The 144,179-nt window shown below is 42.1% G+C and overlaps 3 protein-coding genes across 3 annotated transcripts in view; 2 read left to right on the plus strand and 1 right to left on the minus strand.

The window, feature by feature from the left end:
• Positions 1-27,649: 27,649 nt before the first annotated feature.
• Positions 27,650-87,580, plus strand: DCP1A (decapping mRNA 1A). Its single transcript, XM_048490167.1, has 10 exons — positions 27,650-27,915; positions 30,539-30,579; positions 33,185-33,312; positions 54,057-54,123; positions 61,782-61,908; positions 65,917-66,018; positions 68,066-68,821; positions 69,727-69,792; positions 71,753-71,965; positions 82,553-87,580. Exons 1-10 carry the CDS (start codon positions 27,781-27,783, stop codon positions 82,631-82,633), a joined length of 1,716 nt encoding a protein of 571 aa, XP_048346124.1. The 5' UTR covers positions 27,650-27,780; the 3' UTR covers positions 82,634-87,580.
• Positions 87,581-94,018: 6,438 nt separating this feature from the next.
• Positions 94,019-139,275, plus strand: TKT (transketolase). Its single transcript, XM_048488044.1, has 14 exons — positions 94,019-94,269; positions 109,447-109,564; positions 110,113-110,226; positions 111,636-111,733; positions 118,540-118,731; positions 120,040-120,158; positions 123,117-123,310; positions 125,590-125,754; positions 129,322-129,478; positions 133,212-133,342; positions 134,703-134,786; positions 134,929-135,022; positions 137,480-137,602; positions 138,941-139,275. Exons 1-14 carry the CDS (start codon positions 94,163-94,165, stop codon positions 139,126-139,128), a joined length of 1,884 nt encoding a protein of 627 aa, XP_048344001.1. The 5' UTR covers positions 94,019-94,162; the 3' UTR covers positions 139,129-139,275.
• Positions 139,276-142,740: 3,465 nt separating this feature from the next.
• Positions 142,741-144,179, minus strand: part of TMEM40 (transmembrane protein 40) — a 16,899-nt gene continuing 15,460 nt past the window's right edge. Inside the window, exon 12 of the mRNA XM_048487334.1 lies at positions 142,741-142,760. Coding sequence (XP_048343291.1) covers positions 142,741-142,760 — 20 coding nt within the window. The remainder of the gene's footprint in view (positions 142,761-144,179) is intronic.

The raw sequence follows: 144,179 nt of genomic DNA on the forward strand, positions 1-144,179 counted from the left end.
CCCTGGGGTGCAGCCACTGCCAGCACCTTTCTCAGCCCCCACCCAGTGTTTTTGGAAAGCAGGTGGGACTTCTGTCTAGATGAGCTTGCAGACCTGCAAAAAAGACTTGCTTTGGGGCAGCGGCTGCCATCACCACGCAAGCATCTTCACTGTGTAATGATAAGCTATCCGTGTTGAAGGAGAACCTGTAGGGACTTTTTAAAAGGGGGATCTTGTTGAGCATCTTCCCTATGAAACTCTGAAGAGATACTGTCTGTGAGAGTTATATATTCCACTTCAGAACTTTTAAAGTTATAGTTGATACCATGCTGTTTTTCTTTGAAATAAACATTTTAAAACATTTTTATTGGTATCTATTTTTATTTTTGAAATTTACCAGTAGCTGCTGCATTTCCCACCCTAGACTTATACACGAGTCAATAAGTTTTCCCAGTTTTTTGTGGTAAAATTAGGTGCCTCGGCTTATATGCGGGTTGACTTACACACAAGTATATATGGCATGTATAATTGAAGTTGTTTTAAGCATGTTTTAGTACCACTGTTTTAGTATGCATTCCCTGACTGTGCTTAGTGTTGCACAGGCCTGTGGGGCTTCTTATCCATGCTCTCAGCTGCTTACACAATAGGGAATGTTCAATAGATGATGCCATTTAGATGCTAGCTTCCTAAATTCCAGTGACTTTGTCTAAGTGAAGATAATCAGGGTCATCAGAGAAGGAGTTTGAAACCATTTCTTCATCCAGTTTGGTCAGTACTAAAATAGATGATGCCATGTTATCAAATCCGCCATGGAGTCATGGCTCCACTGTAAAGCCTCATGTATTTACTTTTAAAATCCGTGAAGGGGAGGGTGCAATCTTGCTAGGGACCAATGTACAGAGGTGAGACAGGAGACCCTCAACCCATCATGCCTTGTTGTCTAGTAGGATTGTGAATTTTAAAAGTTAAAGTACAGTTCTAAAATATCATGTCCCCATGGAAGACTCATGGTCATGGTATCCTCTAGGTTTTTTCTTTTTTCTTTTGCTGTCCGGTCTCAATTGATTTGTGGCAACTCCGTAGGGATTTCAAGGCAAGAGAGGTTCATAGGTGGTTTGCCATTGCCTACCTCTACCCTTGGACTTCCTTGGTGGCATCCCATCCAAGTACTAACCAGGACTGACCCTGCTCAGCTTCTAAGATCTGATCATGTGAATGAAAGTCAGCACTTGGGAAATGGGCATGGTATCCTCCAGTTTGACATGATACTGCTCAGTAGTTTCATATCTCTATGTTGCTTCTACAGAGAAGCTGCTTGAGGCAGCCAAAACAAGCTAGATCTGTTGCGAAGCAATGGAGCTGTTAAGATTCATCAAGATTCCCTCTTGCCCTTTCCCCTCACCCATCTAACCTGAATGGAAGCAAGTAATGTGATGGCTTTATCACAGCCTAATTCTATGGGTCCCTAGAGCAATCAAGCCTGTCTGCATTTCCCTCCTTTCTCTTGCTAGTCCTCACCAGCACTACATCTATTCCAGGCTGCCACCTTTGTGTTGGGAAATTCCTGGAGCTTTGGGAATGCAGCCTGGTGAGTGTGGGTTGGGGGGGGGGGGGGCTCAGTGGGGTCTAATGCCACTACATCTGCCATCCAAAGCAGCCATTTTCTCCAGGGGACCTGATCTCTACAGTCTGGAGATCAGTTCTAATTGCAGGAGATCTCCAGGTCACACCATCAGGTTGGCAAAACCTCGTAAAAGTAACTTAGACGTTTCAATATGAAAACAGGATGGCAGCTCCAGCCTGCTAAAATAAGAGGCAGGATAAAAGTTGTTGTTTTTCCCCCCACTAGCAAATAAGGAGAAGCAGAACAGCAAAGCATGTGGTGTAATAAGCAACAACTTTAACCAGCTCTTATTATGCTAATACAGCATTATTCTGATAACTGCCCTATTTTATCCCTGGTTTTGACATATGAATTTTTTTTTTGCAATACTCTTTTAAAATGTACCATTACTGTTCTCACACATTCACCGGAATGCTTGAAGTTCACCCCCCCCACACACACACACACACCATTTCTAGACATTAGATCCATCTTTGCCCTAAGGGGAAAGGGGATCTGCAACCTGTGGCTCTGGAGCCACATCTAGTTCTTTTGCCACTCTACGGTGGCTCCCTACCTAAGTGGATGGCCAGCGAGGCAGAGCAGTGCAGGAAGTGCAGCCTGGCTCAGGGGACCGGGAAGGAAGACCCACTTAAGACCTGCAGCCAGCAACCCGCAGCTGGGCAGTCTCACTAGTGACTCTGTGGGTTGCAGCAGTGGTGGGATTCAGCAGGTTCGCACCACTTTGGCAGAACCGGTTGTTAAAATGGTGCTTGTAAACACCACCAGAACTGGTTGTTAAATTATTTGAATCCCACCACTGGGTTGCAGCTATGACAGCCAGAGATCCTTCTGTTCCTGAGCTCTGTCATATTTCCAAGAAGGGACATGGCATCTCCTGGGCATTTTCATCACCTGAGTTGGTCCTGTTGGTTATTGATGTCTGCATACTTGCACCCTGCTTCTCCCCACTCCTGTGAGTCAGGCAGCAGTGCTAGAGGTGAGGAAGGTGCCATGTCCATGCCTTTCATTTGGATTTCTTCATTTGGATTTCTTTCACTGCAGCTGTGACCCATCCTTCCAGCCAGATCCAGCACAATCTCCATGAACTCAGGTTGCCCAGGGAATGTGGGGCTTTGCCAGAATGGCAAATGAGGCCTTCTGGGCCTAGGGAAAGAGGGCCAGGGAGGCAGGAGACATGGCTGACAGGCAAGAAAGGAGAGCTCAGAAGCTGAGGCTGCTGTGGGGAATAAGGAGTAAGGGAAGGCAGGGCCAGAGAGAGGGGGAACGGTGTCTGGGGCATGCATGCGCCCTGCGTCCCTGCCATGCCCCCGCCCACCCCAGAATGCCCTCAGAACACCCCCGCACCAGTGCGCATTCAGTGCCTCGCACACACCCCACCCCTGCCCCCTTGGCACTACGCCGCTGAGGAACGTCATCAGCCAGATAGGTGAGTGTTTGGCACTGGGATGTCCCACTGAGTTGTGTGGACTGATAATCTTGTTAAGGCAGCAGTTGTTGGGAAAGATATGAACTTGAGGTATAAAGGCAGCAGGGGCTTGAGTATAGAACAATGGTATTTATCCTTTGACATGGCATTTATCACTTTTTCCTTTGTCCTTTTGAAGGCATGTAAGCACATGTAAGAATAGCCTTATCCAACCTGGTTAAGGTCCATCTACATCTAGGAATCACACATTTGCAAGGTTAAAGGCAATCTTCCCTTGCAGTATTTCTCTGGTTGTTGATGCTCAGAGATATACTGCCTCTGAACCTGGAGACTCTGGTTAGCTGACAGCTAATTCCATAACGTACCATGAGCTTGTCTAACTCCATTGTGAAGCAACATATGTTACTGATAATCAGTGTGTTTCGTGTTGGTGATTTTTTCAAATTATGTGCTGTATAAAGAAGTCATTACCAAAACTATCTTGACTGTACTGCTGGTCAGCCAGTCAGTTTGAAATTATTATGGTTCTAAGCCATTCATAAATGCAACAAAACATAGTATTGTTGTAATGGAAATGTAGAGTACCAAATAATCATAAATGATCCATTGCAAATTACAGCCAAATGTGGCAAAACATATTAATGAATGCTCAATTTGAACTATTAGTAATGTTGATCAGCGAATTTAGACTTAATATGTTCTGTTACCTTCATTATACTGCTCAAATATGTTTTTCGGCTCCAGGCAGGGTTTTCCTCCCTTTTTGGGGAGCCAAAAATGGCTCTTTTGATAGTAAAGATTGTCAACCTCTGCCCTAGGGCATCATCTAGTTCACAACTATCTATTCCACATGTTGCAGCTTTGCCTCATTTGAACTTCTAATTATGATAACACATAATTGTGTTATCATAATTGTGTTATTTGTTCCCCCTAATACAATGTTTGGCTCCATTTGGATATCCCAACAAAGCTCCAATTAAGATGAAATCGGTGCGTGAACCCAGCTTGTTGCCAAACTTCCGTGTGCATACCCTTCTTCTTCCTTCCCATAAGCAGTGCAATTAAGAATATTCGATTTGAAACAAACTCTCAAGTTTCTCATGACATTCAAAGGCAGGCATGTGGCAGAGTCTCAGTTTAATTGGACATTTCTCTGCGGCATCTGCATGTGCCCCAAATCATGTGACCAAGGTAACTCATTTTTGACTGTCTAAACATAAAATACCTGTGCCCTGCTTCTCTTCCATTTGTCTTCATTATCCGAAGTGAAAGTGTTGCTAAATATGCTGGAGTTGTTATAGAATAACCTCATGCATTGTGAAAGTAAAAACTTCCTAAACATTTTTTTCAGGTAAACACACACACACACACACACACACACACGCACGCACACACACACACACACACACACACATATAAAGCAGCCGTATCGACTAATTGTTAGGGCCTTTAGCTGGGTCGGCAAGAGTCAGAATTTCGCCTTGCTCTAACTTGGCAGCTTGGCTGTTAATGATAGATCTCCCACCTGACCTACTGACTTTTAAGTAAAGATGCTGAGAATCTGCATGCAAAGCAGATTCTCTCCCACTGAGCCATGATCCCTCCCCAAAAAGCCAATGCAGGACATGCTGTTGTACAATAAATTAGTGCTAACTGCAGCTGATGAAAAAAAAAAACTTCAGCAATGTGTAACAGTGGGGAAGGTGGAACTATTACAGTTAAGGGTGCCCCTTTTTCCTTCTGTGACATTTCAGAGCTTTTGCATAAGTCAAATGTTCTTCTCTAAATCATCAGGATGCAAAACAAATCAATGTGAAGGGCCACAAGGCAAGAGAAAAGTGACAACTCAACACATGGGAACCATGGCAACTGGCTCTTGGGCTGGGGAGTGGGGATGTAATCATTTACATATATGCAGTTGAAACACATCAAAGCACATTATCAAGTTAACCAAAATAATTTTCAATGGGAAAAGTTTCTTCTGCAGAGCTCTAGTTTACTTAAACAAATTTCAACAGTAACTGCTCTGAGAGCTGACTATGGAGACCCTTTTGGGCCACAACAAAAGCCAAGCAAATGTATGCTAGGAATCTCATCTAGTAGCACTCAGTCTGTAAGTTTTTATTACTTTAGTGCTCTACTTTACAGAAAAAAATAAATAAAACAACAACACAAAGATGGTTTGTGTCAGTTAAAAAGTCATTAGTTCACAGCTTGATTTAGGAGCAGGAATAATGACCAGTCCTGATTTTTAGGAGTCAAATGAAGATTTCAACAATAGGGTCTCTTGCGTCCACTCAAGCAAAGAACAGCTACCTTTAATAATAATAATCTAGAGAAAAATTCACATTTTGGTGGTGTTTCCATTTGTGCCATTAGAAAGCACTACTGCCGTTTGTGTCTGAATGGGTTTTTATTTGCTTCAGACTTCTAGATGATTAGACTGTCAGAGTCCAGACAATTTAAAAAGCCTGATTTTTAAGTTCTTCCTCCACTACTATCCCAGAGCTTCTTAGAGGTTATCCTGTGGGATTCACCCATATGGCATCTCTTTAATGGAAAAGTATGGCCAAGTTAAAAGTTCTGAGGCTACCATAAATAAAAGGATAACACTTCTACAATTAGGCTGCTTCCATACAGTGGGAGTTCTCCATGTTGCTTTCATTGTGGTTTCGGAGGTGGAGGAATGCACATTGGCAATAAAAGCAGATCAGAAAGAACAATCACAGACCTATTTCTTTCTAATTTTAAGAAGGAGAAAATGTATCAAACAATTCCATTCCAGTCTGTTGCTCTTTTTAAAACCATGTCTTAAATTAACAATTGTTTTTACCATGGGGAGAAGCCCATGAGACTGGACATTTTCTTGCTGTTTCTTTTTAAAAACGTTGCCTCCAAAGTGTTTACAGAAAAATGGCAAATATCTTCCCTAGACAATGTGTGCTGCTGGTACTTTTCAACTTTTTTCTTGCAAAACACATTGTAAATTTTATTAACACAGCTGCATTGTAAGAACAATGCATGAGGAGGAGGGCAACACAGCCATTCTGATGCAGCCCCCAGCTCCAATGCAAAGTATGAGATACTAAACACATTTGGGAAGAAATTGATTATATAATAATTACAAGTTCTTCTCACTTACACCCACACAGATCCAGTGACGTCAGTATACGTGAGTAGAGAATTAAGCCTTCCTTATTCATAATATTCACATTCACTGATGCATGCATATGTGACACAACTTCACTGCCTGCTCAGTTGAGGGAGACAGACAGACAGACAGACAGACAGACAGACAGACAGACAGACAGACAGACAGACAGGTCAGAAAGCCTACTGTGAGGCACTTCTGTGTCCTAGGTACTTGGAAGGGAACACAAATATACAACAGGCAGAAGAATGAAAATGGACCATAGCATCACAACAGATGTGATACAAAATGTCTGGAGAAGGGATGATTGTTTCTTTTCACAAAGCATATTCAATCAAGGTAAACTTGTGTGAATTCATGAGCACTTAATTCCTTACACCATCCTTCCATTTAGCCCCACAGAGGGCCTTCAGGTGGCTGGGAGGTTTTTTTGTTTTGCTTTGTGGGGGGTTTGGTTTGCTGCACCGTCGAAAAGCCCTTTGGAGGCGGTGTGGCAGCAGTGCCATCTCTAGCAGCCAGGGGCTTGTGGATTGGACTGCCCATATTCTAATGATTATGTAACCATCCCAGTGGGTGGTGCTATTGCACATCTGAGTTCTTGGGTTGATTCTGTCTCAGTTCTAGTTATTCTGCGTTCTGGGAAAGTTGACTGTTTAACTGTAGCGATTGTTTCTAAGATCTGTGCTGGAGACCACCTGGAAACCTTTTATTAAAATGTGTGCCACAGTATTAAATATCAAACCATCAGTCTTGCCTTCTAATTTATATTCCTTTACAGTATTAAATATGGCAAGTTAAACAATGCAGAACGTGGCATTACATGAGTAAAAACAGTGTATTTTCCTGGGCTGCTCTGTTATGATGAAGCCCTGTTTCTTTCATAAAAATGCCCTCCTGAACAATCCACTATTTTCTGCTCTCTTGAATCTTTGTATTTCTATTTATTTATTTCTAAAGGGTTCCTAAGCATCACACACCTGCCTTCCCTTGGGAGATGGATAGAATGTGATTCCATGGCATATAATATGAACTTGTTCCGTACTGTGATGGAAACATGTCTCAGTTCCAAAGACAGCCATGAACGCTCCTGGAAGTTCTGAAACCTATTCAGTGCAAACTGTAGGCTGTTACCGGTAAGTACACAACTGCTCAAATGTACACACTGAGTGTCTGTGCAAACAACAGTTTTCTTCTCTCTGCAGGTTATATCTAACTAGCTTTTTGACCCAATCTTGTCCAGTTCCCTTTCTTCCTACACATTTGCTCACAGATTTCATTTGTCCATGTGGGTCCCACAATCCCAGTGGTCAAAAGGCACATCTCACCAGGAGAATACAACCCAGTGCTGGGAGCTGCTACAGTGCCAGTTTCCAAGTAGGACCTCCCAAAATTACAGGTCTACAAAGATTAGTTCCCCTGGATAAAATGGATGATTTGGACTCTATAGTATTGTACCACACTGAGGTACCTGTTCTCCCCAGGCTCTGCCCTAAAATCTTCAGGAATTTACCAACCTAGAGGTAGAAACCCTACACCCACACCCACCCCACCCCGGCCGGTTGTCACAGGGAATCTGGCAATCCTCTGTTACACTAATAACGCACACATCAGGAGCACGGAATTCTCCCTGGCATTACAGATAATGGGAAAGTCTGCATGTTCTGTGTGTGCAGTTCTCCACAAGACTTTAAAAAGAACGCTCTGTTTATGGTTCTTGTATGACAGACTGCATTCCCACTTGGAGGAAGCAACCTGCACTGATGTTTTCATGTCCTGGTTATTGCTATCTACATCTGTACTTTCCAGCTGAATAAATTGAATGCTTTTATAATTAGTTATTATTGTAACAATATTTTAAAAATATTATTATATGACTATTTCAAATTGTTATGAAAATACAGTTCTTTCCTGTCCAGCACTGCTCTGCCTCTTGCTGTTACTATCTACCTTCATGAATTACAGCAAGGGTACAGCCTCTTTTAATTTTGGGGTGTTTCAGTATGGTATATATATTCTTTATGTAATCTGAAGAAGATAATATGAAAATATCAAAAGCAATGTGAACTTGGGATCTCATCATTGTTTGCTCTCTCATGATTTACAACTTGTATATGCTCAGCTGTGGAGAGATTGTTTATCGGTACCACTCGTTATATAGCATTATTTATAATGTTAGTGGATAGTGTACCTAGCTTATCTAAATATCCTTTAGTACTTTTGACTGTTGTGTAACCTATCTTTATTATTCTGAGGTGTTATGCTATCGTGAACCACTTGTTCCAAATATGGTTGGTTATTTTTCAGCTTATTATTATTTCTGTTAGGTGTTGGTATTACCTCTTTTGTCTTGCATATGAAGAACTTTGGGCTTTTTGGCTCTGATCTCTTGGGGACATATGGAAGTGTAAGCGCAAAATAGGGTTGCCAGTCTTTAGGAGCAGGCTGCAGATCTGAAATTACAATTGGTCTCCAGGTTACAGAGATCAATTGCACTGGAGAAAACTTTGGAAGGTGGACTCTATAACATCATACCACACTGAGGTCACTCTCTTTCTTATACCCCACCCGCCCTAGGCTCCATTCCCAAATCTCCAGAGCAAAATAACATAGACAAGTAAGCCTTGAAATTGAGCAGTCTAGTAGGGATTCAATCTGTTTATAACTAGACTGTTTACCATCACTCAGAGTGAGGGAAAGCGGTATGGTGTAGCCTAATCTCACCATATCTCAGAAGCAAAGAAGGTTTAGCAGTTGCAAGGGAGACCACCAAGGAATGCACTGTAGTAGAGATGCCAGCCTCCAGGTGGGTCCACAATAACAATCATTGGGTAGGTGCAAATTCAACATATTGGAATCTAATACATCACTCCCCGGCACCCGCTGTGTGAAAGGCTTTCCTCTCAAACCTAATTGATTAAAACAAAATGTATTAAAAGAATGAGATGAAGGGAGGGGAAACTAAGTTTCAGGGACATGAACGAACTGCCCGCAGCCCCCCTCCCACCCCACCCCCAAAATGCCCCACCTGCCCCTGCCCTATGACTGCAATGGCAGTGCCCAGAGTTCTGCCTCTGGCCACCAGTGACAGGGGAACCTGGCAACACTACTGTGCAGAGGAAAGTAATGGCAAACCACCTTTGCATTTAACTTGCTTTGAAAGAGCTTCTTGCCATCAGAGTCATGTGACTTGACAGTATTCATGTACAAATATACTACAACTCAGGTCCAAGGGCGTGGGGGGGGGGGAATGAACAAATAGTCTGCTCCAGGCCCTGGGACCAGGCTGGTGGGGTGGGGTGGGGCAAAGGGGGAAGGGGTATGGGGGTGCCCCGAGGAGCCCTACCCCCTGCAGAGCCCTGCCCCTTGCCCACTTACTTTAGTTCAGCCTGCTGCGGGGCCTGGCTGGTGGGGCGGGGCGATGGGGGGTGTGGGTGTGATTTCCACCCCCAAGTGACCCCAATGGCATGTGCCCAGTGTTGGGTGCCCCCCTTCGTGCTATCAAGCATACACCACTGCTCTGGCAAATGCTCCAATCCGTTTCTAAGATAAATCCTAATGAATTCATTATCAACAGAAAGCCTAATATAAGACACAGTATTCCTTTGAGATAATTTTTGCTCCCAAAGATACAGCTATGTCTCAGTTTTCTAGGGATGTATCTTATTTTTCTGTGTTCTGTTCTGCTGGCATGCTTCCTCAAACAAAAAACTTTAAGTAAGGTCTTTACTTTCGGGGGATGCCTTATATTTCGCACTTCAGCAAAACCTCTACTATGTCTTATTTTTCGGGGATGTCTTATATTAGGGGAAACAGGGTAGGCATGGGCGGGTAGGATAAGGGTCCTTATTATCTCATAAAAGCTTCTGGGTAAGGCTTGCTCACTGGCCTGAACAACTAGAAGATTTGTTCCAGCTGATTAGTTTGCTTTTGCTCTGCTCTCAACTGCATAGGATCCATGTCAGATAGCTTGATGGCTACCTTACTGGCACATGGTAGCTCACTACTTTGGAATCACTGGGATTGCTTCTAATTTGGCAGCAAATTTAAAAATGGGTAGACAAACATTATAAAGGCTGTGACTGTCACTGAGTACTGTGCAAATTTACATTATGGCTCTGTAGGCTATCTGTAAGACAAGTCTTCATAGGGCATTGGAGACAAATTAAACAAGGGCTTTCCATCCTTGTTTTATCCACTGTGAAAATCACTTTTGTGGCTCTGTGGTAAGAGAACTGCTTTTAACAAACAAGCAAACAAAATCTGTGCAGATAAAACATTGGATAGCTTCAGAGCACCAGCTAAAGACACCTGTTTCTTAGACAGCAAATCAACTCTCCTCCTCCTCAAAAAAAAACCCCTTAGGCGGTGTTTCACTCTGCCGCGTAACTGAATTGGGTATGAAAAACATGCCTTTGATTATTTGAAAAAAAATTAATGATACTGCCCTTCACTCATCTTCACAGCAGGCAAATAGCCAATGGCCTATTAAGAACATGCAGTACTGATGTGATCATTAAACTGAAGCTGTTAAAATAGTTTAAGTTTCAAGTGTAGAATAATACAACGAAACAAGCTTTTAAAATCTTTTAAAAAACACATCAACTGTTCCAAGCAATAGGACTTAGGAAGGTGTGACTCCATTCGAGTGGATTTGCACCTGTAAATTACTTGTGCCTAATCTTAAATAATTTTAATTTTTCTAAAATAAGTTATTTCCCTTCTCTTCTCCTAGAATATCAGTAGGCCTAGCAGGCAGCAGGGTTACAAAAGTTAAGGATAATAAATCTCAATGTTTTAATTTTTCACAGCACTGTGGAAGTCTCTTTTATGTTACAGCTAGAATTTCTGATGAAGTGACTTCATAAAAAAGCAAAGCAGAGCTGTTTATCACAGGGAATTCAACTGAAAAAGTTGGGCAGTCCTAAAGTCAGATGACACCTTCAGCTAATCGAAAGGAGGCTTCGTACCGGTTCTAAGAGCTGAAATTTAAATTGTTTTCCCCTTTTAGTTTAAAATTGAATGTTCTGTTCTCCCTCTTCTATGTAGACAGTAACACAGCTAAGGGTTTGTGCAAACAAGGGGGTAAAATCTGTAAATTGCTCCACTCAGCGCTTTGCTAGGTAAGCAAAAGCTGATCCTGAGGGCCCTCCACCCTCGACTTTGACATTAATATTATGCAGCTTTCCTTCCTCTCCTTGAAGATGAAGAATTATAAACATCTATTACCTTCCACCTCATGCCTTCCTCTTAGGAAAAGAAAAGGGTGTTGTGCACTCCTTGTTTTATTTCAGCCTACTTGGAAACTTAATCAATAATACATTATAAGAGGTGTTCAGATATGAACTCAGTTAAATAAGAACCTGTTTAGCAGCTAGAGGCCATACTTTGTTTCCCCATCCTCAAAAGTAAGTATTGCAGCAAAGGACTTTCTTTGTTAAAGTTAGGCATGACAACGCCAGGTTGGGGAACTTCCAGGAGATATAGGGGTGGAGTGTAAGGATGGTGAGGTTTGGAGGAGAACCTGAGTGGACATAACTCCATAGGGTCCACCTTCCAAAACAGTGTTTCCCAAACTTCCTGATGTTGGTAGGGTGCACCTTGACAAGCTCCACCGCTTGGAAGGCTGGGATGGGTGGAGTGGGTATGCCAGAAACAGGGCTCCAAGGTCTCTGGAAGGTTGGCAGCTTGTAGGGGCCAGCCCACCAGCCCATGAGTGTCGTCACCCTGCCTTGCAATCCCCATGATGCGCACACGGAGATTTTCAGGTCATAGGGTGACAGGGAGGCCAGAGAGGGCCAGAGGCTGCAGTTGCTTCCGCCGCCGGCGGCTTAATTGATAGCATGTGGGGGGCAATTCTGCAAAGGGAGGGGGATGGTAGCATTGTTGTGGTATCCCTGGGACGTGCTCACGGCACCCCAGGGTACCGTGGAACCTCAGTTGGGAATTGCTGCTCCAAAACAACAAAATAGCCTTGTAAAACTGGCTCTATCTGGACTGAAGCCAGTTGTAACAAAATGGGGAACCCAAGGACTTGTGGGATTCTCTCACTCAAGATACCTAGAAGAGAAAGTGTGGGTGGGCTCTTTTGTGTGCGGAAGAGCTCCATTTAAAAATAAGGAAACTATCCATTTAATCCCAGGATTCAGAAAGTAACAGATTAGCTAAAGCAGCTTAAGTTTGCATCTGTCTGATCTTAAATATAGTTGGCTCTGTAGAGAAAGATGCCACAGCCAGCAAGGAGACTTGCTGCTGCTCGCTTTGAAAAACCCCAACCTGGATGACTTTTCACTTTTATTATATAATTATTTTAACTTATTTTGGTGCTGGGATTTAACATTCAAGGAAACGCCATACTCTATGCATGGTGTTCCAGGAGATAGAATAACTTTTCTTCCACCACAAACTGTGAGGCCTTTTGCCTTGTACAGTTATTGCATAGTTATTCAAAAGATGGTTGTTGGATGTTGCAGGTGGTTGTTCTGATTGCCATTTTCAGTAGCTGCTGGAAACCCCCAGCCCATAAGTTAAGTACCTATTGAATAATTCTCACAGTAAGTCTTAAAGCTTTTAAGGGTACCTCTTTAAAATTTCACTCACACAGACAAAGACCTTGTGCCACAGGAATTGCTGGCTAACCAACATTAAAATATAAATTAGTCTCCCTCCTAGGTTGGCAGACTTGAAGATAAACTGTAATATCTTGATCTTTAATATGTTAGCTACCTGTGATTTTAAGTTCACCGCCAATCATTCACAGAGCACAAGTTAAACTTCTACCTTTACATTTTTAATTGTTTTTATAGAGATTATAGTGGCTAAGATGCCAATTCATCAATATGCAATTTCATCTGAGAAATATTGGAGGGTATGTGGGCCTCAGGGACCATATCACTACAGTCTTGGCCCATCTACACTAGATCACAGTTTATTTCCAGGGCCAATTCTAGCTTCTGGTGCCAGTGCTGATCTTTAAAGTCTTATGTGGCTTGGGATCAGCATTATTTAAGGATTATCTACTCCCATATTAACCTACCCCACCACTCCTGTTTTGAATGCCCTCATCTTCTGAGTAGACAGGTAGAAACTGAAGAAAGGGTCTTTTTGGTTGTAGCATCAAAGTTATGCAACTCCCTTTCCAGGGATACTTATTTGTCCCCTTCTATCACTGTTTTCCAACAGCAGGTGAAGACGCTTTAGTTTCATCTGGCATTCCTTCAGCAACTCTTCCTTCCTGCCACATATTTAACTGCTAGGTATGTGTTTGTATATATGGGTTTTGGGTTTCTTTGCTGTTTTATAATGTTCTGCTTTTAATTGTTAGCCACCTCGGCAGAAGGTGATATATAAATGCTGTAAATAAAGTTGTGGTGCCCCACTTAGGGAACATCCTTTCCTCTACTCCCACGCCTGGCGCTCTATGTGATGGATTTTTTGGTCCCAGGCCAAGACATTTTTGTTTATTGGCATATGTATATGGAGGGAATGTATTTCTCTCTTCCTACCATGCTATTGATATAACTTGCATTTTAATGCTGGTTTATTGCCACTGTTCATTATTTGACGTGTGCCTTTTCTTTTTCCTGCTAGTCTTTGAGTTTAACCAGCTCAATGTTTTTATTTTCTTGTATTTAATTTTCTTGTGACTTTTCTTGTTCTTTCTATTTTAATGATGGAAACCATAAATATGTTAAATTTACAAGCAGATACATGATAAATCACGTAAATAAGCAAGCAACAATATTGGTTGTGGTTAGCGAAAGGAACTGTGCATTCACTGGAAATTCATTTAAAAATCTCTGTGAAGTTTTTTACTGCACAGTACACAGTTTCAGTACAATAGTTATTAGGGTTGCCAGGTTCCCCCTGGCTACTGGTGGGAGATGGGGGGGGGGGGAGGTTAGGAATAACAAATCCAGGTTGAGGAACTTTGAGAGATTTGGGGATGGAACCTAGAGAGGACAGGGATCTCAGTGCGGTACAATGCCATAGAGCCCACTCTCCAAAACATCCATTTTCTCCAGGGGAACGGATCTCTGTCTGTAGCTAAGCTGTAATTCCAAAGGATCCCCAGGGTCTACCTGGAAAATGGCATCCCTAATAGTCATTTAAGCAATCTACACAGCATCAGCACATTTTCAATGTAGCAAACTGTGCCTGTTCTGTGTTGCTGGGATGTACGTGAGATATATACACATCTACACTGTTATGAGACAAATGCAATTAATTCCAGCAGGGAAAATTGCAGGTTTTCTAAGTGGAAAGAAGCCATTTCTATAATGAAATGGAGTAAACTGCTGGTAATTAATAATGTGTGTACTTAAAACCAAGACAGAGGGTATACATTGAGACTCTCATCCATATACATCTGGATCCAAGGAACACAATATAAAAACTCATGAAAAGTGTTTCTTGAAATTCATGTTTAGACTCCTGGAATTATAGAAAGCAATGTGCCAGAAGAGGTGGAGCAACCTGGAGTGGATCGGGAACAACACAGCTGAGTCCACAGGGATATCCTAAATGACACTGTTTTGTAATGCTCCCCTAGTTTTGATGGCTAGGGCATGTAAGATCACACAGTATGTCAAATCTGTTGGTCACAGCATATTACATCTCTGTTGAGCCAAAGAAAATATATGGATCTGTTAGATACTTTCTGACATTTGGCTATTTACTTCAAAATGGAAAGACCAAGCATTTTATCTTATTTTGGATGCTCAGTTTTAGTGCTCCAACCACGTGTAACAGGAGCAAGGGTTATATGCAATCCTCCCAATTTGCGCGCTCCTCACCATTTTGTGCCATTGAGACAATATGAATATTTTACACATGCATACAACTTTAGTATGTCTGTATGGAATCCCTGATTTTTGAAGTAAGACATTTGGGCATTCCAAAGCAGTATTCACATAGGAAAAAAAATGTGTTCACACATAATGGCAGCTCCAAGAATAAGGGAATAGCAGCCACATTCTGTGACTTATAGAAGCATAAGTTATAACATTTTTCTATTTTTCTTTTCCTCAGTTCTAATATAACAAGGGTAGTTTTCATTGCAATAATGCCAGAAACAGGATAAACAGGTGGCAGCCAGGAAAGTTCTCTCACCCAAGGGCCAGAAGAAGTAAAACCAGGTGTGAAAACAAACCCCTCCTCATCTGAGCCTCCACAGGAAAATGGGGAAAGCATGGAAATTGTCTCTAGCAATTGTCTCTCTCTAGCAACAGAGACAGCACTTTCATAAAAGGCAGCTGAAACCACTGTTGCATCCTCATCACCGTCTATGGGCATTCCTAACTACACTTCACCATTCCAGAGAAATAGCTCAATAACGACAAATAGTGGAGTATATGAATAGGTACATTTTGGGTGAAAGAAACCATTTATATTTTGTGCCACCAACAGCTTGCTATATAGAGCCATATGTTTGCTGCTGGTCACCAGATAGTCAGCCCCAAAGAGTAACTGTAGGCCAGTCTGGCAGCCTAATCTACATCACAGGGTGATGTTGTGAGGATGAAATGGAGGAAGGGAGAATGTTGTTCTAAGCTAGTTCAGATTTCCGTTGGGGAGAAAAGCAGCATATAAACATACAATGTCTCTCTCAGCCTTGAAAAATTAAATCTGAATGGTGACATAGAGGCATTTGTATGTTTGAAAAGATGGCTGTAGAGCTCATTAATTGCCATGGTAAAAGAATTAATTCCCAAATGATGCTGATGTCATTATGATATCTGCCATGTCCAGTAGCAACACAAAGAATTTGCACTAAAATCAGCTCACCTGTATTACTTCAATCACAATATCCAGGAAAAGTGTGTTATGATTACGGTATATATTCATAAATATGAAACTGAAGCAATATGCACATGTCCTCCTAAAAATCTCAGACCATTCAGAAAACACAACCTGGATTCTATTCTGTCAACTCGTCTTCTGCACAATTAAAAAATTTCCAAAAAAGATCTAATCCTCAAGATCCCTAAATCTGATTTTAAAAGTTATTCTGTAAACAAATGCCTCACATATAGAGATCTAGAGAGCCACACTATGAGAGAAAGCAGATGAAAAAGATATCACTATTTATTCTTAGGTGCAAGATCCAGTTTGGAGAATGGGATGGGAGCCTATCACCAAATCTTTACTGTTAGCCAACCGGATGAAGAAGGGTCCCAAGTTGGGAATGTGATTCCTCTTTCTTGACCTTTGTATTTGTTCATCATGAAGGATGGCCCCATGCTACAATGCCAATGTCATTTCACAAGCCAGTGAGCCAGAAGCCTAAAGCAGCAATATCAACTGAAGAGGGGGAGGGTGTAAGGAGGCTGTTATCCTCAGATCTAGAGATCCTCTAGTTGAGAGGAGGTAAAGCAAAAAAGACTCCCCTAGCTGACGCCAGACAGTGAAAGGGGGAAGAGAACAGGCTGCAGCAAGAGCCCAGTTGTGGTCAGGTTGTCCAGGCAACAGCAATCTGTCTGGCTGAAGGAAAAACTCTTGGTGTCTCATGGGACATCCATTCAAGGCTATGGATTTGCAAACCTGGATTTAAAATTAAGAGTTGAGGAAGGATAAGAAGGATTCTTCTGGAAGTGATAGCCAGAGTAAAAAGCTCATAAATAACAAAAAGAGAAGGATCATAATTAAAAACTGTGATTTTGACCTTGAGTGGGAGGCAGGAAACACATCTCTATGGGAGCAGTAGTAGCACATCTAGAAAGGGGAATGAGCCATGTAGGGAGATTTTCCCCTCTCCCCTGGGGTTCTCACAAATAGGTGGGCAAAATAGATGCCCACACTGTAACCACACTATAGGTCAGTGATGGCGAACCTTTTCGAGACCGAGTGCCCAAACTGCAACCCAAAACCCACTTATTTATCGCAAAGTGCCAACATGACAATTTAACCTGAATACTGAGGTTTTAGTTTAGAAAAACCGGTTGGCTCCGAGGCGTGCATTACTCAGGAGTAAGCTTGGTGGTAGTCGGTTGCTTTGCTTTGAAGCAACCATGCAACTCTTCCAACGGGTGAATCACAACCCTAGGAGGGCTTTTAATCAGAAGCAAAACCCATTACAGCAACCGAGCTTTACTCCCAGGTAAAGGATCAAGACTCTTAGTTCTTCTTAAGCATGGTAACCAGTGGCTTTTAACAGCTTTAACAGGGTTGCTACTCTGCTAATTAAGCCTCCCCAAACTTAGGTCTTTAGGGCCTACCGGCAATAATCGAGCCTAGCAGTCCAGGCCAGCCTAGATGTGTGTGTGTGGGCGCGGGAAGGTGGGCGCACTCTGTTTGCATTACGCCCACAAGAGGGTCTCTGAGTGCCACCCCTGCGCTTCCATAGAGTAGGTTTGCCACCACTGCTATAGGGTTTGTGGCATGATACTGACATTTTTAATAGCATAGGAAGGTTTCATATCACTGCATGCTTAGTTCATTCCCTAGCTCCTTCCCTGCTGTTTCCTCTTAGCCATAACTACTCTTGTTTTCTGATGCTAACCCCTTTAGTTTTATGAGCACAAAACTCTCTCAGAAGCCCATCTTGGCTGCTTTTGCTGCTTTACAAAGTCTTGAATATTAACTGGGGTTCCAGATCAGCCATTCCAGCTGCCAACACTTACTGGCGAGGTTCTGACATACGATGAAGAGAGCTTTTTAGCCTCTCTGCTGCCATACCGAAACGTCTCGTTGCTATCTCGGTTGCGCTGTAATGATTTAAATGCTGTGCGTGCATCTTTAAATTGGAGAGGTAAGTGGAAAAAGGAAGGGAGGTGAGAGGAGGAAGAGAGTGTGATGTGATTGGTTGATTCTGGAGTGTACCTGAGAGAAGTGCTGTGCTGAAGACAGAATGTGTCAGAGAGAGTCAGAGTGATAGAGAGTTTAGAGAAAATATTGAATTTAACAGATATGAGAAGACAGTGTAGAACTAAACAGAGATTGAATGTGAAACTTAATAGAGTGAAGTTGGTGATAAGCAACAGAGCAGAATTGATTGGAGTGGATTGATGTTAAATGAAAGTGACCTCAGAAGTTGTTTCCTCATTTTATTTTTTGGAAATATTTTTCTTGAAACCTTAAAGTTATATAGCAGTCATAAATAAAATTGTAATTTGTTTGAAGAACAAATTGCTGTATGTTTATTTTTATTGCCATATTTATTCTCTTCTTTTTTATACCCAATAACGGCTTAATGGAAAACACCCTTCTTCAAGCCGCCCCCCCCCCCCCCGATATTCCGGCGAACATCCTCGGTGCAGTAGCATTTCATAGAGATCAGTGGGGATGAGTAGAAGGGAGGAAACAGGAAAGTTCTATTCAGCCACTGAAAAAATTTAGTCTGCATTCAATTCTTAATGTACAGTTAAAATCAGACTTGGAAATGACAACAAAGGCCAGCCAGAATAAACCCCTGCGGTATAGAAACACACAACCTAAGCACCTTTGAGCAAATGGCCAGCCTAAACATTACGTAAATCTTCTGGAAGAAGATAATTCCACCCACCTCCCAAGTGTTTTATTCCACCTCCAAACGCCCTTGCTGTGTGGAAGGCTCCTTTTCAAAGTGTTTAGTGGGAATTCCTCTTTTTCCTGTAGTTGGAAATTCATTACTCGATAGCAATCCTAGTTTCTAAAAGGAGCAGTAAAAACCAAGTAAGTTTCACTCCATCTTAAAGATGACATCCCTTCAAATATTTAAACATGGCTTTTCATATGGTCATTCCCAACTCCCAGATTAAAAGAAGATAACGGCTCCTTGTAAGGCATATAACCCAGACCTTTCAAAAGATTTTGGTATTTCTTATCTGGACCTGTTCCATTTATATCAATATCCTTCTTGAATTGTAGCCCAGAAGTGTATATAGTATTTTAGGTGACGCTTCCATGGACCAACACAGAATAGTATTGTTACTTCCCTTGATCTAGACATCCATATACACTAGTTGATAAGCCCTGAATTGCAGATAGCTTACAAGCAGCCACATAAGATTTAGATTACAAGTGATGCAAAGTGAAGAATCTTTGCACATTGCTGTAAAGTACATTGCACCAGAAACAATTATTTCTATGTTCTTGATTGTTTGTATTCAGACATGTGAATAAAACTAAAGGTATAGCATTGACTCTGAATTCGTATCAACAAAAAAATAGCCTTATTTCATGTTTAGTCATGCTGTGGCATCTTGACATCTGAAATTGATCTTCATGTCCAAATACACACTCAGAGACAGGAAATGGGAAGTAGATTTTGCCAACTGTTGGGTTGTGGCCAGGGCATTCTGAGATTGCTCCAGAGTGGCTGTAACCTTTGGAAAAGAGAGAGAGAGAGGGATGGTACAGCCATATATAATAAATGGACGAAAAGTAGGCAGTTGTGTGAGCACAGTCTGTGTTCCACAGATCTCCAAAGCACTATGCCAGACAGAGACAAGACTTTCTCCTAGGCTTTTCTTCCACATGCATATTAATTACATAGTCACTCTTAGTAAGATGTATTATTATCACCCCAAGCTTATTAGTCATACAATTTAATATAGACTATGGTATATTTATGAATCTGAAACAAAGTATTCCGTACATTGTTTCCACTGCTAAAAGGCATTTCTAAGACCTTTTACAGCCTCCATGTAAGCTGGTACTCATGTTTCCAATAATTACGCTTTTGGGCACACTACTTTCCAGCTTTCTAGGGAAAATTGCTATTAGTTCACTAATCAGTGACCTGACACAATCTACGCAAGCCTCCCGAATCCAATTTCCTTGTTTCTGGACATTACTCTTCTTAGCAACGCATTGTATACCGGCCACATGGGTTAAAAGCCATTTCTGTCTGGAATATTGCTCGCCAGAAGCTTCTGGCAGCTAGCTGCCAGTATGTTAAAATATATTCTTGTCACCACCATGAAGGAGAGTTTTTTCCCTTTATGCATGACTTTCACCTGGCAGTTAGATTAGATACTTAAAGAACCTTGCCATCCTTGATGGCTGCTGGGTCTCTCATAAGGAAGGTTATTTGTATTCCCCAATTTATTTTTGTTAGATCCTGCACCTCCAGGATTGGAGCTCTCATCATGAGGCACACATATCACAGGACCCAATTATTAGACATCATCTGCAGCTGGAGGGTAGAATGAGATCTGAAGACTGACATCTGGGCCACCCTCATCATCTTCTCTGCCTATGTACATCCTGTCTCCTTAGATAATGTTTTCCCAGATCTCAAGAGATGTTAAAATAATGGGAAAAGCTTCTTTCAATATGTGTGTAGAGGGATGGAACCGTGCAAGAGGCTTTAAATGGGGGGAGTAGCCTGGGATCAATTTTGAAGCTGTAAGTTACATTCAATTTTCCAGTCCTTATGCAGAGCTATTTGATTCTGTAAACTAATTCAAACTCTAAAAGTGGCGTGGAGCTACATTAGATAAAGTGATTTACCATGTTCATATTTTTTATAATGAAGAGACTTTTCATTAAGCACAAAGACATACATGCAAAATCTGACAAAAAATATGAAGTCTTGAAATGAGTCACATACTCAGAATATTATTTAGTGGGAATCCCACAATGACTTGCGGAGGCATTCTTTTTTACCCTTCCCCCCAAGTATTTCTTCTTTCCTGTCCATGAAAGCCCCCACAGCCTCTCCCCTTTTCCCTAACAGCCAGACTACTTTTATCTGCCTATCATTCTTCACTTTTCTCTCCTTCCCTGCTACCTGGAAAACATGCCTCAATTGCACAGTGCCAGTTTCTGGACCCCCACAAGATACCACACTTTCCCCTGTATTCCTCTCCCTATATATTTCCTCTTTCCCTCCACACTTTTCCTTGGTAACCCCCACATCCCTTTTCCTGATTTCTTTTCTCCTTCTGACTCACCCAGCAACCTTTTATCTGCCCCCAATATTCAGCTACATTTACTTACATCATTTATATCCTGCCTTTCTCCATAATGGGCACACAAAGCAGCTCACATCATCATCTTTTCCATTTTATTCTCACAGTACCCTGTGAAGTAGATTAGGCTGAGAGTGTGTGACTTACAGGGTTGCCAACCTCCAAATAGTGATAGATCTCCTGAACTCCAGGCAACAGATATCAGTTCATCTGGAGAAAGTGGCCATTTTGCAAGGTGGACTCTATGATATTATATCCCACTAAAGTCCCTTCCCTGGCTCCCCCCCCCCCCCAAATCCATATATTTCCCATCCTGGAGATGGCATATAAACTTGTGATCATCAAATCTGAAATCTCCCAGTGTACCTTTGTATAGCAGAGTAGGAATTTGAAACTCTAGTCTCCCATCTTTGGTAGGCCGCAAAGACTCTGACTACACGCACACGGTTGGCGACACAGCAGCTGCTGTTGAATAATAGCAAGTAGCCAGGTGCGCAAATGTTTGTTGCTGGGCTTGGTCCCACCTAAATCCTCTCTCAAAGGCCCAAACAGTTCTGAAAAGGGTCCTCCCCTGGCCTTTTACTGACAGAACCCAAGGCTTGAACGCCACCAGCACTGTTGTGGCCACTGAGGGCTTTCAAATCTTAAAGCTATAGATGCTCCGTCTATTACCCGGGAGGGGGCATATTCACTCCCCAATGTAATTTTACTTTAAATTTCAGATTTTTTAGCTAGCCTGGGATTTTTCAGCATTGTAGAAAGCCCTGTCTTGTCTATTCATGATTTCAGCCTCTAGATTGTATCCACAGGTTTGGTTATTTTGAGCATGGGATACAAATACTCCAGACACTAAATGTGTGATTCTGTCTCAGTTTACATAATACTTGCAACTCTGGTCACAGCTGAGTCACACAAATATAGATACAGAAATGTGCATACAAGCACACACAACTCCAAAGTGTGGTTAGAATACAAAATATAGTTTGCAAATAGAAAACACATTGTTTTAAAGGACATTTAAGGCAACAGCGGATATCAGAAATCTCACATGTACAGCATTTCTAGTTCTGTCTAAGAAGGAGAAAAACACTGTGCATACTATAGGGAATACATTCTGTGCTTCAGTTCTCAAAGCTGAATTTAATGAACAGGATTGCATCACTTCCTGATTTCTAGTAGTTGCTATGTAACTGCTTTCTAGTAACTACTTATTTTAATTAACAGGCATACATATGTAAACCTGAAATGATGAGATCAAACTTTGAAATGCTATTGACCCACTAATACAGATTAAAATAGCAAAGAGACTATTAGGAAATAGTAAAGCTTCTCTGTAAGGAAGTAAAAAGCACGAGCAAACAGAACTGATTTAAAAGCCAAATGTAAAATCTGCATAATTAAAATCTTTGGCAGATGAGGCCCAGGATTATTCCACAAGGATAGCTGCTTCAAAACAATCTGTTATTAATGTAACTGATACTAGTATACAATCCATTACTCATTTTAGTTATTGTATTCAGAAGCCAATGTAGAATCTGTCTCCTTTCTAAATCACATACAAGTTGGAACCAACCATCAACGTATGGAAAGCTTTGAATACAGGGCCTTGTTATCCCCAGTTTCAAAACAAGTGTGATTATAATTATAACAAAATCCATCACATTTGGCCTAGTTCGGTTGTGCTAATCATTGCTATATGTTAACCATGAATTCAGAAGTTTGTTCTGGGAATCACCTACATGGAAGTCATGATTCTAGAAATACATGCTGTGGAGAATGCACCACCCAAAGATACGGTAACTAATGTTATGGCTCTTGGTTTAGATCAGGAGACTAAAAAATGTAAACTGAAAGATGGAAAGCCCAGATTGCTAACCAGGTTAGCCCACAATCAAGGACTACAGATTTCAATGTGGCATGCTGTTTAGTCCAAGGCATATAGTTACTGAGAAGTGAGTCTTTTTCAATAAGATTTACTCCTACTGTACACTGAATTACAGCATTTCTTCCTAGTACACAAGATTTAAGTGAATTATTTGGTAACTTCTGACACCAGAGCTTCAGAAAACTGTGGCTGGTTATACACTGTTGCTGTTGTGCCGGGAGGGAATTTTTCCTTCGTGGCGGAGATTTCTGTACAGACGTGCTCACGCTTACAGCACTGCTGATCCTGGAAGCCTGGTGGTTAGCGAGAGTGGGGAAACCCTGATGTTTCCTCTTGCTTTGGGGTTTCATTCCTTCTTGGCCAGTCCCCCATCCAAGAAAAGAATGAAGATTGCAATTTTGGGGATTTTAAAAATCCCTTTACATGTGATATTGATATTCCTTATATTGATGTTGTGCAGGCTGCTACTATTCTTTTTGCTTTTTTAGGAAAATGCCAGCCATCAATCCCTGAGAGGAGGGGGAGGGGGAGACGGTTTTCCCTGACTCACTCCTAGCAGGGACTGACAAGTCGGCATTTCCAAAAAAAACAAAAACAAAATGGTAGCAGCCTGCACAATATCAATATTACATTTAAAGGGCTTTAAAAGACGTCAGTCTTCATTCTTGGCTTGGATGGGGAGTTACCCAGAAGCAAGGGCAGGCAAGTCATGCAAGCCACGTAGCGGGCAGTGGGGCTCCTCCTTGTGTGTAAACAAGGAAATGCGTGGAGATTCCACTGCAAAGGCACTGCCAGGTGAGGAGCAGTGCTGGAAGCAATCTATGCATAATGGGCCTGTGATTCCTTTCAGTGTGGAATGTCAAGAGTTTTGAACCATAATAGTTTGGATAGTATTTCTAATGTTAAAAACTGGGAATGCCTTATTTCATTTTGCTGTTTACGGTATCAATCTTATGTCTGAACAGCTCAAGCAACTTGCAATAGACTAAAAGTAGTCCCACTGATTTCAGACAATCTGCTCCTCAGATAAAAGAAAGTTCTAAGTTTCAGGAAACACTCAAGAAAAAGGAGCAAATATCTGTATACTGTATAGGAACAAAAATTGAGAGTACAAAGATTTCTGATACTTAACGGACTGCATGTAGATCTATCATCTGCACCAAAGAACACATACACAAAACCAAGCAGAAGATAAATTCAAATTATAATCTGACTGGCTAGTTGTCTTTCTGCTGCTTTCAGAATAAGACTCTTTTCAAGATAAAAATGGATACCATTTGTGAAGCAAACATTTATGACTGACAAATTGTCAGCTTTACCTGTGTGATTAAACCACTTACCGTCCTCAAATGGAAGATGTCATATTCATGAGGCAAATTCTGGCAATTTGTATGTCTCCAGCTGGCAGGCTGACACTGCCTTTTCAGAAAAGTTGTCACCCTTATGCAGTCCCTTGATGAAATGGCATCCCATGTCAGAAGGATATAGGAGATAGGATTACCTGCCTGCACCAGATCATTGTTTCTAGGAGATAATCCATAAATTATTAATCCTCCTAATGTTCTTGAGCAATACAAGGAGGACTGCCTGTGACCTATTTCAACCTTTCTGACTGCTGCTGTGAGAACTCTCTTGTAGCAATAAAATTGGCTATTTTCACAATCAGTTCTTATTGGATCATAATGGCAGTTTATAGCCATTTCTTTCAACATTGGCCACTTTTATATCTGTTATCTCAACCAAAATTTGTGGTAATACAAGGTTGCTATATGGAGGCAGGCAATGGCAAACTAGCTCTGTTCATCTCTTGCCTTGAAAACACTATGGGATCACCCTAAATCAGCTACAACTTGGCAGCATTTTCCACCATCACAGCGAAACACACAGATGAGTAAATGCCTTTATATTGTTATACTTTTACTTTATTAAATTACATGGTTCAATTATTCATAGCTGCTTTAATGCTTTCCATTCCATGTAATTTTCAGAAGGTCTGCACAAACTTCATAGGAAATAAATCGCATATCAATTCACATTAGCTTCCATAAATGTATTATTCCTGGTATCGCTGGAGGTGCCAAAGTTTAGGATAAAATTGAAGAACACGCACTTTACATTCTGAATTTTTTCAAAAGCCTATGCTCAAACAATGTAGTTTAATACAAAATATGTCTGTGTTTTCACCATTTTGCTGCTTCAGGAGCGTAACATTTTGAACTCAACAATTTAGAGCAGGGGTTATCTGGAATATTTGTCTGAAGCATCAGACAGGCACTAAAGTCAAGTAATAGATTTTGATCTCAATCTCATCATCCCTCTCAAGAACCATGTTTCCTACTTAATTCACAGCTGGGTTGAGTTTGTCATGAATAGCATTCAAAATAATCTTCAGCACTGATATGCTGTTTTAATGTAAGCACTGCCTTTTTTGTTGTGTTCCTCACAAACTAGAAAAAGGGAACAGATCAGAGTTAATCTAAGGCAATAACGTTCTGAAAAGATATCTCAGCTATGAGTTATGGCTTGAATTAGTGGTGAAATTAAAAAAATAAGCTACATGAACTGTTTCCATAATCAACAGTGGAATTCTAAGCTCCTGTTGGAGAGACTTAAGGGTAGCTTCTGTGTCCCCGCAGTGGTATCTCTTGAAGATGCCACTGACAGCATCATAATACCCATATGATGCCATGCTGATGTAGCTACAATATTTGCACAATATTAGCATAAGGGCCAGAACTGGGTGGCATTTCAGAAACCAAGCATCACTGAGTCAGGTCCACACATGATCTTGTCTCTAGCACCAGCATATTATACCAGCAAAAAGGATGGTTAACGCGCCTCCACAAGAAGAAAACAGTTGTTTTCTCTCAGTGCTTCTTCTTCGGTCTATATAGCCATAGAATGTAGAATTCCAGTGACCTCCACAGTCACGCATGAGTCATCAGCATTTGGATCTCAGATTTAGACCCCCATTTCCCTTGAAGCTCATTGGCTGAATTTAGGGACTATTTCTCAGGCAATAAGAAAATGACTTGACCACAATTTTTAGTTATTGTGTTTTGTTCTTCTTTGGGACCAGTCAACAGAAAAAGGAACAAAGCCATTTTCCTATATAAATAGATATAGATATATCTATGTATATTGCTACACAACTTAAGTACATATTCAACTTTTTACTGGATTCTGGCCATAACTGACATCCCAAAGTGCCTTTCCTTTAAACCCTTGTTCCACTTGGGCCCAGCACATTTGAAGTCTGAGGACTCCAACCTAACCCCACATCACATTTTTTTAAAGCTAAACAACTATATTAGTCTAGCCTTCTCCACAGGGTTAATGTGTAAAGCCCTATTGCTTTCAGCTTTTCCAAGCATTAGGGCATTTTCCAGTGATTCTGCTTTTTTACAAGGTGACCAAGGTACGATAGCCTCAGTTTGGTCATTTTAACTCCTAGGCTCATTCCGCACATGCAGAATAATGCACTTTCAAACTGTTTTCAGTGCTCTTTGAAGCTGTGCGGAATGGCAAAATCCACTTGCAAACAGTTGTGAAAGTGGTTTGAAAACGCATTATTTTGCATGTGCAGAAGGGGCCCTAGGAAGAGTTTAGCTTGATTTGATCTAAAACCAACTGATTTGTCTTTTGGGGAGTCCAGTCTGTCCACAAAACTCCTCCTCCACCAACACATTTCAAAGGAACCTTTCTTCCTGTCACCTTTTTTGACTGTCCACACCGTAATGGGGTACACTACAGCTTAATGAGTACCTATGAATTAATTAAAATGTTATTCAAAAGTGCAACATTTTAATTGTTTTAATTGTTTTTTCCCTTTGAAACTAATCCAAAACTCTTGAGCGCTACATAAAGGGTTGAAATTAAAAACAAAACAAAACTCAGACCATTATGATTTTTAATCGTCTTAATTTCCATCGAACACTGGGGGGTTGCCACGTTGCCTTTGAATCCTTGCAGTAGGCAACACAGAGAACGACCAAATATACATCCTTCTGCCACTTAAAATTTGTTGCAATTCTAAGAAAGAAACCCATTCGAATTTAGACCAAAAAAATCCCACAAACAAAACAAAACTGCTTATTTCGTTAAAAATGTAAAGGGAGTCCCGTGTGCAAAACCTAGCTATTACTGACCCATGGGGTGATGGCACATCATCACCATGTTCACTAGGCAGATTGTGTTTACTGGGTAATTTGCCATTGGCTTCTCCAGTCATCTACACTTTACTCTCAACAAGCTGGGTACTCGTTTTACCGATCTCAGAAACACGGAATGGCTGAATCCAACTTTGAATCAGCTACCTGAAACCGACTTTCCTCAGGATCCAACTCACGTGGTGAGAAGAGCTTTGGCTGCAGTACTATATCTTACCATTCTGCGCTGCCGGGCTCTAGCCTTAGGGATGCCGAAAACCCCAAAGCAAAACATAACAACTTTTGTGCTTGCAGGATAAAAGCTTTAAAAAACATATATATAAATGCGAATGTTTCCTGCCTGGCTTCTAGCACTGACGGTTCTGCAAACCGTGAAATGTCAGACCTTTGGGGGATCGACTGAGCTTCTTTCTTGCCCGGGCAAACAGCCTCCCGGACTGGGAAAGAGAACAAAGTGCACGCATGCGCAAAGAGCCCTCAGTCCCGAGAGGGAGCGGAACGCAAAGCACGGAGTAGCAGTTTCCAGTCGGCGGAGGGGAATTTGGCGCTTGTAACTCCGCGTCGCTCGCTCTTCCTTGGCCTTCCCGGACTTCCCCCCCCCCCCCCTCTTGTTCTTCGCTGTAGTTGCCGCTGCCGAAATCCCGGATCCAAAATGGAGTCTTTGAGTAAAGCGGGGCAGGAGATGAGCCTGGCGGCCTTAAAGCAGCACGACCCCTACATCACCAGCATCGCCGACGTGACTGGCCAGGTGGCCCTTTATAGTTTCAGCCCCAAAACCAACGAGTGGGTAAGTGGCGCCTTCCCCAGTGTCGCCGCGGGTGTTTTCTTTCTTTTTCATTTCTGTCCGTGGATGCTTGGCCCCTCGCGTCCTCCCAGAAGATTAACGCGAGCTTAACCCGTATAATTTGTGCCCAGTCTCCCTGCTGGGAAGGCCGATAGGGCGCTTTTCGAACAGGCTCAAACTATGCACAGTGAACCTTTACCCCCCACGAGGAAGGAGTGGGGCTCCAGTTCTTCCTCGACCCACCCACTGCTGGCCCCGTCGATGTGTTTGCGGGCGGAAAGTGTGCCAGAGCTCAACACAGTTGATTCCCTCCTTCAGAATCACACCCACTACTTTCAAACAGGCAGCCACAATGTCCCCTCCCTCCCATTGGTCTGGTTTCGTATTTAGGCTGTTTGGTGAGAATAAGCTCCATTGAATAACATGGAATTGACTTCCAAGTAGACCTGCCTAGGGGCCCCCTGAACAATCCTGATATCGTTTCAACTGGCCTGGCAGGGTAACAAAAACACGTTATACTTCTATAGGGGTAGCCGTGTTGGTCAGTTTTTGCAGAATTAAACAGGAGTTCAGTAGTAATTTAAAGAGTAACAGCATTTTACTGTGTATATCTCATGTGGGTGAACACTTCAAATGAAAGAGCTGTGACATGTAAATGTATGTTAAAATAAATTTTGGTCATGTGGACTTCAGGTTTAAAACTAAATGGAAACTATGAGTTTTCTGTACCATTTCAGTGCTTTTCTTGTCTAGGAGTGCCTATGCAAAGATTCTGTATACTGGCTAACACTTAAAAGACCTGAATGTGATGCATGCCACATGTACACATCTTTATGAAAACAAAAAAGCAGCTGTGCAATTATTATTGCTGATTTTTTAATAAAAGTGCATAAGTAGCCGGAAATACCCTCATAAATAATTAGAACTAGGTACTTTTAAGTTGGTGTACATCCTAGAGTGGATCTTTGTGGTTTACCACTTGAACATGGGATACATATCAGGAGAGAAATTGGATTATACCCATAAAATAGTCCAGCTCCTTAAGGTGCTGTTTACAGTAGGATCTGGTTTCGTGGTGTTTGGCAAACTTCTGCGGCCTATAGCATGTGTCTACACACTATTGTTTCCTATTTTCTGTCACTAGTTTAGCAAATCAGAGGTTGAGAAATTCTTTGAAGAAAGGTTATGCAGTGTTGGATAGGTTATGTTTATTCTAACCATGCAAATAGCACAGACCCATAAATCATCCTACTGGTCCCCATAATGATGAATTCACATTTGAATGCATGTCATAGCCATATTCACTGCCAGTTTGGTATAGTAGATAGAGCAATGGACTCTAATCTGAAAAATTGGTTTGACTCCCCATTCCTCCATGTGAACAGTGGACTCTAATCTGGTGATCCAGGTTTGTTTCCCCTCTGCTCCACGTGAAGCCTGCTGGGTGACCTTGGGCCAATCGCAGTTCCCTCCGAATTCTCTCAGCCCCACCCACTTCACAAGGTGCCTGTTGGGGGAAGGGAAGGCAGTCGTAAGTCACTTTGAGGCTCCTTAAAGGTAGAGAAAAGCAGGATATAAATACGAACTCTTTTTCTCATACCGAGTCAGTTCATTGAGACCAGTATTGTCTTATCAAACTGACAGCTTTCCGGGATCTTTGGCTGAGACATCAGCTGCTACCTCATCCTTTCAACTGGAGATGCCAGGGATTGAACCAGGGCCTTTCTGCATGCCAAGCAGATGCCCTACCACTGAGCCATTTCTCCTCCCCAGTACTTGTGGGTATGTGGGCACGGTGGCTTTGCCATCAATTACTACTGCTCTCATTGCATCAATCTGGCAGAAAAACAAATGGATATAAAGAGAACTCACAAAAGTATAAAATGTATAAAAAGTTTAAAATATTTTTAAAAAGTATAAAAGGTATAAAATATAACAGGCTAAGGATGCTTTTATCCCGTTTTGGAGAAGAACTTCGCACAGGGTTCAGCCTGCTATTTTTCCCTCAACCTGGGTTTTACAAAAATCGCTAAACTAGCTATCTTTTTGGAGAAACCAAAGAAGCCACAACAACCCAGACTGTTTGCAATGGCTTCCTGGAGGGGTAAAATCTCCAGTGTGAAGGCAAACAGGAGAAACTGAGTTCATTAATAACACTATTAGTGTGCTGTGCAGAAACCACCACAGTCACATCTCGCTTGGGTCTTAGGTATTTCCTTGCCAGCACTATTTATTTCTACTCCACCTTTCTCTTCAGTGGGGGCCCAAAGAGGCTGATATCATTGTTATCTCCTCGATATTATCATCAAAACAACCCCATACAGTAGGTTAGGTTGAAAGAATGTGACTGACCCAAGATCTTCCACTAAGTTTCCATGACATGATTGGGGATTTGAACCTGGGCCTTCCAGTGACTAGTCCAATATTCTTAACCCTTCCACTCCCCTGGTACAAGATATCTTGGGATTGGGCTGCAATGTATCTATGCTTAAACATTCAAATAAATATGACCTGTTAATTGTTTGATACTTAAATTTTGCTTTTCAGATTCAAAGCTTATGAATGCAATAAATACTCTTTATAAAGGAATTATTTTATTCATTGCTATAATTCCTGTTTGTTACAGGAGAAGACTGACATAGAAGGTACCTTATTTGTATATAAGAGGTAAGTTAATTTTGATCTTATTTTAGTGTTTCATCTTTACAGTGCAGCCTTATGAATGGCAAACCCTTCAGTGGTGATGGTATCATCTATGCTGGAATAAAAATTACCCCCTGTTAGCATAAAAAGGTGCGTGGTATCTCTGCTTTCTTTTTCTCCATTCTTGTTTTCATTTTTATCCACACTAAAACCCTTCATAAGGATAATGTCCTTGGGAGTTTCCAGCTATTTCCCTAAAAGAGGTAATTCCATTTTTCTGCCTCTAGTGGCCTTCCCCTTTTCTTTTTCCCTGGTGTGACTTTGGCAGTAAAGGCGTCTGCAAAATTATTATATTGTTCCTGCATAAATCTCATGAATTGAGAAAATCTTTTAATGCAGATAAAACATGCATTGAATTCAAATGTGGTTAGTTGTTCAAGTGCAACAAAAAAATTACATTTGTGTGAACACCCTCACTCTTTCAGCATGAGTCCTCAGACTTAAGGCTGCTCATGTGAATCTGTCAGTTTGTTTTTCAAATTCATTTACTTACAAGGTAGAAAGGTAATCTCTAATACAGGACAAGGATGCTTATTTTAAGCCTTTGTAAATATTGAATCGTGAATATGTAAACTTTTGGAATGTCATCGGCCGTGGTTATATCTCCTGGCAGCGAGTTCTGAAAGTTTCTGTTATTCAATGCACATAGGCTTTCTCAGTCTTGAAACATTAGTACGATGTTATAGTGAATAAATGTTGTCAACAGGTCTCATGACCTGTGGGAGAAGTGGCTAGAAAATGCTTTGCCTTCAAAGGATGGCTGATGTTACACATGCTTTTAATGCAGAAATGTCACTTCACCACTTGTGTGGCTGTGCCTGTTGCGGAGGTTGGATTGGCAGAGATCACCAGCGAATACATATGCATCTGTTTGGTGGCTAAAGACCTTAATCCTCACTTCACCACTTGGAGTGATTGCCACTCTGCCACTGGAACATTTACGTTGCGTTACCTATGGAGAATTTGGATTCCGATTTCCTTAGAGGATTCAGGTGGTGCAGACCACAATGACCCATTTCCCAAGGCTGCTGAGCTGTCGGAAAAACACTAGAGATGCATGCTTTGTGGGCTGTCTTGGTTCATGGTAGTTTCTCGTTAATATTTTATTTTTAATGCGAGCAGTGATTGTAAAGCCTCCAGTTTTTTCCAGGCAACAAGAAAAAGGCCATGTCTTTTTCAGGCTTCTTTTGCAACCTTTTTAAAAGTCTGACAAATATAAGTTCATGCTAAAATGTTACTCTCCCTGTTGACGCTGTGGTTATGCCTTTGGGCCTTCTACAAATGCTATTTCCAGATCTCTACCACTTGAATCATGAGTTCAGTTGAATTTTAATTATCTTTGACATGCTAGCTCAGGCTGTTAGTCCATCTGTTCTAATAGAATTACAACAATAAAGAGAAACCAATTTTTTGAAATGATTTTTATGTTTGTTTCAAGGACACAATCAAATAGACTATTATTGGCACTTCAGACCTGTAAATTTCAGTGCCAGAGCATGTTTAACAGGCTTGTTATAGCCTGTGTTTATCTCTTGTGTTATCAAGAAATATTTTAAATTTTGATTCATTTTGGTAGACTTATTGGAGCACTTTGTAAAGGGCAGATTTATATTCTTATGCCGAAAAAATTGTGTACATAACAGATGGACATACATTTTGCTTGCAGTTCTCACATGCAGGGAGATAATACAGCTCTAAAATATGTCCTTAGCCCTTTTTTCAATTTGTGTACAAGATGTAGTATACAATAACAGATTCTGTTTCCCAGACATTTCTTGGGAGGAGAGTGATGCTTTTCTGGTAATTTATTTTAAAAGAGCATTTGGACACTAAACTTATTTCAGAAAAGAACAAGCAAATATATTGTCGAAGGCTTTCACGGCTGGATTCAACTGGTTCTGGTGGGTGTTCCAGGCTGCGTGGCCGTGGTCTGGTGTGTAACAGACACACAGTGTGTAACAGACTTTCCTCTGTGATACACCTCTGAAGATGCCAGCCACAAAGGCAGGTGAAACGTTAGGAACAAGATCCACCAGACCACGGCCACACAGCCCAGAAAACCCACCAGAACCAACAAGCAAATAAGTTACATCCTATATATACGAATAGCTACTATCTCTCAAATGGTCATGAAACATTTTGTATTATGAAAACGGTTGTGGTTCTCACTTAACATGTCTAAAGTGATAGTTCCAGTATCTGAAAATTAGAGGAGCCATGTTGAAGCCAGTCACACCAGATTAGATTTTAATTTTGGCTTAATACCCTATCTGAATGCGGCCAGTTTCTTTGGAATAACTTCACATTGAGTACTTTTTAAAAAAAGCCTACCCTCTGCTGCCAAAAGAGCCCCAAATTATTACATAGCAAAAGGTAATTGTGCTAATAATTGCTTTGAGTTTGAAATTCTGATGTGGAGATATATCTTGAGTTCTAATATCTGATCTCTTGAGCCATTGCATAATATTCCCTGCTGAAATATTATCACCACACTGTTGATTTTTTTGAAAGGTTATTTTCCAAAATATACATTGTTGCTCAGATATGTTTTGTTGTTCTTGAATATCAGGTCTGCTTCTCCTTATCATGGCTTCACAATTGTGAATCGACTGAACATGCATAACTTGGTTGAGCCAGTTAACAAAGACCTAGAGTTTCAACTGCATGAACCTTTTCTCCTCTATAGAAATGCCAATTGTGAGTATAAATTTTAAGAATTGAGGGGACTCGTTTTTTTTTAATATGTCCTGCAGCATTTCTATGATTTGTGGTATGACCATAACTAGGTGAAAACCAAGAATCACGTCACACACTAAGGCGGAAACTAAATAAATGCAAAGCCAATAAATCTCTGAAGTTACTGCTATAATTCATAAAGTGTTGTATAACATACAAATAGACCAAAGTCATAATTCAAGTTCATCAGAATAATTATCTGAGTCTCTGTAAGTAACTCCTTCAAATTCTTATAACAAATCATACAGTGTAATATTATATGCAAAAGACCAAAATAATGGTTCAAAAAGCATCAAAGTAAATATCTTCAGTCTTATAAATCCTTTAGAGTCTCTCAAACGCCTCACGCGTTTCAAAAAGCGTTTTCGTGGATATCTTCCTCAGGAGAAGAAATTCATAAATTCTCTTTTTCATATTTCTTAATTGCCATATGGATTTTCTACAAGAAATAATGATAATACTAATCATAGTTTTTTGTTATACACACTTATTTATAAACTTATTTAAACAATTTTAAACATTTTTACACTTTGATGCTTTTTGAACCATTATTTTGGTCTTTTGCATATAATATTACACTGTATGATTTGTTATAAGAATTTGAAGGAGTTACTTACAGAGACTCAGATAATTATTCTGATGAACTTGAATTATGACTTTGGTCTATTTGTATGCTATACAACACTTTATGAATTATAGCAGTAACTTCAGAGATTTATTGGCTTTGCATTTATTTAGTTTCCGCCTTAGTGTGTGACGCGATTCTTGGTTTTCACGTATCTATACGTTACGCACATTGTTGCATTGTTCTTTGTATATGACCATAACTAGCCCAAGATTCTTGGCACTAGTGTCTGTTCACACGATGTTGCTCTTTAAGTGTACTTATTTATTTTATTTACTTGTTAACTTTCTTTCTTGAAGGGGCTCACGTAGCAAAAATACCCAATATCCCTTATTAAAAAAATTCAACAAAACAAACAGTAGACTTTCCTACCCCTTCTTCAGAAATTCACCCAACTCGGAACACTTGGAGTGGATGGTGTGGGGTAGGGGGAGGAGGACTGTTGGAAGCAGCACAAGGGTCTGCCAACACGGGTGGCCACTTTGCTGGCACAAGGGGTAAATGGCCTGGCAGAGGGGCTAACATGCCAGCTGCAGGGTACTGCACTACTGCATGGTGCCCAAACCCAGAAGCTGCTACCCAAGCTGATGCTACCTGACTGCAGATGTCTGTACCAGTGCAGGTGGAGGTGGTCCAGGAGCATTCCTGGGGGTGGAGTTGACTTTAGTCAGTTTCCACAGGGCTTTTGGCTTGGGAACACCGCCCCTGGTTCTGGGGACTTATGCCACATTTTAGTGTGGTATAGTCCATTGGGTAGCAATAGGGGTTTTCAGGTCAGCCAGGGAGTTTTTGAGTTTTTATGCTCCTTGCACCACCTGCAACCCCTTGCAAGGTGACGTGGCTGTGCCGCAACAGCGCCATTCCTGGCTGTCGTGTTTCCCAAAATGGTAGGGGAACTTTAGAAAGGGAAATTAGCGAGACCAGATCTTGCATTGTGAGAGGGGATAACCACGGATCTTTGCCACTGAAGCTTGTGCTATGTTAGAAAACTGTGGGAGTCAGAAAATAAAGTTTAACCATTTTGGTTGGAAAACAGAATAGTAACTTGCACATGCACTGTGGGAAAAGCAGCCAGAGGATTTAAGAGTCCTAAGATTTAGAAAGAGGTGAGATGATAGACCTGGAATAGAGTGGGCCATTGAGGGAAGGGTGATAATTACCTGTCTTGTTGAGTACATCCAGAAGTAGAGTTCAATGCCTGTGTTAGGGTCCAAAGAGATGGAGTAAAAAGCAGCACTGGGTGCAGTGCTACTAGACCAGGTGTCTGTCCAGAAAACACTGAGCAAAGTCTACAGAGTGGGCAGCCCAGTTGTAGGTCAGGAAGCTTTGATTGTATCAGGCGGGCCGGCGTTCAACACATCTTTTGTGATTAAAAGTGCAGGTGTGCTGAGTCCAAGGGCTGTTTCTCAGGGCTTGACAATTGTTCTCCAGATAGTTTTAGGAAAAGTGTAGCTGGCTGCTATGCATTCCAATGGGGACTGAGGGACTTGTCCAGACTGATCCTTTTCCTATAGGCAACACAGTTCAGGGCTGGAGATGGCATCCATTTTTGCCTGCATTGCCAAGGTACCTTTATGAGAGACTAGTAGAACTCTGCTTCCTAAAAACAGGCTCCCCTGTCCCACCACAGGTCAGTTTGGTAACAGCTGTGGAACTTCACTCTGCCCTGCCCCATGGATTGCCATGTTAGCAACTAATGGCAACCCATTCCAGATAATTAGAGCAGTTGTCCAGAATAGGCCATTACAGAACAAACCTCCATTTGAGAAGAAGCTGTAAGCTACTGGTATAAACCAGGAGAGACAGCCCTTTTGATAAAGGAATCTAGACCATAGATGTTTTTCTAGGTCAAAACATACATTGTGGTCTATTTATACCTGTGCTAATAATCAATGTAAATTAATATCTGGTCTCAAACTCCTAAAGAGTGGTTATTTGTATACCTTGGTTGACTTCAATCTGGAACATCTGACTTGATCTCTTAGCTAATGAGGAATGATATCTCTGTCCAAGTGTGATGGCCTTAGTTAAGGTCACAGTTTAGTGGGTGAAGAGCAAATAGCATCTTGGGAATTATTGCTGCCTAGCAGACAGTCCGTATTGTGTTTGAAAACATGTCCTTCAATGTTTGTGCTCCAACCAGTAGAAGAATTAGTAAAAATTTTATTATAGCACTGTAGTGTGAAGGTTAAATCCTTCCTAAGCAAAACAAAACAAAAAAGTGATTGTGTAAAATGGCTAAAACTCTTGATATCTAATCTTCTTTGACAGTTGCGTAGTGGTTAAAAGCAGGTGTACTCTAATCTGGAGGAACCAGGTTTGATTCCCTGCTCTGCCGCCTGAGCTGTGGAGGCTTATCTGGGGAATTCAGATTAGCCTTTACATTCCAACACGCCAGCTGGGTGACCTTGGGCTAGTTACAGTTCTTTTGAGCTCTCTCAGCCCCACCTACCTCACAGGGTGTTTGTTGTGAGGGGGGAAAGGGAAAGGAGTTTGTAAGCACCTTTGGGTCTCCTATAGGAGAGAAGGGGGGGATATAAATCCAACTCTTCTTCTTTGTGTGTAATTTTTATTGTATTGAGGAACGTTGTCAAGCCTATTCGGTATCTTTATAGTTTTACCGCTTCATGTGTTGTGAAAAGTAAGGCTCGTATACGAATCATGTAAAACCAGGGGACACCTACCAGCTGTATTGCAATGGTTTCTTTCTCCCCCCTTCATCTCACACATTTAGTTTCACACCATTGGTTTCACACCATAGAAAGGCTTGAGTTTCAGTTTGAAGGCTTGTCAATCTGCCCCCCTCCTCCAGCAAACTATAGAATAATGAAATACATCCATCTGCACAGAATGTGTACAGCACAAAACCTTGTCTGGAATACAACAAAACTTAACATTCCTCTATTTGGAACATCTGTTAGCTGTACAATAGAGTTTTATGTTCCAAGTGGGGAAAGTTATGCCTCTGATAGAGAAATTAAGAGATCACAAAAACTGACAGCAACAAAACAGCAACCTGATACAGCACATTTCAGGTGTTCAGAACTCTTCACATATTTTGGTATAAGCACGTACAATGGTCCTGTAAGGTAGGCTAAGATTATTCCCAGAGGTGGGATTAGTAATTCATTTCAGATGGGGGATTAGTAATAAGACAGTGAATGCTTGTTTAAGGCTGTACTTAGGGCTTGCATTGCTAACCTTCACTCTTAATTAGTACCAATCAAAGTTGAAGCTTTCTTCAAATCCTAGTTGGGTTTAATTATGGGCCAAGTTCAATATGAAGCTGGTGGGCAAAAAGAACTTATTGACACCTCTTTACATTAGCCTGGTGTCCTGTTTACATATATATATTTACTTGGCAGAATTATGTTCAGACTGGTCCAGTGTGTCATGAGTGGCTCACTAGAAGTCATAACTATTCTTAAAGCCCAGGGTGGTAATTCTTGCTGAAGCAGAGTTGGGGCAAGGAAGACACAGTGCTGCTGCTTAACTGTTAACTTGTGTTTTTCATTGGTTCTTTCTGCTGATGTGATATTTGAATTGAGGGCTTCATGGTATTGTGAGTCAGCATGGCATAGTGGTTAAGAGCAGACGGCCTCTAATCTGGAGAACAAGGTTTGATTCCCCACTCCTCCACATGAGCAGCTTAGTCTTATCTGGTGAACCAGATTTGTTTCTCGGCTTCTCCACATGAAGCCTGCTGGGTGACCTTGGGCTCGTCACAGTTCTTTCAGAACTCTCTTAGCCCCACCTACTTCACAAAGTGCCTGTAGTGGGGAGAGGAAGGGAGAAGTTTTTGGAAGCCCCTTTGAGTCTCTTTGCAGGAGAGGAAGGCGGGGGGTATAAATCCAAACGTTTCTTCTATTGTGTACTTTGGAAATAAGCTTTATTTTATTAATGGCTTGGATAATTATCAAGCTGCAGGCAACAGCTGAGGAAATGGTTCACAACTATAGAATGTTCTCGGACATGATTGTAATTTAAATTTGGAAAAGGAGTATAAAATACTTCTGCCCAATATGTCTTGGTCGTCGGGGTGTGGTGTGGGAGATGTTTTGCAGTTTTGTTCAGAAAAATGTGCAGTAACAAATGTCTGGTATCCATTTGGCAAAAAATGATGTGTCATTTCTCTTTGATTCCAATGCAACAAAAGTTGTAGAATTGCACAAAATATATTGTTATGGAACAGAGTTGAATAAATCGTTTGAACTTGCCATATTCTCTTTGTATGTAATTGTGAAAAGAAAAGAAATTTACGGTAATATTTTAAGGAGTGGTGGTCCTCTGTAATGGGCTTTCTAGTATAGATGAAATAAACATTCATCCTGCATAAAAAGTATTTGTCAGATGTGAGTAGCTGTAGTAGTCAAAAGCCAGAGGTGCTAGTCTTCCCCTCATGCTGTGCCCAGCCTTGCTTTCCATAAATTTGAATTTATTAACTATTGTAAGTTGCCTTTCTACTGATTTCTGCTGGAGCCTTAAGAGTCTCCTATCTTAAAACTTTTTTAGGGTGCAAAAGCTATAAAGAAATGTGAATTTAGTTTCTGACCCTTCACATAGAGCAGGCTATAAATAAAACCATGGAGAGAAGGTCAAGTCTTATATAGCAAGTACATAAATACAGATGTAACTTCCTGATGGCCATTTTAGATTAATAATGTGTCTATGTAAAATTGGTCCATGCAAAAATTGTTACATGAAAGCATTTCTATTTGTAAGCATGGTAGCTCAGGCACCGTCTCTGCAGTACGGTTCCATTTTGTATTTTAAAGTTTTGGATCTCATGCTGTATAGTTGCTCCGTCCTCTTCACTCTTATTTTACAATCAACATACTTTCCCAAACCCCTTAAAAGAGAGTAATGGCACAAAATCTTTTGGTTTTGCCTCTCAACATTTATTCTTCTTAGATAGTGAAAGCCTAACAAAATTCCATAGAGATCGCTTCAAAATTACAGCTGTAAATTTATATCTTAGACTATATTGTTATCTTCTGTTGAAACTAACTTTTATGCAGACCTCCTTGGATAGCAATATGATGGGAAAGTGAGATATACATTTTCAAAATAACTCTTATTGGAATGTAGCTATAATTTTCTGTATGCAAATTTAAGCACATTTCCTTGGGCCTGACCTCAGTGGCCTTTTCACTGGCCGTAATTGGTTTCCATGTCTCATCTCGAAAACATTTTCTTCAGGTTTGCCTTTGTTTGTTTTTTAAAGGATGGATGAGAGTGAGTTATTTTAAGAGAATTCAGGCTTTTCAACCATAAGAATAGTGTGATTTTCAAGATATAATAATAACAGTTATTTAAATCTGTTAAAAGAGGTATCATTTTAATTCACCATCATGACCTGTATAATCTTTAATCAGTAATGAGAAAAGTCATCAAACTATCTTCAAAAGTGGTAGGAAAGGCTGATGTGAAATTTGCATCTTTTATTTATAATGTATGAACTAAATAAGTGAAAAAGTGGCGAATGATAATACTAATTATTATTCTGGCAGAACTGGAGTATATTAGTCTTGGTCTGCATAATAGGAACAGCTCAACAGTGTCACGTTGGGGCACCACTTTATAGCATAAACACAAAATGACTGCAAATTAAAAGAAATAAAGAAGCCTTCATTGGTTTCTAGTTTCTTATGGGAGTGCTTATGCATCTCTAATTCATAACATGCTTGAAAGTCATACATATATTTACCAGTCTAATAATGAATAGTTGTCAAAAGTTGTTCAAAGAAACAAAAATATATTTCATAAAATATATTTCATAAAAATATATGAACAAATTATGAACTTACCTCTAAACATCTCTAAGAAGTAGGTTTCCAGATTTGTTTCGCTTACTACTTTCCCGTTGTATCTAATATTTTCTTCTTGATGTACAGAACTAGTTTCCATGGTGTTACAAGATGACATGGATAGGAATAAATACTTGTATTCCCCTCACACCTCCAGTCTATTTGCTTGCTGTTTTAGTTGAGTGAAGCTCTGAAGATTTTCTCCTGGAAGTTTGTACTTGAAATACAAGTTAGTGGTTCTCTTGTTACAACAACTGATTTCTTCGTAAAATGTCAAGTTGGCAGCCTGGCCATTTCGTTATTCCTAAAATAAAAATATTCGGGTGAACAGCAGGTTTAAGAACTATCACTTGCTGGATATCACCATTGTTGTCAGAATGGCACGTATTTTGGTCATAGATGAGGCAATAATCTTTAACAACTGCTTTAATTCAGCCCTCTGAGCAAGATAAGGACTGACTGCTGTTGCTATTTTGGTAGAGAGAAATAGTAAAATTACATTTAGGATTTTTATAATGGAGTTTAAACTGAGGGCAGCCAGACATGTAGAACAGTGTGCTCCAACAGGCTAATGTGTTATCAGCGCTCACTTTCTTGTTCTGAGTTTCTGTTGCAAAGTAGTTATCTCTGTCCTGTCTTAGATAACTAGCTTTGTTTAGTGCAAATCCATTAGTACTTGGCTTTAATATGCACTTTATAAATGTGTTTTCTTTCACTATACTAATAACTTTGGTTTATTCTGAAGTTTTCTGACCAGAATTAGTGTTTTTTTCTCCAGCATTACTTTTGTAATTTGTTCCTTTAGCTTAAATTGCCAAATGTTGTGTTTGCAATTGGCTAACAATATGTTCAAGTATGTTATTTTTGTTTTATTGAGATAGGCTTAGTGAGAGAATACCAGTCTTTAACCATATGGTATGGTTGGCATACCAGTTAAATAGGCAGTCTACTTTTTATCTGAGTTTGGGACACACCCATGATCTTTTCCCCCTTTATAAATTGAAGGTTCCAAACTCCAGTTGAAATGGCTAACACTTGTTCTGCATGGTTGTACCCATGAAGTAGTGTAATTTTGTTCACTGTTATCTTTACAGAGATAAATAACACTCATCATACATTGAAGTTCAACTATCAGCTAGGTTTAGTAGTACAGAAAAAAAATTATGTTACTGACTATGACTGTTATAAATCAAAAGCTAGGAAAAGCAATTGGATACTAAACTTGAGCAATACGTGTTAGCCACAGATTTACTGTATATACCGTATATACTCATGTGTAAGCCAACCCGTGTATAAGCTAAGGCACCTAATTTTACTTCCCAAACCTGGGAAAACTTATTGACTTGGGTATAAGCTGAGGGTGGGAAGCCAGGAGGCAGAGGGAGCTCCTTATTTGGGCAGTGACATCAGGGGGAGTCACTGCCCAAATTAGGAGCTCCCTCTGCCTGCCGGCTAGCTAGGCTTTGTTGAACCCAGCCGGCAGGCAGAGGGAGCTTCTTATTTCAGCAGTGATTCCCCCTGATGCCCAAATAAGGAGCTTCCTCTGCCTGCCGGCTAGCTGGGCTTTGTCAAACCCAGCCAGGGAATTCCTTATTTGGGTAGTGACTCCCCCTGATGTCACTGCCCAAATAAGGAGCTCCCTCTGCCTGCCTGGGTTTGAGGAAGCCCAGCCAGCCAGCCAGGGTGCCTCCGGGTTCCCCCTTTACCCTCCCAATATCCCCTTCTCAACAATTAGTACAAACATTCTCATACCTGAAATATGCAAATACAGTTGATAACAACTGAACTCTGAGGAACTGAATTCTAAGGAAATGGAGCCTTTCTTCCTTATATGGAAAATCTGAGCTCTTTAGCTCCCCCTAATGGACCCTGGGTTACGCAAACAGTGTAAAGGATTCAATGGTGTTGATGGTGAAGTAACCTTGAGTGCATTCCACAGCCCGGGCGATGGGCCAGATGCATCGGCGGAGACTTTATCTTTGCGCGGGAGATGAAGCCTCTGTTCCCATGGGAAGCAGGAAGGGGGGATGGGGTGACTGGTATTATAACCTGTGCTTCTGGCGGGAAGTGTCATTCCTGCCACTGCGTGTACTTGAGCTTTCTAAGATGTCTTAATAAATGGACTTTTACTCCCAAAGCCTTTTATTTCTGCGTCTATGGAATTCCTTACATTGTGGCAGGAATCCTAAAATTCATCTTACATTCCTGTGCGAGTGGACCTCTTTGTCTTGGCGATGGAGAGGTTGAATTTTACTGGCGGAATAAAGGCGCGGTAGCTCCCCAAAGAGGGCAATTCTCCTCGACCTTTCCCTTCTCTGGATCTGGAGGAACCAGCAGGGAGAACGGGCCTCGCCTGCGGTGGGTTTCCTTTTCCCCGCCCCCTCGTGATCAGCACGCAGTCTTCCTTTTTTACTCCGCTGGAACGCAGGGGACGTGACGACGACGATGGGGACTTCCGCATGAGTCGCTTGGGGCGCTGTCCATGGATGGCTGAAAGCCTGCTGGATCGGATCTCTACCACCGTTTTCGTGTGGATTGCTGCAAACCTCCAGATGCAACCTACCTGTCATGGAGGAGACGGGCTTCTGACCACCTTTCATCAAGTGCAACCCAGGAATCCATTGAACGATTCCCTGGACTGCTGTATTTCTGGGTGATGCTCCCAAAAAAAAAGAACCACACGCGGGTACATTTCAGCACTGGGGCCCGGCCCAAAGTTGACACCGGGACTAAACCTGGAATTCTGGGAGGGGTGGTATCCGTATCGCTTTCCCTAATCGGACCCCTAATCCCGGGCCAGCGCAGCCGCATCCTGAGAGTGCTCCTCGGGGAGCCACCGGTGCAGCTACGGCAGCGCGGGCGCCTACGGTAAGCCTCCGGGATGCCTCGGGCCTTCCAGACGGCACGGTAAGAGTCCGAAGAAAGCCTGCCTTCCCAGCCGGACCGGGTTTCCTCTCCCATCGAGAGAGGACTGGGATGAGGAAGTGGGACGACTGCGGCAGATGCCCAAGCTGGCATGGGAACCGTGAAGCGCCAGCTATGGGAGGAGGAACGGGCACAGTTGCGTAGCAAGAGCGAAAACTTCTGCCAGACGAGGGACCGGAGAACAGCAACGCGAAAGAAGTTCAGCTTTCGAAAGTTGGGACCGTGCCAAAGACGCCAGCTCCAACGCAGCTAATATGCTCCAGAATCCGGTCCAGTCCATGATAAAGTCCTGGAACAGTCCAGACTGGATTTACAACGGCAACGCCAAAGTCGCCCAGGCTCTTGGCGCGCACGCAAAGTGAACTCACTGAAGCCTCTTAAACGGAGACCTAATCTGGTTAAGATTAGGCAAACGGGAAAAAGCTGCTTTGCATGCGCACCTCAAGATGCATTGACTCCTGCAAAGGAGAGGGAGCTGTAGCTGGCGTTGGAGAGGGAACTAAGGAGGCAGCAGGTGCACCAGGGGGTCCCAAGTTGGAGTCTATAGCTGTTGTACACTGGATCATGCCGTGGAGTGCCAGGGGGGCCACGTACCTGGGTCCTGCCACCCAAACGCCAGCCGCACCGCCAGCGCCCCCGATTCCGCCCCGTACAACAGCTGCCTGCCCAACCTGCTCTAATCCAGCGCAACTTCACTTCCCCAGCAGGCGCCAAGAGTCAGCCGAACGGGCTATTATCGTCCAGCCCCGATACTCAGCCTGCGCTTTGATGTGATGGGACCGCTGCCAAACTTCCCTACTTCATCTTGCAACTCAATGCCCACTTGCTGGAAGACTATGATGATCTATACCGGTCTGAACGCCGAAAAAATACGTGGACATCGGCTCAGTCCTGGATGGGGCAGCAGCCGAGCTGGTTCGTGACTGTTTCGGATTTTGCAGGATGAGGACTCTCGTGACAGTGCCCGTGATTCCTCCAAGCTTTAAGAAGCGCAAGTAGCTTTCAAGATCCAGGCGCCGAGAATGAAATAGCTATTCGGGCATCTCATCAAAACCATCCAGCAAGGCAACTGCGCCCGTTTGCAGGGAATTTGTCCGTGAATTTCGTGCCGCTGCTGCCTCGACTTCCTCCTGGAGTGGCCTCTGAACGCATGAAATCGCGAATGTCACTTCTCGGATGCTGTGGACAGCAAACTACGTGAAAGCGGTGTTTTTAATTCGGTTCCTCGTACCATTGCGGATTGGATCCAGTTGGGGGGTCCTCAAAGCGGCGCCTCGTTTGGAATCACGCCGTCAAGGAGGCCGCCCACGCTTCCTAAAACCACTACTGTGTCCACCAAATCCAAGCTTTCCAGCCGCTTCCTACCGAAAACCACCTCTGAACGGCCGCCGCCCGATTTGGGTGTGTGCTCTTTACTGGGCGGAGGGCCAGGTCAGGCCTAGCCGGCCAACTGTCCCAAGAAGCAAAACCAACCGCTTCCAACTCCAGCAAGACTCCGTCGGCCAAACCACCCACGCAGGTCAGGGCCGCCTTCCCCACTGGCTCGCTCTAAAAGCCGGGTGACCGGTTAGGCTACACTCCAGAGGAGGGGAAGCAGCTGTTTGCCTTTCTTCAGCCCCCCCATGGACATGGGTCCGACTCCCTGACGCGGTGAGTGAAGGCAGCCCCATTACCGTTCAAGCATTTCTGGCCAACCCTTCGCTAAACACACTCGCATTATAGCCCCTCAGCCCTTGTGGGATTCCGGCTGCTCCCACTGCTTAATGCGCCCCATTTGGGTGGCAGAGGAGCTAGGGTCTAGATCGAATTCCCCTGGCTAAGCCCATACCATTCCACTCCAGATGGACGGCAGCCCCTCGAAACGGAGAAAAGGACCGCCCAGTACAAAAAACACAGCCGGGTTCTCTCCTCCGTTCGACCATTCTCGGGAGAAAAGAATTAGTTTCATTTTGGCCAGTGGCCAAACACTCCATAGTTTTGGGCATGCCTTGGTTATTGTTACATGAACCAAAAATTCATTTGGAAAGAAAGGATCCTAGAATTCACTGACCCTCCCTGTGGTGAACACATGAATTGGGAAGAAAACCCAACGTCTCCTGACACACACCCCTCTCTGGCTTCCTCAGTGATTGCTCCCGATTCTATTGACATCCCACCTGCATATCAGGATCTAGCCAGAGATTTTTCAGGAGCAGGAATGCGATCAGTTGCCACCTCACAGAGACACTGACTGTAAAATTGTCATACAACCAGGGGCACAACTACCCAAGGGTAGAATCTACCGCATGAGTCCCAATGAGGAGAAGGAACTTCGTGCCTTCTTAGATAAGAACCTTGCTCGCGGGTTCATATCGGGCGGGCTAACAAACACACACACGCTGCTCCCGTTTTGTTTGTCAAAAAAGAAAGATGGGTCTTTACGGCTTTGCACAGACTATCGAGGTCTCAATAAGCGGTCTCCCTGTCCAATAAATATCCTTTTGCCTTTGATCAAGGACCTTTAGATGCACTCGCAAAGGACGCATTTTTACTAAATTGGACTTGAGAGAAGCTTATTATATTGTCAGAAGTGGTGGAGGAAAGGAACACCTGACTGCGTTTAGCACAAAGTTTGGAGAACTTCAGTTTTTAATAATGCCATTCGGGTTAAGTGGGGCCCCCGGAGCTTTCATGGCCCTTATCAACGGGTTCTCCATGATTTACTGTACAAGGGAGTGGTTGTATACTTAGATGACGCTTTTAATTTACTCGCAAACTATAGAAGAGCATGAAATATTGGTTCGAGAGGTATTAAAACGCTTGCTTGACAACTCTCTCTTTGCCAAACTCTCCAAATGCTGTTTTCATCAGACCTCCATTGACTATTTGTTACCGGATCTCTCGAGGGCTTAACAATGGATCCTGCTAAAATTGAAGCAGTCCTCCAATGGCCTGCCCCACCAACCGCAAAGAACTCCAGTCGTTTCTTGGTTTTGCTAATTTCTATCGTGATTTTATACCCCAATTTGCTGAACTGCCTCTCCCTCTCACAGACCTCTTACGCACTAAAGGTAAAGATCCACTGTCCGCCAAGCCCGGGGCCCCCCTTTTCTGGTCTGAGAAATGTCAAACAGCCTTTCAACTATTAAAATTCATGCTACCACCGAACCTATCCTAAAGCACCCTGATCCGGATCTCCCGCTTGTGGTTCACGTGGACGCTTCTCGGACAAAGCACTTGGGGCAGCCCTGTTGCAGAAAAATAAAGATGGTAGACTGGTTCCGTGTGCTTATTTGTCTAAAAAAAATTCTCTGGTGCCGAACTCAACTGGACTGTGGGAGACAAAGAGACTGCGGCCATCAAAGCAGCACTCTCCACTTGGCGCCACTGGCTGGAGGGGGGCTAAGCACCCCTTTCAAGTTTGGTCGGATCATAAAAACCTGGCAGCTCTTTCCACCCCCCTCAAGATGTCCGCAAAACAACTTCAAGTAATGGGTCGATTTCTTTTCTCGCTTCTCTTTTACAGTTCATTTTTTCCCTGGGAAAACCAACAACCTGGCTGACGCGCTCTCGCGCGGCCCCCCGGGGAGGGGTGGGGCTGCCTTACGAGACATTCCACGCACTGTGTTCTTACCCCTCCCAGTTGGGGTTGGCTGTCACCCGACATCTCAAACGCCCACTTCTCCTCCACCCCCCGCTCCCAGTCTCGCTCTCCTTTCCTCGGGAATTGGAGGAGGCGGGGCTGCATGAGCCTCCAGCGGCCGACGGAGTCTCCCAATTGCGCTTTGGAGAATGGAGTTTGGCGGAGGGGAATGTTGGTACGTGCCTCCCTCCGCAAGCAGGTTCTTGAAACTTGCCACGCATGCCCGTTCGGCTGGACATTTTGGCTTCTTGAAAACTCTGCACTTAGCCCGCCGGCAGTTCTGGTGGCGCGCAATGCGCAAAGACATTGAGGCATACATTAAAGGCTGCTCGGTTTGTGCAGAAGCCAAAACCATCCCGGAAAGCCCTATGGACTATTGAAACCTCTCCCGGTAGCTTCCCGCCTTTGGAAAGTCATCTCAATGGTTTTCATTAAAGTTTTGCCCGAAAGCCAGGGCATTACGGTTTGTGGGTGGTGGTAGACTTATTCTCTAAGCAAGCTCATTTTATTCCATGTGCTTCCATCCCCTCCGCTCCCTAAGTTGGCACGGCTGTTTATTCAACATGTTTACCGCCTCCATTCCGCCTCTGCTAAGGTGGTCTCCGACCGCGTCCCCCAATTCATCTCAAAGTTCTGGAAAGCGCTTTTGGGGTTGTTGGGGTCAGCCTGCCGCCTTCTACCACGCTCAAAGTGACGGTGAGACGGAGAGAACTAACAGAACCCTAGAGCAGTATTTACGTTGTTACACCAACTACCACCAAGACAATTGGTGCGAGCTTATTCCGCTTATGGAGTAACGCCTATAACAATGCGGTTCATAGTAGTACAAAGAAAACCCCCTTTGAAATTGTGTCTGGTCGCTCCTTCCCGCCGTTGCCACAACTACCCGCAGCTGCTTTGGACCCCCCAGAATTTCAACAATGGATTCCATCCCTAGCCGAGGGATGGAAGTCGGTCCAGACTGCCTTACAACAAGCAAAGGGACTCCCAAAACTGCAAGCGGATAAACACCGCCGATTTCCCTCTGCGTGTGGGCTCCTGGGTGTATTTATCTACAAATCTCAGAGACGTGCATAAATATTCCAAACTTGGCAAGAGATTTGTGGGACCTTTTCAGATTACTAAAGTGATTAATGATGTCACTGCCCGCTTAGATTTGCCTAACTCTCTTAGTAATATCCATCCTGTCTTCCATTCCAGCTTGCTCAAGGAGGCTCCCGCTTCCGATGCCTGGCACGACCCACTGGAGAGGCCCCCACCGACTATTATTGATGGCCACAAGCACTACTTAAATTGACGCTTATCCTGGACTCTCGCTTTAATCGCAAACGCTTGCAATATTTAGTTTCTTGGGTGGGATATTCCTCTGGGTATAATCAATGGGTTTATTCCGAAAACATTGAAGCCCCCACCCTTATTGCTGCTTTCCACCGCGCCTTTCCGCACAAACCTGGGGGGAAGGGGTCTTCTTTAGGGGAGGCAGAGTGTAAAGGATTCAATGGTGTTGATGGTGAAGTAACCTTGAGTGCATTCCACAGCCCGGGCGATGGGCCAGATGCATCGGCGGAGACTTTATCTTTGCGCGGGAGATGAAGCCTCTGTTCCCATGGGAAGCAGGAAGGGGGGATGGGGTGACTGGTATTATAACCTGTGCTTCTGGCGGGAAGTGTCATTCCTGCCACTGCGTGTACTTGAGCTTTCTAAGATGTCTTAATAAATGGACTTTTACTCCCAAAGCCTTTTATTTCTGCGTCTATGGAATTCCTTACATTCAGAGCTTCAGCTATAGCACATACAGTTGTATATAAATACCAAATATACTTGAGTATAAGACCCGAATATAAGCCGAGGAGGGCTTTTTCAGCATAAAAAATGTGCTGGAAAAGTCTATACGTGAGTATATATGGTAGTATTGCATAGTAAATACTAGTTCTATTCAGAGATATTAGGAAGGGAGTGTCTTAAGTTATAACATGTCTGTTTCTAAATTCAGAGCTCTTGACTTATGGGTAATCTTTTAGGCAACTTTGATAATGTGCCTTTCATCTTAAACAGTTCTGATGGGTTTTCGGGGCAACTCCCTGAGGCTCATAGTTAATAGGAAATACTGACTACTTGATATGTTGTCAGACAGGGTAAACTTTTGAATGCAGGCCTGTTTCTGCCTCAGCGGACAGCCTTGAACAATTTGCTTGCCGACTGTAGTTTACTCCATTAAGCTGTCTTTCTAGGGTTCTCTTACCTTTTGCTGTCAAATCATAGCCTTGTTCCTCCAATTGAAGGTAAGCCAGTAGAAATTGTAGCTATCTTAGCTTACTGTAGCACTGCACACCTGGCAAAATAAATGACTGGTACAGGAGGTAGAACCTGTGTGGACATTCCAAGTAATGTGAAAGGTACAGTAGTGAGGTAAAAGGGAGCTTTGGCAGGTGGGGTGAGGGAAGAAGATAATACAAAATTTCTTTTTTCTTCAGTCAGTCTAAAATCTGAAGCTGGGGAAGGAAAAGGTTTCCATCCTAAATAACTTTATGCGCATACTATAATTTAATATTCCATAGAATCATACAGTTGGAAGGGGCCATATCCAGCTCAATGCAGGATCAGTCTAGAGCATCCCAGACAAGTGTTTGTCCAGCCATGCTTAAAAATTGCCAGTGAGGGGGAGCTCACCACCTCCCTAGGCAGCTGATTCCACTGTTGCACAACTCTTGTTATAAATTTTCCCCCTAATATCTAGTCAGAACTTTTCTCCCCGTAATTTATGCCCATTATTCTGAGTCCTATCCTCTGCTGTCAGCATGAGCAGTTTCCTGCCCTCTTCTAAGTGACAGCCCTTCAGATACTTAAAGACAGCAATCGTGTTCCCCCTCAATCTCCTCTTCTCCCAAATCAGCCTTTCCTTACAGGGCTTGGTCTTCAGGCCCCAAACATCCTCATCACTCTCCTCTGCACCCACACCATTCTGTCCACATCCTTTTTGAAACGAAGCCTCCAGAACTGTACACAATACTCCAGGTGAGGCCTGACCAATGCAGTGTACAGCTGGACTATGACATCTTGCGATTTGGATATTATGCCTCTGTTGATACACCCTAAGATCCCATTAACCTTTTTTGTTGCATCACACTGGCTGCTCATATTTAATACTGTCCACCTGTACCCCAAGTTCTTGTTCACATACACTGCTACTGAGTAGTTATCCCCCTTCCAATACACATGTTCCTCCTTTTTTTTTTACCCAGATGTACAACACAGCACTTGCTGAATTGCATTTTGTTCACATCTCCCCATTTTTCCAGTGTGTTCAGATCTCATTGAATTCTGTCTGTATCTTCTGGAGTGTTTGCTGTTCCTCCTGATTTGGTATCATCTGCAAATTTAATGAGTAGTCCCTCCACACCCTCATCCAGCTCACTTATAAAAATATTTAAAAGTACCGGGCCCCGTGGTTCTCCACTGGACACCTCCCTCCATTCCAATGAAATACTGTTGACAGCTACTCTTTGAATGCATTTCTCCAACCAATTTCCTATCTACCTAACTATCCTAGTATCCAGTCCATAGTTCTCCAGGACATCAGGGGGAGGAGGAGTTTGGATTTATATCCCCCTGTAAGGAGACTCAAAGGGCCTTACAATCTCCTTTCCCTTCCCCTCTCACAACACATACCCTGTGAGATAGGTGGAGCTGAGAGAGCTCTGAAGATACAGGTCTATCAAAACTAGGACAAAAAGGCTTAGAGACAGCGTCTACTGTAGAGCTGTGGCTATGCTAAACTCTGCGGCTTCGTGTTGATGTGTTTGGGGCTGTGTAGGGATGGGTGGAGGAAGGGGAAAGTGGGGATGGGGTATGAGTCTGAAATTGTGTGCATCGAGGAATGCTGCGTGCACAATGACAATAAAATGCTTATGCTTATGAAGAACTGTGACTAGCCCAAGGTCACCCAGTTGGCATGTGTTGGAGTGCACAAGCTAATCTAGTTCACCAGATAAGCCTCCACAGCTCAAGTGGCAGAGCGGGGAATCAATCCTGGTTCCTCAGATTAGAGTGCTCTTAACCACTGCACCATGCTGTTGGTTAGTCTGGTGGACCTGTTAAGGACAAATCTCTGCTGACTTCCCTAGGTCACCAAGTTGTTTTTCAGATGCTTGCAAATTGATCCCTTGAAAATCTGCTCCAGTATCTTCCTTGGGACAGAGGTCAGACTGACTGGCCTGTAGTTTCTTGGGTCATCCTTCCTCCCTTTTTAAAAAAAATGGGGATAATGTTTGCCCTCCTCCAATCTTGTGACACGTCTCCCATCCCCCAAGATATCTGGAAGATGATTGAGAAAGGCTCAGTAAGCTCTGTAGAGAGTTCTTTCAGCACTTTTGGATGCACTCCTAGAGTCCATAAATTTGTGTTCTTTTAAATTAAATATCCTTTTAATGTTGGCTATCTGATCCAAACCCATCCTGCCTTTTCAGTTGTTGCCTTTAAAACAGCACATTGCTTTAGCTCAGTGGTCCTCAACCTGGGGGTCGGGACCCCTTTGGGGGTCGAACGACCCTTTCACAGGGGTCGCCTAAGAGACTCTGCATCAGTGTTCTCCATCTGTAAAATGGATAAATGTTAGGGTTGGGGGTCACCACAACATGAGGAACTATATTAAAGGGTCGGGGCATTAGGAAGGTTGAGAACCACTGCTTTAGCTCTTCCTGCAAGATGTCTTTTACAGGCCTATTTCCTTCTTTGCATGATTTTGAGCATTTCCTCTTTCTGCTCTGTTCCCCTGCCTAGTTGCTGTCAGTGCAGTTGCTGTTTTGTGTCTCCTGGAGCATTCTCAATCTTCATTCAAAACATGCCTGAATGTTTTCTCTTCCTTATAGTATTGTTTTTCTGCATACTACTCCCTAAGTAGATGCAGAAAATCCTCCCTTGGGTAGCTGGGTTTGCTGTTTTCCCTATTGAGCCTTCCACTATATTATTAGATGTAGTAATAAAATAATGATATGTTTGAAATGCACAAGTGGTAAGTCTCCCTTTTAAAAAGAATCTTTGAGGGGAGTATTGGTTTGCAAGAAAAACATTGTAATACTATGCAGTTTTGTGATTAATACATTTACCTATAGCAGTGGCGTAGGAGGTTAAGAGCTCGTATATATAATCTGGAGGAACCGGGTTTGATTCCCAGCTCTGTCGCCTGAGCTGTGGAGGCTTATCTGGTGAATTCAGATTAGCCTGTGCACTCCCACACACGCCAGCTGGGTGACCTTGGGCTAGTCACAGCTTTTCAGAGCTCTCTCAGCCCCACCCACATCACAGGGTGTTTGTTGTGAGGGGGAAGGGCAAGGGGATTGTCAGCCCCTTTTAGTCTCCTGCAGGAGAGAAAGGCGGGATATAAATCCAAACTCTTCTTCTTATGCAGTGATTGGTGCCATTCTTAAAGTGGTAGACTTATTACAATAGCCCTTTCATTTCTACTGTTACGTTTTCTAATAAGAATGCAGTTCATAGTTCTTATTGTGACCTTGAATTAAATTTTTAAGATAGCCAAGGTCTTTAATAAAGTGGCTGGATGATTTAAATCTTGTTTTTCTGTCTTAAGTATTTGTATACTGCTAGGTATGGTAGAATTTGCCCAAGAATTCTGAAATGTGAATTTTTAAACTCAGTAGACTCTTAATAAAATGAAAATTTTTGTCGTTTTCAACATGGCACTGTACCATATTGCATCTAAGAAAATTTTGACAACTCCAGAAAATCTGCCAGCTGCAGAATCACGATTGTATTTACTTGTTTATGTGATATTCGTTGACTGTTCACATTTTGTGTGGGAACACGTTTGTATGCATAAATGAATAATTTGTTCATGAAGCAAATCTGTGTGCTGTTTGAAGTCTCCTAAGTGTTCAAAATTTTCCCCAGGCTTATTTTAGGAAAACATTCATTCTGAGAGATAAATAAAATTTTAATAGTCTTGGTAGGGCTTATATAGAGAACCTATATGCTATATCTCCAGAGACCTGCTTGAGGCAGCTTACAAAGCAAAAACATAATACAATACCAGTTGCTTTCCAAGCAAGAGAAAAATGTAATTACTGAAAAAAAAATATTCTGACATATTTTTTGGGAGTTGTGTTTTCTTGAGGCCCAATTAGGGAAAGCCTTTGAGTGAATTTACCAATTTTTCCTAATAACATTGTAATTCTAATAGTAAAGTTAATAATTAAATACCTATCATTGTGGCAGTGAAATGGAATCATCCACGAAAATGTGGTTCCTGTATATCCAGGTTTGCCCGGATATTCAGAAAAATACTCATTTTTAAGTCAGAGAAGAAATACTCTACCCCCACTGTCCTGATGACTGATGAACATTATGATTGATACTCAGGAGTTATAGTATCTTGAGATGAGTTAAAGTTTTTCTTTAAAAGGCAGAGCTGTGGAGAGGGTTGGTTGCTGAATCCCAAATAGCTTTTGATATCGACAGTACTGAAACTAGGTTTGCATCCACCTGAATTCTAACACCCTGTCCCCCCCCCCCCCCCCCAGATAGTCCTGAACGCCATAAAAAAGCATGTGGAGTCTAGGTATGTGGAAAGAACCTAACTAGGATGTGTGGAAAAGGCACTTTGATTATTCAAAATCGTAAAGTTGTATAAACTGAGACTTCACTAGTGCCCTAAAGGCCCTTTCCACACAGCAAATGTATAGTGGATTGCAGTCGGGATAAAGTAACCCACTTTCCTGTTTTCACGTTCACATGCATCCGTGCAGTCAGCGATTGGAGCCCATGGAAACAATGCGGGTTGCTGTTGCGCCTTTGCACGGAGGTGCGTCTTTTTTTTTATTTGCCTCCCACCGGTGTGTAGCTACGCAGGCATGCACAAATGAACTCCCACAGCCATGCTGACGTCTCACCATATCATGATACAACCATTTGCACATGTGTGGCTACACAGATGTAAGCCAGAAAATTGGAGGGGGGGAGGAAAGCGTGGCCAAAAAAAGTGCCTCCTGGCTGGTCATTCTCTCGCAAGTGGTTGCAACCCGGGATTTTTAAAAAGACTCGCAAATAGTGCAATTCTCAAAAAAACACACTTTCAAGGAAATAACACGGGGTAGACTCTCTTAAGGGGTGGGATCTGTGCGAAGTTCCCCTCCAAAACAGGGTTTTTCCCATCCTTAACCTGTGTTTATTGGCCCGTGCATAATGGGCCTTCGGTAGAAAGAAGAGCAGTAGAAAAGCAGCTTCTTTTGTGCGGAGACAAACTATATCTTTGAATAGAGACATGCTAGTAAAAATACAGTGATCTAGGTGGTAATGGACTTGTAACTAAATAGTTTAGTGGGGTTGGAAAGCATGGCCAACTGAATGGAAGCTCTTAAGTTTTAAATATCCCATTAATTCAAAAGTGGATTGTGCCTTCAAAATGATGGGCCATTTTGAATCGAGCAAAAAAGGTATATCTATTTTTATTAGTTTTTCAAAGTTGTATTTAACGTGTTCAATGTACCAATAGTTAATCAAGACAAGAGTTTAATGATCATTTACAACTTTTAATAGCAAATGTTTATTTGATTGACTATTATAACTATTATTGCTATTATAAGTATTTAGAATTTCACAGTAGTATTACTTTTTCTTGGAGAAATGATGGTAAGAGAACTTAAGCATCCTGCTTCTTTTAATATTTACTTGGTGTTCTTGTTAAAATATTTTTTCAAAATATTTTTTCTAGTGTCAATTTACAGTATCTGGTTCTATGACAAGAATGACTGTCATCGAATAGCAAAACTCATGGCTAAGTAAGTATAAGGTTGCAATATTGCTTGGCCTATTTTATAACACAGTAGTGAAACTATTCAAACTTGTTATCAATCATACTTCTGTCAGATTATATAATACCATTATTTGCAATACTTCCTAGTTTTCAGGTTTCCTTAATTCTGTTTTTAGAACAAGCTCCCCTTAACAAGGTGCAATGTATGAGAACCCATTTTATTAAAGTTTGTACAGAACATTTAAAAATTAACAATTTATTCCAGAATAGGTGTTCATGGGTAAAAATTTACCATCCACTAGACTGATAAATGTATACTAAAAGCTGCAGACAACAGGTGTGATGGTGCAGGAACAATGTTACAAGAGAGACCCAGTCACAAGCCAAGTGGATGAGGACCACTCACAAGTGTGGATTGATAGGCAAAGTAGAATAAACATAAAATCAGATGTAATGTGGAGAATGCTGGATGTAAATCAAACGATATGATCACAGGACCTAATAACATTAGTTTTACCATCTCATTCTCTAATGTAACTATGCCTATCATGTATCAACAATGCTCTCTGCTTTGGATTAATAGTAAATCCCTATGCAAAACAATAGACGTTAAAAATAGCACTATTCAAAAGCAAGTGAGTATTTTAATCTTCCAGGGAATTCTGTTGCTGATCTGAAGGTGATTGATGACTTTTAGAAGAATTTCAAGTGGAGAACCCCAGTGTGAAATTGCCTAATTTGGTTCCAGCCAGAAGTTCAATTCTATATCTGTCCTTCCTTCCCATGTTTGAACAACGACTGCTCACTCATTGTGGGTGTTGATATCATAGCATATCCTGTCCCTTACAGATGTTAATTTTGCTACAATTGAATACATTTCTAACTGGGCCTGCTTATAATATTTTACTCTGTATTTTCTTAAATTACTGGTAGATCTATTTTGCCAGTCAGCCTAAGTTTAGGAGTTGTCTTCACACTCTCATTAGATTGATTACTGTTTTGACTGGATCTTGTTTTAAATGTTTTGTATCATCTCCCTTTGTGTGATTTGCAGCTGTTTGTAAGGAATTCCATAGAAGCAGAAATAAAAGGCTTTTTGGTGTAAAAGACCGTTTATTCAGACATCCTAGAAAGCTCACGTACACGACGTGGCAGGAATAAAGTCTCCCGCCAGAAGCACAGGTTATAACTCTGTCCATCCCATCCCCCCTCCCGGTTTCTCATGGGAATGGAGTTCTCATCTCTCTCGAAGAGATAAGGCCTCTACCAGAGTCTCCGCTGCAGATGCTGGCCCATCGCCCGGGTTATGGAATTCAGTCAAGGCCAGGCGGCTGTTCTGAACATCAACACCATTGAATCCTTTACACTCTGCCTCCCTTAAGAAACACTTCTCCCCCCCAGGTTTGTGCGGAAAGGTGCGGTGGAAAGTAGAAATGAGGGAAGGGGCGTCAATATTTTCTGAATAAACCCATTGATTATACCCAGAAGAATATCCCACCCAAGAGACTAAATATTGCAAGCGTTTGCGATTAAAACGAGAGTCCAGGATGGCGTCAATTTCGTAATGCTTGTGGCCATCAATCATAGTCGGCGGGGGTCTCTCCGGCGGGTCGTGCCAGGCATCGGAAACGGGAGCCTCCTTGAGCAAACTGGAATGAAAGACAGGATGGATATTACTTAGAGAATTAGGCAAGTCTAATCGGGCAGTGACATCATTAATCACTTTAGTAATCTTAAAAGGTCCCACGAATCTTTTGCCCAGTTTTGAAAATTTATGTACGTCTCTGAGATTCTTGGTAGACAACATACCCAGGCTTCACACGTAAAGGGAAACCCCAGCGGTGATTATCCGCTTGAAGTTTTTGGGAATCTTTAGCCTGCTGTAAGGCGGTCTGAACCGCTTTCCCCTCCTCGGCCAGAGATGAAATCCACTGTTGGAACTCTGGAGGATTCAACGCTTCTGCAGGTAGTTGCGTAACGGAGGGAAGGACCGACCAGACACAATTTCGAAGGGGTTTTTTTTTGTACTGCTATGAACCGCATTATTGTAGGCGTATTCTGCAAACGGAATTAACTCGCACCAGTTGTCTTGGTGATAGTTGGTGTAACAACCTAAATACTGTTCCAGGGTTCTTTTCGTTCTCTCCGACTCACCGCCACATTGAACGTGGTAGGGGGCGGCTACTTACGGCACGGCTCCCAACAAGCCCAGGAAAGCTGTCCAGAACTTTGAAATGATTTCGGGTCCGCCGTCGGACACCGCCTTAACGGGGGCGGAGTGTAGACGATAAATCTGCTGAATGAACAGACGCGCTAACTTAGGAGCGGAGGGGATGGAAGCACATGGGATGAAATGGGCTTGCTTGGAAAATAAGTCCTCCACCACCCACAAGACCGTGTTGCCTTGACTTTCTGGCAAATCCGTAATAAAAATCCATGGAGATGACTTCCCAGGGCTGGAGGCCACCGGGAGAGGCTTCAACAGACCATGGGGTTTTCCCGGAACGGATTTGGCTTCCGCACAAACAGAGCAACCTTTGATATATGTCTCAATGTCTTTGCGCATCGCGCGCCACCAAAATTGACGGCGGGCCAAATGCAGAGTCTTAAGGAAGCCAAAATGTCCAGCCGAAGCGGGCATCATGACAGGCCTCGAGAACCTGCTTACTGAGGGGAGGCATCGCATCAACAATCCCCCAGCCTCCAAAACACCATTCTCCAGGCGTAATTGGGAGTCACCTTCCTCCGCTGGTGGCTCATGCAGCCCCGCCTCCTCGAAGTTCTCGTAGGAAAGGAGAGATCAGGCTGGGAATGGGTGGAGAAGGAGGAGTGGATCGCCTGAGATCGAAAGTGACAGCCAGCCCCAATTGGGAGGGGAGAGAACAGTGCGCTGGATATCCCGTGAAGGCAGCTCCACCCTCCCCGGGTAGGCGCCGAGCGCATCAGCCAGTTTATTGGTTTTTTCCGGGGGAAAAATGGACAGTGAAAGAGAAACGAGAAAAGAAATCGCCCAACGGAGTTGTTTTGCGGACATCTTGAGGGGTGGAAAGGGCTGCCAAGTTCTTGTGATCCGACCACACTTGAAAGGGGTGTTTAGCCCCTCCAGCCAGTGGCGCCAAGTGGAGAGCGCTACTTTGATGGCCGCAGTCTCTTTATCCCCTACAGTCCAGTTGAGCTCAGCACCGGAGAATTTTTTTGATAAATAAGCACACGGAACAAGCCTATCATCTTTATTTCTCTGCAACAGGGCTGCACCAAGCGCTTTGTCCGAGGCATCCACGTGAACCACAAAAGGAAGATCTGGGTCAGGGTGTTTTAGGATAGGTTCGGTAGTAAAAGCTGATTTTAAATGTTGAAAGGCTATCTGACATTCTTTAGATCAAGAAAGGGGGGCCCCGGGCTTGGCAGCCTGTGGGTCTTTACCCTTAGTGCGTAAGAGGTCTGTGAGTGGGAGAGTCAGTTCAGCGAATTGGGGTATAAAGTCACGATAGAAATTAGCAAACCCTAGGAAAGACTGGAGTTCCTTCCGATTGGTAGGGCAGGCCATTGGAGGACTGCTTCAATCTTAGCAGGATCCATTTTAGCCCCTCGAAGAGATCCGTAACCCAAATAGTCGATGGAGGATTGGTGAAAACAACATTTAGAAAGTTTTGCAAAGAGGGAGTTGTTGAGCAAGCGTTTTAATACTTCCCGAACCAAGGCTTCATGCTCCTCCATGGTTTGTGAATAAATTAAAACATCATCTAAGTACAACCACTACTCCCTTGTATAATAAAGCATGTAGAACTTCGTTGAGGAGGGCCATAAAGCTCGGGGCCCCACTTAACCCGAATGGCATTATTAAGTATTCATACTGTCCAAATTTTGTGTTAAATGCAGTCAAATGTTCATAGCCTTCCGCAATCCTGACTCTGTAGTAAGCTTCTCTTAAGTCCAACTTAGTAAAAATGCGTCCCTTGCCCAATGCATCTAAAAGGTCCTTGATTAAAGGCAAAGGGTATTTATTGGACAGGGAAACCGCATTGAGTCCTCGGTAATCCGTACAGAGCCTTAAAGACCCGTCCTTTTTTTTAACAAATAATACAGGAGCAGCATGCGTGTGTTTGGTAGCTCGTCGTATGAACCCGCCGAAAGCAAGGTTCTTGTCTAAGAAGGCACGAAGTTCCTTCTCCTCATTGGGACTCATGCGGTAGATTCTACCCTTGGGCAGTTGAGCCCTGGCTGTAATACGATTTTGCAGTCAGTGTCTCTATGGGGTGGCAATTGATCGCATTCTTGCTCCTGAAATACTCTGGCTAAATCTTGGTAAGCCGGTGGAATGCCGGTAGATTCGGGAGCAACTGGAGCGTGCACCGCTGACGAAGCCAGGGGGTGTATGTCATTAGGAGGTGAATTTTCCCCCCAATTCATGTGTTCTCCACAGGGAGGGTCAGTGAATTCTAAGATCCGTTCTTTCCAAATGAATTTTGGTTCATGCAACAACAACCATGGCATGCCCAGGACTATGGAGTGTTTGGCCACTGGAGCCAGAATAAAACTAATTTTCTCCCAATGGTCAGCGCCAGCGAGGAGAACCGCTATGCGTTTTGAACTGGGCCGGTCCTTCGGCCCCGAGAGGGCTGCCGTCCATTTGGGTGAAACGGTATGGGCTTAGCTAGGGGACTCGGTCTAGTCCAAGTTCCTCTGCCACTTGGGGCCGCATTAAGCAATGGGAGCACCCAGAATCTACAAGGGCTGAGGCTATAATACGAGTGTGCTTAGCGGCGTTGGCCAGAATCACTTGAATCGTAATGGGAGCGCTGCCTTCACTCACCGCATCTGGAGTCGAACCCATATCCATGGGGGCTGAAGAGAGGCAAACAGCTGCTTCCCCTCTTCTGGGTCGCCTTCGGTAATCCGCCTTAGACGAGCCCGTTGGAGGCGGCCCGGATTTACGTGGTGGCTTGGCAGATGGGGTGCGCGCAGCCGGGCGGTTGGCTTCTGTTTTTCGGGCAGTTGGCAGCTAGATGACCCGGTCCCCCGCAGTAAAGACACAATCCCAAACGGCGACGGCGCCGGAGGTGGTTTCCGTAGAGGCTGCTGGGCTTGGCTTGCGAGTCGCAGCGGTGGTCGAAGCGGCGGGTTTTGGGCGTGGGCGGCCCCCGGCGCGAGCGTAATCCAAACGAGACGCCACTTGAGATCCTAATTCGATCCATTCAGCAATAGTGCGTGGGATCCGAATAAGGAACACCGTTTCTTGCAGTTTGCCGTCGACGGCATCCGAGAAGTATTCACATTTCATGCGCTGAGGCCACTCAGGAGAGTCGAGCAGCCGCCGCACGAAATTCACGGGCAAATTCGGCAAAGGAGCGGTTGCCTTGCTGAATAGATTTGATGGTGCGGATGGCTTCATTTTCAGCACCCGGATCTTGGAAGCGAGCCCTTAAGGCTTGGAGGAACGTATGAGCACCGCGTGCGAGTATCCTCCACTTGCAGGTCAAAAAGAGTCACAAACCAGTCGGCTGCCGCTCCATCCAAGACGGAACCGATGTCCCGTATTTTTTCGCGTTCAGACCGGTACAAATCGTCATAGTCCTCCATGTGGGCATCGAGTTGCAGGATGAAGTAGGGAAGTTTGGAAGCGGTCCCATCGAAACGGGCAGGTATTGGAGGTCTGTAATATCCTCTCTCCACGGCCCTCGGCGCCCGCTGGGGCAGCGGTTGCGCAGGTTGAGGCGGCGGCGCAGGGAGAGCCGGAATCGGTGGAGGTGGGGGCACCGACGCCGGCGCCGCTGGTGCTCTGGTGGGAGCAGGTCTTTGGAAGGTGGCAGATACGCGAGTAGCAGGACCCAGAAGCGTCGCCCCTCTGGCGTTGGCTGTACCAGTAACGGCGTAGACTCCAGCTTGGGGCATCTTGTCCTGCTGCTTCTTCAGCTCCTTTTCAAAGGCGGCTAAGTCTCTTTCCTTGCGAGTCAAGGCATCTTGGTGCGCATGCAAAGCTGCTTTCTCTCGTTCCAGTTTGGCCAGTTCGTCTCGTTGAATAGCTGCAGTTAGTTCACTTTGCGCACGCATGGCCTTAACGCTTTCGCGTTGACGCTCTAAGTCCAGTTTGGAGTGTTCCAGGACCTTATCATGGACCGATAGATTCTGCATATATTGCCGTTGCAACGCGTCTTTGGCACAGTCCAATTCGAGTTGGATTTCTTTGCGCTGCTGTTCCCGGTCCTTTTGCAGGTTTTCACGCTCTTGCTGCAGCTGCTCCCGTTCCTCTTCCCATAGCTGGCGTTCACAGGCTCATGCTTCCTGGGCATCTCGCAGTCGGCCCACTTCCTCATCCCAGCTCTCTTTTGACGGGAGGGGAAATAGGTCCGGATGGGAAGGCAGGCTTTCTTCGGATTCCTCCTCATCGGAATGCAGCACCTCGTGTCCACCGGCGGCTCCACGGGGCGCCTCAGGTGCAGCTGCTGATCCGGGATCAGGGGGGTCCGATCGGAAGCTGGTACGGATACCCCTCCCAATCCCCGATATAGTCCCGGTTTCAACGGTAGTCTTAGGACGGGCCCCAGTACTATGCCACGGTGGATTCTTGGGAGCATCATCAAAATACGAGTCCAGGAATCGTTCAATGGACTCCTGGGTTGCCGCATGAAAAGTGGTCAGGCCCATCTCCTCCGTGACAGGTTGCATCTGAGGTTTGTAATCCACACGGAAACGGGTAGGTATCCGATCCACAGGCGCCCGATCCATAGACAGCGCCCCAAACGACTCATGCAAGTCCACATGATCGTTTCCTCGTCCCTCGTCCCAACGGAGTAAGGGAAGACTCGTGTTGATACGAGGACGGGAAAGAGTTACCAGCGAGACCCGTTCTCCCGCCGGTTCCTCCAAATCCAGAAGGGAAAGCTCGGAGCCCTCTTTGGGGGCTACCGCACCTTCCACAGGTTCAGGAATATTCAACCTCTCCATGCCGAGACACCAGAGGTCCGCTACACTGGGAAGATAGATGAACTAAGATTCCTGCCACAATGTAAGGAATTCCATAGAAGCAGAAATAAAAGGCTTTTTGGTGTAAAAGACCGTTTATTCAGACATCCTAGAAAGCTCACGTACACGACGTGGCAGGAATAAAGTCTCCCGCCAGAAGCACAGGTTATAACTCTGTCCATCCCATCCCCCCTCCCGGTTTCTCATGGGAACGGAGTTCTCATCTCTCTCGAAGAGATAAGGCCTCCACCAGAGTCTCCGCCGCAGATGCTGGCCCATCGCCCGGGTTATGGAATTCAGTCAAGGCCAGGCGGCTGTTCTGAACATCAACACCATTGAATCCTTTACACTGTTGGTATAAATATGTCTTCCTAACCGACTAAGGTTTTATGCATCTGATGAAGTGAACTCTGAATTACAAAAACCTTTCAATTGTTGTAAAATGAATTTCTGGGGTAGATCCTATGTCTCACTTCTGCTTCTCTTTCCATTGTAGAATGGAGTGATTGACATCTTCTGTGATTGTTATGATAGCACCTTTTGGCTCTCCCATGAGCTGTTTGTTATATAGCCTAACATGTATGAAATGACATTTTCTGCTCTGAAGCTCAGCATTCATCACACATGTATTCAGATTTTTAATTTGAATAGAGTACTTTCATATAACTTTATGCATAATAGAATTATAAATCATGAGCGGCCTTCTTTCCTCTATTATAGAGTAGTACAGGAAGAAGCTCAGAGATCACAGGACAGAACCAGCCCAAGGAGGACTAATGGTTGCAGTGAAAACAAGTCAATTGACATCCTAGAGATGCTTAGCAAAGCCAAGGTGGAATATGACCGGGTAAGGAACATGTGTGTGTCGTTCTTTTTCTTTTCTTTTAAAGACTGCACTAGAAATTGCGTGCAGTTGAGCCCAAGTCTAGCCACATCAGGTTCTTGTTCCCTTTTCTGGTATGTAGTATAGTCCTGTCCCGCGGGCTTGTCTCTTCATAATTGTCTCTTCATACATCCTCAGTCATTATTTGCTTGAGGCATCCATTCTTCTTTATATAAACTCTTTTTCCTGTCTGTAGCATTTGCAAAATCGGCCTGTAGCGTCCAGTTTCCCTGACAATAGTTAAGCATTTTCCACCATGTACCACACTACAAAAAGCAGAAATAGGCTTTTGCAACTTTTATTTTTACTTTTGTTGTCTTTAAAAACAGACCAGAGCTCATGTCCACCTTATGCTCTTGTACTACAGACATATTTGTAAAAACTTGGTTAAACTTCAAACAATTTAGGAAAAATATTTGAAGTTCTCTGTTTTTAAATACTCCCTGTGAGTCTCTAGAGAATCTTCCTGTGAGTTCCTACACTACAAAGCAATCTGTTTTCTTTCTCCTTGCCCAAACTCACTGAGCGAAATAGAATGAGCAGTGAATCATCATAGGCTGTGCATCACAATCTTACAGTGCTTCAGGGGATGTTGAATCATGAGGCAAGATGCTAAAGGCTTTCAACTTCCCCGGAACAACAGTTTTAGGCACACTAAAGTCTATCCAAGCTAGAATGACTTGCTTTCGATTTAAAAACTAAAAGACCCTCCAAAGATTATTTTTAGGAGTAGCATAATGATGTCAAGATGAAACTAACACAGATTGTACCCTAATGACAGCTGCTGCAAAATTGCAAGGTAAAACTATGAGAGAATATTTGAGCAGTTCATGGTTATTTTGGAGGGAATTATAGTTTATCTGGGAAAAAACACGCAAATATATTTTCCCACAGTATCTTATGTTTGCCTGGAGTTCCTCCATTCTACATTTTAATAACCCTAATTATAGATTCTGATTTATTCTGTATAATTCCCAAATGTTTCCTGTGCCTTTTATTACTGCATGCTGGACACAAATCCAGCAGTTCATTGTTCTCCCTGTCACTACTCAGGCTGTCAAATGGAGAAAGAAAGCCCCCACCCCCACCCCCAAGATATGCTCAGGATAAAAATCAGCTCCTTCCACACATGCCATTCCTGATAGCCCAAACAAGTCTTGTTTCCCTGCTCCTTTTGCAGGCAGTGGTGGGTGAAAAGAAGGAACTGGAACTGGGCAAGGAGGAGAGAAGAGACAAGTGTTCCTATGAAAAAAAGAGAAAGTTCAGAAGGGGCCTTTTTAAAAGTCTGAGAGAAGCTGGTAAAAACAGAAGTCAAACTATGATGCTGTCAAAGGCATAGGAGGTATGCTTGAAAATTTGGCAGCTTTGTAACAAAAACCACATTGACAAAATGTGCCTCTCTCGTAAAGTTGTCAAAAACTTGATTTCTGCTTAAATCAGTGGGGTCATCTTCCCCTCTCTGTAGATAGGACAGGTTGAATTACGGTTGATTTAATTTAGTGTACACCACCCTGCCTGCTCAGAGCACCTTTCACCTGTTATGCTACTTCTGGAGTCTGATTGTAGGAAATGGAAACTCAGGTTGCATTCTGATCAATTCCTTGAGTAACTCCTACAGTTATACCAATACTCCTTTATTAAAGCTGTTATATTTTGTGATCGAAGGTGATACTTTCAAAATATGCAGCTCTGTAGTATTTCCAGTTGAAATAATCTATACTCACAGTAAAGGGGAGTTTAGCATTAGCTCTTGTAATTTCTTTCCAAGTATTCCTCAGATGAAATGAGTCTTCCTTCAATCAAATTTTTTTTAAATCAGAGGAAGTCTTCCTTCATTAGACAAATTCATTCTCCACTTGAGGAAGGCATTCTCATTTAAAGAAAGATCTGGCAGAAAATGTCCCAGAACCCAGACCTTAAGAATGTATTTTTCTACTGTAGATTGGTGGCTTGCATTGTTTAACTCTAGATCTTTCCTATTATTTTATTGTCATTATAATATGCTTTAGTTATTAATTATCAATGTAATTTGCTTTTACTTACTGTTCGCTAGCAGTGGTGGTGATTATTGAAGGGTGTGTTTCATTTCTCTTAATTTCTTTGCCAATTATCCTGGGACCCTTCATTTAATAATTACAGATGAAATAGCATTTTAGCATTTGAGGAAATAAAATACTTATAGTCCCTGCACATTCCAGATGGATCATAACATAATCCTTCTGTGCAGCCAACATGAGATTGGCAGAGAGTCTGCGTGAGAAAGGGCAGAAGAGGAGTGAGAAAAGAGATTTTATAACGGCCTGACTGATTTAATCTTTGATTCTAAATCAGCTTAATCCTTCAAAAATACTCAGCATCTAGTCTATATGCACAAGTGAATGAATTTGGTAATTTTCCTGTTTACGTTTAGTGAATGGATGCCTTTTAGTTAATTTTTTCTCTCATCAAAATCTTAGTTATTGTATCCTGTGATATGATGCACATAGTTATGATACTTCACGATTAATAAACAGGAAAACTGGTAGGAATATTTAAGGCGTCTGTTTTGCTTTGGTTTTTTATTAAATCTTTATTTTTCAAACAATATATTATATAGGTCCCATAATATAAAGACGAAACAGTTTTTATGACTTTAAACAAATCCTTAAAATAGATCACTTCCAACTTTCCTTACAGAAAACTTCTGTTTAACTATCATATCCCTGCTTCTGAAAGAGTAATAAAAACAGATGGAGAAAAAAAGCAGTATTTTTACTCATATTTTGTATTTTTATTCTCTAATCTTCCTTTTCAAATCTTACACCCTAAAGCTATATTATTGGTTTTGAACTTCTGTTCAATATAATCCATTCACAGAGTCCATTCTTTGTTATCCATTTCTCCTTAATGTAACTGGTTAATTTTGCAACTTGGCTAATTCCATAACTTTATATGGCCAATCATACATTGTGGGTATTTCTTCAGACTTCCATTTCTTGGCCCATATGATTCTTGCTGCAACTGGTAAATATATAAACAATATTCTAACTTCCTTGTCCACTGATCTATCTAAAATACCTAATATATGCTTCTGTTAAGGCCACTGTTTTGAAATTAGTTTAAAATCTGTACATAGTTTGTTTTAAAACTAACAGTTATGAAGAAACTGAAATCAGGGCTTGACCTCTGCTTTAGTAGATGCTTAATAGATGCTTTGGCACATAAAGGAATAGTGGCATTGGTAAATTCCAGTTGAGCTCTGTGGTGGCAATGAATTTGTTTGTCTTATTTGTTAACCTTTGATGTTGTTTGTCTTATTTGTTAACCATTGATGTAGTTTGAAGTTTTCCCAGCAGTAGTATCAGAGTGGAATCTCTGCTGAAATGAATGCATCCTAAGTGGTACATTGAAAAGATTTAAAGTGGCAGCTCTTTTGAACCATGAAGCTGAGTCATCATTTATTTTAGTTAGTACATCAGCCGAATGTCTAGAAACATGCTGGGATCTGCACTACACAACTGATTTTATAATTATTCCCTGCTCACCTTAGAAAAGTTGGCTTTCACTAGAGGATATGTATCTAACTGTGTAATGACAATGATGTCACACTCCATTGATGCTTTCTTTATTCACTTGGGTATCACAAATGGCAAGGACGTGTTTAGGTCATCAGAGACTGGAGATCTGGATTACCTTGAAGCTAGGTGATACATCCATGATCTTGCCAGCTTTTCCAACAGAATGATTCCTTTGCCATGATACTGCTGTCTCTCATAGAATAGACATGGCTATACAGTTTTGTGTCACAGGAGTGCACACGTGGCCTTTATGATCAGGGGAGAAGAACGAGGAGGGGAGTTGAAGCTAGGACAGTGCTGCCTCCAGGGTAGAGCCTTTTGAGGTACCGCTAGGGAACTGCTTAGCATTATATAAAAATGAACTCTGTCTGCTGAGAGCTGGAATTTAAGGAATTTATGTAATTTTGTTTTTTAGACTCAGAATAATGATTTAAGTTGTGGAATGCAACCAAGCACAAAAGCTGAAAATATGGAGACTTCAGAGGTTGGATCATCAGTGTTACAAATGCAAGACCATGTAAGTTCAATTCAAGCCAAAGTCCTGTGACATTTGTTTACTGTATGTTGCTTGTTCATTTTCTGGGTCTGATATGGAGATCTGGCGCATTTGACCTTGGGAGTATCTTGCGTAGTACTGCTGTATTTTATAAACACTGTGAATCTAAGGCGGGTGGGGTGGGGTGGGGCGGGGCACACAGCTGGCTCTAACCCTGTCTCTGATAACCTTTGTGGCAGTGCTGGGTACGACTGGCAATTACCTGTGCTTATAATTTTATATCTGGGTTACCAAAATCCGTGGTGACTTAATACAAAACAGTAGTATAGAAGATGTTGGCTGAAGAGAACAATGACAGTTGTTTGATTTAGTGGTTAACTAAAGAACCTCACTTAGAAACAAAATAGAAATCCTAGAAACAAATTTAAAATTGAGCGATACAAAACAATAACATGGTGAGCAGGTCTTATAGGATTACTGTGATTATTTGTGGCTACTAATAGTACCATCTAGTGGAAGAATAAAATGGTGCATAAGAGATTATTTTTTGGAAAGAGCTTTGGGAATGTTTTGTCTTTACCATTAAGATTTTTTTTCTCCTATCTACCCAGAGAATTTCAGAAGAAGGATGCATCAGTTCTTAAACTTTTCTCAAGGATGATCTCCTCTGCCTTTTAGTACTGTTAGGTGACTAAGCTAGCCATGGCAGTGTTAGACTTCCCTTTCTTCCTGTTGACCACCCGTCCGCCTGTTCCTCACCTGGCTCTACATGCAGAGCTTCCACTTGTTTCTGGTGTGTGTATATACCAGGTGTCTGGAATCTGAGAGAGGTGGGCCATTAGACATCTTATACCGAAACACCTTGTTTATGTGGTCAAGGTGATAAAAATCTGTTCTATGCCTCCTTGCCTGACCTACCTGGTAGATGAATTCCTGGTAGAACTAAGCCACTTAATCATGAACTAAGCCTTTAGACATAGAAAAAATCTTGAAGTAGGAAGGAAAAAAGTGCTTTCTCTGGTCAGTAAGCACAGCCAGGAATTGGAGGGACCTCCTCTCCAGGTTCAGATAGATTTGGCTGCTGGGAGAAAAGTGATCCCTTTTGTATAACAAACCAGAAGAAAACTTCCCAGTTACATTAACTTCCCAGTTTTCTGTAGTACTGTGTGGACTAGTATGAATTAGCCTTTTGAACTATTTATTTAGAATAGCCCATGTATGTTCTTACAAATCTGTACAATCTTTTGTAATTCTTAACCTGACTAGCCATTTGGCTGTTGGTCCCATCATCCCCAAGTATCTAAGTTAAAAGACACAACTCAGGTGCGTGTTGCCGATTGTACTTTTATTTTAAGAAAGCTACAGCTACCAGGTTAATTGTTTTCTGAAACCTTGCAAGGCTGACTTTATTGATTTTAATCTCGGGGGGGGGGCTTATTCCTTAGTTAGGTTCACACTTCAAGGTTTTGTAAAAAAATTTTTTTTGCTAACTGCCCCATCCCAAGGACGTTCTTGAATTAGACAAGCTAGACAATTACTCTTTGTAAATGAAGCTAAATCCATGTATGAAGAAAGATACCTGGTCACTACCTCTTCTCTTTCTAATCTAAATGACAGATTTTACATATTATTGACACCCCAACAATGGGGTGTTTAGGTTTTCCAGGCTGTGTGGCTGTGGTCTGGTAGTTTTCGCTCCTAACGCTTCACCCGCATCTATGACTGGCATCTTCAGAGGCATGTCACAGGGAGATATGTTTCTCCCCGTGATATGAGGTCACACAGTCTGGAAAACCCACAACAACCAGTTGATTCTGCCCATGAAAGCCTTCAACAAGCTCAGCAATAGTTATGACCTGGATCTATAGTGGTTGATGTTCTTTTAAAAATAGCATCTTTATTCAAGTGTATTAAATGTTGGCAAAAGCACTTCTTTATAAATCTTCTACTCAGATGACACCCAAACTCTACTATTGGTTGTTTCTTTTTCTTTTACACTTGCTTATATTGAAGGGAGAAATTTGTTTTCCGGCTTTTAAAAACGCATTGTTTTTCCCCCTCTTTATAGTCATGTCCATCCATCCATAAACATCTGACAGTCGAAGAATTATTTGGAACTTCAATGCCAAAGGATTCACCTCCAGTTCCCTATCCTAATCCTGAGAGAACAGAGAAGTTACAGAATGATGCTTCGTGCAGAGACCACAATTTCCTCTTACCCTTTTCATTTGAGCAGTCAACAGTGATCCATCAACCTCTAGGGAAACTGGATGGCCCAAGCTTCAAAAGTGGCTCTTGCACTTTACTGCAGCAGGAATGTGTGCCTCCCTTGCTAATTGCTCCACCTCCAGTTTCACAGCCTGAGATAACTAAGGCTTCAAACTATACTGTGCAGCTGAGTCCTGTGGTTAACTCAGCCTCTGTCGTAGAAGCTCCTTCTGTCCCAGCACTTCCGAGTCTACATACAAACAATAACATCATGCAAGTCATGCAGCAAGCTACCAAGCAGGTGTCTCCACTTGGGAATCAACTGCCGTCTGATATGAACCACGGTCCACCAAATCTAACTCCTAGTCAAAACCACTTTATAACTTCTTTGGCTGCAGCAAATACAGACACTTCAAACGTAACTCTTCCAAATATGAATCTCCTTAAAAAACTCAGGTTGACCCCACAACATGACCAAATACAGCAGTCGCTTAGTAAAACTCCAGTAGCCCCTAACTTTTCCTCTGCAGTTAATCAACTGGCAACACCAGATTGTTTTAAGGAATCTCTCATCAAGCAGCAAGCTCTGACTGGTAAAATGCTTCCACCTACCCAGGTAACATGTGAATTTGAGATATACTGTGGTTTTCTAGCAAAAATTAAGACACTGTGTGTAAGGGTCTGTTACTCTAGTCAGCAAACAAGACTCAGGAAAGTTTCAAGAGCCACCCAAGGTTCAGGAAGCCAAAGCTGGCGCCTTGTTCCCTGAAGCCCTGACCTGAACATTGCCACATGGCTCATTCCGTATTCCCCTCTCCCTCACATTCCCAAAACATCAGCATAAAGAAAGATGGTGAGAAAGAAGCATTGTTTGTGATAGCCGCAGACGCTTCCCTCCTCCAGGAAGGTGGAGATAAGAAAGCGGTTCGCCTGTTCAACTAAGTTACAAGCAAGCAATAGAAAATCTTCCCAGCCTCTGGCAATGATAATGCAAGTCCAGCTGTGGCTTTGGTGCAGACATGCAAGATGCCAGGCCGAGCATGGCTTTGGCCTGGCACTGTGACAAATTAAGAAGTAAATGCAAAACTGTTGATTTCTTTTCAAATTGATAGTCAAAGTCTTTGAAGCTTTCTGCCTGCAGCAATGACAATAGCTCTGATCAGGCTTCGACTGAAATAGTAGTGTGACTTTTGTCTTCCTTGGTTGAATGAAGCATATGCTTTGGATATCAGCTCTGCAGAAATTGCTGATCTTGAGCATCAGTGCTGCTATTCTCTTTTAACAGGAGTGGACATTTGTTTTTTTTTCTTAACCACAGCAAAGGCAACCACACACATCTACTGGACTTGACTGACACTGATTTGAGAGTAGGACTGTTAAGTGGTAGATTGTTTCTCTGTTTTATTCTGCAAACCAACCTGTAGCCATCAGAATATTTTTAATTTAGAAGGGAAAATATAAGTGTGCAAGCTATAGCAAAGTAATTATTCATATGATGCTGTATTTGTTTTTCATTTGCAGACAACACAGCAAGGTAAAGAACCTGAGACATTTGCACATCCCAAAACTTTATCAAAGGCAAATCAAGTATGTATTTAAATCCTCATGTCCTACACTTCTGGCATCAAACTTCTGCCTTTACAGAGACTTGAGTCATTGTACAAAGAGTCTAGTCCAGGGGTCCCCAAACTTTTTAAACAGGGGGCCAGTTCACTGTCCCTCAGACTGTTGGAGGGCTGGACTAAAAAAACTATGAACAAATTCCTATGCACAAATTATTGTAAAATGTTTGATTTCACCTTTCAGCCTTTCTGTCATGGTCTATTTTTAGAACAGTAACCAAAGTATGTCAAGTACAGGGTGGGCTCCAAATATTGTTGGGGAGGCTGTGGAATACCTTCCCCTGTAAAAAAAAGCAGAATTTTCCCAATGAAGCATTCCATCTAACCCAGGATTAGGTATCTTCCTGGGTTCTTTCCTCCCTAGCAGCCAGCGAGCGATTCACCAGCCTGGCTGATGCCAATGGGAGTGAGGCGGAACAGAAAGCCTGAGAGCAACACATGGAGTAGCCGAGAGGGAAGGGCGGAGCAGGAGTTGCCACATGTAAGGTTTCCAACTCTGGGTCAGAAAATTCATGGAGATTTGGGGGTGCCATCATGTAATTGCAATCAACAGCCGTCGGGGCCAGTTCCTCCTCTCCCTCGAGCCCCCACTGCACATGAATGGAGCCATCGCCGCCATGCCTGGCGGGCCGGATAAATGCCTTCAGGGGGCCACATTTGGCCCCCGGGCCGTAGTTTGGGGACCCCTGGTCTAGTCCTTTCATTCTAGCCAGCTTTCCTGAACCTTCCATGTGTTGGTATTTGGGCTCAATAAGGACCTTTCTCCACCACTTTCATTTTGGATGTTAAAAGGATTTCTTGAATGGAGGAATGGTCAATTAACAGCTCTTTCTGTTGCATCTCATTAAAGACGATAGCTGTTGGCTGTTGCCTACAATGTTTTCTAACACATTATTACAAATTTCTGTTTTCACAAAAATTGTAGTAACATAACCATCTGCACTCACATATAACCACTGGTCTGGTTTAGATTTGACAAAGCCATGGATTATAAGCCACATTTATTGTGGTGTCTGAATATGGCCATTTGTGGCTTCATTCCAACTAATAAAATGACCATTGTGAAGGGCCGGGCAATTTCTGCTAATTCCACTTACCGCTGCAAACCTCCACATTGTGCTTTTCCTATCCCTGTCCCCTATTATGGGGGTCACAGCTGGCTACACTATCTGTAGTTACCATTTTGTGGTGTATGTGGGGGTGGCTTGTTCTGCAAGCTCCATTCACAGTTCTCATTGGATACAAGGTAGTAAGTTTGCCCATGACTAGAACTGTGAAAAATCCAGTATTATGTCTGATCTATAACTACTATGCAGCATGAAGAATAATTGTAGACTTGAGGCAGCATAGAAGTTTCAAGAACTACTAATTAACTTTTTACATGCATCAAACAAAATGAAAAAACCATAGGATTATCTCATAGTAGAAAGAGTGTGTGTTATATGCATCTTTAAGCGTCGCTGATGTCCTTGGTGTGTGCACTGCTTTTAAACTACGGTTTGTTTAGTTTGCTTCATTGTTGCTTTTGTGAGTTTGTGAAGGATTTATCCTTAATTCTAGATATGCATCTGGGTCTTAATCCTCAATGGTTTGAATGAATTTTGGTTTAAAAATTCTTGAAGCCCTTGTATCTAAGTACCATTTCGTATTATGCTGTATCATTGTTGGAGTTCCTGCAGCGTATGTCCTTTTTGTACTATTCTGGGTCATGTACTAGAGCCAGTGAAATAGCTACTTCCTGTGCCAAGGTCATTTCTCCTGACTTCTTCCCATGTGACCTGGGGCTTCTGACAATACTGGGGTGAGAAGAGTAGATGCTACAATTATTACCACACTGCTAAGACTGTGTTGTGAAGAACCTTTATGTATTCATGTAGTACTTGAAAAATGGTACATTTAACAGTCTTGTTTCCTGTCTTTGGTAGGTATCGTCCCCGCAGGTTGTTCCAGCTACAACCACAATGGCATCTTCAGTCCTCTTGTCCCCTAGTGTTTTCCAGCAGTCCTCTATGAAACCATCTGAAATGGAAAGCAAAGTTGGCTCTTCTTCTCCCCTTCCGCTTGGAGATGTTCAGACATTACCTCCTACAGTTCTCAGTAGATCTCAGCTTCAAGAAACTTTAATACATCTAATAAAGGTACTGCCTTTGACTTAATTATGTAGCCAATTCAGAATGAAATGCCACACAGCTGTGTTTATGAATAGTGTTAGTCATCATAAAGAAGGCTGACTACCAGGTCACTGTTGAGCTAAGTATTAGATTATTAGCAAATAGCTTTTAGCAGTATAAATGACAGCTGAAGCACTGATGAAGTGACATAGCAAAAATATTAACAGTAAAATAAAGTGAATAGTGTTAATCCTGTTAAGTAACAGAATTTCATCGTCATGGGGATTCTGTGCAACCCCACATTGGGACTGTATTTGCACAGGGCTGCCACGGAAAGATTTTCAAGCTTTTGTGTGCTCTGCAGCTCTGAAGAGCACTCGTTCGCCCTCCCCCTGGGCGGGAAGCTTCCCCCCAAAATGGACACATGATGGGAGGGGGAGGAGTGCTATTCCCTCAGTTATCAGCAAGGGGGCTGGCACTGTGCAAAAACACACACACACACACACCCCGCTTCGCTGCCACAGAGGAAAGAAGTTCTTTCTTCATCTCTTCTGATTCTTCCTCTCACAGTGGGCCCCAGACCCTGTGAGGCAGTTTTTCATCAAAACTATGAGTTTTTCTCTTCTAGTTGGAGAGGCCTCTGCCCTTTTCAACAGTTTTTGCTTCAGCTTTTTTACTCAGGCCCTGTGAGGTAGTTTTGTTATCTAAATTGTGTGTTTCTGCCTTTTACCATGGATGCTGAGAAAGGCTCTGCCCTTTTTCAGGAAGCTTTTTCCTTCAGCTCTGCTGATTCTTTACCTCACATCAGGCCTCCACCCTGTGAGGTGGTTTTTCTTTGTCAAAATCGTGAGATTTTTCTTTTCTGCCACGGAGGTTGCTTCTTCGGAAATTCCTGTGCCTCTATCCTCATTGAGGGTTAGTCTGGATGAGACCTGTAGGCGATCCTGTATGAAAAGTCTCTGGCTCCTTCAGGTGCTTCAGAGCAAGGAGGTGAGTGGGTTCGTACACCAACCCTATATGAAAAGTCTCCGGCTCCTTTGGGCACTTCAGAGCAAGGGGAGAAGAGGGATTGTTCTCCAGCAACCATTACTGTCCCTCCTCATGGAACCTTCCAGACTGTCTCCAACCTGAGATGCACGGAGATTACTCTGATCCACTGAGTGCCAAGGCTCTTCAGAACCTGTTTGGCGCCATGACGCTTTTGAGTTGATCCACTCAGTGCCGGGCTTTTTGGAGCCAATCCACTTGACGCCAAGGATCATTGGAGCCACACTGCTGGGTCTTTGGAGCCAAACTGCTTGGCACAGAGGCTCTTCAGAGCCATTCCGCTCAGTGCCAAAGCTATTCAAAACAAATCCACTTGGCACCATGGATGATCAGAACCAATCTGCTCAATGTCAAGAATCTCTCAGCACCAAGAATCGATCAGACCCAATCCACTCTGCACCAAGGCTCATCGGAACTGATTGCTCACAGCTAAGAATTGTTGGGACTGATACCCTAGGTGCCGAGTCACCAGTCTGTTGGGTCAGCCTGACTATCACAGGGACTTGATGGTGGATCTTTCCACTTTCCACACTTGCCCCAAGGTGTTGATAAGGGACAACCCACGTTTTCATCCTTGGGTGATTGGTGTTGGTTCTTGGAACACCTGGTCCATATGGCCAAAACTCTGATCTTGTCAGTCCACTCTGCCTCAGCTGGGGCACCACCTACCTTCATGTCACATGTCTCTTGACCTTGTTGAGTTCCGGACTCACTAGCAAACTGGAGAGTCCCTATAGGATTCAGAAGGACGGCTATAGGTGCCTTTTCTACAGCCAAACTCTATGATTGGGTCTAGTGTCCCAGTCCATAACAAGGTTGAGAGCCCATTTCCCCCTCAGGAAAGGAGGGGAGGGAAATTGATTTAGTTGGTTTTAAATTCCCTGTGAATGTGCCCCCTGTATTGGCTTATTGCCAGATGATTCTATTGGCCAGAGAACTCTCCTTCAAGGGATTCAGCTTTGGCAAGCCGCAAATTAGCAATGCTTAGCACACCTTTGGCTCTGCAGATTCTGGACAGGGATGTCCCTGTCTTAGTCTTTGGTATCTCACACAATCCTAGAATTACCAGCAGAGGTATTTTAACTTGCAATTCATTTAATAGCTGGCAGCACAAGTGGCCTGATGGCAATGCTTCACAGCAGACTCAAAACTGCCCTGTCTTCCTTCAACCTCAGGCCAAACACTTGCTTCATACCAAAGCGGGGAGAAGTTAGCACGTCTTCTCCCAGATATCACCCCAGGAGAAGAACTTCTTCCTGACCACATCTTGGTTCCTTTTCTCATAGACTGTCCCAACTGGTGTCATGTTGGGAAGCCGCTACTTATGACAATGGGGTTTTTGAACATGGTTCAGCTGGGCTACCATGTGGAACGGTCTTCGTTGCCATCTTTTTCCCTGAGTTCCAGCAACCGCCTGTCACCCACCTCTGCGGCTGCTGCACGAGCTTCAGCCCTTGTGCTCTTAAGAGGATCATCAGGAAAACCCCTGCTGGCCATGGGGCATCAGCGTTATTCCCCTGCTCTTTTCCTGATTAATCAGAGGCCTGCTAAGAGGCGCCTCATTCTGAATTGGTAGATCTTTGGCACGCATGTGCATATTTTTATATCACTATCCAGCCACAGGTGCGTGACATTTAGGTGTGGTGACTCTAGATACGAGTGCACCACTTTGCCTTTGGCTAAACTTTTGACAAGTGTGTAGCAGTGCTGGGGCCTTCCCCATCGAATAGTTGAGGTGCAGTGCTTTTGTACTGCAATGACTGTTTCATGGTGGCCCGGTCTAGCTTAATTCTGGAAATCAGCCTACCTTCAAAATTAGTATCCTTCAGGGGCTCATAATTAAACCTGTGGACATCTCCCTCCCCATTCCAATGTTTAGACTTTACTGGGGTGAGACTGGATTTCACCCTTCACCAGATGTTCTGGCTAGCCTCCAGGGCAATTGCCATTTGAATCTTTGGATCATAGGTTGTTTTTCAAATAATCTCTGTCAACTGTGATGGTCCACAGCCCACACATACATTTCAATTCCAAGGGTAGTGATAAAGCTCTTGAATTGGGTGATGCTCAATGAACTTGCTCCAAGTGGATCTGCAAGTTTTTCCCATGCATGAAGTCACGGATGCCTCCCTACCCAGGTGAGGGTCTCACAATTAAGGTGTTGATGCTCTAGGTTGTAATCGGAGAGCTTGATCTCAGAGTGATAGTATTGTTCTCATTTCTTTGTCAAATATGTTGACCAGGACAGATATCTAAACCCATTATTGGCAAACAACCTCCACACATCTGTGCCCACTGTCTGCCTGACTCTTGACAGTGGCTGATACAACAGGGTTCTCCTTGTTCACCGCTTGCGTTGCTGGTGCCTGGTGTACGTAACTGGCATGCTGAGCCGGCATTACTTACCCTACCATGTTTGGTCCCTAAAATACTCCTATCTTAGGGAGCTGCTCTAACCTTTCAAGAAAACCGTGATTCGATCTCTCCGCTTCACAGGGTAACACCAAGTGCAGGAGATGCTGCTTGAGAGCTGGCATCGACACCATATCAGTGAGGGTTGTGTTCCAATTTCATTGAAACGGGGAGTTTCTCTTCCAGCTATTCCCCCTACTCTACTGTGGTAGACAAGCCCAAGCCAACAAGGCCTGGGGCGTTTTCATCACCCATTATGGGAGCAGGCATCCTTTGCTCTCATCCTGAAATCCTTGATGTTGGGTGTGACCTCCCAGTTCTCTCCAGCCCCTGACTACTCAGGACAGGTCCTCTGCTGCACTATGATGTTCGAGAACTTTGTCTAACAGCTTGACTGCTACAGCCTTAGAAAGGTAGCCTTATGGGATGAAGGTGATCCTCGATTTAAATGGGCCTTTCTGCTATTTTCAGAATTTCATCTTGGGTTGGATTCATTCCCCTCTTTGCCTACCCACCCTGCAGGCAATGCCTCAAGGGTTTACAAAGTATGTGTCTGCCTGTTAAGAGATCTGTGCCATAGTGGAATTTGACTTTGATTCTCACGGGGCTAATGGCATGTCCCTTTGAACCTTGACCTCCAGTGACTTATCACTCCTGTCCTATAAGACTGCCCTCGTTGCCATCACCTATAGTAGGAGGGTGGGAGACCTGTGGGCTCTCAGATGCCATCCACTTTCAATTAATTCCATCAGGAAAATGTGCTGTAGTACCCCAGCCAAGATCATTCTTAAGCTGGTTTTCAGCATTCCTTATGGTATGACTGGTGTTCTTCCTCAAACTATCCCTCCCAGTGAAACAGTCGCTGCACACATTACATACAAATAGGGCATTGCTTTTCAACCTGTATAGCGCTGCAGACACAATGAAGGACGATAACCTTTTCATTCTGGTAGGGTGCCTCATGAAGGGCTAGCAGTAGCTGCATCTATCCATATGAGCATCCAAGCCCATGAATGGCCTATGAGTCATCAGGGGGGTTTGACCATTGGAGGTTCACGCTCACCCCTCCAAAGCGCAGGCAGCGTCAGTTGCATGGCCATTGGGTGCACACAGAACATTTGCCATACAGCCACATAACCCTCTTTTGTCTGTTTTTTGACATTATTTGGTGGATGTTAACTCCTACATGGTGGCTGCAGTGGGCAGAGCAGTTCTGCCAGCATTAGTCAAATAACCGTAAGCCCACCAGCAGGCTCTTTCTTATGTTCCTATGTACTTGAGCTTGCTAGTGAGGATGCACAGAATACCCATGACTATGAAATACAGAGTTGCACTTACCTATAACTGTAGTTCATTGTGGACACACATCCTTCCCTGCTACCTCACCGTGGGCTGCTATTTTTTACCACGCCGCAAATGACTTTCCAGGTCTTCCTTGTCTAGCTGTGGTGGCGGTAGGAGAACTGAAGGAATAGCACTCCTCCCCCTCCCATCATGTGACCATTTGGGGAGGAATCTTCCCTCTCACAGAACACCCACTCGATGAACTACAGTTACAGGTAACTGCAATTCTGTATTTATTCCCCAGTTAGATTGTCAACGTTTCTGAAGTAACTTCTGTTGGGGACAACATTTCAGAGATGTGAATCTGTTCTTAAAATGTCAGTTTAGGTACACATACGGGTTCTGTGCCTATGCAGAGCAAATGGGCTAGATCCTTTTGAACAGGTCTGCATGTGGTGGTGCCTTTCACTGAAGCTCCCCATCCCAGGGCAGTTTTCCCCTCCCCTGTCAGGCTGTTCTGTGGGTCCCCCACCCCCAAGAGCAGTGTTTGGGTGTCATTTTGAGCTTCAGGGGGGGAGAGGGGAGAAAGCCACATTCCAAAATCCTACCTCCTATATTGAAATTTTCAGTCCTGTCCTATCCAAATCATAGCTAGAAATGTTCTAGAGCTAATGGGTTGCAGCTTTGGGTGGGAAATGCACACTTTTTCCACATAGAAAGCAAGCTGACAGAGTGCCTTTAAGGATACCCCTCGGGGAGGTGGGGGGCTGCAAGGATACTCCTCGGGTGATTCGATCATTAGGAATATAGAGAGTTGGGTTTGTGAGAGGCGTGATGACCACATGGTGACTTGCCTGCCTGGTGCGAAGGTTGCGGATGTCACGCTTCGTCTAGATAGGCTGTTAGACAGTGCTGGGGTGGAGTCAGCAGTTGTGGTCCACATTGGTACCAATGACATTGGGAAATGTAGCCGGGAGGTTCTGGAAGCTAAATTTAGGCTGCTAGGAAACAGGTTAAAATCCAGGACCCCTAAGGTGGCATTCTCCGAAATGCTACCTGTTCCACGCGCAGGGCGAGCTAGGCAAGCGGAGATACAGGGTCTCAATGCGTGGATGAGAAGGTGGTGTAAGGCAGAGGGTTTCAGCTTTGTCAGGAACTGGGGAACCTTTTGGGATAAGGCAGGCCTGTACAAAAGGGACGGGCTTCATCTTAACCAAAGAGGAACCAGGCTGCTGGCTCTCAACGTTAAAAAGGTGGCAGAACAGCTTTTAAACTGATCCTTGGGGGAAAGCCGACAGGAGCTGAGGTGACTTCGGTTCGGAATACAGAGTCCATGGGGATGCAGACAGAGAGGGAGGTTTTTCTAAATCAACCACATACAAGCGAGGAGCATAGCAATGTGATAAGTGATAGTGTCTACAAAAGGCTAGAGGGCAAATCACATAAATCCCAGGTTAGGGACAGAGACAGAGTATACAAGTGTCTCTATGCTAATAGTAGAAGCATCGACCTAAAATGGGGGAGCTGGAGTACAGAGTTTTGAAGGAGGACATTGATATAGTGGGCATCACAGAGACATGGTGGAATGAGGAGAACCAGTGGGATGCTGTTATCCCAGGTTACAGGCTCTACAGGAAGGATAGGACAGGGTGTATTGGGGGTGGGGTGGCCCTCTACATCAAAGAGAGCATAGTGTCACATAAAATAGACAATGAGGGGAGCTGATTCCTCTACAGAAGCACTGTGGATATCAATACCAGGGGTGAAGCATAGTTTAACAGTAGGAATATATTATCGTCCCCCTGACCAAAGTGCACAAGAGGATTCTGAGATGGAAAAAAGAAATTAGAGAGGCCAACAAAAGCAAAAATGTCGTGGTAATGGGCGGTTAACTATCCCCACATAAACTGGAAACATGCATGTGTAGGTCATAGTAAGGAGAACATTCCTGGATATGCTAAATGACTGTGGCTTAGGAGCAGATGGTTGTAGAACCAACCAGGAGATGTGATCCTAGATCTAATTCTATGTGGGACCCAGGACCTGGAAAGCGGGAAGTCAGTGTTGTTGAGCCGAGAACAGCCACCACAATGCTGTCAGATTCAGTATCTCTGCATGCGAACAAGTGACAACTACCAATGTAGTTACATTCTTCAGAAAGGAAATTTCTCAAAGATGAGGGGGAGAAAAGAGGAAGCTGAAAGGGAAAATCAAGAGAGTCAAAATGTCCAAGGTGCTTGGAGGTTATTTAAAACACAGTCTTAAAAGCTCAGCTGGAATGTGTTCCTGCGAGGTTAGGAAAGGCAGCTTCAGTCCAAAAGAAAGCCACCATGGTTAACAAGGGACAAATTATGAGGAAATTATTAGGACAAAAAAGATGTCTTTTAGAAAATGGAAGTCCAACTTAACTGATGAAGAATACCAGGGAGAACACAAATGGTGGCAAAAGAGAAGCAAGTTAGTTGTAAGGGAAGCAAAAAAGGATTATGAGGAACACATGGATGCGAACATCAAGACCAGCAACAAACAGTTCTTCAAGTACATCAAAAGCAGGAAGCCAGCTAGGGAAGCGGTAGGCCCATTAGATGATGAAGGAACAAAAGGTGTGCTAAAAGATGACAGGGAGATTGCAGAGAAGCTGAATGAATTCTTTGCATCTGTCTTCACCCAAGAGGAGGTGAGGACAATTCCTGCACCTGAACCAAGCTTCTTAGGAGGTGAATCGGAGGAACTAGCGAAGATAGTGGTAGACAAGGAAGAAGTTCTGGCAGCCATTGATAAACTAAATGCTACCAAATCCCCTGGCCCAGATTGCATTCATCCAAGAGTTCTTAAAGAGCTCAAGCATGAAATTGCTGATGTTCTCACATTAATATGCAACTTATCCCTGAAATCAGGCTCCATCCCTGAAGACTGGAAGATGGCCAATGTCACACCAATCTTTAAGAAAGGGTCTAGGGGGGACCCAGAAATTACAGGCCAGTCAGTTTGACATCTGTTCCTGGTAAATTAGTAGAATCTATCATTAAAGATAAAATTATTAAACATGTAGAAAAGCAAGACCTGCTGAGGAAGAGTCAGCATGGCTTTTGTAGAGGCAAGTCCTGTCTTACAAACTTACTAGAGTTCTTTGAGGGTGTAAACAGACATGTGGATAAGGGGGAACCAGTGGACATTGTCTACTTGGATTCCAAAAGGCTTTTGACAAAGTTCCTCACCAGAGACTGTTGAGAAAACTCAGCAATGAAGGAATAAGAGGGGAAGTCCTCCTATGGATTAAAAACTGGTTGAGGAACAGGAAACAAAGGGTGGGTATAAATGGGAAGTTCTCACAATGGAGAGAGATGTAGGGAGTGGTGTCCCCCAAGGATCCGTTTTGGGACCAGTGCTGTTTAACTTATTCATAAATGACCTGGAAGTAGGGGTGGGTAGTGTGGTGGCTAAGTTTGCAGATGATACCACTATGTAGGGGTGGTAAGAACCACAAGGATTGCTAAGAGCTCCAAGCAGACCTTACAAATTAGGTGAGTGGGCTAAGAAATGGCAAAAGCAGTTCAATGTAGCTAAATGTAAAGTGATGCACATAGGGGCAAAAAATACAAACTTCACATACACGCGACAGGGGTCAGTGCTATCAGTCACAAGACCAGGAAAGGGATTTAGGCTCTTAGTTGATAGTTCCATGGGAATGTCAACTCAATGCATGGCAGCTGTGAAAAAAGGCAAACTCTATGCTGGGACTGTTAGGAAAGGAGTTGATAATAAAACTGCAAGGATTGTCATGCCCTTATATAAAGCAGTGGAAGCGACCGCACTTGGAGTAATTGTGTTCAGTTCTGGTCAGCCACATCTCAAAAAAAAAGATATCAAGAGATAGAAAAGTGCAGAGAAGGGCAACGAGGATGATTGAAGGATTGGAGCACCTTCCTTATGAGGAGAGGCTGCAGCGCTTGGGACTCTTAGTTTGGAGAGTGAGACGCCTGAGGGGGATATGATTGAAGTCTATAAATTATGCATGGGTAGAAAATGTTGACAGAGAGAAATTTTTCTCTCTTTCTCACAATACTAGAACCAGGGGGCATTCATTGAAAATGCTGGGGAAGAATTAGGACTAATAAAAGGAAACACTTCTTCACTCAACGCAGGGATTGGTGTTTGGAATATGCTGCCACAGGAGGTCGTGATGGCCACTAACCTGGATAGCTTTAAAAAGGGCTTGGACAGATTTATGGAGGAGAAGTCGATCTATGGCTACCAATCTTGATCCTCCTTGATCTCAGATTGCAAATGCCTTAGCAGACCAGGTGCTCAGGAGCAGCAGCAGCAGCAGAAGGCCATTGCTTTCACATCCTGCATGTGAGCTCCCAAAGGCACCTGGTGGGCCACTGCGAGTAGCAGAATGCTGGACTAGATGGACTCTGGTCTGATCCAGCAGGCTAGTTCTTATGTTCTTATGTTCTTATGTACTTACTTATTTTCAGTCGCAAGGCTGTTTTGTGAGTCACAGTATTTATTGGTACAGTTACAAGAGATCTCATATATACCTATAGAGCAGGGGTAGGGAACCTGCGGCTCTCCAGATGTTCAGGAACTACAATTCCCATCAGCCTTTGTCAGCATGGCCAATTGGCCATGCTGGTAGGGGCTGATGGGAATTGTAGTTCCTGAACATCTGGAGAGCCGCAGGTTCCCTACCCCTGCATAGAGAAAGCGAACTCTGAGAGAATTGTTCGACCCTTTGTCATCACTAGTGTTGCAGACCTTTGTGCGACATCAGTGCACTCCAGTTCTTTCTACACTATTGGTTAGACTCACAAATGGAGTACAGTTTAAAAATAACAGGCCATCTAAGCATAGTACCTCAGTAATAGAATTGTTAGGATTGAAACTGGCCCATACTAGAGCATATAGTCAGCTTTGTAGCCTGGTTTTGTTTCTTTGTCGTTTTTTTTCTGCACAAGCGGCTGTTTCTTTTTCCCTGCTGGAATCTAGAGTCAGAAACTTGCTGACAGTGAAGGGGGGAGGGAGGGACAACCCCAGTGAAGAGAGTTCAACTGTCAGCAATTTAACTGTCAATTACGGCCATATAGCCCTCTCAGGTTCCTACCATTGGTCTTGAGAATGCTCTTTGTATTGCCTCAAGTCTACATGAACACAGCTTTTGATGCTACAGAGAAAGGACTGTGTCATATGGCCTGTATGGTCAATTGCTTGATCAAAACCAGCATCATTTGAACCTGGATTAATTTTTTGTAAGTTCTGGTCCAGTATGATGACTGGAAGTACATGGGTTCAAAATGCACTTTGGTTGGCATACTCAGAACTCTGATGCTCATAAAACAAGTTTTTTAAAATATATTTTCTGTTTGCCTTTGTAAAATTACTGTATGGTCTTAGAATTGCCAGCGTAGAATACTTAATTGTATCTGTTTAGTGTGAAAAATCAGAAATATTCTCAGAAATATACAATACTGAGGAAATTCCTCTTGAAACTTGACTGCATTACAACTCTGAAGCTGGTTGGGATGACAGAACCTAACAAAACTTCTGCTAGACAAGATCAGAGGCCAGTGGAGTCATATTTCTCACAGTGGCCAGACATCCCTGAATAAAAAGGCACGGATGTCAAATCCTTCCTTTTGCTGCCTTTCAGCAATAGGCATTTGACCTTTGACATGTCCTGAATTAACATGATCCCCTCTTACAACCATGTAAGCCATATCCCATCATGTCCTAACACTGAATTCCACGAGTTGACTATGTATTAACTATGGCCCCTTTACACATGTTCAGGATTAAATTACTTAGAAGTAGAAAAAGTTGCTCTTTGGTGTTTAATCAAGTGTGCATGTCTTTTTTTCTTCCTTTCAGAATGATTCAAATTTTCTTAGCACTCTTCACGAAGTTTATTTACAAGTGTTGACCAAGAATACCGATGGCATCAAATTGTAACAGAAGTTTTATTCATTTCCTCTGACCTCCTATCTGCTCCAGAAATAATTATGCCTCTTCTGTCAAACTGTTTTTAATGATTGGGGGACCGGGGACGGGGCTCTTAAAGTCTTAATGTTCTGACTCCAGGGAGGCATTTTTTCTTAAATGAACATGTGTAATGCTCTCAGAGATATCTAGATTTCACTGTGATCATCACCAGCAGGGTTTTATTTCTTTGTGGGGAAAGTTGTCTTCTTTTTAATAGCACATTATAGTTTGGAGGGGTTTTAAGAGCCCAGTCCAGATTTGGGGGGGGGGGAGGGCGGAATGTCCTTAGGGAGTTGTGTCAATATGTTTGCCCCCTCTGCCAACACAAGAGGCATTTACACCAGTGGAGGGGGTAAGGACGCTGGTGGCTGGCCACCCCCTAGCTCTGTGGCAACAAAAGCCAGAAGTTGAGGCTGCCGCTGAACTGTGCTATAGTCCTGACTGGACACTGGTCTGGGTTGGGCCAGAGAGTTCCTGGGGGTGAAGCTGATGTTAGTCAGCTTCCCCCCTGGGTTTGCAGCTGGTTGCACTGCAGCCACCCTTTTGGATGGTGTAAACCCATTAAGCCCTATGGAGGGCTTTCTGGTGGCAGGAGTTTGTTGGAGATTTTTCTGCCCCACGCATCGCCGGAAAGCCCTCCAGAGGTGGCAGGATGGTGCTGTACCCGGTTCTCTGGAGATCTGGATTGGGCTGCCATTAAAATGATTTTGTCTTTTTTCCTCACTTTTGAATAATTGGGATAGCTCTGAGCCGAGCTGTGCATTTTGCAGTACAGTAAATATGACTGAATTTATAAAATCATCTGGAAAGAGATGTGGGGAGACTTTCTTTAGAAGTTGGGAGGAATGGATGCAGGTTTTAAAGTTGCTTTATTTCACCTTGGAGTTGAGTGGACTTAGAATGATATTAATCAAGAAACTTAAGTCCCACAGAATGTAAAGATGACAGGTATTCCATTTTGCAAGTACAGGATAAAAATAGGTATCAGCTATTCCTTTACCAGTTGCCTGTGTATTTATTTTTAAAAGGTACTTTTAAAAAGAACAAACGAGGAATGGGTAGAACATCAGTACTGTCATTATTCTATCCAGGTGAATTACGAATTTTGCAGGAGGTTTGCCATTAGAAAGGATTTGTCAGTTCCAAGTGCAAGTATATACAGGTTCATTTATTGTTAAAACTGGGCACATGAATGACAAGTTCAGTGTGATGTCTGTGGCGCATAATTCGTATAGATAGGTTAACATTCATGGTATACCACTGTAAAGTTCAAACTTCTTCCCAAAGGAAGCTTCTGATTTCTAATTGTTTTATATGCTGCTATTGGAGCTCTCTGTGACTTATATTTATTTCATTATGGCATGTGATATTAGCTAGCAATACTATAGTGTAAAATAGATCTCAATTTATTCAAGCAATATTAACCTTAAAGAAAAAGAGTTTTTTAGTAGAAAAGTCATTGTTTTATATTGTGAAAGGTAATTTTCTAGTGAATTTAACCAACATGCACTGCTTATTTTTCAAAGCATTGCTGAAACTGAAGAAAGAGCATTGTTTTAGCTCTGCATATTACAATCTTTCCTTTATGAGCTATTGAAATGGTATGAGTTTGCAAATGAGCACAGCTGGACTCTTGTACAAGCGTCATATCTTTCAGTTGAATTTGGAGAATGTCCTGGGGTAGATTGTTTAATCTTAAGATTAATGTAAAAATGATATCACTGAAGTGCAGAGACTTTCACTAATTCATCAGCCAAGCTTTAATTATAACTCCACACAAATCAGAATGTTTTGATAAAACCAGTGTGTTGATTTTCTTTGAATTAATCAAAAAATGTACTTGAGTTTGAGTAGTTTTATTGGATCTGCTTTTTATTTTATTTAGTAAAATCTGCCTTTGAAAGAGCTTCTTTTCCGCTTCAAACTCAGTGTTTCCAGTTAAATATAGGATTTTATATCAGAAGCCCTTTCAGAATTCAGGGAAATAATATTGATAGTGAGATGCACATTTGATTAATGTATTGGCTTTTAATGCAAAAATTGAAATGGATCTCTGCAGGTTTTTTAACCTCATGCAAGAAACAGGAAGGCTCTCTAGTCATTCGTTGGGTAGTAAATAGTTCACCAGTGGAGGGGATGGGAACTTGCTTATCTTTGATTATTCTAATCTTAAATTTCTCTATAGCCATTTCTGCATGGTGACAGAAGCAGTTGTCCACCGGCATAATTCATGCTGGTGGAGTCACAGGACCGTTCACATGGTCTTGTGCAGCCATCTCCGAAGCTTCTGCGAACTGCAGAGGCAGCTCCACATGGAGCCACCTCCAGTCTGCATGTGTTGTTTACCTTGTCTTCCCTCCGAGGCTCCAGAGGAAGGAAGTGACACACCCACGCAGCCCTCTGACTCACAGAGCCTTAGAGGGAAGACAAGGTAAACAAAACACGCAAACAGGCAGCGCCTAAAAGCAGCGCTCTCACACCAGTGCCCTTCGCATGGCGCCGGCAAGAAAACACCGCTTTCCAAAAAGCAGCGCTTTGAAGTTGGCATTTTCGCAAGTTAAATTGCTTAGGTACACAGTGCCGAACAATAGCCCCCGGACAGTGGTGTTTTTACCATCCCTAAGGAGCTGTTTTAGTCCGATGGCAGAAATGGCCTTAGAAAGAATACTAAGGCAGAACAGTAGTCTTATAGTGCAATCCTAAAGATCATTCCAAGTCTAAGCCCACTGGTTTCAATGGATTTAGAAGGATTAGCTCTGTTTAGGATAGCACTGTATGATATCTTTTCAATGGTTGTGTTACTGGAACCAAATATATCTCATGTTGTGTGTATTGATAGTCAAGATTCAATAAATAAGTGGCCCTAATTATTGAGATGTGTGAAAAAACTTATCACCTGTTAACATTAATTTAATATATATTAAACATTGCGCTTACATTGAACTTGGTCATAATCATTAAACCTATCCAAAGGCCTGTTAAAATTAAACTATGAAGGGTTCCTTGATATTGAATGTACTGTAAGAGTCCTTTGTCTCCAAGGTTTAAAGGAAAAGGGAATATTGCTTTAAACAGCAATAGCATTTCCATCGTTCCAGTGTACTCTTTTAATATTTTTTCCATTGCAACTCCCTACTAATCTCTATTGGTAGCTGTACGTCAGAGTTCTCATTTGTTCAGTGTACGTATAGAGTCAAAAATAGTTCTCCACTTCCAAAGAGGATTTTGTTAGCTAGGAGTTCATTAGCTACTAGGTAAACTCCTTTATACATAAGTTTTAATCTTTGAATTTTATCCACATTAATATCACAACTTTGTGTATGTAGCAGACTCAAGCTGGGAGGTGTCCTACGCAATATAAAGCACTGTTAGTAACATTCAGTGTACCACACTAGTGCTCTTATTGCTTTTTGTTACGTGACAAACATTTTATCAAGAAGCCTCTTTAAGAATTGCTTGGGGAAAAAACTCAGCTGTAAAGTCACAAATGTTTACAAAATCTGGAAACTGCTGGTGAGTTCTTGTTTGAGTACCTACATTTTCTTTAGTCAATACTTGGTTTAAGATGAAAGCATTTATTGTTTCCTGCATGTAACAATAACAAATACATAGCTAATTAACAACCTGTTCCATTAATTCAAGATGATGTTTTGGAAAGGTGCTCCTTATTGTCCCTTGTAATCCAAGAATAAAAAAGTATTTAGACTATATTGCAAAATAGTGAATATTTATCTAAGCATGTATTTTTCCGTTGCCTATATGCAGCTTAAAAAAAATTCTTAATATTCATCTACTCAAAAGTGGCTTTAAAATTTGCAGTTTATTCAAATACTTATTGCTATTATGTAAGTAAAGGCTGTTACATCAATAATATAGCATTGTATTATTATGTGCCTGACATATACTTTGGGGACTTACTTTACAAAATGTAAAAAGCCTATAAAGCAGAGAAGCTGTTTAAGTTCTTTTTCAGCAATAGGTATGAGATTTCAAATATACTGAATTGTAATTTTCCCAGTTTGCTGTGGTTTAGTATGTTCGTGAAATCCAACAATACAACACGTGGGCCATTCAAGGCATTTCTTAATGTTTTAAAGGTGTTTAATGGGGAGTGTTCTGATGCATAAAGTATTGACGCAAACAGCTGCCTTTTGTCAGCTACCCGAGTTGCTTCTTAAGCATATCTTAAAAAGAGGAGTGTGTGCAATATATATTTCACCTCAGTTTTGTTACATCTTAGTGAAAATGTTAAGATGCAATATCCTTTTAAGTTAGGAAAAAAAGTTGCAATAAACTTCCCTTGTATGTTTTCTGTAACAATTTAACATATGGGCACATGGTAGGTTAAAACGCACACTATGTCTGGGTTTACCACTTTGATTTGTACTCGCATGTTTGAGATTTTGAGGTGCTTCAGATCTTTGGCATTTTAAATAACGATGTTTGGAAAACAGTAGGCATGATCCATGACAATTGTTACTAGGCTCAGTAGAATCTTGTATTTTGGGTTTTTTTAAAAAACTCTCCCTGACCTTGGCATGCATACACAAAGCATTGTAGGGAAGGTATTAGGGGAGGTGGAAGATCTGTGTGTGCCTTGGTTTGGTGCAAATTGTGTTTCTTTGCATAGACAGCAAGGAATGGTGGAAAATAAGACTCTGAACCTATAGGATTCCACAGAAAAGTGCTGCAGCTGACTGGATCATGCCCAGTGTTGTTTGAGCAATTAAAAAAAAACTATAGTGCATTGGTAACATTTCAGTACTATGTATGTAATTTGTACCATCTTATATTGACAAATATTAAGTTATTGCATATATGTTTAAGAATGAGCATTTTTCATTGAAAATTTTGTATGTTGGCAAATATATTTTTGTAATAAAATTTCAAAGACAAACGTTTGAGTCCCTCCTAAAATCTGCTTAGTCAGTAATACACTTTCTAAGGAACTTCCTGGGTATAGCACCTCATATTGGAAATTGCTCAGACCTGGATGCTGCAGGCTGTACCCTTCCCAGGATAAAGGTGACAGGAGATTTGTGAATTTGTCAGCTATTGCGTGGATTATTTGTTCTAGAATGCTCCACTTGGGTCCTAGTCCCTTGGAGACAGAACTAGGCACTAGGACCCAACCGGAGCACTCTAGAACAACAGTGGTCCAGGAAATGGTGAATATATTCACAAATTTCCTTTGATTTTTATCCTGAAAAGGGTACAGCCTGATTTTGTCAGCTCTCTAGCTAAACAAGGCTTGTCCTGGTTAGTACTTTGCTGGGTGATCACTAAGGGAGGCCTGGATAAAAGTAGGGTTGCTGGATTTGGATTGGGAAATACCTGAAGATTTTGGAGGTGGAGCCTGAAAATGGGATTTGGGGATGGAGAACATAATGTTGTAGACTTCACCCTCCAAAGAGCCATTTTCTCCAGGTGAACTGATCTGGAGATCTCTAACCGCCATTTGGAGGTTGGCAACTCTAGATAGGGGCGATACGTTTACTATGGCTAGTCTATTAGGAGCCTGACAGCTACCTCCTGAACAAGTTCATGCTTCTGAGCCACCTTCAAAGGCAGACTCACATAGTGTATTAATGTAGTCCTACCTGGATGTTGGAGAATTGAACTCTGGGCAAACTTTGTTACCGCTGGATATCCAGGGTAAATAAGACATCCAGGCGATCACAGATTCTGCAAAGCTGTTCCTTCAGAGAGAGTACAACCCTGAGAGCCAACTTGGTGTAGTGATTAAGAGCAGGTAGATTCTAATCTGGAGAACCGGGTTTGATTTCCCACTCCTCCATCTGAGTGGCAGAGGCTTATCTAGTGAACCAGATGTGTTTCCACACTCCTACATTCCTGCTGGGTAACCTTGGGCTAGTCACAGTTCTTTGGAATTCTTTCAGCCCCACCTACCTCTTTTGTGGGGAGAGGAGGGAAAATGAACTTGTAAGCCACCTTGAGTTTCCTTGCAGGAGAGAAAGGTGGGGTATAAATCCAAACCTCCTCCTCCTCCTCCTCTTGTTAAATTTCTGGTTGAATTGTATCAACATTACCTCCAACTCAAAGCATCACTTTTACCTGGATTTAATTTTGATTTACCCTTATTCAGACTTCCACAGTCTCCAAACATCAGTTGAGCTTGCCCACAATTTTTTTCTGGATACTGGGGGAAAGTTGAGTATTATGAGCATATTGGTGACATCTCACCGCAGATTTCTCCCAGCAGTTTCATGAATTATCTTAAAACAGCATGGGAGAAAATAGGATCTTGCAAAAAATGTGTAGGCCAATGACCAAGAATATAAACTGGAGTTCTTTGGGCACATCTTCAGAAAACTGCCTTGCAGAAAGGATTAAAAACAGTCTAATACTATGCTGGCAACCCGTTTCTACCAGGCAGTTTAGAAGGATACAGTGAGTGATGTTATTTTGTGTCATTGCAAAGGCAGGACAGGAAAAAGTAGATCTAATTAATCCAATGGTTAACTGGATAAGATGCACTCCACCAGAGAACACAAACATTGGTCAGATGTGTCCAATAGAAAATGAGGTTATACCTTCATCATATGGTTCAATCCTTGTGCTTATTTCTGTAGCATATGGTGAGGTAACACACATGTAGAATTTTAGAGGACTGATAGAATAACCTTGGATTCCATTATTATTATTGTTGTTGTTATTAATCTATTTATTTATTTGACTTAATAAATCCCTCTTCCCCCAAAGGATTCAGAGCGGTGCATAGACAATAAATACCAAAGTACAAAAACATCGAATAATAGCATTAAAATACATAAATCAATAAAAACAGTAGCAGTGATACAGTTGGTGAATGGTGTCCAGTTCTAACACTGGGGGACCAGCAGACAGCTGAAGAGAAACAGATGGTACATGGGCATGGGTACATGAAAATTACAGCCATTACCGGTCATTATTCCTAATCTTGGAGAAATTATGACAGAAATGTAGTTCAGCTCTTTGAAGGTAACAAGCGAAAGTGCAAATAAAATTTCTGCGGTGTTAAACTTTTTAGTGTTGTCATGTGTTTAGTTAAAGTTGGTAAATGACTGTGAAGGCATCTTCAAAGAATTGCATATATTTGATTACTCCTTTGCAAGAGAACTTCTCGTGAACAAACCTTACATTTCCCAAACAGCTCTTCATGTCTACTGTAGAGTGTTTTTCAAATAGGAGTGCACTAGATACTCATGTCCTAAGCATATTCCTACAGTTACTTCAGTTTAATACCAATAAATACTCCCTTGAATTCATTTGTGTAGGAACCAATACATTGGAAGGATCTGCACAGCTTGTCTTCTGACTGATTTCATATCTACTATGAGTAGATCAGTAAAAGACTGATTTCATGTCTACTAAAATACATCTTGTGTTTTCCTGCAGAAAAATCCCTATGTAAATTGGCAGCTGATAGCCAGAAATACATAATTTTGTATTTTAAATAAATTTAAATATTGTACTATATGCTATTTCACTTTTACCGGGTCAAGCTTTCCTCAAGACGCTCCATTGCCATATGACGTGCCCATGCCAAAAAAGGTTTCAGGCCGCTACGTTAAGATATAAGCGCCCGCTACTGCTGCAACGCCTTGAGCAGCGGCGTAATTCGACTCTTTCTTCCTCTTCCCCAGGGCTGGTGTCAAGTTGCCCTAGAAACAACCAACCCTTTAAAGGGTTGTTGCTGGGGAGGGAGCTGCCTTCTTGGCTGCGGGCTTGAAGAGTGCTAACCAAGGCCACTGGAAGACAGCTTATCTTCTGTTTTCTTCGCTTCATTATCGGTGGTTCTCACCAAATCAGTCATGCGAGAGCGTGTTCAGCCCGTTCACACTGTCCCTCCCACCTCCAGAGGGTCGGAGGGCAGCATGAGCTGTAGCTGTAGGTAACAAAGCCTCGCAGGTGACGCCGAAAGGAGGACACTCGAGTGGGCGGGAGGGCGAGCACGGCTCCGCGGCTGCCAGGCCTGCCGCCTGTCAAGCCTTCCTTCACATGCTTGCATGTAAGCCAGATAGACGGGTCCCCGCCCCCACGCCGCCTGCACTCTTGGCGGCGTGGGGGCGGAAGGAGGCCGTGCGGAAACGGCCCTAGTAAATTACAGAGTTTTATTTTCTCACATTTTGCCATTTGATTTTCTGGAAATATTATTCCTGATTCAGAGAGAGACATCCCCCCTACACAGAGCACACAATCCAGCTTGCACATTATGTGACATTCAAATCAATTTCTACTGTATACTTAATAACTCTCCTCATTGCTTTTAAATCTTTGGTGTCTGGCTTTTATGAAGGAAAAGTCACAAAATTAAATGCTTTGGAACTAGTGTAGTTGGATGTACTTAATTCTGTCCTGGCCTATGACTACACCATAAAGCTGCCAAAAGAAAGCGGGGATATCTGTAAAATTTGGCAAGGTACACAATAGGTCATAAAACTAGGATAGATCTTGCATAATTTTATTTTAGACTGTACATTTTAAGAGCTACAGACTGATTTCAACTCTCTGTGACAAGCGCCTGTGCTCTCTGGTGAAAAATGAATAATCATCCCTTTTGTTGAACAGCTGGAAGACTATCATTGCCCTGCACAGGTTTTTGGAGTCTGTTACAACTGCCAACTGCCAGTCAAACTGAACAAGTCACCTTCCATGTGTATAAAATGTAGGGAAAGTATGAATGCTACTGACTGGGGGGGGGGGGGGGGGGGGGGAGAAGGAGAAGAGAAGGAAGCAATATCTGGAGGAGCACAAGGAGATGAAGGAATGAGTGGGGGTGCTAAGAACATGACCTGGCAGATCCACTGGCTTTTCTCTGACTGGGCAAGTTGCTGAAGCAGACTCAGGTATTATTTGGTTCCATGCCTAGTGATGATTGTTCCCAAGGAAGGCAGAACCACACCCACAGAGGAAGCTCAAGAGGAGAAGAGGGACAATCTAAAATGTATATTGGGAAAGGGAAGTGTGGCAGTAACAGCAATTGAAGCAATTTTTTGTAGGGGAAAAACAAAAATCATAGAAAAAACATCAAACATATGCAGCACACAACATATTAAATAATATTCAAGGAATATACACCTGTATGAACAAAAAACAATAGAATGGATCTTGTGTTCAATAATATGAACATTTTACAAATGTAAGAGAAACGTCCATCTTTTTCATCTAATATTCTGCTATTCAAATAATGCCCACTGGTATATATCAATTAACAATTACTTATTAACTAGTCACATACTAGCAGCCCAATCCAGGGGATGGTGCCGCTTCAGTGCTACTCCACCCACTCTAAAGGGCTTTCCTGCAGCCAAAAACATTTTTTAAAACTCCTCTCAAAAGACCCAATGGGGCGAATAGAAATATAGTAAACACAGGGATGCAATGTTGCTAATGACCCAGAAAAACAATACGCGTTGCAATCCAATTGCCGCTTAGGCTCCTTTATATTCTCATTAACTACGAATCACTTATAATGTATATAACATATCACAATTAATATCTAATAAACTTATTTCTTATATACTCCCATAGGAGTGATTCAAGGACCTGAACGTCCCATGAACGAGTTGGAGTCAAATATTTAGTTCATAAGACTCAATCTGCGTATTATGTCCAAAACAAGTCATATGCAGTCAATGTTGTTCTTTTGTAGCATGGGAAGATTCCTTTTACGCACGTTGGAGTCTCATTCACAAAAAACAAAACGGAATGCGATCTATGACCGTTTTCAAGTGTTCTTCTTCAATGTTATATTTCTTGTACACTTCAATTGACAGTCCGGGATGTCTATATTAATATTCATTCTTCACTTATAAATCTGTTCTCTATGCCCAAACTCTCAAAAGACCCAATGGGGCGAATAGAAATGGCATATCTCTGCTGGCAACTCCACCGGTGCACAAGGGTCAATAGGGCCTTTTGACACACGTATGCACTCACCAGAACACCTCCACTGTGCCCATGCAGCTGGGGGTGGCATAGAAGTGCCCACGAAAGACTGGGCACTATGGCCAACCATTGCAAAGTGCCACAGTGCCAGCCTCCAGCCATATGGCCTCACCCACTTTCTAAAAATACTTGATGGATATCAAGAAAGATATCATTAGGTTCCATTGTGCACATGGATGCCATATTGGGAACTGTTGGTCAAGAGTTAAAAGGAGAGCTTTAGCTAATAGTGCCAACTCTGGGTTTTGAAATTTCTGGAAATTGGGGGGCAGACTGGGGAGATGTCGTGAAGGGGGGGCCCTCAGTGAGGTACAATGCTGTAGAGTATATCCTCCCAAGCAGTCATTTTTTCCCCAGGAGGACTGATGTCTGTACAGGGAGGTGTTATAAAATTCCAGGTCACATCCAGGTCCCACCTGGAGATTGGCAACTGTTTCTTTATCACAAATGTATTCTCAAAGTCTTCACAGATGGAATCAACTGGCTGTTGTGGATTTCCAGGCTCTGAATTCATGGTGCGATATGCATGTCTTGCAGTGGCATGCCTCTGAAGATGCCAGCCAGAGATGTGGGTGAAATATTAGAAGCAAAAACTACCAGACTGCAGCCACACAGGCAGGGAAAACCATTACAGCCGAAATATTAAAATTTTAGAAATCTGGTTAAAATGTGCTAAAACTACACTTCTGGTGTGTGCCCCATGACTTAAAAGTGCAAGTATTTTTGATTTGTGCATGTCTGATCTATCGAATGTTTGTCTTTCAGTCTCAAAATCCTTTCCCTCATACTTTCCCCCCCAGGTACTTTTATCTGCTAAGACTGATCGGTTGAATCATTAATACACACCAATTGGAGTTTACCGGGCTCTTGTTCGACAGCAGTGCTTTGTAAAGTCTTTTTTTCTTTTGCGGGGCGGGGGGAAGCATTCAAGAGAATCCATTGTAGGGATAGGGTTGCCAGCCTCCACATCCAGGCTGGAGAGCTTTAGAAGTGACAACTGTTCTCCAGATCCATTCCCCTGGAGAAAATGACAGCGTTGAAGGGGAGAGCGCATGGCATTGCACACCTCCTCCAACTCTACCTTTCCAGGAATCTCCAGGAGTTTCCCAAGCCAGAGCTGGCAATACCTCATTCTGATATAGGTGCAGTGCAAACAAGGGTTTTGTCAGCACGAGTTCTCCCTTTTCCTGTGCAACGAACGAACGTTCAAAATACAGCGCAACGCAAACGAGCGATCGGTTCGTGCTTTTGCCTAGTCAAGGGAGCGGGAAACTTTGCAGCGCTTTCTCTTCGCAAACGAGCCCTACTTCCTTGCAACAGTCAGGTTCCGTCCTCCCGCCAGTCGAGGGGCGTGGAATGGGCTAGGCCCTTGGCCGCGTCCGCCTTCAGAGGCAGCCCCGGGTTTGCTCCTCCTCGGTTGGCGGAGCTTGGCCGGGCAGCTCCCTCTTCCCTTCTTCAGTCGCCGAGCCGAGGCCTGCCCGACCTCACTTGCCGCCGCCGCCGCAGCCTGTAACCTGAGCCTGCTGCAAGCCGCGCTCCTGCTTCTCCATGGAGGATTATCATAAGCCCGACCAGCAGACGCTGCAGGCCCTGAAGGACACGGCTAATCGGCTGCGCATCCACTCCATCAAGGCTACTACTGCAGCTGGGTCTGGGTGAGGCGAGCGGGACTTACTGGGCAAACCTTAGCTAATTTCCTGCCGGGGGAGCAACACCTGAGGGGTGAGGGGTCCGGCTGGCTTTGCATGCCGGTTGGCTCAAGGCTGAGCAGTGGCTCAGGTGAATCTGTTAAGAAAGGGGCTGCAGCAGCCAGGCCCTCCACTTGGCTGCGTGCTTTGGCTGGCCTCGACCCCGTCTATATGAGCACGTGGGGAAAGGAGAACTGGCCACGCTCACCTTTGCTGTAGGGCTAGGCCCCTTGCCACTCCTCCTTATACAGAGCAAGCTGGTGGTTTGGTTTTCCCAAAGTAGTTTCTTGCCACTTTGAAGGCAGACGATGCCTATTCGAAGGCATCCCTTGCCATCCCTGTGGATGGGTAGCCTTGTACCATTTATAAATGGTACCACCAACTTTTTCTCTGCTAGTGAAACCTCCCCCCCCCCCCTTCATCTGCACTTCACTCCACTTTTTGTAAAATCGGGTCCTGCCCCTGAGCCATTCTGTCTTGCACTGCCCTCTCGATTTGGCGTGAAAAATTATTTTGCTAGCTGTCATTCGACCTGCAAGTAAGGAGATTAACTGGGTGGTGGTGGAATGTGCTGTCAAGTCTCAACCCCTTAGGGCTCGTTTGTCATTGCCTGCCTTTGCATGGCAACCCTGGACTTCTTTGGTGGTCTCCCATCCAAGTACTAACCACAGCTGACCCTGTTTAGCTCCCAAAATCTGACAAGATCAGACTAGCTTGAGCTATCCAGGCAGCAGCATGTTAATATAGAAACAAATCTGGCCACCCACTCTCCATTTTTTCCCAAATTCCCATGCCCCTTCCTGTGGCAAGTTTGAGCAGCAGGAGATTACTGAATATTTCTTCAGGGATATTGAAATCCGTTGAGCTATGTGTCATCTTTCGAGCTGAATGCCTCTGCAATGTTAGCTAAACATAGTTTTGTTTTGTGGGGTGTGGCCATGGGTCCAGTCACGAAATATGCTGCAGCTTTACCTGGTTAAGTGTGGTTTCTTTTTTAAAAAGCTAGAGTGTTAGCCTAGTTTCTGTTATGTCAGTCTGCTGCCCTCTTTTTTCTTTTTTTTAACGAAGTGGAAAAATGTTGATGTTGTCAAGAGTGGAAGATTTTGTTTTCACCAGAGGAGTCTGAATTGCATTGTTTTCACCAGAGGAGTCTGAATTGCAAAAGAAATTAAAGGATGCCTTTAAGACAAGGTTTTGAAATACCATTTTGAAGCAGCTTTTAGATGCCAGTTAAGTTTTGTAACTCCTGCAGCAAATAAATCTGATGTGGTAATGACAAGTGCCCATTTCAACAGTAACCTATTTGTCCAATTTACCTTGGGTGGAAAGTTTAGACTTTATAAATCAGTTTCCAATGCATACCCATATAACAACAGTTGTAACTGTATCTAATCCAAGATAATTTATTTCTTTTGCTGTAGACCCAGTGGTGGGATTCAGCAGGTTCGCAGAACCGGTTGTTAAAATGGTGCTTGTAAACAATCAGTTGTTAAATTATTTGTATTCTCATCACCAGAATTGGTTGTTAAATTATTTGAATCCTACCACTGCATTTTTCTTTGTCACTGGCTGAAGTGTCTATACATTTGGAAAACTGGCTGAATCTCCTTTCTCATCTTCTGTAACTTCGCTTGGATATAAAAAGAGAATAATTATGTATCACATATTGGATGGTTACAAAAAATGAACAAGGATTATTATATATTTAAAAGATTTATGCAGTTCAGTCTGAGTATTTATATGTATGTTGTTTGGGAATGGAGGTTCTTAGACATAAGCATTGTCAGAAAATGCTTTTAGATTTAGTTCATGAGCTGATTCCTAACAGAGAGCAGTAGAGCTGGTTCCTGACTACTACGTGCATATGGGCACACATGCAAAAGCTTTTGATCAGCTGAGGGTGGGGTAGATGCACAGTTTCCCTTTTCCACAATGTTGCTGTCCCTTTTGATCATGTGTGCAGTTTTGAGCACTTAAATGAGAGGAGTTCAGAAGGCATGAATGTAGTCATGTTGAAAATGTATTTGAACACAGGTGGTAAGATGCTATAGGATATGCAGGAAAGAGAAACCCTGGAATGCTAAACTGATGCAGATTATTTATGCCCAAGGCTAAAATATGTTTTTCATTTTGTGTCCATCCGTCGTAACTAATTGTCTGCAGAATTTCAGCTTAGCCCGCATGGGACTTTTTGCCAAATGCCACGGACGCCAATGGGCAGTTTGTTCAAGCTTCTGGACAGCGTTTATTTTAGGCTCTGCTGACTGCAGGTTCCAGAATTTGCCAGGCTTTGGATGTGCTTCTCAGATGAGAAGGGAAACTTTTCCACATCTCCTCCTGGAAAAATCAAGCCTTTTCTACACTCATCACGTTGTCAACAGACAGCAAAATGAATTGTTGACTTTTGAGTTCCATCTTTTTGAAGTGTATAGAACTGACTTTGGATAAGAACTTTTGTTTTATATGACAGCAAAATAAACTATGAATTTAAAGCTTTTGCCACTCTAAGCATAAAGGGACAGTGGATGGGTTACTCTCAGATTTATGTGAGTAACATTGCTGCCTTAGCATCTACAGCAGTCTAGTTGTGAATAGGATAACGATGATTCTTTGTCTATTCCTCTCCAGTGAATGCATGTGGAATTAAATTTGTGACCTGAAAGAATACATCCTCTTGATAGATTTGGGCTCCTGCATCTTTTTTTCCATCTTAGAATGTTTCCTTCTGGTTTAGAAGCCCTTGTTCTAATATGTGATTGTTCAGGATGCAGATCATATCTTTCTGGTAAAGAATATGCATTGACCCTGCTGAGGAGCACCTTAGTATGTTCAAAGTTTGATCCCTTTCACCATGGCTAGATTTTGGATCTAGTCCTGACAAACCCTGGCACAAATTGAGCATAATGTATTTTTACATTTGTTATTTTAAAGATGTGAAGTATCTGTCCTTGAGAATATGCTGTTGAACCTCATAGTTTACCATTCATTCGCCTTCTTATTGCACAGATGCACAGCAGACAGTGCAATTCACTAAGTTTGTCATGTCCGTAGAATTGTGGCCACAAGTGAAGGATTTGGGGACAACAGAAAGAAAGGGCACACTGTGCAGGAAAATGTGTGTTGTATTGTGGAAGGCTTTCATAGCCAGAATCAACGGGCTGTTGGGTGTTTTCCAGGCTTTGTGGTCATAGTCTGGTAGATTTTGCTCTTAATGTTTCAACCACATCTATGACTGGCATCTTCAGAGGCATATCACAGTTAGATGTGCTTCTCTCTATGGCGCAGTGTGGAGTAATTGTGTAGTGGGGTTTATGTTTTGTTCACCCACAGTTGGGAGGGGTATGTGAGGTACATTAGTGTGTGTCTGGGTGAAGTTTATTTGCAGTTGCCCTGGTTTTTTTTTATATATTGGTAGCCAGGTTTTGTTGATTTTCAGGCTCTTTCTTTTTGTTGAAACTGTCTCGGCATTTGTGGATTTCAGTGGCAATTTGAGAAGGCTGAGGAGTCAGGACTTTTCAGTTTGAAAAAGAGATGACTAAGGGAGGGGGACATGATTGAAGTTTAGATAATTATGGACAGTTAAACGAGGTGACTTGGAAAAGCAGCAGTGCAGGAACTCAAAGAGATTCTTAAATGTAAAGAGATGTCTTTGGTGACCAAGATAATTCATGTTACAGTTCTTCCCATTACTATGTATAGATAATAAAGTTGGACAATGAAGAAAGCTGAAAGTTTGATTCCTTTGAAAATTGGAGAAGAGTTTTATGAGTGCCAACTTCCAAAAAGACAAATCAGTTGGTTCTATATCAAATTAAGCCTGAACTGTCCCTAAAAGCTAAAATGACTAAGCTATCATACTTTGGTCACATTATGAGACAACAAGAATTGCTGGAAAAGACAACAGTGCTATGAAAAGATGAAGACCACAGGAAAAGAAGAAGATGAGGTGGATTGACTCAATCAAGGAAACCACGGCCCTAGGTTTGCAAGACCTGAGCAAAGGCTCATGATATGATGATAGGATAGCTTAGAGGCTATTAATTCACTAGGTCACCCTAAGTTGGAAGCAGTGTGATGGTACTTAACACATGCACAGAGTTAGTGGCAGAGAAAGTCTTCTCCCTCTTTCAAAATAGTAGAACCTGGGGTACATCCAATGAAGGAAATTTTTTTGGTCACAATGGTTAGTAGCCACTGATAGATTAATGGGCAAATGTGTCAGATTTCTGGTCTCTATCTAGTACCCTTTTAAACCTGTCTATGCCTATGACTATTACCACATCCTCTGTTAGTGAATGCCACATTTTGATCACTGTAAACCTCTGAATATGACTACTAGGAAGCAACATTAGGGGAAAGTCTTTTTGGTCCTCCAGAATAATTGGTGGGCCATGGGGAGAAACAGGATGTGGGCTAGATTAGGTGTCTGCAACCTGTGGCTCTGGAGCCGCATGCGGCTCTTTCAGCCTTATACTGCGGCTCTGCGTGGCCTGGAGGTCGGAGGGTAATGTGGGCATGTCCCTCCAGAGCAGCGCTAGAAGGAAAGGTTGAGTGGAGGGGCCGAACCAGAGGCGGCTCTGTGCGTGAGGGTGCCACTTTTCGCGTCCCCTCCACTCACCTCTCCTTCCAGCGCTGCTCTGGGGGGGCATGCCCATGCTGCCCTCCGACCCCTGGAGGGTAGTATGGGCGTGTCCCTCCAGAGCAGCCACCATCCCCCCTCTGCCACATGGAGCAGGCGGCTGTCTGCTCCGTCGAGGAGAGGGGGTTTCCCTGCCGGGCGCCGCTGCCTCCTGCAGCGCCGCTATCTCCCCTCTGCCCCCCACAGCAGCCGCCACCCCCCGCAGCCCCTCTGTCCCTCCGCAACCCCCTCTGTCCCTCCAGAGCAGCCGCCATCTCCCCTCTGTCATCCCCGCAGCACGGGGCAGGCTGTGGCCACCCCCCCCCCCACTCTGCCCCATGGAGCAGGCAGCTGCCTGCTCCGTCAGGCAGAGGGGGTTTCCCTTCCTGGTGCTGCTGCCTACCACAGCGCGAGAAGCAATGACACCGGGCAGGCTGCGGCCGCCATCCCCCCTCTGCCCCATGGAGCAGGTGGCAGAGGGGGTTTCCCTGCCCGGAGCCGCTGTCTCCTGCAGCACAGGAGGCGGCAGTACCGGGCAGGCCGCAACCACCATCTCCCCTCTGCCCCATGAAGCAGGCGGCTGCCTGCTTTGTCGGGCAGAGGGGTTTCCCTGCCCGGCGCCTCCGCCTTCCAGTGCTGGAAGGAAAAGTGAGTGGAGGGGCCAAACCAGAGGCAGTTTCGGGCAGAGCCTCCTCTCCGGCTAGGTAGGTCTTTGGGGCTGTGGAAAACTGGTGGCAGAGAATTATCTCTTCTCTACTGTCAGTGGCAGAAGGTTCAGTAGCTTCCCTAATTTCTTTTCCTTTACAGGTCATAGCTTTGCAATTATAAGCCCACATTGGAAGAAATGATAGCAAACAAAAGTAGAATAATAAAGTAGGAGTGAATAGCCACTGTATCAACCAAAACAGGTCCATATCAAAGCATGATATGCAGAGGAGACAGGAGCAGCACAGAATTGCTTTTGATTACTTTGCCATCTTAACTGGAAGATGAACATTGGCTATACTATCTTTTTAAAAATATATTTTTATTGTATAGTATAATTATGTTACAGATACATGCAGTGCTTTTAATTAAACTATACATTTCTCCCTTTTTCTCCCTCCCCCCTTCTTCTTTCTAGCAAGCAGCAGAAAGTTCATTCTTCGTATTCTTTTCTCCCATATTTCTTTGTTAAATCCGGCTTCTCTCATCCAGTTCTCAAAATTTGACCATATCTTCATAATGTCTCTTAATTGTTCTTGCCATAACATATTTTTGTCATAATCTCAAAAATTTCTAACTGTATTTGTTCCCATACATTTTCCAACCATTTTGAGATTGTCCATTTCTGTCTTTTTTTGTTCTTTTTGTTCTTTTTGTCTTCAATTATTCCTGCCGTTAATAAATCATTATTTAAATCAATTTTAACTTTTACTAATTTTTCTACATACTTCAAAAAATTTTCCCAAAACTTTTTTACCTCCTTACATTCTATCCACATGTAGGTGTAGTATGTTCCCAGTTCACCACAATGCCAACATCTTGGGCATAATCCCTTAATCATATAGGCTAGCTCAGTGGTGAGATCCAAAAATTTTAGTAACCGGTTCCCATGGTGGTGGGATTCAAACTGTGGTGTGGCGCCAATGGGGCTGGGCGGGGCACGACGGGGGCGTGGCCAGGCATTCCAGGGGTGGGGCATTCCTGGGCAGGGCTGTGGCAAGGACACAGCCGCTGCGCCGGTCCTTGGGCAGGAAATGGATGTACGCAGGAGCAGGCTGCCACGCATGCTGGTGCACCTCCTGCTAGACTGCTTCAAGTTCTGCGCTCTACTGCTGAGAGGAGGGGCGTAACTAAGGCAAAAATCACGTAGCAAAATCACCAATTAGTAACCCCCTCTCGGCACACACAAAGAATGAGTAACCTACTCTTGAGAACCTGTGAGAACCTGCTGGATCCCACCTCTGGGCTAGCTATATTGGGGTTCTATACTATTTAAAAATTAGCTTTCTCTCCAGTTCTACGTATTTTTCTATCTTTATCTTATTCATGCTATCTATAATTCTATTTTTTCGTTATCAAAGAGTTCTTCTTTCTCCCATTTTTGTTTCAACATTCTCGTCATGAACCCCTTGTCTTCCATCATAATTTATAAACTGATCCCAATATTATTTTATTTGATTTTTCATGGCTTTTCAACCATTGTGCCAATATACATTCGCCTTTTATTCTAAAATTCTTTAATGTTTCCCAAATCCCTCTTAATACCAACCAATTCTCCTTCCCTCCAATTTCTATAACAGTTTGTAATGGCATAACTTCCCCTTCTTTAACTAAATCAGCCACTTTCAGTATTCCTTTTTCCTTCAATTTTTTTGTAGCTTTCCGTCCCTCTTTTCCGACCATGCTTGCCACTAGTGCACTGTCCAGGATGCCAGGCATCCATTTAGTCCTCCATTTCTCCCATATTTCCATATTAACCTTTCTTGGACCTATTACTTTTTGTTTTACTTTTTTATAGTCATTTGTATAAATTCCATATCTACCTATTCCTTCATTTACTTCACTTTCAAACTTTATCCATGTCTATATTATCATCTTTTATATCCATTAAACTTTTTATCTGGAATGCTTCAAAATATTCCTGCATTTTTGGTATTCCCCATCCCAAAAGTTTATTTGTCATATATACTACTTTATTTATTTATTATTAGTTTTATATACCGCCCTCCCCCTGAGGGCTCATTAATTACTCTTGCATTTTTTTTTATCAAACACCCATGCTTTCAGTTTCCTATCCCATTCCTCAATTGTTTTTACTGATCTCAATAGGTAACGTTCTAAATAATGGCTATACTATCTTAGGCCCATTCACTTGCTCATCCCCCAGTGTACTGTATGCCATAATGTGCCAACAATGGCCTTTTAGTCTCTGCTTTTGACAAACAGTTCAGCCTTTATGCAAAATAACAAATGGAATCAGTGTAAAAATAATAGTTGTCATATGTCGTAACTTCCATATGAGAATACAATGTAAAATTTCTTGAATTAGAATTTAATTCAAAAGAATTTTCCCTCCACTAAGTATTTTGGCTTTCTCACTTACTGTTGGTGGTAGTGTCTTACATTTCTTACTTGTTATAGATGTTTATTATTTCAGCTGTAACTTCCTTTTTGAGACCATCTAACCTGTCTCACCCTGTACTTTCTTAGATTATATGTTAATCCAGTTTGTTTTGTCTAACAGTGGTTGGAAAGGGTCCTGACCCACTGTCTGTAATCTGATTGCTCTTTTGACTGGAACTTGCTTTCAGTTGACTTACCTCTCCCCCACCCTTTTGTAGACAATATAAATGCATTGACCCAATGGATGTATTTGTGTTATTTATAGTCTTCCTTTCTCTCTTGGACTCAAAATGGCTACACAGAGTCAGTTAATACAGTCATCAGGATAGGACATTCAGTGAACAGTAGGATTTGGGTTGTAGAGCTAACCAGAAGTCTAAAGCCAGAAGGGAAGCTAAGCATAATATGTCACATTAAATGACCTGAAATAACACAATACGATCCTACCCATGACAGATTACATATAGTAGCACAGATCCCAGTCCTCAGTTATTTCCAGGTTACTTTGTGATGCCTTTTGTACAGTGCTACCCTGTTTCTTGCATAGCAAGCCCTCTTGAATAATTCAGTTTAGCATAATTTGTGGGAAACCACGAGAGTGGAAGATTCCTGATCTCCTCAGGCAAACCATTTCACAAAGTGAGGACCCTGACAGAGAAGGTGTGTACGGGCAGTTGCTGATTTTGCCCATTTGCAGATTACCTGCAAAAGACTTGCTCAAATGAGTTGTAATGGTGGAGCATAGCAGGAGAGACCATCTGGCAGATATGAAGGTTCAAGGCCATGAAAGGCTATGTATGTGACCATCAATATTTTAGATTGAGCCCAAAAGCTGAAGGGCAGTCAGTTAAGTGACTGAAATGGAAGTAATATGCATGCTCCATTTAGTTCCCGATAACAGTCGAGCTGCAGCATTCTGCACCTAGGATGCACTATAATAGTCTTGTCTTGATATCATTGTATGTATCCAGGTGGCCAGATAATCCTTTTCAAGGTAAGGAGTCATTTTGAACAGCAGATAACTCCAGTAGGAGCAGTGGAGATGCCTGGCCTTTGTCTACATTTAGTGGATCTTTTGTCTCTGATGAAGTGAACTTTAACTCACTAAAGCTTGAGCTGGAATAAATTCTGTTGGTCTTTGCCACGACTTCTGTTTTATTTATTTTATCCTGATTCTCTATCAGAGGATGAAAAAATCAGTTAAATAGCTCTCATCATCATTGGTGCCAATGTGCTCTTTTAGAAAAACTATGGTTTCTCTGCAAAGAATGCTCTGTATAAGACCTGGTTGAGAGCCAGACTAGACATGATGTCATTGGGTTCCATGGATGCTGCCATCATTTTGAAGGGATTTAAAAATGCCCCTAGGGTCCAATCCTGATTTTTATATCTCTTTAAAATGGTGTCGTCTGCAAGTTAGGTGTATGGACACGGTCACATCTGGTTTGGCCCTGAGTAAGATGGTTAAGGCGGTTTAGATTCATTTGGTTTCTTTTCATTTTTCTTCTGGTTGAGTGCAAATACCTTTGCTTAATCTTGGTCCCCACTCTTGAGGACTATATAGATTTCTGTTGTAGATTAAAATGCGGTTGTGTCACAGATGGCCACAACTATTTTAATGAAGCTCTTACCTAATGTATGCTATTAGGAAAGGAAAAAAAACCAGGAAATTCTTGAAATACTGCACCTAACCATAAAACATTACTCCACTGAAGGAAGGAAATTTGCTGTTATACTGTAACCATGTTGCAATAACTGCATTTACTCTTTTACAACATCAAGGGGGTTTCTGTTTTATTTTTCCTACTTCAGATTCTCAATGAAGTAAGTTTCACCATTTTATGAAGGACGACATTAAATATTATCGCAATTCAAATAGAATCAACAATTTGGGTGGCCTTGTGCAACGTGGACCACAGTCAAAGGCCATCTGACTTGAATCCATATTACCCAAAAGGTAGCAAAGGATATGAAGCTGTGGTATCAAAGGATATGCTGTGGTTTATCTCATGATTGTTCTGCCCTTGAAGTGTGTGGTTGCTAATATTTTAATCCAATCCTCCCACAGTGTTGAAGGACAAATAGACCAGAGCTAGGTCTCCCAGATAATATTTAGCAGCAGATGCCTGTGTTTTCCAATGATTACCTAATGGTTTCTCCATTTCTGCCAGTAAATTTGCCTAAAAAGATTGAGATTAGAGGCTGAATTTCAAGCACACATTCCTCAAAATCACAGTTGGAAAGTGATCTTCTAGTCCAGGGGTCTGCAACCTGCGGTTCTCCAGATGTTCATGAACTACAATTCCCATCAGCCCCTGCCATCATGTAGTTCATGAACATCTGGAGAGCCGCAGGCAGCAGACCCCTGTTCTAGTCCAATCCTCTACTTACACAGGTGTCAAACTCGTGGCCCTTCAGATGTTATGGACTACAGTTCCCATCATCCCAGGGGATGATGGGAACTGTAGTCCATAACATCTGGAGGGCCGCGAGTTTGACACCTATGCATGGTCTACTACAAGACAGGATCATCTGTCTACCATATTGTCCCTCCCCAGATTAACCTATTAATCATTACTAGAATCAGACACCAGCAAAGAACAAATAGCCAACTACAAAACTGATGAAAATTGAAAGGCTGAAATTTCAACTTCCTTTTGGATGTCCTCTTTAAATAGGCCCAACCTCTGCTTCCATTTAGGCCACCTAGAGCCATGTCAGTGTTAACAGTTGATGAGTCTACACAGGGAGTCAATATGTCATGGCTATGCAGGGATTTTGGTCCTGTATGAAAGCTCATCCCCTTTCCCACTGTATTGCATTACATATTAATCCTAGCTGACTTTATCCCAAATGTAAATGTTTCCTTGGCAGTTGGGGACTATGATCTGTCAGAAGCCTCATGCATCAATCTCTGTGATATACCCCTGATTTTTCCTGGCTCAAATGCCTGAAAGTAGTGCATCAGGTACCCCATCTTCAGTTTGTTTTGCTAGTGCCTAGAGTTAGTTTCTCTCATCTGATGTTCAGTTTAGATTGTGATACAGCGATTCACAAATGTCTCTTCCCATTATTGGAACTGAGTGTAGTGATTGTATGGTTTCATGAGAGCCATGTGGCGTGACTGGAAGTAATTATTTTCCATTCCTTTTGGCCATCTTTGCCTTTGCATAGTTATTTCCCCTCCACCTGGTGCCTTTTTATTCATTCAGCTATACATGCTGAGCTGGCATCTTTATAGCCCAGCTCTGTTTGTTTTGGGTGTGTAAAAGGGCTGCTGTGCAAACAGTTTGACTAGAACTAATAGAATTTGACCATTAGAAGAAGAGAGATTTGATTTTCAAAAGGGGGAACGACTGAGTGACTACTGTGGCTTTGGAGGAGTACTTTTCTTTGACAATACGCTGCAAGAAAGGCTTTAGTCTTTATTTTGCTTGCATGGAATTTTTTAAAAATCTTATTTTAAATCCTTAGCAATATCATTTGCAAACGTAGAGATTGAATCACATAGTGCAAATGACCAAATCTGCTTAATCCTCAGGTTAATCGAAAATTCACAGGTTCATCAAAAATTTTAGTGTAGCTTGACTTGTGAAATGTTGCCAGTTATGAAAGGAACCTAAACTTTAGCAGATGTGCTTTGCTAAGCCAAGCTACTGCAATACCACATCTCATCGGAATCAGTGGTTATTATACGGCAGCCATGTTTAGCATTTTACAACATTCAGTAATTTGTAATCTGATTGTAACTGAGAAATACCAGCTCTAAAGCCAATTTAGCATACTGCCTGGTAATCATGGCTGCAATTCAAAGTACAGTACTGATTTTCCTATATAAAGAAGCCCAATTTCTAGTATTCTATTATACCAAGCTGGTTTTTGAATTTTGTTAATGTAACTTAAATCTAGCAATCTAATGTCTTATTTTTTAAATGTTAACAAAATTATAGAGGTCTTCTGTGATGCACAAAACAAAATTATGTATTTTAACGTGAAAACCACTTCTATTGTTTTATTTTGTTGTAAAATATTTTTAACCATGTTTTCTCTTCAAATGTTGATTTATTCTTTTTAATTTTTAAATTTTTGTATGTTCATCAATAGGTTTATGTAAGTCTTTTTTCCCAGAGAAGGAGTTCTTTAGCGAGATGGTTAAGTATCAGCTTTTTAAGATTTAACAAATGAAAGCCTTAAGCAAGCATGCAAGGCTTATTGATTAACTGATGTGTAAATATTTACTAATACAAGTTTGAGTCATGATTGAAACCTAATTATTTTAATTCCTAAAGTGCAACTACTTACTAGGAGCTGAGCACTAATCTTTTATATCAAGTTTTGCATGTATTTTAAGACAGTGCTAACAAAAGTACTGTTTCCAAAGAATTTTTATTGAGAATGAGAAGTGATATTTAATTAGTATCTTGTTCAGAAATATGGTGTGAGTTCCATTAAAGTAGCATTTTGCATTATTTGTTTCAAAGTGCTAACTTGCATGAGAAATACAGGAATTAGAAAAATGGATAAGAATTAGGCCATGTGACCTATTCAAGCAAATGTACTCTACAAGCAGGGATTTTCTCTGTTAAATATTTTGTTAAAGCCGCTGGCTCATAATATAAACAACTACAACTGTCTGATCTATCTTTGTTCCACTGAAGTATAGCATCAGGTTAGCTACATGATCTTTACTGATTAGTGACTAATTGTGCTTTTAAAAATGAAGATTATATACTAGGGAATTCCTAGAAATGTTGATGTTGAAAGTTCAAAATGACAAGAGTTTTAAAAATATATTAAATATAGACAGAATTATGGCAGAATCCGAGTGGGAAGGGGAAGAGTGCTTAGAACCTTACTCCAGCAACTAAAAACAGACCTTATTTTGAAAGCCATATAAAAATAATCAGGTGTGGTCTTTTGCAAATCTAAAGATGATACATTTAAAACAGAACACAAAAGTTGCTTGCAGCTGTGCTGGTCCACAATTAATGTCCAAAATTGAAGCACAGTCGATATAATACCTTTTATTAGGTTCAAACAAAAATCACACAAAACAACGCGCAAGCTTTTGTGTTCACCAGAGTTCTTCCATAGGCTAGATCAGTGGTACCCCACCTTTTTTCACTCACAACCAATTTCTCTAAAATTATACCCCCTTATTAGCAAACACATTACGTGATATTCTTCACCAAACGCTGTGGCTCATACCCCTAAGGGAATGTGTGTCACAGGTTGGGAACCACTAGCCTAGATGCTATAAAATAAGCAAGATGTGGGTCTATGTGTGGGGAGTGGGGAGATGTGTCAGGCCATGATTTGGGGACTGTTCTTGCCAGTTGTTGCCAGTATTGCTTAAAGTTGGCAGGTAAGCAGATATAAAGCACCTTCTGTGTCAGATTGAACCCTAGTATATGTGAGCAGGGAAAAACAAATGGTGTGTCTCTTGTTGTTAGGTCATATAATGGAGGTTTCCACACAGGGATGGGCTAGTGCAGTTGCGGATAAAGTGTAGCAGCAGCAGGGCTTCTGCATGACAGGCCTGTCCCAGTCCCCTGGCAGCACCCACCTTCTGTCCTGGGCCACAGGGGCTTTTGAAATTTTAAAAAGGCCCTAGAATATAGTTATATCAATATGTTCTCTGAATTTCCAGCTTTCATTTAAAAAAAATGTTTGTAGCTCCTTCCATTGCACAGCTTGGTATAACATGAAGTTACAATATTACATTGGTTTAACATAAAGTTGATATAATGATATTCTAAGGCCTATTTCTATTTTTAAAAATGAAAAGATCTGTGAAGGCAGAGAAGGAAATGGCTGTCACAGAAATAAGGTTAAGGAAAATGGCTGCCATCTGAGTTTTCCTATTCAATCCCCTTTACTTTACTGTGATCTTTCCCAAAACTTAAGAGCAGTGGCATATTTACCTAGGGACGAGGGGTACCCTCTGTCCCCGGGTGCCACTAATCTGGTCACGTGGGGGGGGGGCACCACTAATCTGGTCACATGGGGGGTACTCTCTGGGAAGAGTAGAAATGACTGCCATCCCCATAATCTGAGAGCTGCTTTTATAAGCATTGAGGCTGGGGGTGGGGCTTGGGGAGGTGAAGCCATGCCTATGGGGGTGGGGGCACAGCCCTGCCCTCTGAGCCCCGTCCTCTAGCCTCAGTGCTTATAAAAGTAGTTCTTGGAGGACAGGGGAACGGCAGTTGTTTCTGCTCTCTCCAGAGGGGAGGGCAGAAGGGACTGCTGGCTGCCAGCCGGGGGCCAGGCCAGGGCAGGGCTGGGGGGTGGCAGCTGGGCTCTGGGGGGGCAGAGCCCCGCCCCCAGGCACAGTGAGGGGGGGCACCCGGGGACAATTTATCTCTGGGTGCTGTTTTACCTCAATATGCCTCTGCTTCAGAGCAAACTCCAGGAGCTTCATTAATGCACAATGTTGCTGCAGAGAGACAGGAAACAAGCCACTCCCCAACAGTATTGAACCCAGGTCAGATAACCCATGCAGAAAGAGCCTAGAATGTATGGGAGAAGGAAAGAAATGTTTGATGTTTGGTGCAAAACCTGACATGGCTCCTCCTAAACAAAATCTTATTCTTTCATGCCCTGGAATGCCCTAACAATTTGCCCTTCAAAGCTGAACCAGGCACTTCTCTTTTGCCTGCAAGGGGTGTACTGTGTGACATCTACAATAAAGAAACTCACTTTTTGTTTTCCAACTAGTTTATTGTCCAAGTATAGCATCAGGGTAGCTACATGACCTTTAATGATTTGTGGCTAATTGTGCTCCTTACAATAGCAATAGTTTAATATTTTTAAAGTTTGTGACTTGTGTCAATGTATTATCCTAGCTTTCCATTTTTACTGCCTGTAGCTTTTAAGTGTTGGTAAGAACGCATTTAAAATTTAATACCTAGTCCTATGCTGTGTTCTAAGAATTCTGTGAATTATGTAGGTCACATAAACCCTTGCCTGTTTCTTTCCTTCTTTTGCAAAATGCCTCAGAGCATTGTCAGGGCCCCTGTATCTGCTTATGCCTCTATGTGAGATGAAGCTTTCCCCTAATTAGAACAGAATAAAAGGCAGTTTCAAATGTGTGCTATGTGGACTCCACTGATACAACAGCTGCCAATTCTGATGACTTTTTGATATTAAAGTGGGGTAAAGACTACTCAGGCTGTCCTATTGCTAAAACTTGTGTTTTAATGTCTACTTTGGAGAAGATGATATGACAGCTGGTCTGTTGGCTGAATACAGTTAATTGACCCTAGGATAAAAGGTAGATTATAGAAATTCTCATACATATTTCTAATGGCATGTTATTTTCTCATTGAATTCTGAAAGATGATGCCCCCGGTATTTTACTGACAGGGATGTGACCTAAGAGGCTGTAGTTGTAACATTCTGTGTGCTTTGACTTGCAGCCACCCTACATCATGTTGCAGTGCCGCAGAAATTATGTCTGTGCTGTTTTTCCATACCATGAGATACAAGCCACAGGACCCCAGAAACGTTAACAATGACCGATTTGTTCTTTCTAAGGTAAGAGCAAGATCTATTCACGCAGGTTAACTCGATAGGTTTACTCAAATGCAGGACTCTTGTTTTTGTTTTGTTTTTTAACTCATCAGTTGTTTTCCTTCCATTTGATTGTTAATTAGTTTCCTAAGCATAACTTTCATACTGGAATGTGAACAACTGAGTTTCTTTGCTACCTTTCTTTCATTATCTCTCGTCTGATACTTAAGCATTGGAGCCTGTTCAGGCAATACTCACCATTTCTTCAAGGAGAAGAGGCATGGGCCTTGGGCTTCTTACATGGAGAAAACAGACTGCAGCAGGAGATTTTGTAGGTTCTAGATTGCAGTGTCCAAGCAGCCTTATTTAAACATACTTTAAGTAAATGACCACTGTCCCCTCTTTTACTTTAGGAAGACCCCTGGGAATTGTGTTAGTTTTCTCTTTAGTATCTAGTATGCCATCCTCAATAATGAAATGGGATTTTCACAGCTTTGCATGCCACTTTCCTTTTTCTGAGATGCTTTTGAATTATTCCTTTAATACTTGTTCTTTTTGTGGTTTCATGCTAGGGTCATGCAGCACCAATCTTGTATGCTGTTTGGGCAGAAGCCGGTTTCCTCCATGAATCAGAACTGTTAAACCTGAGGAAAATTGATTCCATTTTGGAAGGGCATCCAGTGCCAGTGAGTATTACAGCTGCATAACTAATGTATAACAGGACATATTCTTACGAACATGTTTTACAGTAATTCCCATGTGCCCTGAATAGTAAATTCAGCTAATGAAAGCTAACCCAAGAGGGTGATGAAAGGGCTTGTAAGTTGAAATTAAATTGTTTTCAATGAAGAAAGCAAATCAAATGTAAAGTAGTATTTCAGTTGAGTGGTGATTGCATTTATGTTGCATTGACAAGCCTTTAAGAACAATTCTTAAGTACATAGTTCTGCTGTCTCCAGATCTTGCCACCCTTGGACTCTGGAGGTCTTGGAGGAACTCAGAGATTGTTTTTGTAGCCATCCACTTTCCTCCAGTAGACTAGTCTTTGGTGCTTCTTACAGCTATGTCTTCACTGAGAAGAATCTCAAAGTTAGAAATCCCTTCTGCCAGGATAGGTCTATGTGTTTTTCACAAGGACAAAAATGTTTCTAAGATCAGAACCAGTATTCAGTCTGAAGATCAATACTTCCTTCCATTGCTCTCAGGAAATATCATTACCTTTATTCTGTCCAAAACCTTCCCACTCAGAAGAAAGGAGTGGCATGTATGAAATCCTTACAGAGCCCTGAGGATCTACATCAGTTGCCCAAAATCAACTAATAAAATGGACTTTGTCTTCATTTCAGTAAGGCCACCCAACATGGGACTGAAAATTTCTATAGAGAGGTTATAAGTAAGACTCTGAGGTTGTGCATATCACACACTTATCAAACTAGCACCATTTAGGTACCACTTGAAACCTTACCTGTGACTAATGCACCATTAAACACTGAAGTGTCTGTAGAGGTAATCTGGAAGGTCACCATATGGTCATTTCTACTGATCTTTGTCAGACACTACAAAATGGCTAACCTTGCCTCAATTAATTCAGCTTTCAGAAGAAGGGTATTACAGCAAGGGGTTCAGGTAGACTGATTTTTTTCAACACAACTTGGGATCCAACTGCTTTTGAATGTCCCATGTCAAGATGCCCTCCCCCTCAGAGCAAGAAGGAAACATCAACACTTATCATGTGGGTCCCTCCTTCTTTGAGAAAGTAAGGACATCTTATCCCACCCTGATTAAAAGGGGGGTGACAAGCTATGTTTCCACATTATTGCCTTCTTGTTTCCTATCCTAGCATGTTTCTGTTTCCTGAAATTTTGAATAGTTTACATAGTATTTTAGCAAAGAAACAACTTTGGGAGTTACCGAACTGAGGAGATTGGGGACTCTGTCCATGAAATAAGAGAAGAATTATAATCCTGTCTCATAGATGGATAGATGGGAATCACCCATGTCATGATGTCTTCCTTCCTTAGAGCAAAAAGAGCCCTCACAGTGATTTCAAATGTTCCTTTCTGTTTCTTATATACTTTCGCCTTTTTCTTTTCAGAAACAAGCATTCACTGATGTGGCTACTGGATCACTTGGTCAAGGGTTGGGTGCTGCCTGTGGTATGGCCTATACTGGGAAATACTTTGACAGAGCCAGGTAATGTTGATGACTTTTCTAGGTCTCATAGTCTGTGTGTGAGGAATATTTTAAGGAAAACAAATAGCACTACCATTTGACCAGTTTCCTTCCAAAGTTAACTTTCGTTATCAAATGTGACTTGAAACCACAGAATGTATGCATCTGCTCAAACACTGACTACAACCCAACTAGATGACAAAATGGCGCTCTCCAGAAGATTTCGAATTGTAGCAATAGCCTGCTCTTTGTCCTGTGTGTGTGAAAATCTCCATATTTCTGCATAACCATTTCTATTCATGGTGGGTGCCTTGTATGAGAGTAATTTTGAGTGTGTGAGTTTTGTTATAGAACAAAAGAGGATAATGGAGAATAATTCAGGAGGACTCTGCTGTGCAACCCTTCGATTGGTCGGGGAAACAGTGTTTGGTCATAAATCGAGCAACTAAATTGCAGTCCTGTTGGAACTGGCATGCAAATCTTCATGTGGTATTAAAGAAAAATGGATATCCAAAGGCATGTCTTTGTTGGGGAGGTTGATGTATTTTATATGACAGTATTGGTGCATGAAAATCTGGGTTGCTGAATAAATGTAATTTTAAATTGTACACTTGACTTGCTTGAAAGCATTTCTGTGTACGATGGCTAGGAGATTTTAATGCAGTCTGACAGATGGTTGTCATAGGCAGACCTTATCTCTGCAGTTTACTGTTGGTGCTTGCTAGCTGTTCTGTGTAGCTCTAGAGAATAGCCAGCACTTTGTAAAACTGTAATTTAGTTAAGCAAGCAATCATGTTTGTACATGTCATCGAACACAAGTGGTATTCATATGATAGTGCCAACTGCTCAAATTAGTAATTATCTTTTCCTGCTACCTTTCTTTCTTCAGGTTTGTTCACTCTCCCTCCTCCCAGAGTGTGTACAGTTTTGATGTTTAGGCAAATAGACATGTCTGCCCAGAAACAGTGCAGCCATCCATAAAATCTTTCCAGAAAGTAGGTATTGCATTAAAAGCTAGATCAGAAGGAACTCATCTCACTTGGGATTGGATTGGATTTGCAGAATCCTGAAGCTGGGGGATGACTAGACCTCATCTCCAACTTGGATTACCTCTGGCTGTTAGGTAATATGTTGTCCTCAGCACATGTTGGAACACATAGTACCTGTTAAATTTCAACTTGCCTAATGTAGGGATTGTGCCAGAAAAAAAATGGAATTTGTATCTCTTTTCCCTCCCTCAAGCTTGAGGGGCAACCCACCTATCCCTGAACGGTTGCCTCCATCTCAAATGCCAGTAGATTGTGTTATGCCACAGGCAGGGAGCAAGCAAAGGGCAGTGGAGCAGGTTACTTCCAAATGCCTAATGCCAGTAAGCTAGGATGGGGCAGTTTATCAGTCCTTAAGCATGAAAAGAAAACCAGTCCAGCAAGCTTTTCCCCAAATGCAGGCCTGTCCCTGATCAAAGAAATCTTATGTGATAAACAGTAAGAAATTAATTGATTAAATCTGTGTAAACTTGCCTAAGGCCCCTTCCGCACTTGCAGAATAATGCACTTTCAATCCACTTTCACACTTGTTTGAAAGCGGATTTTGCTATTTTGCCCAGTAAAATCCAGCTGCAGAGTGCATTTAAAGTGGCTTGAAAGTGCATTATTCTGCATGTGCAGAAGGGGCCATAGATACCACCTTATGAAAGCCATTCCTCTTTCTGCGTGTGAACAGGTTGTGTGAATGGCCCTTCTAAAATGACGCCTGCCATGTGCAGTTTTTAAAATATGTACACTAAAAATAATGAACTATTATTTTAAAAAGCAGTGTAGTTTTGTAACTAATTAATTGACTAAACATTAACAGTCTTGGGCATTAAGAAAGATTGGTGTGTAATTCCTTTCTCCACTATGGAGTCTTCTTGTAATGCCACAAAGGATGTGGCCAGTCTATTAATGACAAAATCTTTTTTCCCCACTGTTTTATATAAGATAGCGTTGCTCTTCAGAACTTCAGCATTTGGACTTAAATCTACCTGATAGGTAATGTTGCTGATCCATGCCTGCTGCTGCATTACACAAAAGGTCACTTCTCAGAAATGAGAACTTTACGGTCTGCTTCCTCATATAGCAAATGGGGATTTCTGACAGGGAAATAGGTAGCACTCCTTATGCAATAGCTGTGCTTTGTCAGTTATCTTGCTGAGTCACAGTGAACAGGCATGTTCATTCCAGTTTTTATTGTAAGATCCATTGTTTAAAACCCTTCCTTACCAGAGCTATGCTTTTATTCTATAGTAATTGCCATTAATAAGTTATATCCTCCCTTTAACTACTCATTTGGTTTGCTTATTGAGGGGAGATTGTTGTTATAGGTGAATAAACTCTGCTTGACTATTGCTGGCCTTAAAAATTCTCTTATTGCATTCAAATGATTTATAAGGCTTACATTAAAGTTTCAAACCTATTATGCAGTAATGAATTTAGTCACTTTTTTAAAAAAAGAAAGCTTTTTTGGGGGGAGTTTAATAGACTACAATGTGGTAGAATTGAATAGTGTTGGAGTCAGACCTGTTTCTGTTGGTGGCCAAACTGGATATGAAGCTGAGCAGGTTTCCACTGATGGTGCACTACATTAAAAACCAGTTTTTGTCACCTATAGATAACGTAAGATCTACAGCCTTGGAGGTACTGAAAACCGAGTTATTCAGACCTGCACCAAAACAACAATTCCCAAGATTCTTTAGGCAGCAGTAATAACAATTGAGCCCTGAACTGGCTCTTGCTACCAGAAACTAAGCAGGGTTGGCCCTGGCTAGTACTTGGATGAGAGACGTCCAAGGAATACCAAAATCATGATCCAGAGGCTGGTGATGACAAACCACCTCTGACTGTCTCTTGCCTAGAAAATCCGCCAGGGATCGTCATAAGTCAGATGTGACTTGACAGCAAAAAGCAACAACTGAAGTAGTTTTAATTCACATAAGACATTGGTCCAGTGGATAAAATCATGGAGAGTGGCTATAATCAAGAGTTTGCAGATCCTTCAGATGCTTAAAGTTTTAATTACTTGCTGCAGCCACTTCCAGCGTGTGACTTGAGAGGCTGTTTAGTAGCCCAAATGCGCAGCAGAATTCTTTGGTTTCACCCTGGAGATTTTAGCTCTTTTTTTAACCTAAGGATGCATAGTTAATGATTTTTGTATGCATATTGTAAGGTTATCATGACTGGTTTAAGAGAAATCAAAAATTGTATTTTCTTCTTGCTTTCAAAAAGGGATGATACTTTTAAAAATCAGATTTCTCATGTGTTGTCGAAGGCTTTCACGGCTGGGCACAACTGGCTGTTGTGGGCTTTCCAGGCTGTGTGGCCCTGGTCTGGTAGATCTTGTACCTAACGTTTCACTTGAATCTGGGGCTGGCATCTTCAGAGGTGCATCACAGAGAGAAGATCTACCAGGCCACGGCCACATGGCCCAGAAAGCCCTCAACAACCAGCTTTCTCCTGCATGACTCCTCCTAGAGATATAATGATTCCTCCTGGAAATATTTACTCTTGCTCTCAGAAACAATATTGGAACTAGACAGATCTTTGCAAGACAATTCTGATTTAAATTTTTAAAAGTTTATTTCTTTTTAGAAATATTTATATTCTGCTTTTTCTTCTGAAGTGACTTACATCAAATTAAATACAAATTTAATCACAGAAATTCAAGCAAAAAGAGGATGACTGCACCTTTCCCTCACAAGCCATCAAAGCCCATGTTGGAAAAGCTCTGCTTTACAGAGCCTATAAAATCTTTGCAAGGTTGGGGCCTTCCTTGTAATTTTGGAAAGCCCACTTCACAGCATGGTGTACTCATTGAAGAGGCCCAAGCAGATATGGTTTTCATCAACCTGATTGGAGGGACTACTAACAGTCCCTGGTCTGATGACTGGACCTGTCATGGGCATGTATTGTGGAGGCAGTCCCTCAGATATGCGAGCCCCAGGTTGAGAAGGGCTTTCAGTCCTTTTGTTCATAAATTTTATTTTATGATCTTCCAAGCCTACATATTGCTTAGTAACACCAACACACAACCCCTGCCCCCCAGATTAATTTAATAAAGGTTGCAGGTAAGCTTTGAAAATCAAGATTAATGTTCTCTTTTGAGAAAATATATTTAAATTATTTATACCCAACCTTTCCACAGTTCCTAAGTTGGCTTACAAAATATAAACATAAATAAATGTTTGAGCACTTGGATTAAAATATACCAAGTTATAAAAGTGCCACATTTTCTCTGGTAGCAGGCAGAGACATAGAATCATAGAGTTGGAATAGACCACAAGGGCCTTCAAGTCCAACCCCCTGCAATGCAGGAACACACAATCAAAGCAATCAGTTGTTTCAGCTGAAGGTTCATTATTTCAGCTAAAGGTTCATTAAACTAATTCTACTTTGCACTTCTGATGGAATGAGGACCATGAAGGATCTTTCTGCACTTTATCTGGCAGATTGTTTCAAAGTGTGGGCACAGCCACTGAAAATGAGCATGCCCAGGTTGCACCTAAATGGACCTCTCAAACAGAAGGGTAGCATCAGAAATTAGACCTTAATTGGTACATGGGATTATATGAGAGAGATAGTGTATTAAATATGCAAATCCAAGGCAGTGAAGGGCTTTAAAGGAGACATCTTCAGAAACAAGTGGGTAATGAGTAAAGCTGTCAGAACACAATGAAATACCACACTAAGTAGAAATCAGGAACAAGGTGTAAGATAGAGCAGTTTATTACAACTTCTAGGTCTTTATGTGTTTGATTATATGCTTCATCAAAGTATCTTACATAGAAATTTCAATGGCTTCCACTTTGATCAAATGGTACATTCACTGTCATTAATAGAAAGTGCTCCTAGCCACTCCTTCTAAGAGCAGCATTGGATCCAGTGTTACTCCTGGACTTTTCATCCAATCAAAGAAGTGGGCCATCATGCCTTCAGTTTGAATTGGTGGTAACTCCATTCAGTCAGCATTCCCTGCCAGCATTACCTCAGTCTTTTCCAGATTCAATTTCAGTTTGTTGTCTTTTGACTACTGCTCCGACATACTAGTTCAGCACTGAGACTATTGCTTCTGGCAGCTTGGATACCAGCTCCAAACCTCCAAGCAGTCTTCACCAAAGGACACATATAGCTGTTAGAGCATTAGTGAAAGGATCGTCCACCAGAGCAGTAAGTACCATCTCAATATGAGAGTCAGCATGGTGTAGTGGTTAAGAGCGGCGGACACTAATCTGGAGGACTGGGTTTGATTCCCCACTCCTCTACATGAAGCCTGTTGAATGAACTTGGGCTAGTCATAGTTCTCTCCAACTTCTGTCTGCTCACATGGAGGCAGTTAATGGCAGACTACCTCCAAATGTCTCTTGCCTTGAAAATCCTATTGGATTGACATGTCAGCTGTGACTTTATAGCACTTTCTATCGCCAATACCAAAAACAGGACTAAAGCCAGGTAGAAATGGTTCAAGGACAGATGTCTCCTCCACATATTCCTGGAGTTTTTCTGCAACCAATTTTTCTACCAGTTTGCTTAAGTATGGAAGGCTGAAAAGCAGTCATTAACTGTTAACATCATCCACAGCCTGCTTTTAATGCTGAAGGGATAATTCCCCCCAATAATTCCAAGCAAGAAATGAACTGATTGAGGGCAGGCTTAATTATTCATGAAGAGCATGGATCCAATTTACAAACTGTAGATTTCACACTCCTCAGGTTTCTATCCATATCAGAAAGATATATCAATTGGAAACCATCCATCAGATATGGATATGCCACCAATGCCTTAGGCTTCTCACTTTAAAAAGGCATTCAGATCAGAGTCTATCAAAGAGATTTTATCAGCAAAGAAAATAACAAAAGGGATTTGCAGGGGTGATGCAGTGATGGGTGAGTTCAACTTGAAGTGTCAGGCTTCACCCTTTTTCTGCGTGTTTAGAGTAGATTTGGGTTTAACTACACAGATTTGTAGCTCTTAGGTCTGGTGTATTAAGGTTGCAGGATTGATACAAAAGGAGTTCAAAAGCAAATAACTTGGGTGGCTGAAATCTGTGATGGTGGAAGATCCACAAAAGTGTTATTGTGGGGAGAAAGAGTATAGTCCTGAGTAGAGACTTAAGGCCTTTCTTACAGTCGCCTGATTTAAAATAGCTACTTACCAGATAAAATGGGTCACCTAATACAAAAGTGAGCCCTGGAAACACTCTTGAATTATTAGTAATGCCGTGCAGAACAGAATGAATTAGGCCCTTGAAGTTAATGATCTTAGAAGGGTGTTTAAGATTGCACTGTGAATTTGGTAATAGTGTTGCCTATATCTACTTGAGCATAACTATTACTAGATCTAATAACACTAGCCATATCATCAGGGGCTCCTTCATCTGATGCCCTTTAATGTGAGGTGTCCCAATATTCTACTGTCTGTGATGAACAAATAGGCTAGAATCTTATGCAATAAATAAATAGACACAAATCTGGCAATGTTCAGTAGAACAGGTCAGTGTTATGGGATGCTCTAATGCTCAGCTGAAAGTCACCTCAATAACAAAAAGTTGAGAAACGTGAAATTGTTGAGCTAGTGTTTCATTGTATCCATCAAGGTCTTAAGACCAACGTTTTCCCCACCTGCTAGAACTGCTAAATTAGCCTAGCAAATCTAGAATGATTGTAGTTCTGCCAATAGTTTGAATGTTGTGTTTTGTACATACATATGAGCTTTGCATAGAAACATGATGGACTATATCTTCCACATACATTTTCTTTGGGTATAAATTAATCCCCTTTTTATTTTCATTAAAAGCTACCGTGTTTATTGTGTCCTTGGGGATGGAGAATTGTCTGAAGGCTCTGTTTGGGAGGCAATGGCCTTTGCTGGGTTCTACAAACTGGATAATTTGATTGCTATTCTTGACATTAACCGACTTGGGCAAAGTGACCCTGCTCCTTTGCAGCATCATGTTGACATCTACCAAAAACGCTGCGAAGCCTTTGGGTATGTATGCTGAGTACTGTTCTTTAATCTGTGCATTGTATTTGAATATTAAAACCAAAGCAGTTGTGGTTAATATAAATACGTAAAGGATTCATTTTCAGAATCAACTTCTTTTCTTGATTTCAGAAATATAAATGGCTGAGAAAAGTTTTTATCTATTTTGCTTTTAATTGCCTAGTATTGCCCAGCATAATTGCTTAGAACTACTTAGAAGTAGGTTTCTATGTATATTACTATGTAAGTACAGTTTCCAGTCCCCATAAAGTCAAGTGATCTTGGGAAAGCAGTTAATCCAGACACAATTTTTTCCTGCCAATCTGAATTGACTTAATTAATCTTTTATGTATAGATCCACACTGCTCAGTGTGCATGTTCAAAAGAAATGTGAAGCTGTTGGTTCTCAACAGAAGCTCTACATGCCAAATTGATTTGGAAAATGAAGAAGCTGTCCAAAACAATTTGCAGCATGGCGTTGGAGTTAGCTTCTCAGAAAGGGAAAGGAAGTGAAAAATTCCATTGATCATCAGGTTCAAGGGGGTGGTTTTGACCTTTAAAGCCTTAAGCAGGCTGGGACCATTGTATCCCAGTATACCCCTTGGAGAGCATAACACTCAGTTAATAACCTACTGGAGATCCCTAGCCTGGAAGTTGTCTGGCTGTCCTTGGCCAAGGCTAGAGCCTTTTCATCCGCAGCCTGGTGGAATGTTCTGTCCAATGAGACCAGGGCCCTGTGGGATCATCAGAGTTCCGCAAGGCCTTTAACATGGGGTTGTTTTGCCAGGCCCATAGTGGAGGGCAGCAACAGTACTCCATTTAGCTGGCCTGTCCTCTTTTTACATTTTTGTGTTCTTTGACATACTTTTATGTTTTATATTCTTATTGATTTTTAAAATTTATTATTAACCCTACCCTCAGAGTTAAACAGGGAAGGATGCCATATTATAGGAACTGTAGTTTTAATTTTCTTATATCTTATTGTATAATTTTGATTGTACATATTGTTGTGCACTGCTCTGAGCCCCACTTGTCAGGGGAGAAGAGTTTATAAATTGAATTATTAAATTTAAACAAAATCCCTAAACTCTTGGCTGTACCAAGTAGATCTTTGTATTCTGGCCACTGTGAAGCTTTTGCAGTAAAAATTACATAGCACTTGACTATTATGGATAGGTAGACACATTTAAAGCTTTGTGTTTACCCTGTTATACTGACTAATATACTGGCTGCTGTCGACTATTTGGCTAGGAGCTCTTGTAAAAAGCTTTACTTTTGTAAATCCTTTTAAAGCTGATCTGTTTGCATTTTTAGCTGGCATGCTATCATTGTTGATGGGCACAGCGTGGAGGAACTTTGTAAAGCTTTTGGCCAGGCCAGACATCAACCAACTGCAATTATTGCCAAGACTTATAAAGGCAAAGGAATAACAGGTAACATATCTTCATTAATTGAATAACAGCTACCACTATCATTTATTTGTTAAACATTTCTAGCAACACTATTAACCAGATTATACACATAAAGCCCAATTCCATTAGCAATCTCTTTACAAATGTCTGAAACCAGACCTGGCTATTTTTTTTAAAAAAAAGCTTTGATTCCATCTCTTTAAAGACAGTTCCATATTGAAGCAGAAGCTATCTTTTTCAGTCCTACTTTGCAACTGTATGGTTCGTACCTTTTCTCAGGTACCATGATAGCTTTCAGCAAGGGGAAACCTAAATGTAAATCCTAGCCTTTTGTCTTGCATTAATCCTTACTTGTAACTTCTCTATTAACATACAAGTGTCTCAGTGCTTAAATAATCTTCCTCACAAATTATATAAAATGTGGGTAAATCTAAGATTGTGAATGGGCCCCGGGTTCATGTTTGTAAGCTGTTTGCAGTCCAGGAAAAAAAAACTATGTTAAACAAATTACAATTGTGCTGAGTTTGTTTTTTAAACTGAATACAATAGAAATTGAGAATTAACATGGAAAGGGATGTAAGAAGGCAGATTAGCTGATACACAGAAAAAATGTCTGTGTCTGCCTTTTCCTGTATTCCATGGGTTTGCCCATAGACCAAGGAATGACTGTAACCCACAAATTCAGACATAAAGTGAAGGGCAACATAGAGTTTTTAAATTATAGTGTAATGCAGCACATCAGTAAAATACAGACAATTTGTAAAAGATTTAACAGCAACAGCTGTTAAAGTTGAATTAGATACCTCACCACATTGCGTGATGTCAGAGTTTGAGTTAGCCCTTAAAAATCTATTTTGTTCTCATCCACTGTTCATGTTACATAATGTGCCATTTTTAGTAGATGTGCCATTTTTCAAACCGACTCTGCTCTCCAGTGTGAATTGCAAGTTTGTCACAAGTGGCTAGATGTATTAAACATTTGATGATCTAAACAAGACAGCTCTTTGTGCTTTTCCTGCCTGTTTCCTGCCATATCGAGCCCACTAAAAATTTGAAGCTCAGACTCACAGCCCTGAATTTGAATATGCATGAACATCTGAATTCCCTTTAAATTGGGTATAGGATTGGCAAAAATCACTAGGTATAACAAATCTTGTGCTGGGCAAGAATGCCGAAGTAGTTGTGTTGTACCACATATTCATGTGTTTATTTTCTCCCATTATGTTTTTTTTAATCTTGTGCATCCATCAGCTGGCCTGAGTCTTTTCGAAAACAGCTAAATAAACTTAGGATATTTGTCATTTTTCAGGAACAAATGCTGTTTAACTGGGCTGCTGCCACTCTGTGAGACTTCTGTATGGCGAAAAGAATCCGCTATTTAGATCCTGTTACTGAGAGCTCAGTCTGTCTGATGCTCTTTCCTGCAGCAAAGAGACGTTTCGTGCTTGCACAGAGTGCCTGCTAACTCAGGTCCTTAATTATAGAATACCTAGCATGTCATTATTGCAGTCGAGACTATTGATTTGCTGACTTGATTTATTCATTTATCTTAGATTTATAGCCCACTCTATTCTAAAGGTTCAAAGCTGGCCACACTTTCACAGGAGTCAAATATGATGACCGCTTTTGCAAAAGCTGACACTGAAAAGCAAAGGTGGGAGAACAGCTAGAAAGACAAATATATTTTGATTGAATGGATGCAGATGAGTGTTTATGTTGCAGTTATATTGGGGATTTTGTAGGGCCGGATAACATGAGCCAAAGTATGTAAGAGGTAAAAACAGCAAAAAAATAGGGTATAGTGAAGAAAGGAGGAGGCCCATGTAAGAGCCTTTCCCAGGGACCAGTAAGAGTGGATTATGCTCTTAGTGTTACATCTGGGATCCAATGTTATTGGTATGCTAAAGTCCCCACATTGCAGCTCTCATTTATATCCCAACCTTTACTTCCCCAAAGGAGTTCAATGTGGCATTCATGGTTCTCCCATTTGTTTTGTCTCCTCAGAAGCTTTCAAGGTGGCTTAAGCAGGGAACGGGTCACTGGCCCAAACTCATTTGGGAAACTTCTTGGCAGTTTAAACCCGTCTCCACAGTTGTAGGCTGCTGTTGCATTATACTGACTTGTACCATGCATGGAGCAGTTCTGGAAGCCAAGGAGAACCTGCCTTCTGGCCTTTAAAAAATATAAATTAGAGGCAGTGGGCACTCCAGTGCTGTTAAGAAGGAGAGCACAGCCTTTTGAGAAGGGTGTCAAATCGTTCCAGACTACAGGAGGAACTTGCATCATTCATAACACAAGAAGATCCCTACTGGATCAGACCCACGGTCCATTTAGTCCTGCATCTTGTCTGACACAGTGGCTAACCAGCTGACATCACATGCCGGTGTTTCTTTACATTGTTTCCACCTTCCTGAAACACAGTATTTTGGGGGGCAGGAACTGCATCCTTCATATTAACAAATACCTATTGAAAGGAAAAGCAGCCTCTTCACAAGAGTCATATGAACAGAGAAAATTACGTTTGGCTACCTTGCGAAAGATAGGTGACAACCACACATTGATTGTGAAGCACAAAAATAATCTGAGCCTAGGTGTCTGAAAGAAAAGAAACTTTTGAGGCAAACTTAGTATAACTGCTGGATTCTAAGAGTTTAGGAAGTGGAGTCAGTGCTGAAATAAGAGTTTCAATGAGGAAAGAAGAAATTGCTTGATGGAAGGGAGGAATTGGGCTGCTTGAATATAAGCTTATCAGGGAGATTGTCTAGCTGTACAAGGTAATATCTGGGATGAGGCAGACCACATTAAAACCCCTCTGACATTGGATCTCAGGTGACAGCACTGTTTAGTGTCATAATGCTTGCAAATAGATCCATATGAGTCAAACTCCTGTGGCATTAACTCTGAACTCTCACTGATTTCAGCAATTTGTCAATGTGGATTATAATTCAACCTCTTAAAAAATGTTTAATAATCTATCAGGTATCGAAGATAAGGAAAACTGGCATGGCAAGCCACTTCCCAAAAACATGGCCGAGCAAATCATTCAGGAGATCGATGACAGGATCCAGAACAAGAAGAAGCTTGCTCCAGCTTTCCCCCAAGAGGATGCACCATTTGTTAACATCAGAAACATTAGGATGCCCTCCCCACCCAATTACAAGATGGGGGAGAAGGTAGTGTGACGTTTCCCATCAATGTGGCTTTGCTCAGAAACATTAGTCTGGTTTCATATTGTGTATGGGTGGTAGAAGAAAAAAAACAGCTTTAATGGGAATAAGCAGCTTCCATTAGATGTTCTGCTTGACATTCAGAAGCCAGCTGCAGGGGAAGTGTCAATTTTAATTAATTCTTCTTACTGGCAGACTGCAGTCAAAACACTCAATTCAGTGTCTTTGTTTGGGCTATTAGGCATAACAGAGTACAAAAGAAATTGATGGAACTAAACTAACATTTCTGTGGGCAGAAGGATTCCCACCCACAGAATGTGATTTTCCCTCTCTCCCCCTCCCTCAGCTGGCCCAAATGCTCCCACCCTGTTGTGGGAGGGGGGGAAGGGGAGCCCTAGGAGCAGAATTGGTGGTCATTTTAGGCTACCGCAGGATTGAGGGAGCATTTTAGGAGGGGATGAGGTGAGAAAAATGTGCTGTGTCAGTGGAAATTATTGTGCCTGGAAATTGTTCTAGATCCAAGCCAAAGAATGACAACCAAAATAATAAAACCAACCAGGCAGTAAGAGATACAAAAGAACTCTGCTGAGTAAATATAGTCCAACATCAAGTGATGCTCAATACAAACATTTGTACATGATCCTTCCCTTCCTGGCTACTTAAATCTGTTGGGTTAGGCTGGCTGACTGGGTCAGAAAGGCAACTTTCTCCTTGGGAGAGGTTGTGGTTGCCCAGACTCTTGGTGCATCCACTGCCCAAGAAACCTACCCTGCACCCGGAAGATCTCAGTAGCTGTCAATTGGCCTCAAATACTGCGTTCTTGAGCACAATGATTGAACAGGTAGTAGCTCAACAACTTCAGACTCTACTGGATGAGGTAAAAAAAACATTTTCAGTCTGGCCTTAGGTCTGGTTTGGGATTGAAATAGCCTTGGTCACCTTGGTGGATGAGCAGAGAGAATGCAACTCTGTTGCTTCTCCAAGATCTCTCAGCAGCTTTCCATACCATTGATCTTATGGTATCCTTGTGGACCTTCTTTCTTGGCTAGGATGGGGAGGCACTGTCTTAATATGTATTATTTATGTAAAACATTTATTAACTACCTTTCTATTTTATAGGAACACAAGGCAGCTTGCAGTATAAATAATAATAAAATACAATAAAGCACATAAAAACCACTAGTTAAAATCAGTACTATAATATTGCTAGTAGGTAGAAAAACTAATCAAATACCATGATGGAAAAAAAACTGCCTCCTAAAGAAAGAGGGTGAGAGGCTAGATACACCTCTCTGTTCTATATCCATATTGCTGCCACTGACAAGGCCCTCTCTCATGTACCGACCAGATGAGTTGCTTTGGTCGATGGCACAGTCTCCCTGTGATGTGAATTCCTTGGCAGGAATGTATGGGAGAAGATCATCCTTCAGATACATCAATACCATGCCATGTGGGATTTTGAAGGATAAAATCAACTTCCTGAATTGAGTTTGGGAGCAAGTCAGAAGCCAGTGTAATTGCTGTAAGATTGGAGTCACATGATCCAGTAACTGGCCCTGACTAGCAGTCTAGCCATAGCATTCTGCACTAGCTACAGCCTTTGAACACTCTTCAAGAGTAGCCCCAAGTAGTCCTATCTAGATGTAACTTTTGCATGGATGACTGTGGCTAGATCAAACTGAGCCAGGAACAAATGCTGCTGGTGCATTACCCAATGTGTAGCAAAAGCACTCCGGAGCAGAGCAGCCACCTAATTAACTAAGGTATCAAGCAGCATTTCTGAGATGTATGGTTTTTCAAGGGGAGTATGACCCCATCCAAGTCATGGGAGATCTCAGTCTGCCAGAGTACTGCTGCCTTCTCAGGATTACATTTCAACTTGTTCACCCAAATTCAGCTCCAAGCACTGGTTCAGAACATCAGCAGCATTTTAGGTCAGGGGAGGGGGGAGACTTCCTACTTAGGGCAAAATAACATTCAAATATGGAACTTGTAGATATCCTGGGCAATCATCATGATTACACAAAGTATCTCAAGGGGGGGGGGGTGGCTTTTGAGAAGACCTCTGGAGGTTGGATCAAGAGTATGATTTTTTCAGGCTGGTGAGAGACAGAAAAGGAAGACTAAGTACATGAAGCTGAGATTATGAGTTGTCCATTTTAGACCTAGACTGAATTCTTATTCCTTTTACCAGTCTCGATCAGGGAGAGAATTAGCATTTATAAAAGATTTCAGTACAAATTATTTTAGTAGAGATACAGTGTGTATTGTTTTCCTCTTCGCAGATAGCTACTCGCAAAGCTTATGGCCTGGCTCTTGCAAAACTAGGCCATGCATCTGACCGGGTGATTGCTTTGGATGGGGATACAAAAAATTCCACTTTCTCTGAGCTGTTCAAAAAGGAACACCCCAGCCGATTTATTGAGTGTTACATTGCTGAACAGAACATGGTAAGTTATGAACTACAGAGAATTCTTCTTCAGATAAATCTGACCTCTTGGACCAAAGTTTTGTTCTTGTGTTATTTTATTTCTAAAATGGCTAGGCGTGGTATAATAAGGATTAATAGTAAATAATTGTGATATTGCAATTGACAAAAAGTTGTTTCAGTATACCTTGGATACGGAGCTTTTTTTCTCTATTAAAGCTCTCTTGTCTTCCCTGATTAGATGGTAAGATCCAGAAAAGATTGGCTCAGTGGTCAATCACATATAAAAGAACACGTAAACTTGTTGTCAGCCTGAAAACCTAAACTTTGGTTTGGGTTGCATTTGTTTTCACAGAATTGGGAGCTTCTGATGTGGGAAGACAAGAAGACACATAAGATGCTGAAGGAGATGTTAGGAACATACGAGGAAAATTGGTTCTCATGATGTACATTAAAGTTCCGATTTTTTGGAGAAAGCTGTCTTTGCTACCTTCTAAAAATTTTAAAGATTTCCTCAAAGAATGCAGACATGAACCTTAGGCTCATTCCGCACATGCAGAATAATGCACTTTCAAACTGTTTTCAGTACTCTTTGAAGCTGTGCGGAATAGCAAAATCCACTTGCAAACAGTTGTGAAAGTGGTTTGAAAACGCATTATTTTGCGTGTGCGGAAGGGGCCTTAGATCTTCTAGATTCAAAATATTGTGATATACTATTAGTTTGGGTGCTGTGTGGTTTCCGGGCTGTATGGCCATGTTCTAGCAGCCTTCTCTCCTGACGTTTCGCCTGCATCTGTGGCTGGCATTTTCAGATCCTCTGAAGATGCCAGCCACAGATGCAGGCGAAACGTCAGGAGAGAATGCTGCTAGAACACGGCCATACAGCCCGGAAACCACACAGCACCCAAGTGATTCCGGCTGTGAAAGCCTTCGACAATACTATTAGTTGTTTGCAAAACAGTAGACATGACTATAATGTGTGGAATACATGCATGATGACTATATATGCAGTTAAAATGCAAAGGCTTTGCACTTCCCACCATTCACCCATGTTATTATAGTGTGGATGCAAGAATATTGGCCAGCATTGAAAGTGCACATACACCAGGGCTTTTTAGGACCCCCTTTCTGCTGCAGTTCTTTGTACTTGTCCAAAAGCTGCTCCTGAGTTTGGAAGGGTCCTTTAGAACAGCTTTCCCAGTGGCAAAGGGAAAAACTGGCCACCATTCTCTGCTGTTATAGGAACACTTTGTTCCTTTCCCTGTATCCTGCCCACAGTGCTTAAAATTTATCTACTTTCATGCTTTATAGATCAGGTTGGAGCTGTCACAGTCATCACTTCCAGCCTTTCTTTCATGAGCTTGATTAGTAGCCTATTGTGCTGTTGATGGACATGCGTGTTGGGGCAGCTTTGTCCTTTTATTGGAGTTTGCCCAGTATCATATTTAAGTTGGAGTGCAACCTGTGCAACAAATAAATATTACTGTTTATTTTTACCCCTGTTGTGATTTTTGTCACAGTGTGGGGCAAGACTAGCCACTATTTTGCTCTCACCCTTTTCACTGTCACTGCTAACATTTTGGGTAAAATCAAACCCCCCTCTCTCATGGGTTGCCGAAAGCCATGTCCACAGCCGTGTTGCACCGTAGTATGCCAAGGGTTCAAGGCAGAAGGGTGAGAATTTGTGCAGGCTCTCTCAAATTGAACAAATTTTATTTCTACAAGGCACACACTCTGGGTACTACAAGAACCAATCTAGGTGTAGTGAGCAGAATAAACAAAAGGATAATTACTAACTAGGGTTCTTATTTGTTCTATATCAGTGGTGGCGAACCTTTGGCACTCCAGATGTTATGGACTACAATTCCCATCAGCCCCTGCCAACATGGCCAATTGGCCATGCTGGCAGGGGCTGATGGGAATTGTAGTCCATAACATCTGGAGTGCCAAAGATTCGCCACCATGGTTCTATATTAACCGCAGGATGCCCCTATCCCTGGTGCATCTGTATCTATCTTTCTTTCATGAAGGTGCCCTGCTTTCATCCTCCCCCTGCTGTATAGGGTCCCTAACATCATCGGGACCCATCACTCTTCTTGGGAGGGTTGCATATGGGTTCGTGGGATACTGTTTTAGAATGAAAATTTTAAACTTTTATATATTTATGTTTATATATGCTTTTATATTGTTCACCGCCCTGAGCCCTTTTGGGATAGGGCGGTATACGAAATCAAATAATAAATAAATAAATAAATAAATAAATAAATAAATAAATAAATAAATAAAAATAATTATCCTCTGTCATCCTTCATGGCAAACACATAGCAAAGCACACCCAAATGCCCACAACTACTGAACTCTCCAATGCAGGAACCTCCCCTTTCCAGACCCCACTCTACATGGGCTCCAGGGCTTTCAGCCAATCTTGTCAGGTCTTGGGGGTTAAAGCCCTTTCAATCAATAGGGCTAGTATGAATTCCCTCTCAGTTGGTAGAGGATGCTGTCTTTCCAACAAAGAGACCTTCTTCCCAGCTACAGACACACCAGGGTGCCTTTCCCTCACCTTAACTGTGACAGCATTTCTTGGCTCCCTGCTCCTTTCATCTCATCACAACCCCATAGTCCTGAATCTCCTCTATAAACCCTTGTAAGGTTGGAGATCTTTTGCCTGAAAATGAGGGCTACATTGCTGCTTTGCTCAGGTATTAGTAGCCTAGTTATGATTATGTACATACATGTGAAAAATTGCATAGGTTTGGTCTTTTGTTCCCCAGTGTCATGTTTAAATCAGATGTTACTTCCAGCTAATAGGCTAATATATCAAAACATAACTTCTTCCTCCATTCATCGGAGGAAAATTTGCTGGGGGTCCCTGGCCCAAAAGACATCTGGCTGGCCACCACAAAGGCCAGGACCTTTATGGCCTTGGCCCATACTTGGTGGTACCACCTCCCCAGGGAGATCAGGGCCCTGTGGGACATGAATGGTTTCCACAGGGCCTGTAAAACACGGCTGTTCCACCAGGCTTTTACATCTGGCCAGCCAGGTCTGAACTGATTTAATTGTTGGTATTAGTGGCCTCCCTGGGACATATAAGGGGTTGGGTGTTGCCATCTATTGTTAATCTTGTATTATTTTTCAAGTTTTATGCTTCTTTATGTGATTTTTATGATTGTTGTTGTTTGCAGTGTTTTATTGTTGTTGTTTACTGCCCTGAGCCCTGCAGGGAAGGGTGGTTTATAAATCAAATAAATAAGGCCAATTAGAGTCAGACTTAGATATTCAGTAATGTAGCTCATTTGTTGGGTCACACATTTTTCTAGTTTAAGCTTTTGTTTCAGGAAACTTGGGTTGGACCCAAAGGTACATTTTTGATCCAGTTCCATTTCTTTGGATTCAATCTAGCAGTGGTGGCGAACCTTTGGCACTCCAGATGTTATGGACTACAATTCCCATCAGCCCCTGCCAGCATGCTGCTGGCAGGGGCTGATGGGAATTGTAGTCCATAACATCTGGAGTGCCAAAGGTTCGCCACCACGGACCTAAAGCCTTCCAAGTTAACTGATCACCTTTTTTCTTTCCTTAACAGGTGAGTGTTGCAGTTGGTTGTGCTACTCGTGACCGAAACATTGTCTTTGCTAGCACCTTTGCCACATTTTTCACTAGGGCCTTTGATCAGATCCGTATGGCAGCCATTTCTGAGAGCAACATCAATCTCTGTGGATCTCACTGTGGCGTTTCCATTGGTAAGTGTCTTTAAGCATACTTAACAAAATTATGTGAGAGTCAAGCGGGATGAAATTTTTCTAAATAGCCTTCTCTTCCAAGCTGCTGTTTTCCCTATGAATGATGGGGAAATGCATACACCAAACAAGCATCTAATTATTTTTTTTAAGTACTTGAGATTCAAGGTAGCAACTCCTACTGGCACATCTGGTCCTCCAGATGTTGAAGCAACTTTCTTTTATAAGCAAACCACTCACTGCTCTGACACGTGTGACCCACATTTATCATTGTGTGAATTCAGGAAGCCTAAAAAGCCTCTTAAATCTCTTTGCTTCACTTTGCCTGTCTGACAAGTAGGCCACTAACGAAAGTTATAACAAAATATTCTGTGAAATAATCCTTTTTTAAATTATTGGCATGGTAGGAACAATGTTTTCTCTCAGCTTTCTAAATAATGTCATTATTAAATCATTTTAATGTTTGTTCTTTAAACATAATAGCATTATTTTTACCTAAAGACTAGGAATATAAGTGATTTTAGCAGAATGTTTTTCCTGGTTTCAGCCAGGTATTGAATAGCTGAGTACCTTATGTAAACACAGAATATTTAGAGTTCGGCGCTGTCCTTCTAGAAAAGATACACTGAATGCAATTTGCCAGTTCTTGGTAGGTGGTGCGGCATTAAGTATAACAAAGAAGGCTAAAAGGCAGTGTCTTCTAGTAGTAAATGTAGTGCAGGTTGTGCAACTTGCACTATCCAAAAGTACTATCATATAAGTTGGCCTGTTTTTCCTGAATAACTGTAGAAGTATTTTTCCTGTATAGATCTAATCTAGACCTAGGTGATAATGGAAGATGAGGCAAAGTCACATAAGAACTGTGGCTCAAGAATTGACATTCGGCAAATACATGGATCAGACAAACCCTATATAAATTTTTAGTGCAGCACTAAAAAAAGAGATGTTTTTGTGAAACATTTCATGTGATAGGTTACTTTTTTGCTACTTAGTATTTTTTTTCTTGAGTATATACTAGATGATCCTGAGTGAGCACCCAAGTGATAAACTGTTGAGACATGCAACATGTTCTTACGCTCTGCTAGCCCTTTAAAATTATGGGAAATAGAATCTGAAGCAGGTCTGCTATGCATAATTTCTTGCCCTTGCAGGAACTGGGGTGTGAGTGGTACCTTAGCAAGTGTCTCTTTGTCCCTTCAAGACTCCTGCAGCTAGTTATGCAACCTTAAAAGGTTGACAGTTGCTGCTGGTTATCCTGAGATACCAGGGTTGTATATGCAGGCTTTATTTGCAGAGGAAGGGAGATCTTCTACTCTGCATTTTGAAAAATACATTTCTGACTGGCAAGCCACCAGAAGCCCCAGATCAAAAATCTTGTTTCTCGATAGCCAGTCCTCCCATAGGCTGGATGCAAACAAATAGAGGACTAGAAACATCCTCTATGCATTAAAGTATATTCCATTATGTTACATAAACTGTCATGTGCAGGATGCTTTGACTGTACCAAAACCCACTGGTAATTCAAAAGTAAATGGCATCAATATCTAAACCAGGGGTCTTCAGCCTATGGCCCTCCAGCTGTTTATGGACTATGATTCCCATCAGCCCCTGCCAGCATAGCTAATTGGCAGAGCTGATCAGAATTGTAGTCGATGAGCATCTGGATTTGAGACCTGTGCTCTAAATCTTTGTGAGCATAGTAGATTTTAAATAATTTTTTCAAGGACATTTGTTTATTTTGTTTAGTTTGTTGGCCGCTCTTCCCCATATGGATTCAGAACAGCTTTCTGCATTGGTTATAAAAATAAAATTGATAAAATCTATATCCCGACGCCATTAACTTCCTTAGAGGAACGGACAATCCAGTTATACCCCCCATAAAATCTAAATTCACATATACATTGAGAAAGGAAAAGAGGAAACAACAAGGGGAAAGGGAAAGGAAGGTCTGCTAGATGGATAGTGTTACTGCCTCAGCCGTAGGCTTTGGGGAGTGCTCCGTGTGAAATTGTCTTTTGGGGCCCTAGTTTCACTTGGCAAGAGTGTTCCACCAGACCGGACCAGAGCCAGGAAAGGTCTGGTGCTGATTGAAGACCAGAGCAGTGGTTTTGTGTTTGTAAGCTGTAATAAAAATCCTCAGCTTAAAAACAGAGTTAATCTAAGCTCTGTGGAGTTCAATGGAAGTTTGCTTTTTTGAATTGAGAACTTAATATATGCATTGCAAACATTGACAGATGCCTTGGCAAAGCCTGAACTGACTAGCTCCCATTCAGGAATTTTGATTGTGGATTTTTCTGTAGTGTTCAGATTGCTAGCTATAGATGATTTTTTTTAAAGCATAATTTCCTAACATTTCTTCAGTAGTGTCATATGCAGTGATGCCTTATTTTAAATGCATGGGCTGCTGCACATTATAATTATCAGAGATAAACCTATTCTGTGACTATTGCAGGTTTAAAGCATGTGCTTACTCGCTTCTATAGAATCCATACAGCAATCTGGGGGAACTACAACCAGTAGGGGGACTACCTGTTAACTCAGTGTTCGTCATTGGTAGGCGATCCAGGTTAAATCCTTAGCATTTTGAGGAGTACAATTCCCAGTATAGACATGCTAAATCACAAAGCATTTGTTCCTATGTTTGGTTTTACATTGGTTTTAATTTCCTTCGTCCTGAGAACCTCTGCTGGAGAGAACAGGGTATACCTTTTTCCACATAAAGACTACAGGAGATGTGTGAATTAATACGCCACATTTTCCTGGACCTTTTTGTGGAGGGATGCTTTGCCGGGGTCCTAGTGCTTGTATTGCCCACCCCCCCTTCCGATTCTCTTTTAAGGCTAGACATTCGTATTTAAGCGACTTTCATTTTCTTTCAGTTGCACCTCCTATTTTTTTCCCCCATTCCTGCCTCAGGAAACAAAATATGAGGCACAAGTGTAAGAAAATGAAAGTAGTCCTGATGCTCATCCAGAGCACTACAAATGCTCTGTTTTTTAAAGTTCTATGTTTAATACTGCAAACGATAATGGTTTTGACAAAGCTGGTGCTTAAAAACAAAAAGAGAATTGGGACTTCTTTGCAATTCAGGGGCACGCACATTTGACATCTGTCAAAGAACGCATGACTGCACTGTCTTCTTTTTGTCGAAAAAGGTAATCATTAAATAAACAGTAAAAGATACCAAAGATATTCAGATTGCAAGATTGCAAGATAGATTTCTGGGGTTAGCTAACTGATGGAAAGGTTACCAGTTCAACTTGGCACAGTGCTCTTACCTTGTAAAGCACACATAATTTTGGGCCCTCTAGCTATACTGGGGCATACTAAATTCTAGATTCATCTATGCTCTTCATAGGTAGGATTGACACACTGTTATCTCACACTTTTTTTTGTTATTTGACTGCATGGTATAAAACAGGTACTTGCATGTATATATGTTCACCTACCTCCAAATATGTTTTGTTCTTTTGCCTCCATACTCTTGTTTTAGTTGTTTTACTGTTGTGTTCTTCTTGATTTTTCTTTATAACCCTAGTTCTCTTTCTTTTTAGTTTCCTTCTATCTTCTTTCTTTGCTATTTAGAGAGTTCCGAGTTTAAGGAGAAGACGGTAGGTAGTCTTCCACGCCTGTGAGTGCCTTATTCTTTGTTTTAGATACTATTTGCTTTAAGTAGTATCCTGAGGAGGCATCAGTTCAATTTTATATTAACGTTTTCTCAACCATGACTCTTTAGGTGAGGATGGACCTTCACAGATGGCTCTGGAAGATCTGGCCATGTTTCGTACCATTCCTAATGCAACGGTCTTCTATCCTAGTGATGCTGTGTCTACTGAAAAGGCAGTTGAACTGGCTGCAAATACTAAGGTCTGAAACGGTTTGCAAATGAAAATTTTAAGATTTACAGTGCAATCCTAGTTAGGTCTACTCAGTGGGCTTATTCCCAGGAAAATGTTCTTATGATTGCCCTGTTATATTCAAGGCCTTTCAAAACAGTGAGCAGAAAATCCTTGTTCAGACCTGAGGTGAATGGTTTGAAAAGTATGTTAAACTTGCAGTTGAAATGATGGAGTCACTGAACATGTTCTAAATGGGAATAAGACCAGTTTTTCCTCTTTGGATTCCTGTTGCTGAAGTTTAATTTTTCAAGGGACATTTTTGCCTTTTTCAGGACATGGTCAGACTTCCAGCTTCACCTCATTATTAAAGGAAACTGAACCTGTCATAAATGACAGCATTAAAAACCCACTAATCTTAAAACCTAGGAGTCCCATTTTGAGATTACACCTCACATTCTTAAAGCTTTCTGCTTCTTCTTGAAGGCTGCAGGACAAGCTGAGTGACTTCTCTCGGTCTTCTGCCTTTCCCTGCCTGTTCCCCAAAGCCCTTATATCTTTTTTTCCTGGCAGGTCTACTTAGAAGATTATTACATGATTTTTGTAGAAAGAACTATGAAATTGGATTTTCCTTACAGTGTATTCAGGGCTATTACGGTACTTTATTATCTTCTGCAAATTTGTTGTTGAAAGAATGAACAACAATACGTGAAATAGTATTTGGCATCTTCAGATTAAAATTATGCATACACCCAGCAAACAGTAACTGAATTTATGAATTTTCCAGTGTCAGTTGGAAAAAATACAGTTTAGAAAACAACCATCTGTGTGGTTGAAGAAAACTACCGTATACAAGTATTTGTACAGTATACAAGTATTTGTACAGTATACAAGTATTTGTATACTGGACCTTTTATGTGTTCTGTCACTATAGCTCCTATCCGATCTACTTTTTCTCCATTCATGTCGGATAAACCATAGCATAGTCTTTCTGGTAGTTAAAAATGATCCCTTGTCCTTCTTTAGTAGGCAGAAAAATATGCAGGATCCAACCCTTTTCTTTGTATACTTTTGAGACTTCAGCTTGTAGGATAAATGAACTTTTGAATCTTTTGTTTTAATAATGGTAGAAGATGAGCCTGGCACTTTTCTTTATGAGTGTTTACTTCTACAAACGTGGAATGTGGGGGGCAGGAAGGGCATATTCAAACATGCAGCCTCCCATCTGTATTCTAAATTGGTGCAGTCCCAGAACTAAACCATGTGTTAAATATGAAAACCTGTGTTTACTGTTGAAGTGCAAGCTGAATGGGGAAAGGTTGATTAGGAAGTCCTGTTTGATGTCTAGTACAACTCCTTTCGCTATCCATCCTGTGATTGTTTTTTAACAGGGCATATGTTTCATAAGGACCAGTCGTCCAGAGAATTCAGTGATTTACAACAGCAATGAGGACTTTCATGTTGGACAAGCCAAGGTGAGTATCATCTATTCTGGAAAATAATGAAGTGCTTTTTTGCAAGGATATTACCCCTTGACATGAAGCTCTCTTTTAATCAACTTTTAAAAAATTGCCACCCTGGAACTACCACTAATTTATCTTTAACATTTGTTTGCAGGTGGTGTTCAAGAGCAAGGATGATCAGGTTACAGTGATTGGAGCAGGAGTGACTCTGCATGAGGCACTTGCTGCAGCTGAACAACTGAAAAAGGGTGAGTAGACTTTTAAGTATATTGAATTGCTCTGAGAATAAGAAGAAGAGTTTGGATTTATCCTCCACTTTTCTCAACCATAAGGAGTCTCCTAGCAGCTTACAAACACCTTTCCCTTCTTCTCCCCGCAACAGACACCTTGTGAGGTAGGTGAGGCTTAGAGAGTTCTGAGAGAACTATGACCAGTTCAGCAGGCTTCATATGTAGGACTGGGGAATCAGACCCAGTTCACCAGATTATGGGGCTGCAGCTCATGTGGAGGAATGGGAATCAAACCCAGTTCTTCAGATTGGAGCCTACCTGCTCTTAACCACTACACTACATGCCTCCCACACTATGTGTATTCATTCATTCATGAAACCTTAGTAGCACAGCACAGAATGCAAGATTCTTGAGCAAGTGTAGACTGGTTGCTGAATTTTGCCTTGTATGCAGGTCCATAGCTAATTTCATCCTTAACAGATCATGTCTCTAACTTCCTGACCATGATTAAGGGATTTGGAGCATGTTGTGGACATGTCCTGCTTTTTCTCTCATGTCTTCATCAGTGCTACCATGGTGAATGCTAAGATCATACCCTCTTCAAATCAAAGTGTCATATGGTTATTGTATGGACAAGCCTATGTAATGTAATCAGGGTTTGTTCCAACATAGATATATAATTACATACACAAAGCAAGCCATGCCCAGAAGGAGAAAATTCACATGGGAAATGGGTAGGTAGGGGGAGGAAGAAAAGCAGGTGAACCCACAATACAATCCTGAACACCTATGTATGGTTGTAAGTTGCAAAATGCTACATCTGTATCCAGGCTTATCTACCTAATTTAAGGCTGTTTCCGCGCGATGAAAGCCACGCTTCGGAGTCGTCGCGTCGGCCATGTATATGATGCCGACAAGCACTCACCTACTCACCCCAGGACCGTTCGGTGATGAATGGTCCTGGTAGGGAGGTGGGTGAAGACGGCGAGCAGCCTCTGCCCTACTTGGTGGGGAAGAGCGGCACAGCCTATAAAGTGAAACAGAGCCTTATTCTAAGCCATATTTAACTGAAGTCTCAGGACAGCAAGTTCAATAAGTTCATAGTACAATTAAAGTCTTAATTTTGGCCCTCTCATAAGTTCTAATTCCCCCCCCCCTTTTTAATATTTTTATCATATATGATCTCTTTTAAACTTAACACAGTGTATAACCACATTCTTATACTTTATGCCAATAAAGGTGATTGTGATTGTAATATTTTTATAAACCTCTATCATGTTTTCCATCATCATGGCCCTACTAGAAAGAGCCTGACTCTTAATTTTTCCTCACAGGCAAGATGTTCCTACCCCTGGAATATTTTGTTGTCTTTTTTTTTTTACTGTTTTCCAGCTCCATGGCATTTTTTCGGTGGCGTAACTTAACTGTATGCAATAAAATTTCCATATACATAAAGTATGCTTATTTATGCCCTCTGAGGAGAACCCACCTTTCCTGAGCTGTAGGAATGCACCATATATTATTTATTTTGGCTGCAGACCAGTAGCTATGGTGGCAGTAATTCACTGATTCCAGTTCACTTCACTAAGGGCATCACTGTTCTAGTAGCAGAACGAGTATAAGCCATTTTTCTGACATTCACTAACATAACTCAAGATGCCGTATGGTAAATTGTTAAGAATTCTCTCCAGTGAAAATCCACAGGACAGTAGCCTGTTAGAAAAATATGAAAAATATGCTTACAAAATACAATGCTAGATATATAATAGATATAAATAAATAAAACAATCATTGCTTTGGATGAATTAGTGAACAAATCTTTTAGCAGACTTTCCATGATATTCAGATATTCTACAAGTTAACCTCTTACAGCCAGCTTGTCCCTTAGTTCTGTGTTTATTCTTTTTACCACAGTTGTGGCCAGGAAAATGAATGAGGTGATATTTCTGGGAGGAGAGTAGATGAAATAAAAGACAGCATAGTTTCTCCCTATTACAAGTATAACATGCTTAAATATGGATAAGTTTGCAGATAATTTTGAAGTAATATTTTGTTCCTTAAGGCTGTTGACCACTTAGAGAAAGTAGGTCATGTTTTAATTCCCCTCTCCCTTCCTCTCTTTTTGATACTGATTGAGATATAGTGTAGTCCTTTGAAATAATTGTTTATCTGGCTATGGAATAACTCAGCCTTGACCTTTCTTCTGTATATATGGAAACTTGGAGATAGAGATGGCGCTGTTGATCAGGCTGGCCTGTCTTCTGGGTTCTCCATCCTAGGTTTTGACCACACTGTCATCATCTTTAGAACCAAATATTCGGATGTTTCCAAGAACTTCATGAGGATACATGAAATAAATATTTATATGGACATTTTTAAATATTGTCAGTTTTTCAGATGTTTGCTAATTTTCTAATTTGTTTTGATGAGCCTCATGTCCTTTAATATAATTAACTTTTTACTTCTCTTCTCCAGAAAGAATCTCCATCAGAGTCTTAGACCCATTCACTATAAAACCTCTGGATAAAAAAACCATACTTGAAAATGCAAGAGCAACCAAAGGCAGAATTATCACTGTGGAAGACCATTATTATGAAGGTAAGTCAACAAGCCAAACAAAGTATTTTCATTATATAAATTCATACTTACAGGTAATATACAGTTATCTAATTCCACTACAGTTCTCTAATTCCACTAATATAGTACAACCCATGTTGTTGTAACATATTAGGGATTGGGGGAGGAGTAGAGACATCTAAGCACAAATGGGTTGTGTAGCTCATTCCATGTAAAGAAGGACATAAGAGCTATCCTGCTGGATCTGACTAATGATGCATTTAGTTCAGCATCTTGTGTCCACCACTGGATTATCAGGTGCTACAGGGGAGCCCACAAGCAGGACCTGCAGAAAACACTCCCCATGCTGCCTCTGAACCTTGAAGTAACATTTGGCTATCATTGTGAACCCTCAAAGACTTGTGGGGGCATCTCATTTCCCCTCCTCCATTATTTCCTCTTTCCCTGTTTTCTTCTCTCCTTCCCATCCACCAGCCAACCTACCTTTGTCTGTGCTCCATCTTCAGCTTTCCCTCCTGCCCTCCTCCTGGCAGCTGAGAAAACTGGTCAAGTTACATAGTGCCAGTCTAGTTGTGCCATGGCAGAATAGTACTTTGAGCTTGGGTCTCCCGGATCTTGGTCTGAAACTCTAATACCATACCACTCTGGCTTTCATGTTATGGCCTGCTTGAACAGTAGCAAGCAGTTTGGCTGGGATGATTCATGCAAGTCAGATTACCCTGTGGTTGCTGCTAGGGCTGGCCCCAGTATGTTATTCCTCAGAGACCCAAACATTCCTCTTGAATTATTGCTTTACTGTTGTGGGTTGCCTAGAAATGCCCACAGAAATCTTTATTTTATTAAAACTGCACTATTTCTATCATTACTGATAGAAATTCCCCACCCCCGGTCCCAGTCTCTGGTTTAGTGCCCACAAAAGGGGCCATGTTGAAAATGTTTGATAAATCTATCCTCTAGACATTTGTCCAACCATCTATCCTACTTTAGGGGATGGAGCTGCCCATCAGCATTTAAAAAAAATACAGCCAAATATTTTAAGGTTGGAAGCATAACACACTATTTTATGCATCTCTGTCTGCCTCTATGTAGGATAAATGATCAGGGCACTGAATCTGTTGTTATAGCTTCTATGTCCTGAGGGCCAACATAGATTCTTGGAAGATTATCAGGATTCAAGATTGGGTCTCCAAAGCATTAATATTGTTCTTAGAAGAAAGATTGATTTAGAAAAAGCTTCTTACAGGAGCAAACAACTGTGCTTTCTGAGCCTTTTGAACTGTCCCTTATTTGTTTTAAACAACAGCATTAAGTTGCTGACAGAGAATCCTGACTTCTATGTTGCACATCTTCTTTCCTTAGGTGGCATTGGAGAAGCAGTCTGTGCCGCTGTGGTTGGAGAACCTGGGATCACCGTTAGTCGCTTGGCAGTGTCCCACATACCAAGAAGTGGAAAACCAGCTGAGTTGCTCAGGATGTTTGCCATTGATAAGGAGGCCATTATTCAGGCTGTAAAGATAGCAGTGTCCAAATCAAGAAATGCAGAGTAGTTTGAATTGTAGGCACGTCATGCTATGCTGGAGCAGTGTTTGGGGTGGGGCAGAAGTACTGTCAAGTTTCAAATACATGTTTAAAATGATATCAGAGTTTTAATGACAGAGAATTTAAATAAAAAAATTAAAGTTTTGGGAGAAAAATATTGCTTGCTCATTTTGCTAGCTCTTTTAAACTGGAGTGAAGGGATATTTAGAAAGCTACACGCTTATACTAACATAGGGAATAAAACAGACACATCACAGTTTTCAGGATGCTTTTCCCCCACCAAGAATTTCTAACTTCCAGACTTCAAGGACACTATTCAATGTTTGCAAATTCTTTACTACTCTTTTCTGCTATCCAAAAAGACCTCTGATGCTGAAACCCATGTGAGTTTCTTGAGTCAAACCCAGGGATTTGAACCTGGCTGTCCTGCATTCAGACCCTCAGCACAATAGCCTTGAGAATTGTGTTTGAATTGGTTCTCCTACCCACCTCAAACAAGATGTGACTTTTGATGCAACTTCATTTCCCACTCTACACACACACATTTCACTTTAAAGAATTCACCCACACCACTTGAGATAAATGATTGGTGGCTGCGATCTATCAGCAGAAGGTGCTAATGGCTCCTGGTTTTCCTTGCTTTTCCCATGAGCCAACAACCAATTCTAATATATTGTTGAAGACTTTCACGGCTGGATTCAACTGGTTCTGGTGGGTTTTCTGGGCTGTGTGGCCATGGTCTGGCGGATCTTGTTCCTAACATTTCACCTGCATCTGTGGCTGGCATCTTCAGAGGTGTATCACAGAGGGAAGTCTGTTACAACAGTGTAACAGACTTCCCTCTGTGATACACCTCTGAAGATGCCAGCCACAGATGCAGGTGAAATGTTAGGAACAAGATCCGCCAGACCACGGCCACACAGCCCGGAAAACCCACCAGAACCAACCAATTCTAAGTTTATTCCTGGGTCACAGGATCCCATATGGAGTAATAGCCATGTGAGTTTGGAGGCTTCAGTGGGGAGGGGAAGAGAGTGAAACCGTACCTTCTTGCCTCTAGGGTAAGAAGAGTTCTGCTTGCAGATGGAGGGAATGATTTTGCTGCTTCCTGACTCACATGGCTGCTACTCCATACTGGTCTGAAACCACCAGGTGTGGGAAGAGTAGAGAAAGCTAGGGAGATCAGCAGTCCTTGCATGATCCTCACATTGGATCCAATCCAACATGTTTGTCACTTTTCTGTAAAAAAAAAATTACCATTTGGTTCTTTCATCACATGCAACATTTTTGTCTAATGTGATGTCTTTCACACCAAGAACAGAGAGGCTGTTTTCCTTCTGTGCCCTTCTTCCATTGTGGCTCTAGCTCTGTATTTTCTGAATGCCCCTTTCTCTCAGGCAGGCAGTTCCTGTCTTTTTCCTTTGAATGCTGATCTGTACATACGTTCTGTGAAAATAGAGCGTAATTAAATGTGCTGGTATAGAAAAGCCAAAGGCCTTGTTTTTGTTCTGGGTCTTGCTTGCTTGACATCATTGCTGTCAGCTGGAATATCTGAACATAGTCTGTGGCTCAGCCAGTTCTGAAATAAGGCAAGCTTTAGCCATGGACAAAAATGTCCTTGGGTGTTTCTGAGCATTACTAGCCTGTCCCTCCATATTGGAGCAAGAAGGAGGGTGCAGTCTCAAGCACTTGGGAGGGGAATTAGTCAGAGGTCATGAGAAAAACAGGGCAGCTCATTATTATTCATTACATCGTTTTTTCCTCCAAGTGGCTTTGCATATGATTCCCAGGAGTCTTCCATCCAAAGCCAGGTCTGCTTAATTTCTGTTTGTGTGTGTCCTCACCTGTGAATATGCATGAGGAATGCTGAAGGCCATGGCTCCTGTTCCCACCAGTATGGTTTGAAAATCCATCACTAGCTACTACAGATGGCTATGAATCTGGTTTTCCCCAAAGACAGTTTCTGTCTTTTGGCAAACTAATGTATCTACTGTTGAGGATTCAGTGCTAGTTTGACTGGATAGGGTTTTAGAAAAGCCATTAAGCTGATTCAGTAATGGGAATCCTGTGTGTTTGACTGCACAGTTGGCCACTTGGCAAACTTTTAATCAGAGGAACACAATGTTGCTTTTTGCAAGCCAAGGTCTGTACAATTAATACTAATTCAGTTTCACACAGTTTTTAATGTAACGTAATTAGTTCCTTTAAAAAAACCTCTGCAGACTTCATTTAGATGAACATTTTATTTCTCATATAGTGGAGCAATGAGAGTAAATTTAAAATTAATTAAATTTTATTTCTAGAGTCTCCTCAGCAAATTTTACAAAAATTAAACCTTACACTTAAAATTGTTAAGACTATATCAGGCCCTGACCATGAGACCTTGGGTAAATGCAGTTGGGGTTCAGTCTAGGTATCACTACTAATTTCGGACTCAAAAAAGGTGTACGAGAACGTCTACAAGTCAGAAGTTCAGGTTAAAGCAATCAGGATTATTCACTTACATACCTTGTCTCACCTGAAACATAATACCTACTGACAAAAAGCCATGTAATTTTTTGGTACGATTGGTACTGTTTGTAGTGCCTTTAACTGATTTTGAACTATATACTCTCTGAACTTGTTCTAAGGGATTAACCTTCACCTGACACTTGTAAACACCTGAGTACACTAGTCGCCTTTGAGCTGCAGAACTGTTGGAGCACTAATTTTTAGATTGGTAAACCGTAATGTTTGCAGCACAAGTAACTGCATCTATAATGCTCCTGGAAGGATGACCAAAACTTCAAGAAACTGCTTAATACAGTACCTCATTGCAATAAAACACCTGCAATGTAGGCATTGGCTGTTATGTGCAATGGCAGCTGTTGTTGCTAGTTGCTCCTACAATACATCCTCTGTTGTTGATAGTCTGGAAGGCTCAATCCTTTCATAATGGGTTCTGATGATGAGGTGTATATGAAACCTAGCCCCTGGTCTCCTAGCCCCCTGGCTGTCATACAACATATTAGAAGATGTACTTCAATTAATGGAAACTTAAGGCAAGTGTAAGCAAGTTTCTCCAAGGGTCAAAATATGGTGGGTTGCTCTATTGGCTCAGTTTGTGGATTGGCTGATTTATTTCCAGAATAGCACAGATGGCTAAGAAATTTGTGTTTGTCACTGGTGTAAAAATAGCTCCCTTACCCAATGCTTTAAAACCACCCCTGTTTGGTAGCCCTCACTCAAACTGACCTTCTTGTACAAGTATTTGGACGAGGGGAGATTTTAGCTGTAACACAGGAATGACATTTAAAGTTTTGTATGTGAAACTTGGAGAAAACTCGGACAGTAAGGGCCTAATAAATGTCAGCTCTGTTGAAGGAAGCCGACTGTATGTCGAACCAGACCATCTCTACAAAAAGGACAGGAATGAAATTTTTAGACCTAGTAAATTATCTCTTAATCACATTCTACACCAAAGAGAAGGGTCATTGGAATGCTGTTTTTCCTCCCCCAAATGACAGAAAACCATATTTGTATGCTTAATACACAGTTGTTGTATACTAGCTGTCACGACAACTTTTCAAACACCTTGTCAGCATTCAGGCCAGATATTCACTTCAGTTCTCTTGAAATCTTCAGTTCGTTTTCTTGAAACCTACATGGCAAAAACAAAAAGAAGGAAAAAGTCTTGTAAGCTTAATTTCAAATGTTTGGTAATGCAGTGCTACCACCTTGTTTAATGGCTGTATCACTATCACAAATAAATGTGTTTGTGGAAATATGTACGTATTGCTTTCTTACTTTTAATAAAAGAAAGAGGATGAAGAAATAAAATCAAAACTTTTGCAACTTTAATGGGTCAACATTTGAGAACTAGATTTTACAGAAGGACTCTAGGAATTCCAATTTTGATGCTTAAAGGAAATAAGCAGGAAGCACAGTGAAAAATAGTTATTTTTGAGCCATGTAATAACACAGAATGCAAACAAATACAAATACAAAACCTTTAATGGCATATAAACACAGAATGCACAGAAAAGGACCAATCAACCTGTCTTCATCACCACTTCCCCAGTTTATATATAAACAAATACACACACACACATATATACTCTCAGGTTGCTAAGGTACATTTTCTCATAACCACTACACATGCAATAGGCAGTATTTCCCCCTGTGTGAGATGGCTGAGACTGCATTCAGATGCCACAGAAAAGCAGTGGCGTATCTGCCTAGGGACAAGGGGTACCCCTTGCCCCCGGGCGCCACTCTTCTGGTCACATGGGGGGGCGCAAAATCGGGCCCCCACGTGACCAGGAAGTCCTGCTGTTATTTTTGCTTGCCTCGACCCCATCTGAGCGCCCTCAACCCCACCCTGGACTCCCCCTCTCTTCAGAAGAGACTGCAGGCTACCCAGCCAGCAGGGGGAGTCTGGGGGGGAGGTGGGCACCCTAGACCTTGCCCATGTCCATGGTGACATGGGCAGGGTTGAGGTCAGTGGGGGTGGAGCCTGGGGGCATCAGCGGTGGAGCTAGGGTGGTGGGGGTAGAGCCTGGGGGGCGTCCTGGAGACAATTTGTCTCCGGGCGCCATTTGCCCCTGGTACGCTTCTGCAGAAAAGTCTTAGTTTTCAGTGGAGAAGATCTTCGCTAATAGCCAGGCTCATATGCTCCCCGTTGCTCCTCTTGCAAAGTACACTGACCTTGAAGACAGATGTTCTTCCTGTTAGTCTTCTATCTAAATGTGAAAGAGCTGGACTAATTGGACTAATTTCCTTCTTAGTAATGGATTATTAAACATGATCCAAGTGTAGTTTAGAATCCTGGTTTATCAGGAAATAAATTAACCCTGGTAAGTCCAGGAATCTACACTTGAGAATCAGCACTAACTAGAATGACCAAGACTTCCATTGTTAATTTCCATGAGAAGGAATGAACATGCCAATGTTCCTACAACACACTGCAGTTTGTATGCCAAACCAGAGCACAACTTCTGTGCGGAACCAATCTCACAGAGTTTTCAGAGTGAAGAAGAGTGATCAAATGCATCCTTTTGGTATACCGATTCCCTACACT

The sequence above is a fragment of the Sphaerodactylus townsendi genome, linkage group LG03 (genome assembly GCF_021028975.2).
Source record: "Sphaerodactylus townsendi isolate TG3544 linkage group LG03, MPM_Stown_v2.3, whole genome shotgun sequence".
Classification (NCBI taxonomy): domain Eukaryota; kingdom Metazoa; phylum Chordata; class Lepidosauria; order Squamata; family Sphaerodactylidae; genus Sphaerodactylus; species Sphaerodactylus townsendi.

Coding starts and splice junctions, on each gene's coding strand:
- TKT (XM_048488044.1), top strand. CDS start 94,163: ATGGAGGATTATCATAAGCCCGACCAGCAGACGCTGCAGGCCCTGAAG. Junction 123,311..125,589: donor ATTACAAGATGGGGGAGAAG/GTAGTGTGACGT, acceptor TCCTCTTCGCAG/ATAGCTACTCGCAAAGCTTA. Junction 135,023..137,479: donor AGCTGAACAACTGAAAAAGG/GTGAGTAGACTT, acceptor TCTCTTCTCCAG/AAAGAATCTCCATCAGAGTC.
- DCP1A (XM_048490167.1), top strand. CDS start 27,781: ATGGAGTCTTTGAGTAAAGCGGGGCAGGAGATGAGCCTGGCGGCCTTA. Junction 33,313..54,056: donor CCTCTATAGAAATGCCAATT/GTGAGTATAAAT, acceptor TATTTTTTCTAG/TGTCAATTTACAGTATCTGG. Junction 66,019..68,065: donor TGTTACAAATGCAAGACCAT/GTAAGTTCAATT, acceptor CCCTCTTTATAG/TCATGTCCATCCATCCATAA.